The 113036-nt window shown below is 40.8% G+C and overlaps 2 protein-coding genes across 8 annotated transcripts; both read left to right on the top strand.

Annotated features, from left to right (window-relative positions):
* The first annotated feature begins 5631 nt into the window (after positions 1-5631).
* On the top strand, positions 5632-35636 carry LOC120856889 (guanylate-binding protein 6-like). The gene is made up of 11 exons (XM_040232369.1): positions 5632-5822; positions 10321-10529; positions 11316-11443; positions 16049-16158; positions 16357-16553; positions 27004-27249; positions 28557-28837; positions 29526-29738; positions 30631-30733; positions 31073-31266; positions 32178-35636. The coding sequence occupies exons 2-11, from the start codon at positions 10340-10342 to the stop codon at positions 32400-32402; spliced, it is 1887 nt and encodes a 628-aa protein (XP_040088303.1). The 5' UTR covers positions 5632-5822; positions 10321-10339; the 3' UTR covers positions 32403-35636.
* Positions 35637-54111: 18475 nt separating this feature from the next.
* Positions 54112-75219, top strand: LOC120856887 (trichohyalin-like). Of its 7 annotated transcripts, none has more exons than XM_040232364.1 (16): positions 54176-54367; positions 60267-60351; positions 60716-60903; positions 66851-66899; positions 67446-67604; positions 67956-68146; positions 69534-69615; positions 69947-70102; positions 70457-70615; positions 70971-71158; positions 71695-71743; positions 72113-72274; positions 72886-73044; positions 73405-73563; positions 73916-74100; positions 75004-75219. In XM_040232364.1, the coding sequence occupies exons 2-16, from the start codon at positions 60306-60308 to the stop codon at positions 75058-75060; spliced, it is 1989 nt and encodes a 662-aa protein (XP_040088298.1). In that variant the 5' UTR covers positions 54176-54367; positions 60267-60305; the 3' UTR covers positions 75061-75219. The 7 variants fall into 7 exon arrangements, 6 of the variants coding, with proteins under 6 accessions (XP_040088302.1, XP_040088300.1, XP_040088301.1 ...); XM_040232363.1 differs by having other exon boundaries at positions 54181-54367; positions 67953-68146; XM_040232365.1 differs by having other exon boundaries at positions 54198-54367; positions 67953-68146; positions 72119-72274.
* Positions 75220-113036: the final 37817 nt, after the last annotated feature.

Here is a 113036-nt window from a genome sequence, read left to right on the forward strand (position 1 = left end):
TGGAGAAATATTCCATGTTCATGAATCAGAAGAATCAATATAGTGAAAATGAGTAGTAATCAATATAGTGAAAATCCAAAGCAATCTATAGATTCAATGCAATCCCTATCAAGCTACCAGCGGTATTTTTCACAGAGCTAGAACAAATAATTTCACAGTTTGTATGGAAATACAAAAAACCTTGAATAGCCATAGCAATCTTGAGAAAGAAGAATGGGGCTGGAGCAATCAGCCTTCCTGACTTCAGACTATACTACAAAGCTACAGTCATCAAGACAGTATGGTACTGGTACAAAAACAGAAATATAGATCAATGGAACAAAATAGAAAGCCCAGAGATAAATCCATGCACCTATGGACACCTTATCTTTGACAAAGGAGGCAAGAATATACAATGGAGAAAGCATCTCTTTAACAAGTGGTGCTGGGAAAACTGGTCAACCACTTGTAAAAGAATGAAACTAGAACACTTTCTAACACCATACACAAAAATAAACTCAAAATGGATTAAAAATCTAAACATAAGACCAGAAACTATAAAACTTCTAGAGGAGAACATAGGCAAAACACTCTCCAACATAAATCACAGCAGGATCCTTTATGACCCACCTCCTAGAGTAATGGAAATAAAAGCAAAAATAAAAAAAATGGGACCTAATTAAACTTAGAAGCTTTTGCACAAGGAAGCAGGGTGAAAAGACAGCCTTCAGAATGGGAGAAAATGATAACAAATGAAGCAACTGACAAACAATTAATCTCAAAAATATACAAGCAGCTCCTGCAGCTCAATTCCAGAAAAATAAACAACCCAATCAAAAAATGGGCCAAGGAACTAAACAGACATTTCTCCAAAGAAGACATACAGATGGCTAACAAACACATGAAAAGATGCTCAACATCACTCATTATCAGAGAAATGCAAATCAAAACCACAATGAGGTACCATTTTACACCAGTCAGAATGGCTGCCATCCAAAAGTCTACAAGCAATAAATACTGGAGAGGGTGTGGAAAAAAGGGAACCCTCTTACACTGTTAGTGGGAATGTAAACTAGTACAGCCACTATGGAGAACAGTGTGGAGATTCCTTTAAAAACTGGAAATAGAACTGCCATATGACCCAGCAATCCCACTGCTGGGCATACACACCAAGGGAACCAGAATTGAAAGAGACACGTTCATTGCAGTATTGTTTATAATAGCTAGGACATGGAAGCAACCTAGATGTCCATCAGCAGATGAATGGATAAGAAAGCTGTGGTACATACACACAATGGAATATTACTCAGCTATTAAAAAGAATGCATGTGAATCAGTTCTAATGAGATGGATGAAACTGGAGCCTATTATACAGAGTGAAGTAAGTCAGAAAGAAAAACAGGAATTTAGAAAGATGGTAATGATGACACTATATGCGAGACAGCAAAAGAGACACAGATGTAAAGAACAGACTTTGGACTCTGGGAGAAGGCAAAGGTGGGATGATTTGAGAGAATAACACTGAAGGATGTATATTACCATATGTGAAATGGATTGCCAGTCCAGGTTCGATGCATGAGATGGGGTGCTCAGGCCTGGTGCCCTGGGATGACCCTGAGGGATGGGACAGGGAAGGAGGTGGGAGGGGGGTTCAGGATGGGGAACACATGACTCCCATGGCTGATTCATGTCAATGTATGGCAAAACCAATACAATATTGTAAAGTAATTGGATCCAATTAAAATAAATAAATTAATTTTTAAAAAAGATGCTTGCTCCTTGGAAGAAAGCTTTGACAAACCTAGACAGCATATTAAAAAACAGAGATAGCACTTTGCCGACAAGGGTCCTTCTAGTCCAAGGTTTGGTTTTTCAAGTGGTCATGTTAGAATTGGACTATAAAGAAAACTGAGCACTGAAGAATTGATGCTTTTGAACTGTGGTGCTGGAGAAGACTCTTGAGAGTCTGTTGGACTGCAAGGAGATCCAACCAATCAATCTTAAAGGAAGTTAGTCTTGAATATTCATTGGAAGGACTGATGTTGACGCTGAAACTCCAAGACTCTGGCCCCTTGATGCCAAGAACTGATTCACTGGGAAACACCCTGATGCTGGGAAAGATTGAAGGCAGAAAAACGGGATGACAGAAGATGAAATGTTTGGATGGCATCACTGACTTGATGGACATGAGTTTGAGTAAACTCTGGGAGTTGGTGATGGACAGGGAGGCCTGGCGTGCTGCAGTCCATAGGGTCGCAAAAAGTCAGACACGACTGAGTGACTGAACTGAACTGATTGTGTGTATCATGATAAACAACAGTGATTTCAGACTTTGAGGAAATAGTCTAGGAGAGGCGAGAGATAGAGAATATTGTAACATTATAGAAGGATTGAATCATTAACTCTCAAGATATAAAGAAAAGAAGTAAGCTTCAAACCCATGTATTAATATATGCCCACCCTAATAGTATTGGCTTTATTTTTACAGTTACAACTACATACACATTGGCCATTATAAAGTGCCTGTGGGAATTTAAGCCTAGACTCTTCCTTTTTTTTTTTAATGTAGTATCTTTGTATCAGGGTGATGGTGACCTCATAGGATGACTTTGGATGTGTTTCCTCCTCTTCAATCCTTTGGAAGAGTTTAAGAAGGACTGCTGTAAGTTGTTCTTTGTATGTTTGGTATAATTTCCCAGTGATGTCATTTGGTTCTGGCCTTTTGTTTGCTATGATGTTTCTTTTTTTTTCTTTAAATATAGATTATATTCACTTAACGAGAACTTTTAACATCTATTCTCTTAGCAACTTTCAAACTTACAATACAGTGCTGTTAACTCTGGTCACCATGGCAACTGTAGTATATTACATCCCCATAGACTCTTTGGACAAGTTCTGGCTTTTGAACTCTGGCCCCTTATCTCATAATGCCTTTAAAACTGATGGTACATTCCCTTGTTTGGCAAATGTTATTGGCAAAAAGCAGCTTCAGTGCTCCACCCAACGCTCACTTTCCTGTGAAATTTGACCTAATGATGTCATTCATGACTAACCTGCAAACATTTTATTGCTTTAAAAAAGATACATTTTTAAATGCAGAATTTTAACTTGTTTTCAGTACAAGGCTTTGTCTGAAAAGATTATTCAGATTAGGTCACTGTATTTTGCAATTCCTAGGCTTCAGTAATTTCCACTACTTACTATCTGCTCCTTCTGCCTCTTGCCTCTGTTCTCAAACCCACTGCACTTATGGTACCAGTCAGCATACTTCTATGTCCTACTCGAGTGTCTTATCCATCCTCTCTCAGGATTTTCTTCAAGCTATGAAAGGCAGTTTATTTCACACAAGCACAGCCTAGAAGTTTAGAGGGGTTAAAGACCTCTAAGGTAACTCTGAATTGAAGGGAAACATAAATTGTTGGAAAAATCCTCATGTTGTCCTTCAAAGGGACACTTCAGAAACGCATTCAGTGTAGTTCTTCAGAATATCCATCTTGAGATTGATTTGCAGTTTCCCACAAGGGTAACAAGCTCAATAATTCACCTTTTTGACTTTTTCCATTTTCCCTTTCTTATTCTCGTTATCCTCCTTCACCCTTCTTCTGGCTTCTTGTCACTGCTTCTCAAATAAACTGTGTGCATCCACGTCTCTTTTCTGGGAGGGGGCACCCAAGAATAAACATTCTTTCCAAAGGAGCTTAAGACCTCACTACTTCTCTCCTCATTTCAACTAACCTTTAGAGAACTTACAGGGGCTTCCCAGGTGGCTCAAGGGTAAAGAATCTGCCTGCCAATGCAGGGGATGTGGGTTCAATCCCTGGGTTGGGAAGGAAATGGCAAACGCACTCCAGTATTCTTGCCTGGGAAATCCCTTGGACAGAGGAGCCTGGCGGGCTGCAGTTCATGGGGTCACAAAAGAGTCAGACATGATTTAGCTACTAAAAACAAGAGAACTTACATTACAGCCAGTGTTTATGTTAAGAAACTTATGGAATCAAAATGATCATTGCATGCACGTGATATATTTGTATATGTGGATTCACACTTTTTAATAGTTGAATTTCTATAGATTCTATATTGAATTTATATTGAATTCAACAAAGATCTTGTCGCAGGAAAATTCATGTATTACTGGATAGATCATGATTTTGAGTCGCCACATGGTGGCAGTGTCTGCAAGTCTTTACATCTTAGGTTTGGCCTTGTGCTGCTTCCATGGGAACCGTGTTCTTTAATCTGTGCTTGGAATGAACAGTCTAGCAAATGCAGGCAGGAAAGTCTGTATATATTTCAGCAAAGCACAGCTTACTCAGGCTGGAGGAAGTCGCCTTGACACGTACCCAGATGTTGGGGTTCCTCACTCAAAGAGGCTGGTGGATCCGCAACAGGAGTTCCACAACCAAACCAGTCTCCTCTCCATTACCACTGACCATCTGCCATCACCCTTGTTTCTCTTTGGCCTCTTTAGGAGCTACTGGCAGTGCTATATTGTTGGGAGTTGGACAGTGAGTTGTGTAGACATGTGGATGCATGGCTGAAGGACCCAGGCAGGAACGCACTTGGATGATGCTCAGACAGACGGACAGAAAGCATATTCTTTTTCTGTCTCTCTGCTCCAAAATGATAAGGATACTTAGACTCAAATTGCCATAGAAGTAGACACTCAGCCTGAGACCTTGGACTTAGGCCATTCCATTTATCCTGTAAGACAACCATACATGAGAAGGTGACAACCCCTAGCATGTAGTAGCAGCAGCACACTTTACTAAACCGGGGGTGGACAAACTACAGCCATAGGCCAAATCTGTCCCATTGCCTACTTTTGTAAATAAAGTCTTATGGGAACATAGCCACACCCATTTGTTTATCTTTACCTATGTATGCTTCTGCTGAATAATTGTGACAGAGACCTATGGCCTACAAATCCTAAAGTGTTTACTATCTGGCCTTTTCTGGAAAAGTTTCCACTGCAAAGTGATGAGGACAGTGGAGACCAGGCAGAAGGAGCCTCATGGCCTGACTTCCTTGGGCATCTTCCTACCAAGCCTGTTTTTCTTTTTACATGGCTCCATTGCCTTCCTCACTAACAAACATGTACACCCAATCACTTTCTTACCTGATCAAATAAACCTCTTTGAAACTGGTCCAATTGGCTAAATTTCTATAGAAAGGGGGGTGGTATCTCTGTTAGTTGAGGGCTCATGTTTTGGGGAAGTATGAAAATGTCCAGCCAGCAGTGAGCACCTTGGGTAATACCATGAAGGGTTACTCATTTTCATCTTTACTTATCTTTTTATTTTAAAAGATACTTGTTTCATTAAATATATGTATTAAGGAACAGATTTAAAATGTTTAAGAGTTCTTCACTAACACAGTACCCAGGAATCCTTGCTGAGAAAAAAAAAATGCTTGAAATATACTTGGTTTACACAGCTCAGTTTCACTTACTTCAAGCAATCTTATGCCCAGGAGAGAAGAGAGCCCATGGAAGCCTTTAATGTGGCTGAAATTCCACCATAGAAAAGTGGTGGAGTATGTTAGGATTCACGTTCTGCAATCCTAATTCAGTAATTCTGGACTGGCTTTTTCTAATTTCCTCTAACTCTGCTCCACACACCCTTATTTGTGCTGTAGTCATAGAATGTGGCATGACTCTGTTACCTCAGAAAGAGCATGAATTACTTTCAATTTCGGTTTAAACACATCACTATACTGGAAGAGAGGACTGGCTTGCTCAGTCTTCTTTACCTTTGATAAAGGAGAGACAAAGGGGTGGAAGGAGCAAGTGAGCAAAGGCTAAGAGGCAACTGGAACTATTCTTGGACTCCTGGTGTGTGGAGCAGGTATGTCCCTCTTTTATGTGCTATCTAAGATTGATTTCTGATTCAGTGTGACAATTGAAGAAGAGCAGATTGCTTATTGTCTGGAGTGCAGAGGTCTACAGCTGGCTTTATTTGGGGAGTTACAGCTTCTCTGTTTGGATTAGCAGGGCTGCAAAGTGACAGGCACACTGTGTCTTCCTGGATGTGCTGCTTCTAGAAAGAGCCCTTATGGAATTTTGTCTGTCTTGCTTTGTCAAGCTCTGTGGCTGGCATTTGAACTCAGAGAACAAGGTATTTCCTGCCAAGGCAGTTACAGGCAATTATAACTTAAAGAGATCATTTCTTTTCATCTTTATATCAGTCATACTTAAGAAAGCTTCACAGAGAGAGCTCTGAAAATTTATCTATGTACAGATAAATTTAGTATCCACATAGCTGATTTTTAATAATTAAAGATTTAAAATCTCATCAAAACTCTCATTCTCTTCTCCTTCTCTCTCTCTCTCTCTCCTCTCCCATCCGTTGTGTTTGTTGGTTTGCTTTTCATGGTTATGAAGTTGGAGCCGTTTGTAGCATTTAAAAAATGTATACCATCTGGGTTTAACAATCCCTTTGGATAATTCTTCTGTAGATCAAATTTAGAAAACCAATCCTGAGTAGGACTGAACAGCTGCACTTTGTTAATTTGAAGTTCAGAATTTTGTAGCACAATCACAGTAAGAAATCAGAGATCTACAGATCTGTGGGTTTTTCTGTTTGTTTGCTTTTTTGTTTTTTTGAGCAAAGAGAACAAAGAAGCAGTTTACTGAGGCAAAAGCAAAAAGACACACTCAGGGGAGAGTGTGGGGGCATCCTTGTAGGGTTTTTTGATTTCATCTTTTTTCTTATTTTTATCATTGAATGGATGGGGTATTTTTGATTAGAAGTAGAATATTTATTGGAGAAGGCAATGGTACCCCACTCCAGTACTCTTGCCTGGAAAATCCCATGGACAGAGGAGCCTGGTAGGCTGCAGTCCATGGGGTCACTAGGAGTTGGACACGACTGAGCAACTTCACTTTCACTTTCACGCATTGGAGAAGGAAATGGCAACCCACTCCAGTGTTCTTGCCTGGAGAATCCCAGGGACGGGGGAGCCTGGTGGGCTGCCGTCTATGGGGTCGCACAGAGTTGGACACGACTGAAGCGACTTAGCAGCAGCAGCAGCAGCAGCAGAATATTCATTGAGGGAGGCGTGTGTGGGGGGCTTCTAAGTGGCTCAGTGGTAAAGAATCTGCCTTTAAAGCAAGAGACGCAGGAGTTGTGGGTTTAATCACTGGGTTGGGAAGATCCCCTGGAGGAGGAAATGGCAACCCACTCCAGTATTCTTGCCTGGGAAATCCCATGGACAGAGGAGTCTGGCGGGCTGCAGTCCATGGAGTCACAAAAGAGACACAACAGACAATGCGTGGATGAATGACTTATTAAGGGGAAGACAGAACTGGTTTTTATAAAGTTGTTTGCAGTGGTTCATCTCACATCTTCCTACAGCTTCCTGTAATCTTCCCTTTAAGGAGGGAACTGGACAATTCTAGAAATTGTAATGTGGCTGTTAGAGGCTCCTGTTTTCCTTTGTATTCTTGATTTCCACACTGAAGAACTAGACAAAAGAAATGCTGCAGGAGCAATGTATGAAACTGCTTGCTTAACTGCCTTTTCTCTGATAAAAATTTTTTTATCTGTAGACCTTGTTTCTTAGTAACCTGGAGTTCACAGATTGTGTTCAAATGCAGAACCCAATGGACCAATCTGTTCAGTGCAATTTTTGTGGATAAATCTTCATCTAATTCAACTAACATGTTCTGAAATTCTATTTTGTGTTGTGTGCTATGCTTAGATACAAGCTTATAGTATCTAATTTTATTATGAAAACATCCACCATACTGGATCTATAATTTTTCTCACATTACCCCTATAATTATCTTTAAAAACTTAAGTTTAACTGGGTGGGGCTCCTTGTTTTAAAACTACATGAGTAGTAACTGATAGAGTGATTTTTTGTTTGTTTGTTTGGTTTTTGAAATATCTTTTGATAGTATTAAATGTATCTAGAATGTTTGACCTGTAAATGTAAAACAATATTTTAGATAATTGAATATAATATCATGCTTATACATTCTGATAATGAAACATGCATACATATTATAGAGAACTTTTAGCATAATGGCAACCAAAAATATGCCAAGAGATCCACGGTATAATAGTGCTTTTAATATTTAATTTTTCAAATCAAACTTTGCCTTAGAAAACAGTTACAAGGAAATCTCATTTTCTTTTCATATAGATTTACCTAGTGGTCATCTTTTGCTACATTTAGTTTATTTCTCTAAATATATTGGGTTGGTTAAAAAGTTGGTTCAGGTTTTTCTGTAAGATTCTAAAAAAAATAAATGGCCTATAAGAAGGGCTATTGTTAAAAAACAAAACAAAACAAAACAAAACACCCAAAACCCAAATAACAAATATTGGAGATTTGCAGTTCTCCAGGACTGAAGTGACTCAGCAGCAGCAGCAGCAGCAGCAGTAATTAGTGATGTTGGGCATTTGTAAAAGCAGTCACATTTAGAATTGTTTGTATACCAGTTTTATTCCAAGGAAATCTTTCACTAAATTTGTCCTTGGTTTTGAGGTTTGGGATTAAGCTAAAGCGAAACAATAAAGTCTTTTTAGGCTTTTCTTTTATGCATCTTCCCTGGGCCTGTGTGTGCCTTTTCAAATTTCCCATATATGTGCTTCTTTAAAGTATCATAATTTTCCAGACAGTCTCTCTTCAGGGCTTCTGATCATCTATTGTTTGTCTTTACCCTGAAAAGGAAAAACTCAGCTTCTCCTCTCAAATTTCTATTCTCCATATTTCACTTCTGGTCATCACTTATGCGGGCATATAATCACAGTAAGCAATTTTGACACACTAATTTCTCAGAGTTAGTCCATACTCCACAGTCCACAGGTTAAGGGTTCAGTCCCTCAATTCAGACGCAAATTTCAAGTCTAGGTTGTCACTTGGGCTTCTAACTGGCTATACAGTGGAGGTTCCCACAATCTTCTCCTCAGGTTCAATAATTTGCTAGGATGGTTTACAGAAATCAGGAAAAATAGTTTACTTGCTAGGTTACTGACTTATTAAAAAAAAAAAAAAAAGGATATAATCCAGGAAGAGCAAGAGAGAGGAAATGCATGAAAGTAAGAAAGGGGTAGGAGAAGGAAATGGCAACCCACTCCAGTGTTCTTGCCTGGAGAATCCCAGGGACAGAGGAGCCTGGTGGGCTGCCGTCTGTGGAGTCGCACAGAGTCAGACATGACTGAAGCAACTTAGCAGCAGCAGCAGCAGCAGCAGCAAGAAAGGGGTATGGAGTTTCCCTCTGGACATGCTATCCTTTGGAAACCTCCATGTTCATCAAGCCAGAAGCTCTCTGAACCATTTTAGTTAGCTTTTTTTTTTTTTTCCAGTTTTTTAAATGGAAGCCTCATTCAATAGCTACTGTTGATTAAATTTGGTCATTGATGATTACTCAACTTTCAGCTCTTCTCTGACCCCCAGAGGTTGGGGAATGAGGCTGAATGTTCCAAGTCTTGAATAGCACGGTTGGTTCTTTTAAATATGAACTTAGCTGGGTTTGTGCTTTATGCGGGCTTCCCAGGTGGCTCAGCGGTACAGAATTGGCCTGCCACTGAAGAAGGTGCAGGAGGCAGGGGGTTCAGTCTCTGGGTTGGGAAGATCCCCTGGAGGAGGAAATGGCAATGTGCTCCAGTATTCTTGCCTGGAAAATTCCATGGACAGAGGAGCCTGGTGGTCTACAGTTCATGGGGTCACGAAGAGTCAGCCTTGACTGAGCTACTGAACAGCATCACGCATGTATTTTATGTATCATCGTTCATTGTTCTGTCGCTAGGTCATGTCTGACTCTTTGGAACCCCATGGACTGCAGCATGCCAGGCTTCCCTGTCCTTCACCATCTCCCAGAGTTTGCTGAAACTCATATCCATTGAATTGGTGATGCCACCCAACCATCTCATCCTTTGTCATCCCCTTCTCCTCCTGCCTTCAGTCTTTCCCTGGATCAGGGTCTTTTGCAGTGAGTCAGCTCTTTGCATCAAGTGGCCAAAATATTGGAGCTTCAGCTTCAGCATTTGTCCTTTCCATGTATATTCAGGATTGATTTCCTTTAGGACTGGGGCTTGGTATGTTGTAGGCCTTTAGTGCATGGTAACAATAACTTGAATTTTATTATTATTATTGAAGTAAAATTATAGATAGTGATAATAGTTTGTATTTCATTAAAAACTTCATCAGAGGTTTGAGGAAATGATGGAGGAAAACCTTTGTAGTATGCTAATTCTAGGTTACCTGTTGTCTCATGGAAAGTACAGAAGTCTTACTGAATTTGAAGTTGACAGATGCCTTGTATAATTCTGCCTGTAATCTTATCTCTACTAGAAAGCTCTTGTATAACTCTGCCTGTAATCTTATTTCTACTAGAAAGCTCTTCTAGATTGCCATGGCATCTGGACCCAAAATGATGGACCCCATTTGTCTGGTGGAAAATGACAATGAGATTCTGTCAGTGAACCAGAAAGCTCTACAGATTCTTGAGAAGATTTCTCAGCCAGTGGTGGTGGTGGCCATTGTAGGACTGTATCGTACAGGCAAATCCTACTTGATGAACCGTCTTGCAGGACAGAACCGTGGTGAGTGTTGTACTTGGTTAGAGTCCAGTTGTTTGATTCTAGCTGACAGCTTAGTTTCCTAGTTTTCTTCCTTGGTCATGTGAAGGGAGAAACAAATTCCTCTGAATAAGCCAATCTTCCACTTCTAATTCTCACCACTAAATCACTACCTTATTGTGATCTATTATCATGTTCTCTGTTTTATTCCTGTAAAGCAAAATTTCTTCAACATATGCAAAAATCCTACCTTATCCTACCTGATTAAATACTGTGTTCTTGCAGTTGTCTTCTCACTTTCAAAACATTTTGTTTTTTATTGAATATTCTCAACAACATATAAAGATATTTCATTATCTATCATCTTAAAAATTCTTCCTGGATTTCATATCCTATTGGGGCTAAAACCTCTCAAATGCTCCCACATTTTAAAAAATAATTTTTTCTGGAAAAAATACAATCTCAATTTCTATTTTTTACTTTTTTCCATGCCCATATCTCACTGTAATCTAGTTCTCCACTTTTGAAACTCACCATTCTTTCAAAATGCTCTTGTTACAGTTAGCCATAGCCTCTGTTTTATCTGATTCATGGATAACTCTTTGTCTCCATGCTGGTATCATTATCACAATTAATGTCCCCTTCTCCTTGAAACAGAGAACACACAAAGTAGGGCATACTTGTTGAGGTAGAGACAGCACCATCACATGTACTAAGGTACTCGCATTCTAGAAAGTCTGACTTTGTAACCCCTTGGTGGCTTAGATTTTCTGCTGTGATTGCATATTGCTTTCTCCCCTCCCTTTGCAGGTTTCCCTCTGGGGTCCACAGTGCAGTCTGAAACCAAGGGCATCTGGATGTGGTGTGTGCCCCACCCTTCAAAGGAGAACCACACCCTGGTCCTTCTGGACACCGAGGGCTTGGGGGATGTGGAAAAGGTGAGGTGGAAGGTCACAGATAAATCCTTTTTATTCCGGGTTTTCTCCTTATTGCTTGATGATTGTAGAACTTTAGCTGCTGTAGTCTACTTGTAAAATCCAGAAGTCAACTATAGTAAATGAGGTAAACTATGCTTTGTTTGAATCCCACTTCTAGGAAAAGTTATTAGATATATATTAAATAAAATATTTTATTTCTTGGCACTGCATAGATGACTTGATTTCTTTTAATAAATAATTATTGAACAGCTGAATTCTAGGCCTTTGGACTTAAGAAGATAGATTGTGTTGGTGGTTTAGTTGCTAAGTTGTGTCTGACTCTTGTGGCCCCACAGACTGTAGCCCACCAGGCTGCTCTGTCTGTGGGATTTCCCAGGCAAGAATACTGGAGTGCATTGCCATTTCCTTCTCCAGGGGATCTTCCCTGACCCAGGGATCAGACCCGAGTCTCCTGCATTACAGGTGGATTCTTAGGCCCAAATAAGGTAGATATCAGTGACCAAAGTAAAGGTCTTGTTCTCAAAGACCACACATGTGCAGTCAGATTTAATAAAGGGTGATTGGTAAAGAAGCAGGTTGGAGAGAGGAAGAATTTGAACTACATTGCAATCACCAACTCCTGTCAATTCCCTGGGAGCTCTGGGCAAGAATGGTCCTTTTGAGTTGCTCTGACTTGGGAAAATGGTGCTAGAAAATTATTGAAAAGTTACTTTGGGAGCCTTTCTAATTAATGGGACTAACACCTGAAGGCTCTCTCACTGGCACTCCCAACAGCTAGGGGAATAAGTCTTGAAAGGTGATCCAGGCAGGACTTGACAGTTTCCATCACTTACAGTTAAATTATAAAGGTGTGTTGGTAAAGAAGAGGAGAAACATCAATCTGGGTGAGAGGAAGGATTTTTGATTCATCTTCTTAGCTATCAGACGAAGAGTGTATTTAAAGGTTGGAGTTAAGAGATGGGTTTACATTTTCTATGATGAAATTCATCAACTGCTCACAGAGCATTTTAGAAAGCTGTGAGATACCTCTAGATGTGATGGTTCTATAAAACATATATTTGTCCTACAAAAAACATTTTAAGATGGATTTTTTCGGTATTTTAGCTTTCTACTAATGGGTGAAAGAAGTTACATTTCTTTGTTTCATTAACTTTAGACTTATTTGGAAATAGTACCTAAATTTCTATAGCTTTTAATATTTCTTCCCAAAAGAGAATTAAAATTCTGTTTTTATCTTGAAAGTCATATACAAACAATGACATAGTCTTGTTGTTGAAATAATTGATTGTTTGCCATAAATGCCACTTCTTCTTCTAATTGATTATTTTCTAAGACTGAGTTTTGGGGAAATAAAGTAATGAATAGAATATTTTCCCCCAAATTCCCATATAGAATTGTCTTGACATAAATCAGTTTTCCTATTTGCTCTAGGCAGCAGCTTTAATACACTCTTTACAGTAGAAATAATATATAGATTTATGCTACTATTTAGAAAATGCTATGATTTATATAAACAAATTAGCCTGCCTTTAAGGCCCTTCATCAGGTTGCACTAGAGCTTCAAATTCACTTCTCCACTCATCCTCTGCTCCAGTCAAATGAAATAACTCTATTTTAATTATAAGACCCCGGTATTCTCCCATCTCTAATTTTGCCTCTGTGAGTGCTTCTGTCTATGGGATCACTTTCATTTCCTGAAGTCCATGTTTTACCAATTTTTTAATACTCAGTTCAAGACTTTGAGGAAGCTTTCATGTCACATTCTTTCTCCAACTTTCATAGCTCAGTTCTTCCTTTACAGACATAAATTTTAATTTAATGTTATAGCTATAAGTTTCTCTGCTTATATACATTACTAAGATGTCAGCTTTCTATAGGTACTGTCATCTTTGCTGCATTTATTGTTATGGACGTTTGTCACTTATTTGAAACAGGTGTCCTGAAAGGAATAATTGTCATTTTTAACATTGCTTTTTGAAGTCTAAGAACAGTGGGAGAGTATTGAGTAACTTTTGTAGATATTTAGGAGCTGACTGTGGCTCAGATCATGAACTCCTTATTACCAAATTCAGACTCAAATTGAAGAAAGTAGGGAAAACCGCTAGACCATTCAGGTATGACCTAAATCAAATCCCTTATGATTATACAGTGGAAGTGAGAAATAGATTTAAGGGACTAGATCTGATAGATAGAGTGCCTGATGAACTATGGAATGAGGTTCATAACATTGTACAGGAGACAGGGATCAAGACCATCCCCACTAAAAAGAAATGCAAAAAGGCAAAATGGCTGTCTGGGGAGGCCTTACAAATAGCTGTGAAAAGAAGAGAAGTGAAAAGCAAAGGAGAAAAGGAAAGATATAAGCATCTGAATGCAGAGTTCCAAAGAATAGCAAGAAGAGATAAGAAAGCTTTCTTCAGCGATCAATGCAAAGAAATAGAGGAAAACAACAAAATGGGAAAGACTAGAGATCTCTTCAAGAAAATAAGAGATATCAAAGGAACATTTCATGCAAAGATGGGCTCGATAAAGGACAGAAATGGTATGGACCTAACAGAAGCAGAAGATATTAAGAAGAGGTAGCAAGAGTACATGGAAGAACTGTACAAAAAAGATCTTCACGACCCAGATAATCATGATGATGTGATCACTAATCTAGAGCCAGACATCTTGGAATGTGAAGTCAAGTGGGCCTTAGAAAGCATCACTATGAACAAAGCTAGTAGAAGTGATGGAATTCCAGTGGAGCTATTTCAAATCCTGAAAGATGATTCTGTGAAAGTGCTGCACCCAATATGCCAGCAAACCTGGGAAACTCAGCAGTGGCCACAGGACTGGAAAAGGTCAGTTTTCATTCTAACCCCAAAGAAAGGCAATGCAAAAGAATGCTCAAACTACCGTACAATTGCATTCATCTCACATGCTAGTAAAGTAATGCTCAAAATTCTCCAAGCCAGGCTTCAGCAATACGTGAACCGTGAACTCCCTGATGTTCAAGCTGGTTTTAGAAAAGGCAGAGAAACCAGAGATCAAATTGCCAACATCCGCTGGATCATGGAAAAAGCAAGAGGGTTCCAGAAAAACATCTATTTCTGCTTTCTTGACTATGCCAAAGCCTTTGACTGTGTGGATCACAACAAATTGTGGAAAATTCTTCAAGAGCTGGGAATACCAGACCACCTAACCTGCCTCTTGAGAAATCTGTATGCAGGTCAGGAAACAACAGTTAGAACTGGACATGGAACAACAGATTGGTTCCAAATAGGAAAAGGAGTACGTCAAGGCTGTATATTGTCACCCTGCTTATTTAACTTCTATGCAGAGTACATCATGAGAAATGCTGGACTGGAAGAAACACACAAGCTGGAATCAAGATTGCAGGGAGAAATATCAATAACCTCAGATATGCAGATGACACCACCCTTATGGCAGAAAGTGAAGAGGAGGTAAAAAGCCTCTTGATGAAAGTGAAAGAGGAATGCGAAAAAGTTGGCTTAAAGCTCAACATTCAGAAAACTAAGATCATGGCATCTGGTCCTATCACTTCATGGGAAATAGATGGGGAAACAATAGAAACAGTGTCAGACTTTATTTTTTTGAGCTCCAAAATCACTACAGATGGTGACTGCAGCCATGAAATTAAAAGAAGCTTACTCCTTGGAAGAAAAGTTATGACCAACCTAGATAGTATATTCAAAAGCAGAGATATTGCTTTGCCGACTAAAGTCTGTCTAGTCAAGGCTATGGTTTTTCCTGTGGTCATGTATGGATATGAGAGTCGGACTGTGAAGAAGGCTGAGTGCTGAAGAATTGATGCTTTTGAACTGTGTTGTTGGAGAAGACTCTTGAGAGTCCTTTGGACTGTGGGGAGATCCAACCAATCCATTCTGAAGGAGATCAACCCTGGGATTTCTTTGGAAGGAATGATGCTAAAGCTGAAGCTCCAGTACTTTGGCCACCTCATGCGAAGAGTTGACTCATTGGAAAAGACTCTGATGCTGGGAGGGATTGGGGGAAGGAGGAGAAGGGGATGACTGAGGATGAGATGGCTGGATGGCATCACGGACTCGATGGACGTGAGTCTGAGTGAACTCCGGGAGATGGTGATGGACAGGGAGACCTGGCGTGCTGAGATTCACGGGGTCACAAAGAGTCGGACATGACTGAGCGACTGAACTCAACTGAACTGATTGATTGAATATAATTTAAAAGTGCAGTTATGCCAATTATGGTCTATTTTATATGAGCTATGATTAATAAATACGTGTGGAACGAAGAAGTACTAACACTCGTCATTGAATACATAGTTACATACCAAGTACTGTACTAGATTTTATGTATACGTTATTTTCTTTCATCCATTGAGGGAAAAGAAATTCTTATGAAGATTAAAATCACTTTATATATGAAAAAATCACAAACATAAAAAATGTCTTTGTAATTGTCAAAGCTGATATCTGTATTTGCATCTGTCTTCAAATAGTGTCTATGCATGGTGAGTGTGTTAACTGAAATAATACATGAAAGCATGGTAGAATCAATGGATGAATGAATTTTTAATTTAGGACTAAAATCCTAAACCTCTTGTTAAAATGTGATTTCTAGGGTGACCCTAAGAATGACTCGTGGATCTTTGCCCTGGCTGTGCTTCTATGTAGCACCTTTGTCTACAACAGCACGAGCACCATCAACCACCAGGCCCTGGAACAGCTGTAGTATCCTTCCAGAAACTGAACCTCCAAGTTTCACCGAGTTTGGTGAAAATGATAGAGTCATTTCTCCTTCTCTAACATTTAGTTGCCTTTGGTGGAGCATAGGGGACCCAGGGCCAAAGAGAGTGATGATACTACTTTTTAATTAGGGAAATGTAGGAATTGTGCAGAGGCTGTTGCTTTTCTTTAACCAAGTCCTAGCTATGTGACAGAGCTCACAGAACTCATCCAGGCCAAGTCCTCTCCAAGACCTGATGGAGTAGAAGATTCCACAGAATTTGTGAGTTTCTTTCCAGACTTTATCTGGGCTGTTCGGGATTTCACCCTGGAGCTGAAGTTAAATGATCACCCTATCACAGAAGATCAGTACCTGGAGAATGCCTTGAAGCTGATTCCAGGTATTAAAGCATGACCCGGGCAGTGGATGGTCTAATGGAGGGTGGGATTTACTAAACACTGTCTGTCATCTCTGGGGTTGTGTTGCCCTAATGGTCCGGGAGCGAGCGACAAGAATGAAGACAGAACATGAAATCTGGTGCAATGGGTCAGGGGACATGCAGCCTCTATGGGACTGAGGTGCAGAGGCCACTCTGAGTCCAGCTTTTATTCCTAATTGCAGACTGCAAGACTGTTTTTTATCTTATCTTTCCCAAGACACTACACTGACATAGTCCAGATCTCCTTGTTTTTAACCCCAGGCCGTTTCCTTTTGGGCTTGTCTCAACAATCAGTGAATGCATAGGCAGCGTTCATGCCTGACGCGGACCCGGCGTTCCAAGGTCCATGCTTTCATGATCCCAGTCACACTGCCTTCTGAGTCTGGCCTTGGGGTTTTTAACAAGGAGATTATTCTTAAGAAAAACATGAAAGATAATCGTTAACACGGTTTCTTAATATATGCTGTTTTTCCAGGTGCTATTTCTGTGGAATTTCTCAAGGCTGTGAAAGTATATTATTAGGAATTCCCACTACATCTCCCACTTTTTGTTTTTGCAGGAGTAGATCCGCCGTCCGAGCAACTTCTTTTTTCATTAGTTCTCGGATGGTTTTTCTCATGCATCTGAGGACTAGACACAAAACAGTTAAAAATTTACATCCTGATATTATAGTACCAAGCAATCCTCCTCCTAAAGTTTTAATCCACATCATGGGGATAAGTTAATGTAAGCTTTCCTCAATTTCTTCAAATAAATCAGTTTCTGGGAGTAATTGTAAGTGAGCATTCTGCATATTACAAATAGTAGCCTGTAACCGGGAAATATCTAAGGACAGATTATTATGAATGTGTCCTCTCAAATGTTTAGATAATTGATCCCAAGTATATGCACTTTGATTATACTTATGAGATATGACACAAAACGAAGAGATACTCCAATCACACGTAAGATGAGTTTGTAACTTAAAATTTTGTACTTCGTCCCCTAGTAGGAGAGCTGCATTTTCTAAACCATTCACTTGTTCATTAATTTCTTGGTCTATGTGGGTTTGACTTCCCCAGGCAGAGCTTGCATTTTGGTGCCACTGCTGTGCAAATGTAGTCGTTTATATAGTTTGATGCAGTGCCACCCCGGCTATTACTGCTGTCGTGGCTATGGCAATAATTCCCATAATAGCTGCCATAAGGAGTCCAATAAACATTTTGGAATGTTGTGGTACTTTCTTTATAACTTTTAAAAGAGGATGTGTTTCAGAAGAGCCTTCCCAAGGTCTGGTTTGATTTACTGGAAGCCATATTCCCCATCTCCTTCTTCATATAACAAATGAGCGATTAGGATTATAAAGTGAAGAATTTAAGCAAGTATATAATTTTCAATCCTGGCAAAAAAGTTCTTGTACACTTTCACTGATAGAAATTGTTCTTTTCAAGAGTACATAAGGATCTCTCACACAAGCCTGAATATAAAATGTCCAGTTTGCACTGGTATTAAATGTCAGGGAATAACATCCATCCCAAATTTGGAATTTTTTAAGACTTAAAGCCAATTTCCACATCTCTCCTTGCCCTATTCCTTGATCCAATTGTGAGAAGCAGGGAGACATGCGACTACCATGCCATATAATTGGATGATCTAAATGAGTGGTAATATTAGTATGGTGAAAGACTTTTTGCAGTTTCCAACACAGCCTTTTGTGAGAATTGCAGGACTGATTTTGGTGAGAGCAATTAGAGACTGCCTACCCCTTAGGGGACCAGTCCCATACAATTCCATTGGAACCATTAATCAAAATTACTCCCTCAGTTCCACAACAATTATCCCACTGAATGTGATTTTGTTTTTTAGTGCATAGCCTGAGATGCTTGCATAAAGGTCTGTCTGATTTGCTGTCATTGTCGGGTTCTGAGTTGTTATAAGCAAAACTCAGACCAGAGAGAAGATGTAGCTAAATCTTAGTATAAGTGTTAGTTGCTCAGCCGTGCCCGACTCTTTGCGACCCCATGGACTGCAGCCCTCCAGGCCCCTCTGTCCATGAGATTTTCCAGGCAAGGATACTGGAGTGGGTTGCCATTTCCTTCTCCAGGGGATCTTCCCAACCCAGGGATAGAACCCAGGTCTCCTGCACTGCAGGCAGATTCTTTACCAAGTGAGCTACAAGGGAAGCCTAAGAATTGGTGGACAGCCAGGCTTGCACAGATAATTTAAGACATCCTGTAGCTGGTCCTACACAAATTGGCCAGGATTCATACCCATAAGCAACACTGAAGGGAGTCCCTTCCTCTTGTTTAAAAAGAGGAAGGCGTGTATCTTCAGGTCCTGGTATCCAGGAAAAATCATTAACATAAATGAGGATCATAGAATCCCCCCAATCAACAGGTTTTTGTAATGGGGGGTTAGGTATCAGTTCAGTTCAGTTCAGTCACTCAGTCGTGTCTGACTCTTTGTGACCCCATGAATCGCAGCACGCCAGGCCTCCTTGTCCATCACCAACTCCCGGAGTTCACTCAGACTTGCGTCCATTGAGTCCGTGATGCCATCCAGCCATCTCATCCTCGGTCGTCCCCTTCTCCTCCTGCCCCCAATCCCTCCCAGCATCACAGTCTTTTCCAATGAGTCAACGCTTCGCATGAGGTGGCCAAAGTCGTGGAGTTGCAGCTTTAGCATCAGTCCTTCCAAAGAAATCCCAGGGCTGATCTCCTTCAGAATGGACGGGTTGGATCTCCTTGCAGGCCAAGGGACTCTCAAGAGTCTTACATGCCCAATAAGTATAGGTTTTAGATTCAGCTGTTGCTAGGGGTGTGTATACTCACTGCGGTGGCGATAAGAGGAAACATGGCAACACCCGGGTCCTTAGGAGTGGCAGCTTTCTCTTCATTTTCTAAGATCTCCTCGATTTCTGTGTTCATCTTTTAATTTGTCCCCAAGTGGGGATCTTGTTCTGATGTGTCGACAGGAGGGGAATCGTTATCTTTGTTTCAAACTCATGCTTTTGAAACTCATTACTGGGATCTCTACATCCCATGCGAAGCATCTCTCCTGTGGGAGTTCACTCATGATATGGTTTCAGAAGATGCGAGGGAATCCAAACGGGTGTTTCTGAATCACGAGTGAAACACAAGCGAAACCCCTTCCCCAGGTTATCAGATTCCCCCTATGCCATGAGTGTGTTTCTGGATCATACCACCAAACAGGTGGTTTGGGGCGAATTTCTTTTTGTTCCTTTATAAAATGCCATTCTGCTGCAGTGAAATCATTATCTTGATGCAAAAAATTTAAAGTAAATAGTGCTTTATATAATTTTTGCTGTGGTGGAAGTGACATTCCATCTCCCCGTTTCTGTTTTTGTAACATTTCCTTAAGAATCTGTTAGCTTGTTCTACAATAGCTTGTTGTTGGGGATTATAGGGAATTCCTGTATGATGTTTTCATAGACCAAGCCTTAAAAAAATCCCTAAAAGCAGAACTAGTGTAAGCTGGGCCATTGTCTGTTTTTACATTTTGTGGGAGGCCCATAGTAGCAAAGCAGCTACGCAAATGTGAAATAACATGTCTTGTAGATTCTCCAGAGCAAGCAGTTGCCCAGATAAATTTACAGTTAATATCAACTGTGACATGTACATAAGCAAGTTTTCCAAAAGATGAGTTACGTCCATCTGCCAGATATGACTAGGCCTCAGGCCACGAGTATTAATTTCCCCAGTTTCTGTTGGAGACATGGTTATTGCAACCATCTGACATGTAGGACAAGTGCTCACAATCTGTTTAGCTTGAGCCCAAGTGATGTGAAACTTGGTTTTTAAATATTTTGAATTACAATGTGTCAGGTCATGAAAGGCTGATGCTTCTGTAAAGGCTGGAAATAAAAGGGCATCGGCTTGAGTATTTCCTTCTGTTAAAGGCCCTGGTAAAATAGTATGAGCCTGAATATGAGTAATGTAGAATGGAAACTGTCAGTGTCTAATTACCTGTTGTAAATTTGTAAAAAGTGTATACAATGTGGATGGGATAGTATCCTTAATAGTTGCTGTTTATATATGTTTAGTGACATGTACAGAATATTGAGAATCAGATAGATTCTCAATATTGCTTGGGGAATATTTTGTGATATGTGTATAATAGCTAGAATTTTTGCTTGTTGTGCAGAATATCCAGGTGTTTCAATTACTAGCATAAACGTGCCTATATATCCTGCTTTCCCTCAGCTAGTGCCATCTGTAAAATTGAGAGGAACAGATGGACTGGGGTTGACACTAGTAATTCTAGGCAAAATCCATCTTGTTTGTTTTAAAAACTGCAAGATATAGGCAAATCAGGATAGTGGTTGCCAATATGTCCAACATATTGGACGGCTAAAGCTTGTTGCCAAGATAATGGATAATGAGTTTTGAAGAGAATATTTTAATTCCTTGGAAGTTGGTGTAGTCCAAATAAGGCAGGGATCATGTCCAGTAAACTGTTGAACACACTCTTTTCCTTTTAGAATTATATTGGCTACCATATCTAAGTAAAGTGTAATAGATTTTATTTGTGAATTAGCTAAGAATATCCATAAAACTATTAAAGGAGTTTGCATAATCAGCCCAGTAGGGGAATGAGGGGTGGGGAAGACAAACAACTGAAGAGGCTCTAGAGGGTCTATTCTGTCTATTTGGCAGTTTTATACAGCTTGTTCTATAATTGCTAGTTTTTTCTCAGCCTCAAGAAATTTTTGTTGGGAGCTATTAAGCTCTGGATTTTCTCTTAATAGATTAAATGGGATAGAGAATAAAGTGGAATCCCTAATTTAGGCCGAATCTAGTTAACATCTCCTAGTAATTTTTGTAATCATTTAAAGTTTTAATTGAGTCTCTGCGTATCTGCCTCTTTTGGTTTGATTGTAGTATGAGTGACTCTATTTCCTGAGTACTGAAAAGGTTCAGTGTATTGTAATTTATCAGGAACTATATACAAGCCAGTACATTCCAAACATTTCTTTAGCTTTAAAAACATTCCTATAGGCTATCAATTTCAGGTAGGCACATAGTATATCATCCATATAATGAATGATATATGCATAAGGGAATTGCTGTCGCATTGGATGTAAAGCCTTGGCTACAAAATTTTGACAAATAGTGGGACTGTTACGCATACCTTGAAGTAATACTGTCCATTGAAATCTTTTATGTGGCTCCTTTAAATTAATGGAAGGAACTGAAAAAGCAAATCTAGGTTTATCATCAGGATGTAAAGGAATAATAAAAAAACAATCTCTAAGATCAATAGCAAACAAATGCAAATTTCTTGGAATCATACTAGGATTAGGTAGACCAGGCTGCAAAGCACCCATTAAAACAATAACAGCATTAACAGCTCTCAGATCAGTAAGCATTCTCCATTAACCAGATTTCTTTTGTATAATGAACACTGGAAAATTCCAAGGGCTAAAGGACTCAATAATATGTCCTTTGTTAAGTTGTTCATTAATTCATGTAAAGCCTCCATTTTTTTGTTTTGTTTTGTTTTGTTTTAGGGGCCACTGCTCTATCTACACAGGTTGATCTGTTTTCCAATTAAGAGGTATGGGTGTGGGTGGGGGAAGATTAATAGGAGCAGTGGCCACTGGTGAAAAGAGGGCGGTTTGAAATCTTAAATACTCAAAGGATAAATTCTTCCTTGTTGGTTTTTGCCCAGTCCCAATCCTGGTATATAACCTTGATTGAACATAATTTGGTGACTGACCTTGCTATATTGATTTGGAGGACAAGGGGGAGGAGATGGAGGAAAAAATCCCTCATCATCTTCTTCGGGAGCTGAAGGAGCAGATTTTGCAGATGGGTTCCCCTTTCCCTCAGACTCCACATACTCTGAACTTTGAGGTTATTCAAGAGAATTATCATCATTTTCATCAAAAAAATCAGAAGTCTGCAAAGGTTCCAGTACTGAGTTAATTAATGCCCACATACTCCAAATAGAAATTAAGAGTGGAGTTCCTTTTGCATGTTCTTTTTTAAACTTTGCTCCAACCTTTTCCCAGACTTTTAAATCCAAGGCTCCTATTGATGGGAACCAGCAGCAATATTTATCTATTGCTTGCAACAATTCTAATAATCCCCCTCCACAAATAGAAGCTCCTCTCCCTTTCAAGAGTTGTCTTAATAAACAAATATGCGGGTGATAGTGTTCTACAGTCTCAACATTTCCCATTTTCAGTTAGTTCAGTCACTTAGTCACGTTTGACTCTTTGTGACCCCATGGACTGCAACACACCAGGCCCCCCTGAGTTTACACACCAACTCCCAGAGTTTACTCAACTCATGTCCATTGAGTCCGTGATGCCATCCAACCATCTCATCTTCCGTCCTCACCTTCTCCTCCTGCCTTCAATCTTTCTCAGCATCAGGGTCTTTTCAAATGAGTCAGTTCTTTGCATCAGGTGGCCAAAGTTTTGGAGTTTCAGCTTCAGTATCAGTCCTACCAATGAATATTCAGGACTGATTTCCTTTAGGATGGACTGGTTGGATCTCCTTGCAGTTCAAGGGACTCTCAAGAGTCTTCTCCAACACCACAGTTCAAAAGCATCAATTCTTCGGTGCTCAGCTTTCTTTATAGTCCAACTCTCACATCCATACATGGCTACTGGAAAAACCATAGCCTGACTAGACAGACCTTTGTGTTGGCAAAGTAATGTCTTTGCTTTTTAATATGCTGTCTATATTGGTCATAGCTTTTCTTCCAAGGAGTAAGTCTTTTAATTTCGTGGCTGCAGTCAACATCTGCAGTGATTTTCATCTACTTCTAAGTCACTTCAGTCACGTCCAACTCTGTGTGACCCCATAGACAGCAGCCCACCAGGCTCCCCCGTCCCTGGAATTTTCCAGGCAAGAACACTGGACTGGGTTGCCATTTCCTTCTCCAATGCATGAAAGTGGAAAGTGAAAGGGAAGTCGCTCAGTCATGTCCGACTCTTAGTGACCCCATGGACTGCAGCCTACCAGGCTCCTCCGTCCATGGGATTTTCCAGGTAAGAGTACTGGAGTGGGTGCCTTTGCCTTCTCCACAGTGATTTTGGAGCCCCCCAAATAAAGCCTGTCACTGTTTACACTGTTTCTCCATTTGCCATGAAGTGATGGGACCAGATGCCATGATCTTAGTTTTCTGAATGTTGAGCTTTAAGCCAACTTTTTCACTCTCCTCTTTCACTTTCATCAACAGGCTTTTTAGTTCCTCTTCACTTTCTGCCATAAGGCTGGTGTCATCTGCATATCTGAGGTTATTGATATTTCTCCCAGCAATCTTGATTCCAGCTTGTGCTTCATCCAGCCCAGCATTTCTTATGATGTACTCTGCATAGAAGTTAAATAAGCAGGGTGACAATATACAGCCTTGACGTACTCCTTTCCCTATTTGGAGCCAGCCTGTTGTTCCACGTCCAGTTCTAACTGTTGCTTCCTGACCTGCATACAGGTTTCTCAAGAGGCAGCTCAAGTGGTCTGGTAGTCCTATCTCTTGAAGAATTTTCCACAGTTTGTTGTGATCCACACAGTCAAAGGGTTTGGCATAGTCAATAAAGCAGAAGTAGATGTTTTTCTGGAACTCTCTAGCTTTTTCCATGTTCCAGCAGATGTTGGCAATTTGATCTCTGGTTCCTTTGCCTTTTCTAAAACCAGCTTGAACATCTGGAAGTTCACGGTTCATGTATTATTGAAGCCTGGCTTGGAGAATTTTGATCATTACTTTACTAGCATGTGAGATGAGTAGACTTGTTCGGTAGTTTGAGCATTCTTTTGCATTACCTTTCTTTGGGATTGGAATGAAAACTGACCTTTTCCAGTCCTGTGGCCACTGCTGAGTTTTATCATTTTAACCCTGTAAATGCTTGAAGACTTACCAGCAGGAATTTTCAGAGGCCTCTCAACTGTCCCAGGTTCTGTGTTGCTGTAATTTCACTTTCACTGCTAATGGTCTTTCGCTCCAGCCCTACGTTGGGTGCCAATTATTGCCCTAATGGTCAGGGAGCAAGCGACAAGAATGAAGACAGAACACGAGATCTGGCAATGGGTCAGGGTACATGCAGCCTCTATTGGACTGAGGTGAGGGTCCATTCTCAGTCCAGCTTTTATTTTTAATTGCAGACTGCAAGACTATTTTTGATCTTATATTTCCCAAGACACTACACTGACATAGTCCAGATCTCCTTGTTTTTATCCCAAGAAGTTCCCTTTTGGGCTTGTCTCAGGAACAGTCATCAGGTGGGCAGGCAGCATTCATGCCTGATGCCGACCCGGTGTTCCTAGGTCCGTGCTTTCATGATCCCAGTCATACTCCCTTCTGGATCTGGCCTTGGGGTTTGTAACAAGGAGATTATTCTTAAGAAAAACATGAAAGATAATCACTAACACAGTTTCTTAATAGATGCTGTTTTTCCAGGTGCTATTTCTGTGGAATTTCTCAAGGCTGTGAAAGTACATTATTAGGAATTCCCTCTATAGGGTTGCATTTGTGCTTGAGATTAGATCAATATCTGTAGGAATCGTGGCTGGAAAGTGGGTTGCAAAGCTCTAGCCACTGGAGTTGATGTTCATTTAAGAAAAGCAAAGTGTAAGGTGAAGTGAAATTATTCAAAATCAATTTGTTTTTTATGCCATTTGTAAATTAGCATCCAGATTACAATGGGTGCTAAAGCCTTCAAGAGACCAGACTGCTGTGTTCCCTATTTTGGCTTCTGCTTTTCTTTGTTGAGGAAAACAACTGACCAGATACTTGTTGGCATGAAATTATAATGAAAAGTCTATCTAATAAAAAAAACACAACAACTGCATTTCACATAGATAGATTTTATTCTCAAAGAGGGATCTTTCTAATCCTGTATAGTTATGTGCTAGGCTAAGTCGTTTCGTCCTGTCCGACTCTGCGATTCTATGGACCATAGCCCTCCAGGCTCCTCTGCCCTTGGGATTCTCCAGGGAAGAATTCTGGATTGGGTTGCCATGTCCTCCTCCAGGGGATCTTCCCAACCCACATCTCTTACATCTCCTGCATTGGCAGGCAGGTTCTTTACTGCTAGTACCACCTGGGAATATCATGTGAAAAATGACTTAATGTCCTAAATAAACCTGATGAAGTGTGCGTCTTTTCAATCTATGCCTTTTCAATATTTCTGATAATTTTTAGAACATTCATTTTACCTTCTTCATCCCAGCTTTCTCCTGATTCTCACATATTTATCTGTGCTTAATTACAAATTAATGAATTATTTTAATGGGTTACATTTACAGTGGGTATATCTGATGAAACCTTGAGAAAGATATCAATTCTGATTTACTCATTCTTGCTTTAATTTTTCTATTTATGCTTTCTCAAAATATCTATTGAGAAATTGTCTAGTCAGAAGAGGACAACTGTCAGATCAAATATAATAGTTTTTGTCAAAGAGTTGATTGATTAGTGGTGACATCTTGAAATTGCATTTTAGTTATATTTATCCTTCAGAGGTTTTTGCTAAAAATTAGCTAACTCTGTACCAAGTATTTTTTAGCATCAAAATCGTTTTCTCTAAATAATCAGGGTGTCATTCCCAATATTTCAAGTATTTTCCCTTAACCCTTGTTTATAGCTCTTCTTGGCCACATGACTCAATTCCTGCATAAGACTCGTTCAGTTCAGTTCAGTTCAGTTGCTCAGTCATGTCCGACTCTTTGCGACCCCATGAATCACAGCACACCAGGCCTCCCTGTCCATCACCAACTCCCAGAGTTCACTCAGACTCACGTCCATCGAGTCAGTGATGCCATCTAGCCATCTCATCCTCTGTCGTCCCCTTCTCCTCCTGCCCCCAATCTCTCCCAGCATCAAAGTCTTTTCCAATGAGTCAACTCTTCCCATGAGGTGGCCAAAGTACTGGAGTTTCAGCTTTAGCATCATTTCTTCCAAAGAAATCCCAGGGCTGATCTCCTTCAGAATGGACTGGTTGGATCTCCTTGCAGTCCAAGGGACTCTCAAGAGTTATCTCCGACATCACAGTTCAAAAGCATCAATTCTTCGGTGCTCAGCCTTCTTCACCTCCCACATTGTAGGCAGACGCTTTACCATCTGAGTCACCAGACCATGAGACTAAGTAGAGCTAAAATTTACATTTGAACTTTCATCCTTTTACCCATTAGTTCAGTAAATATCTAAGAGACAACTGCTCTATAGGGTGCAGGTCTGCAGATATCACTTTTAGGTTTCTTTTATTGAATCAGTTGTCTCCCTAAACTTCTCTCCAGAGTTATATCAATGGTGAAAGTTTTATGTGCAAGGAAGTGCTGAATGTTTATGTTAAATAAGCTATTAGCATAGAAGACAGCAAAGAAATGCAAATCCCTGTCCTGAACACCATGAGCTCCCTTGTTTCAAAAGTCTTCCCACTCTAATCTGTTTTTCTGTCCTTCAGGCAAGAATCCCAAAGCCAGAACATCCAATCTACCCAGAGAGTGTATCAGGCATTTCTTTCCAACACGGAAGTGTTTTGTGTTTGATTGGCCAACAAACAACAAAGAACTCCTATACAATATTGAGAATGTGTCTGAAGACCAACTGGATCCTAAATTCCTGGAACAAACAAACAATTTCTGTTCTTACATCTTCACCAATGCAAAAATCAAGACCCTCAAAGAGGGGATCATGGTCACTGGGAATCGTGAGTCTCTTTTTCCTGATTCCATGGGGGATGGTGTGTGCTGAATATTTTATATAATGTGTTTTTCAGTATTTTTGTTTGATTCTATATGGAATTTGGGTTTTACAGACACTCATACTCCATAAAGAAATGTGTATGCTTCATAATTATCTTACTTTGGGGAATTTACAAGTCCCTTCCTTAAATGGCAAGTTTTGTCACTGAAATCTGTGGCTTCCACTTATCTGAAAAATTTCTCTACTGAGAAAAAACTCACTATCAGGGTATAAAAACAGAATCTTCCATTTTCTGAAGTCCTATATAGTAAGTGTTTCTTGCAAGTAGAATACGAAAGATATTTTGGAAGATTCAGTTCAGTTCAGTCACTCAGTCGTGTCTAACACTTTGTGACCCCATGCACTGCAGCACATCAAGCTTCCCTGTCCATCACCAACTCCTGGAGTTTGCTCAAACTCATGTCCAAACTCATGTCGGTAATGCCATCCAACCATCTCATCCTCTGTCGTCCCCTTCTCTTCCTGCCTTCTATTTTTCCCAGCATCAGGGTCTTTTCAAATGAATCAGTTCTTTCCATCAGGTGGCCAAAATATTGGAGCTTCAGCCTCAGTATCAGTCCTTCCAATGAATATTCAGGACTGATTTCCTTTAGATGGACTGGTTTGATCTTCTTGAGATCCAAGGGACTCCCAAGAGTCTTCTCCAGCACCCAGTTCAAAAGCATCGATTCTTTGGCACTCGGTTTTCTTTATGGTCCAACTCTCACATTCATATACAACTATTGGAAAAACCATAGCTTTGACTAGACAAATCTTTGTTGGCAAAGTAATGTCTTTGCTTTTTAATATGCTATCTAGGTTGGTCATAGCTTTTCTTCCAAGGAGCAAGCATCTTTTAATTTTAAGTGTCTTTTAATTTTTTGGAAGATTAGAGTGGACCAAAAATAAATTCTAGTCCATAAATCACTGAAAAATCCATTCAAAGCCTCAGAATTGTGAGTAAACATAATCTGATATATCCTGTCTCATCTTAATACCTATGCAATCTATTTTGCTTTTAATATTTTAGATGCCTCCTAGTTTGTTACATAGAGGTAGATTTTCAATTTTTTCTGCCCTGTGGGCTGGAAAACCATAAAAATAAAGAGTCAGTAAGAAAATGAAGGTAGTGATAGTAGGAGGGGGGACGGTGTATGTGTGTGTGTGTGTGTGTGTGTGAACATGTATGTCTTCAAAAATGTAGTCTCAAAATCTTGGTGCCTATTGATTGATAACTTAATATTTGTCCCTTAAATGTCCTGACTTACTTAGGACTGAGGACTCTGGTTGTGACCTATGTGGATACCATCAATACTGGAGCTGTACCTTGCTTGGAGAATGCAGTGACAACTCTGGCCCAGCTGGAAAACTCAGCAGCCGTGCAGAAGGCAGCTGACCACTACAGTGAGCAGATGGCCCAGCGACTGAGCCTCCCCATGGAGACGCTCCAGGAGCTGTTAGAGGTGCACGCAGCCTGTGAGAGGGAAGCCATTGCCATCTTCATGGAGAACTCCTTCAAGGACAAAGATCAGGAATTCCAGAGGGATCTTGTGGTACTTTGTCTTCGTATTTACCATTTTCCCCCCTCCCCTTGAATAATGAAGCCTAGTGGTGCCCTTATGGTCCCCATGGTTCTTTCCTCACTCAAGGATGAAGTAGTCTGTGGTCACATGAGGGACAGAGTTTCAAAGGACTGCATTTTCTTCTTTTTTCTACCAAATCTTGGGAAGTTTATCTGGAAATGTCTCTCATCTCTGCTGTAAAACCAGTATAGATATCCTTTGGAAGTAAATACTTCTGCAGATTCCAGTGCTATCCAGGGCACACACACAAGTCATTCTTAAGTTGATTTCTTTTTCTTTGAACACACTATTTTGATCAGGAACTAAAATTTTTTCTAATCAGACTCTTATTCCAAGCCATTTTCAACTTAGATTGCTCCTTGCTATATCATTGAAAATAGAATCACTGAGCGTTGCAACTGCAAAGAACCACAGAGAAGAGATAATGAAACTCCAACATTTCAGATGAAGAACCTGAAGGGAAGCTGAAAAAATTTCCTGTGCTCTATCAGAGTTTTCAGAGTTGTGATAGATCAGGTCTTGTGATTGCTTTTTTATTTGATTAAAAAAAATTACTTTTCTCATGAGGACAGCAGTTAGACCAATCCTACTACATTTTTGAAATTTTATCTCCTCTTTTTCATTTTTATGGTGACATCTCTCTATATTTCCCTTGCAGGAAGTCATAAAGAATAAGAAGGAGGGTTTCATGCTGCAGAATGAAAAGGCATCTATCAAATACTGCCAGGTTAAACTTGATGAGCTTTCCAAGGCCCTAATGGAAAGTATATCAGCAGGTGCTTTCTCTGTTCCTGGAGGGCACAAACTCTACAGGAAAGCAATGGATAGATTACAACAGGACTACTGCCAAGTGCCCAGGAAAGGAGTGAAGGTGAGGAACAAGGGGAGCATGGGGAGCCTACAGAATAGGGTCCAGGGAGTCTCCTGAAAATCTGAGAGCAAAACACCAAGTGTGGGCAATGAGAGAGCATGGGGATATCATGACAGCTTTTGGTCTTATGATTCACTATATGAAATTCAGTAATAACTACATTTGTACCTTTTTATTAGACTCCATATATAAGTGATATCATATGATATTTGCTTTCTGTCTCTAACTTACTTCACACAATTTGCTAGTCTCTAGGTCCATCCATATTGCTACAAATGACATTACTTTGTTCTTTTTAATGGCTGAGTGATATTCCATTTATGTATATCTTTTTAATCTATTCCTCTGTTGATGAACGTTTAGGTTGCTTCCATGCCTGGTTATTGTAAATAGTGCTGCAATGAACATTGGGATACATGTGTCTTTCCAAATTTTGGTTTTCCTGGAGTATATGCCCAGGAATGGGATTCCTGGATCTTTCCTTAGACCCTTTAATCCTTCAAATGACATTAAGATGCATCTATGCTTATTGTCATCATCGTAAAGATCTGAACTGAGAGGCTTAGCAGGTTAAACAAAGTTGCCTTAAGTTTTAGCCAGCAAGTAGCAGGGGAAAACAGCAGCACAGTTTAGAGGCAATATTTCACACTGGGAAGACAAATATATAAAAGTACTGCAGATCTTGGGTTTGTAGAACTGAAGATAGTTCTGACTGGCTGGAGTCTAGAGGAGGGAGGGAGATGGGAGGAAGACAGGTCACTCTAAGGAGCTTAGACTTGTAGGGAACTACTGTGGAATTTTAAACATGAAGAAAAATTATGTGGATGTGACTGTTTTTGCACTAATCTCCCCAATGGAAATCTAAGTTCTGTGTTCTTTCTTGGTTCCTCAGGAAAATGAGGTCCTCCAGAGCTTTCTGCAGTCACAGGTGGCAGTTGAGAAATCCATCCTGCAGGCAGATAAAGCCCTCACTGATGGGGAGAAGGCTGTAGCAGGTATGGGGTAGGGTTTGGCTCACAGGGGAATGGGTAGACTTGGGCAGTGCCCTCTGACAGGTGTGAGACTAAAACCCTGGTACAAAGAGATTCCACTCCGTCTGTGGAACAACTCTGCTACATCTGAAAACAGTAAAAGGAATTATGCAATCACAGCGGGGTTAGACATCAGCCAGACTCCCATCACATTCTGGAATATGCGCTTGGTGATGTGGACAAGGCAAGGAATTCAGAGATTTCCCACTTCCCTTTCCAACTTTATCTTAATCTCTGAGGTCAGGAGGGTAGAGATCAATCCTTACATTATTTTCTTCCCTCTCTAAAACCTTCCTGGGGCAGAGGAGCGGGCCAGGAATGAGACAGCTGAGAAGGAACGGGAGCTGCTAAATCAGAAACTGCAGGAGCAGCAGCAGGAGATGGAGGCGCAACAGAGGAGTCTCCAGGAAAACATAGCCCAGCTGACAGAGAAGCTGGCGAGGGAAAGAGAAAACCTGCTGAGAGAGCAGACTATGATGCTGGAGCATAAGCTGAAGGTAAGTCAGGCTGTGGCCTTAGTCGTGCTCCATGGTCATTACCCTGGGCCCTCAGGAAGGGATGGGCGAAGGTTACAGCAAGACCATGGAGGGAAGCACCATAGCCATTTACTGCTTGTGATTCACTAAAACCCCAAAGCCTTTGAATCCTTCCAAAGTCTTTGAGTGCTATTCTGTAAGTAGACTCTGGAGACTTCAAGAGGCCTAGGGCCTCTGTAAGCCATCAGAGAATATAAACACGGCTTGTATTTATAAATCCTATTATAAAATTTGGGGAGTTTTAAAATGATCTCATGAGGCTTGGTTAAATGGATATTCCAACCACATGTATTTAACTGGTTTGCTTTACGAGGGTCACTGACAGTTACCCTGCTACCACCCAAAGGCCCTATCTATGCTGACATAGAACTATCAGCAATGCCCAGACTTAAAAAACACAGGGCAGGGACAGCTTCTAAACGTGTTGCATTGTCTCCAGGGGTGGATGCCCAAGCTATCGTGTGGCAAAAGGGAAACTCTCTCACTGTCCATCTGGGCGTGTTTAGAACAGATGTCTATGATTTGGGTGACTATACCATCCTGAGTGGGGCTGAGACTTAGTACAATCACACCTGGCATCTTTTGCCTAGATAATGTATTTGTCCTCACGTCAGGCTTAGCTTCAGCGGCTAAATCCAATGGTGTATGAGTAGTAGTAAGACTGTAAACTACAATTTCTCTTAATGTTCAGGTCAAAACTGGTAGATACTCTGTTTATAAAATTCTCCTTCCATGATTGAGTAAGAGAGAACAATGTTAGGAATTAAACAGACAGTTTGATGAAGTTTTAAAATTTGAGAAAATGTAATCCTTGAGAAAAATGGGAATTTAAAATTTTTTACTCCTCTTCTCACTCTTTTTTTTTTTTTTAGGCCCAGGAAGCTCTGCTTAAAGAAGGATTTAGAAAGAAATCTGAGAATATGAGTGCAGAGATAAATCATTTGAGAAATATGATTGATAATACTAATGATGGTAATGCTTCCTGGATTGCACTAGTCTTGGACAGATTTGGCAAAGAGATTGCTTCAGTATTGTGTGCTCCAGGCAAACTTCTTGGTCATATTGTGAGAGGCGTGAGCTCCCTATTTAAAAAGTAGATCTCCTTTTAAAGAAATTAGAGATATATAATATATGTATATGCTCTGGCCTATGTTTGGTGTGAATGCTTTTCACTTTCATTTAGCAAGGCTTTAAATATAAAAAGTGGTTACTAAAAATATCAATGCCTGGCCCAAATTAGACAAAATAAATGCATAGACATTTTGATACAGCATCTTCACTTTTAAGAAATATATGTGTGCAAAATCACACACACACACACACACACACACACACACACACAACATACATACACACATATACACATATATAGCTTCCCTCTAGCTCAGACAGTAAAGAATTTGCTCTCAATGCAGGAAACCTAGGTTCAATCCCTGGGTCAGGAAGATTCTCTGGAGAAGGGAATGGCAACCCACTCCAGTATTCTTGCCTGGAAAATCTCATGAACAGAGGAGCCTGGCGGCCTATAGTCCGTGGGGTCTCAAAGAGCTGGACATGATCGAGCAACTAACACTACTACTGCTTTATACACATATACATACAGGAGGTCCATTGAGGCATCTCTTTTAATGGCAGAAGATTGAAAATTACTTAAATGTCTATCTATATAGTTGGTATTAATAATATATATTTTGCATGTACATATACTGGAATACTATGTAGCCAGTAAATAAATCAACAATGGAAGTCTATCCACATAAATATAGAAAAAGCTTAAAGATATATTGTAGAACGAAAAAAACTGAGGTACAAAACAGTTTGCATTATCTGTTCACCATAAAAACTGCAGTTATTAAGTGCACTCATTTATATGAACACATGGAACATCTCTTGAAAAACTGATATCATTGATTTCTTCTGAGGAGGGACAGCTTGGTGTTAAGGGTGTTTAAAAAACACGTGTTTTTCATTATATTGTCTACCTTTTCATTTCTATAAAGCTTTATTGTCATTTCTCAAATAAAGAAAGCATAAAGTATAATACTAAAAATTATAATAAATGGACTTTTAAATTGACTGTTAGATGATAAAATTGTTCATTGTTTCTAGAAATATTAGCCTGTTCAATGAGTTGGAGCAAAACACTAGAAGGCATAAAATTTGCACCCTAGTTTTGTTTTCATCTTGGTTTGGTTTTTAATCCCTTACGTTTGCTTCAAATATAAGGTATAAACTTTCCCATTACCCCTTGATATCTCAGCTGGAAGAACCATTAGTGGTGGTGGTTTAGTCAACAAGTTGTGTCCGACTCTTTGCCTTTACTTCCTATGAAGTACACTTGTAAGATGCTGGAAGAAAATTACTAAACATTAGGAATATTCCCTGGTGAGAGGAATCCCATCTTGCTTAAAAGTTCACTGGTGGCTCTCTGCTGCAGGCAAGAGTAGGAGGAGGGATGTACCATGAAGAACTGGATGCCCTGATAGTACTGGGGCTGATAGACGCTGATACATGGAGGCCAGGTATTGGCATTTGAACATCATCACCACAGTGTAGTGGTGAGAGTCATGGTTCATCTTAACTCAGGCTCTATAACAAATTAACACAGACTGGATGGCTTAGACTACAAATGTTTATTTCTCCCAGTTCTGGAGGGTGTAAGTCCAAAGCTTGTGTCAGCACTGCTGGATTGCTTTTAAGTGTCCTCGTGCAGCTTCAAAGATGGCAACTTTCCTATTGTGTCCTCACAATTTTGGAAGAGTGAGAGAAGGAATACCTCATATTTCTTTGTTATAAGGGCATTAATCAGACTCATAAAGGCCCCACACTCATTACCTAATTTCCTCCCCAAAGCCCCACTTCCAAGTACATTGGGACATTGGGAATTAGGGTTTATGAAAATGAATTTTGGAGAACACAAGCATTCAGTCCATAACATGGTTGGAGTGGAAGCCAGCAGGACCTGGCCAGAGAAAATTCTGAATATGGCAAATAGAACAGGAGGACTGTAGAGTCAAAATGGATGTTTTAGAAGCAATCAAATGGAATCAAGGATGTTTATCAGGAGGCTGAGAGGTAGCCTCGAGGAAAAGAAAGTCTGTAGCCTTGATCTAAACCAATTTCAGATAATGAACTTATCACCTGGAGAGGAGAGCAGGATCTTAAGAGAAATGACCCTGCAACTCTAGAACAAGGTTATATGATAATGATTTTCCCATTCCCCTTCTAGGGGACCTCTGGAAATTTACTTGGTACCTGTGTGCTGGGGAATGGGGATGCCTGAATGTTCTGAGGACTCTTGGAATTAGGATCCAAATTTGCAGTGATACCCAGATCCTGAAAAGAATTTACAGTGACCCTGTTAAAGTAGAGGCACACGGGATCTGGTAATAAATGCAGTCCTGGCCCAGGTGCAATGCAACAAATTTTGTCTAGTGTTTGTTTTAAAATGAAAGTAAAGTTCATCCAAGGACAGAAACCATGACCTACTTTTCTGCGCATCTTCATGGAGTATGTTTAGGCACAGAGTATACTGCATAAGACTCTGCTGGAAACACAAAATGCTGACACTTGCATGATGGTTATCAATTGCCAGAGTTCCATGAACACTCAAAGGCCTGAAGGAATAGATAATTTGGATTTCACAGACTAGATTAAGATCCCTAAGTTGATTTAAATGCTAGCAGAATAAAAGAAACTTTTCTGGAGCAGTCTCCTCCTCTGTGACCTCCTCTGTGTATCACAATCTGTGCCTCTGCAAGGATGTTAACACATTTCCACTGGAGATTTTACATGACTTTATCAATTATAACTGTGTCTTCAAGTGTTCAGAAGGAAGAATGACTTTGCCTTTTAAGGAAGAAACCATTTAGTAAAGAGTATGTGGCCAATAAATGATAGGGTTTAGTGGAAAAGCAAATTATTCTATAAAAAACCTGTATATATTTTCCCATTGAATTAAGCAGATGTTCTATTCCCTTAGACCAGAGACATCCTGAATTGAAGAACATAAAGAAGTCTTGATGTTTTTAGATTCGACATATAAGTGACATCATACAGTATATGTCTTTCTTAGTCTGACATCTCACTTAGTATAATGTACTTAAGGTCCATCTGTTTTGTCGCAAATGGCAGAATATCCTCTTTCCTCATGGCTGAATAACATCTGTTGTGTATATGAATCACTTTTTTTTTGTTCATTCATCTATTGATTGGTGTTTAGGTTGTTTTTATATCTTGGCTGTTGTGATTAATAGTGCAATAAACACGAGAGTACAGATATCTCTGTGAAATACTGTTTTCATTTCCTTTCAATAAAAAATAACAAAACCCACTTGTATTGATCATTTAAAAAAAAGAAAAAAACTTTCAAAAGTAGTTAACAATTTATTCATACACCTGTTCTAATACTTATTAAGGAATATTTAGTTCTAATTATTTACACTGTTTGCTAAATTCTTATGCCCTACCTGCCATTGTTCTGGATTATCTGAAGAGAGAAAAGTAAAGATATTCTTTTCATGCAGATTACACCCTATATGGACCTTACATAATATTATTACAAATTTAGGTAGTAATAAATGTTGTATATATATATATATATATATATATATATATATATATAACCTGGATAGTGATTAAGACTCAAAGTAGAAACCAAATAGTCCTTCTTTAAGTGTGATTTCAATCTAGTCTTTCTTGTCTGGAAATATAATTGTGCATTACTGAATCCTAAGGACCAAATAAGATAACGTTAAAGCATAATAAAACTCAGGATACATGATGATTGAAAGAATGAGTAAATAGATGAATGGATGGCTGAATAAATAAGTGTAACATTTCTTTATCATTTCAAGGGATAATCAATATCCATTACTGACCATTACCCATAGTCAAAATAGTAAAGGTGTTTGCTGAGAATGTTGTGTTTTTCCATCCGATGGAAAGAACATACAGACAAGATCTCAAGTAGAAGGATTATGTTAATAGATTGATGCAAAGGTCTTGATAGGAAAAATGTGCAAGCTCTCTCATAGAGCAAGGTTTGAGCTTTATAGCTCTGAACCGTTAACTCTGGAGTCCCAGAGTGAGGCTAGGACAAAGGTTTCTGACCTTAGGTAGATATTCAAAGTGATTTTCCATCTCAGGTCTGAGTGATGGAACATTTAGCTAAAATGAGCTCATGAGTCTTTTCCAGCCCTTTTTAAAATAATAAGATCCCTTTATCTCTCTAACACCAGTGTCTGGAGAAATTACCGTTGCTGGTCTTAGACTATTTGCTCTAAGGTCTGTTCTGTTCCGTTCCTGCTGCTCTCCACTGCTGTGGAAATTTCAGCTCAGCACTACACACATTCTGCCTTCCCCCTGCCTGCCTACTGGGTTCAGCCAAGATATGAGGCACTGGATGAAATCTGTGAGTGAGGAGGAAGGGACAATCTGAGGTCTCTGTAGGCTGCCATCTATGGGGTTGCATAGAGTCAGACATGACTGAAGCAACTTAGCAGCAGCAGCAGCAGCATCCTGTGTTCCTCAGGTAGTGTCTGGGAGGAGGTACATCTCTGTTGCTCCAACTCCCTCAATAGAGGCCTGTTAGGCATCACTTTCTGCTTGAGGCCCAGGCCTGTTGATGTCAGTATCAGCATCCTTATCAGTTTCAGCATTAGTATCAGTCTCTTGTTTCTGTAGCCTAGGATATTGTTTCTTACTGCAATTACTTAGCCCCCAGGGTTATTGCATGAGCCCCTGTCTTTGATCTCTGTTCCTGTGTCACTTGTACAAATTTATTATGTTTAAACAAACTGAAGTGGTTTCTGTTTCTATGACTGACTGCAACTGGTATATCAACTCTACAATGTTTTTCCTAGCATCTCTTTCCTTGGAAAGGTGCCTTCCCTACTCAGCATTGTTATTTGAATGGAATTCTTTTACTTCATCAATGTGATCCTATTCTCCTGACCACTGTTTTTATGCCCAGTAGTCTCATGTTGCACTGAATATGGTGCTCACTGTTGGCCGAGTTGACTGATGCAGGGACTGATTTCAGTCCCTGATCAAACGCAAATTAATGAATTTCTCTCTGATATATTTGCACTAGGAGAGGCCCCAGTGTCTCTCTGTCCCTGATGACTGTCTACTAATACATAAAATGCAGAAACTTCAGGTTCTATTTTTCTTCCACTTAAAATTAATTTTTTCCATTGTCATGAAATATATACAATATAATGTTGGCATTTTATCTAGTTTTAGAGTACAATTCAGTGGAATTAAGTATATGCACATAGTTGTTGCAAGCATCACTGCTGTCTGTCTCTTAGCCTTTTTAATTTTTCTAAACTGAAACTTTGTATCTAATAAACAAGTCTCCATTTCCTTCTCACCAATTTCCTGGTAATCACTAGTAAACTTTCTATGTCTATGAACTTTACTCCAAATAACTCATATAAATGGTGTTATGCAGTATTTTATGTGATAGGTCTATTTCACTTAGCATAATGTTTTCAGGTTTATATATGTTGTAATGTGTCAGAATTTCCTTCCTTTTTTAGGCTAAATATTATTCCATGGCAAAAATATACTGCTTTTTATTTTTATTTAACAATTTAAAAAAATTTATACAACTTTCAAGGTTACAATTAATTTACAGTTATTACAAATTAATGGCTATATTCTCTGGGTTGTAGCTTATTTTACATCCAATATTTTGTACCTTCCCTTCCCCCACCCTTCCATTGTCCCTCCCTCCTCCCACAGGAACCACTGGTTTGTTCTCTATGTCTGTGTCTGCTTCTCTCTTGTTATATTCGCTAGTTTGTTGTATTTTTTAGATTTCACATGTCACTGATATCATGTAGTTTATTTCTCTGGCTTATTTTATTTAGCATAATGCCATCCAGTTCCATCCATATTGCTGCAAATAGAAAATTTTCATCCCTTTTTATAACTGAGTAGTAGTCCGTCGTGCATATATGCCATATCTTCCTTATCCATTCATCTGTTAATGGACACCCAGGTTGCTTCCATACTTTGGCCATTGCAAATAATGTTCCTATGAACATTGGGATGCATGCATCTTTTCAAATTAGTGTTTCTTCTCTCACTCTTTTTAAAAAAATATATTCCCGGGAGTGGAATTGCTGAGTCATATGATAGTTCTACTTTTAGATTTTTGAGTCACCTCCATACTCTTCCACTATGGATACACAGATTTATATTTCCACCAAGAGTGTACCCAGGGTTCGCCTTTTCTCCACATTGTCTACAGCATGGTTATTTGTGTTCTTTTTGATGATAACCATTCTGACCAGTGTGAGGTGAAAGGTAACCCATTTAATTTACCCATTCATAAAGTTGGTGGATAATTGGGTTGTTTCTGCTTTTTGGTTCCACAATCTTCTCAAGTTCACATGTAACATTCACCAAGATAGATGGAAACAGTGGCTGACTTTATTTTCTTGGGTTCCAAAACCACTGCAGATGGTGACTGCAGCTATGAAATTAAAAGATGTTTCTCCTGGGAAGAAAAGCTATGATAAACCTAGACAGAATATTAAAAAGCAGAGACATTACTTTGCCAACAAAGGTTCATATAGTCAAAGCTATGGTTTTTCCAGTAGTCGTGTATGGATGTGAGAGTTGGACCATAGAGAAAGCTGAGTGCCAAAGAGTTGATGCTTTTGAACTGTGGTATTGGAGAAGACTCTTGAGAGTCCCTTGGATGGCAAGGAGATCCAACCAGTCAATCCTAAAGGAAATCAGTCCTGAATATTCATTGGAAGAAATGATGCTGAAGCTGAAGCTCCATTACTTTGACCACCTGATGGGAAGAGCGGACTTACTGGAAAAGACCCCGCTGCTGAGAAAGGCAGGAGAAGAAGGGGATGACAGAAGATGAGATGGTTGGATTGCATCACTGACTTGAAGGACATGAGTTTGAGCAAACTCTGGGAGATGGTGAAGGACAGGGAAGCCTGGCATGCTGCAGTCCATTGTTGGCAAAAATTTGGACATGACTGAGTGACTTAAAAATAACAACAAGACCACATTATGGATGGTAAAACACACCTTAACAATTTAAAAGAATAGAAATGTTACAGCGCATGTTTTAGATCCTGGTGGAATTAAACTAGAAACCAATATCAGAAAGATATCTGGCAAATCCTAAAATAGCTGGATACTAAACAATGCACCTCTACATTATATATAAGTCAAACAAGTATCAACGGAAATTTTAAAATGTATAAATTGAAATTAAAATACAACTTATCAAAATTGGTGAAATGTAATGAAAGTACTCTTGCCTGGACAATCCCAAGGGCGGAGGAGCCTGGTGGGCTGCAGTCCATGGGATGGCTAAGAGTTGGACACGACTGAGAGACTTCACTTTCACTTTTCTCTTTCATGCACTGGAGAAGGCACTCCCATGTTCTTGCCTGGAGAATCCCAAGGATGGGGAGCCTGGTGGGCTGCTGTCTATGGGATCGCACAAAGTCAGACAACGACTGAAGCAACTTAGCAGCAGCAGCAGCAGTGAAAGTTGAAAGAGACTTGTAAGTTTTTTCTTTTGCCATGATATGTAATCTTATGAAGACTATAGACTAACAGCTGTCTGGGTGTTTTAAAAACTCATCTGAGTGGATAAATTATCCACTTTGTTGCAATTAGTCTTATCAGCCTCTGGTAGTTGCATTTGAGGTTCCTACATTTCTCAAAAGTCCCAGAGAGGAAAGAAGCCTAAACCTTGAGTGGTTGTATAGCATTTAAGGGCTAGAATGGGAAGGGGAAAGTCTGACATGGGTGGATTGGGGGTTGAATGCAGGAAGGGGAACACTGATAGAGCTCAGGATAGAGGTCTCCTAGATGAAAGGGAACATACTAGTACATTAGGTCTTGGAAGAGCCAGTCCCCTTTCCATTTGGCTTTTTAACAGCCAGAATGAAAGTGTTGCATGGGCTAGAAGTAGGAACCAGAAGTCCCTTATCTAATAATCTTTGAATTATTGGGGAGAGTCCTTCAAATCTATCTAATGCTAAATTACATCGGGGATTCTTGAGGAGGAGCAAGGAGAGATCTACCTCTACTTATCATAGCATTCTATGACGGGGTTCTACACCACATAGGTGGCAATATCAGTGGAATTTTGTCTACAATGAGGTGAAATTCTGTCCACTAATTGGCTTAAGTCCTCTGCAAAATAGGTACGAGGTTGAAGAGGACAGAGAAGATTAGGGAAATTGGGCAAAGCCATTAGGGGAAGTGAATAGGAGACTTGTGAAAGAAGTCCTTCAGGGTCTCAATGACGTTTAACACCCCAATTCACAAAGTTATTGGGGTAGTTGATCTAAGAAGAAAACTGTATTGACACTGAAGGGGTCTTATAGAGATATTGAGGGTCCAGCAGGCAAATTGTGAAGCAAATTGTCAAAGCCCACTACTGGCAGTTTGGTAATTTTGAAGGGGCCAGAAAAAGAAACAGTATTAAGAGTGAGTATCTGTCATTCCAACATCTATGATATTGTGATTGGGTGCCAATCACATGATTGTGAAATAATCACATGATTGGATACCATTCAACTTGCAAGGGTAACATCATCTTGTGAATTTAGTGGGAATTAAGGGCATGGAATGTCTGCTTTCTCAGAGCTGAGTTGGTATTTCTCCTGTGAAGAGGGTTTTGGGTTCTTTTCTTTCCATCTGAAGGCTGGACATTCCCAAACCCAATAGAGATTTTCTTTGCAATACCAGCAAGCATCCTGGTCAGTGCAGGCCCATATTATAGGGTTTTGTCTTCATTTAACTTTTCCTAATTGCTTTAATAAATAAAGTCATATGATTTGCTTATGCATTTTCTGTTTTTTAAGAACTGTTGTCCTCATAGGTCATACCTGAATGGTCTAGCGGTTTTCCCTACTTTCTTCAATTTAAGTCTGAATTTGGTAATAAGGACTTCATGATCTGAGCCACAGTCAGCTCCTGGTCTTGTTTTTGTTGACTGTATAGAGCTTCTCCATCTTCGGCTGCAGAGAATATAATCAATCTGATTTCGGTGTTGACCATCTGGTGATGTCCATGTGTAGAGTCTTCTCTTGTGTTGTTGGAAGAGGGTGTTTGCTATGACCAGTGCATTTTCTCGGCAAAACTCTATTAGTCTTTGCTCTGCTTCATTCCACATTCCAAGGCCAAATTTGCCTGTTATTTCAGGTGTTTCTTGACTTCCTACTTTTGCATTCCAGTCCCCTATAATGAAAAGGAATCTTATACAAGAATACATCTTTCTTGTGTGTTAGTTCTAAAAGGTCTTGTAGGTCTTCATAAAACCGTTCAACTTCAGCTTCTTCAGCATTACTGGTTGGGGCATAGACTTGGATAACTGTGATATTGAATGGTTTGCCTTGGAGACAAACAGAGTTCATTCTGTCATTTATGAGATTGCATCCAAGTACTGCATTTCGGACTCTTTTGTTGACCATGATGGCTAGTCCATTTCTTCTGAGTGATTCCTGCCTGCAGTAGTAGATATAATGGTCATCTGAGTTAAATTCACCCATTCCAGTCCATTTTAGTTGGCTGATTCCTAGAATGTCGACGTTCACCCTTGCCATCTCTTGTTTGACCACTTCCAATTTGCCTAGATTCATGGAACTGACATTCCAGGTTCCTATGCAATATTGCTCTTTACAGCATCGAATCTTGCTTCTATCACCAGTCACAATCCACAACTGGGTATTGTTTTTGCTTTGGCTCCATCCTTTCATTCTTTCTGTAGTTATTTCTCCTCTGATCTCCAGTAGCATATTGGGCACCTAATGACCTGGGGAGTTCTTCTTTTGGTACACTCTCATATTGCCTTTTCATACTGTTCATGGGGTTCTCAAGGCAAGAATACTGAAGTGGCTTGCCATTCCCTTCTCCAGTGGACCACTTTCTGTCAGACCTCTCTTCAGGTATGACCTAAATCAAATCCCTTATGATTATACAGTGTAAGTGAGAAATAGATTTAAGGGACTAGATCTGATAGACATAATGCTTGATGAATTATGGAATGAGGTTCGTGACATTGTACAGGAGACAGGGATCAAGACCATCCCCATGGAAAAACAAATGCAAACAAGCAAAATGGCTGTCTGGGAAGGCCTTACAAATAGCTGTGAAAAGAAGAGAAGCAAAAAGCAAAGGAGAAAAGGAAAGATATAAGCATCTGAATGCAGAGTTTCAAAGAATAGCAAGAAGAGATAAGAAAGCCTTCTTCAGCGATCAATGCAAAGAAATAGAGGAAAACAACAGAATGGGAAAGACTAGAGATCTCTTCAAGAAATTTAGAGATACCAAGGGAAAATTTCATGCAAAGATGGGCTCGATAAAGGACAGAAACGGTCTGGACCTAACAGAAGCAGAAGATATTAAGAAGAGGTGGTAAGAATACATGGAATAACTGTACAAAAAAGATCTTCACGACCCAGATAGTCATGATGATGTGATCACTAATCTAGAGCCAGACATCTTGGAATGTGAAATGAAGTGGGCCTTAGAAAGCATCACTATGAACAAAACTAATGGAGGTGATGGAATTCCAGTTGAGCTGTTTCAAATCCTGAAAGATGATTCTGTGAAAGTGCTGCACTCAATATGCCAGCAAATTTGGAAAACTCGGCAGTGGCCACAGGACTGGAAAAGGTCAGTTTTCATTCCAATCCCAAAGAAAGGCAATGCCAAAGAATGTTCAAACTACTGCACAATTGCACTCATCTCACATGCTAGTAAAGTAATGCTCAAAATTCTGCAAGCCAGGCTTTAGCAATACGTGAACCATGAACTCCCTGATGTTCAAGCTGGTTTTAGAAAAGGCAGAGGAACCAGAGACCAAATTGCCAGCATCTGCTGGATCATGGAAAAAGCAAGAGAGTTCCAGAAAAACATCTATTTCTGCTTTCTTGACTGTGCCAAAGCCTTTGACTGTGTGGATCACAACAAACTGTGGAAAATTCTGAAAGAGATGGGAATACCAGATCACCTCTTAAGAAATCTGTATGTAGGTCAGGAAGCAACAGTTAGAACTGGACGTGGAACAACAGACTGGTTCCAAATAGGAAAAGGAGTATGTCAAGGCTGTATATTGTCACCCAGCTTCTTTACCTTCTATGCAGAGCACATCATGAGAAACGCTGGACAGGAAGAAACACAAGCTGGAATCAAGATTGCCGGGAGAAATATCAATCACCTCAGATATGCAGATGACACCACCCTTATGGCAGAAAGTGAAGAGGAACTAAAAAGCCTCTTGATGAAAGTGAAAGAGGAGCGCGAAATAGTTGGCTTAAAGCTCAACATTCAGAAAACAAAGATCATGGCATCCGGTCCCATCACTTCATGGGAAATGGATGGAGGAACAGTGGAAATAGTGTCAGACTTTATTTTTTTGGGCTCCAGAATCACTGCAGATGGTGATTGCAGCCATGAAATTAAAAGACGCTTACTCCTTGGAAGAAAAGTTATGACCAACCTAGAGAGCATATTCAAAAGCAGAGACATTACTTTGCCGACTAAAGTCCATCTAGTTAAGGCTATGGTTTTTCCTGTGGTCATGTATGGATGTGAGAGTTGGACTGTGAAGAAGGCTGAGCACCGAAGAATTGATGCTTTTGAACTGTGGTGTTGGAGAAGACTCTTGAGAGTCCCTTGGACTGCAAGGAGATCCAACCAGTCCATTCTGAAGGAGATCAGCCCTGGGATTTCTTTGGAAGGAATGATGCTAAAGCTGAAACTCCAGTACTTTGGCCACCTCATGAGAAAAGTTGACTCATTGGAAAAGATTGTGATGCTGGGAGGGATTGGGGGCAGGAGGAGAAGGGGACGACCAAGGATGAGATGGCTGGATGGCATCACGGACTCGATGGACGTGAGTCTGAGTGAGCTCCGCGAGATGGTGATGAACAGGGAGGCCCTGCGTGCTGCGATTCATGGGGTCGCAAAGACCTGGACATGACTGAGCTACTGAACTGAACTGAACTGTCCTTATAGTGCTAGGCTGATGTCTGAAGTTCAGACGTCTCAGCATTTTCACAATAGCCATTTTTTGAGGGAGTAATGTCATGAAGCCTGAGTCTTAGGTCATTCAGAAAGCTGTGACTAGAGCAAAGGCTGCTTGGAAACTGAGCTCAAGTCCTGAATGCTCTTTCTAATTGCTGATGATAATTTGTCATGGTTTCTCCTTATTTGTTTTCAAGTTTGAATATACGACCAACCAATTTTAACAGGATAAAACTCAGAATGTCTTCTAATGATTTTTCTTTGACTTTTTTACCCCCTGAGTGGACTCTGCAGTGGTCTGAGATCTCTTAAAGGAGATCAGTCCTGGGTGTTCATTGGAAAGACTGATGCTAAAGATGAAACTCCAATACTTTGGCTGCCTGATGAGAAGAGTTGACTCATTAAAAAGACCCTGATTCTGGGAGGGATTGGTGGCAGGAGGAAAAGGGGACGACAGAGGATGAGATGGCTGGATGGCATCACCAACTCGATGGACATGAGTTTGGGTGAACTCTGGGAGCTGGTGATGGACAGGGAGGCCTGGAGTGCTGTGATTCATGGGGTCACAAAGAGTCAGACATGACTGAGCAACTGAACTGAACTGAATTGAACTGAATGAAGGTTTTCCAAGATAGTAGTTCCTTTAGCTTTCCAAAACTAAAGAAAGGCATATCTACAAATCAGTGGATAAGTTGCTATAAGTTGGAGGATCTCAGGGAGTAACCACCTAACAACTCCTGAACTGTTAAATAAATTTCTCTCTTTCCTTTGGGGTCTTGGTGGATTTTAGTTGTAAAATTCGATCTAAGACCAAGGTTTAAATGTTACTTTCTATGTTCGGTTTTGATTGTGAGTAAGTGGTGGGAGTGTCTTGAGCATCATCTACAGATGGTGAAGATTCAGTACTTTTACCTTGGAGGTTAACTGAAAGGCAGAAGAGCATTTAAGAGCAGAAGGAAAAGGGACATTGGAGAGGGGAATATGGAGACACCGGAGATGGAGTGTAGACAATAGTGTTTTCGGAAGGCCAAGAAGGGTCTCAAGGTCTGAATGAAAGATCTTGGAATCTTTTTACTACTGGGATTCTCTAAGTTAAAAGTAGTCAGCAGTGATTCAAGATGGGGGTGTTCAGTGAACTGAGAAGCTCTCATGCTTTAGATAATTGATGTCTGAAATTCTAATGCAGTTTCGAGATTATACACAGACTGTTCAGACATAAAAAATCTGTCCTTACTGTGCTATCTGGAGCACTGAGATAGGAGTTGAACTCAGTAACTGATCTCTTCAATCAGTCAGGAATGAAGAAAAAATTTTAGCAGGTGTACAACTGAAGTCCAAGGTGAAAGTTCTACAGAGTACAATGGTGAATCTGATGCAGCAATAGACTGTAATAGAAACAGTATACTAACACTTCTTAAAATGGCAAGGCTGGCTTTACTCAAGATTTTTGCAAAAGGGGTCAAAGCTGTTACAATAGAGAAGAAATATTGAGCTCTGATACAAATATAGTAAAGTCAGTTGGGAATATATAGTTGACAAGCAGAGTTAGAGGGTCAGGGGATAAAAAATTACTGAAGGTGGCATAGTGGTAAAGACTCTCCCTGCCAATAGAGGAGACAAAGGGGATGTGGGTTTGATCCCTGGGGGAACATCCCCTGGAGTAGGAAATGGCAAACCCACTTCAGTGTTCTTGCCTGGGAAATTCCATGAACAGAGAAGCCTGGTGGGCTACAGTCCATGGGGTCACAAAGAGTTAGACATGACTCAGCATGAAGACAGGCAGGTAAGGATAAGGAAATTCTTGCTAAACTGGTTTCATAGGACTCCTGCTAAAGACAGACCAACAGCTTAGATATTGAGTCTTAGTAAGTTCAGGTGCTGTAATAAAAATACTACAGACCAGGTGGCTTAAACAACAGAAATTACTTTTTAATAGTTCTAGAGACTGGGAAGTACCGGGTCAATGTGCCAGTGGCTCTTGCGTCTGGTGGTTTGTAGATAACTGTTTTCTTATTGTATTTCCATGTGGCAGAGAGCAGAGAGCGATCCTATGTTTCATTATCTTTTTATTAGGGCTGAAGTCCATTCATGAAGGTTCTACTTTATGATCTAATTACTTTCAAAAAGCCCATTTCCAAATACTATCACATTGGGAATTTTGGCTTTAACATATGAATTTCGGGGGAACACCAACATGATGTCCATAGCATTCCATCACTGGCCCCACAAAATGTATGTCCTTTACATGTGCAGAATACATTCACTTTATCCCAACAGGCTCAAAATTAAAATTCTTAGTACATTCTAGCAACAGCTCTAAAATGTAATGTCCAAAGTCTCACATAAGTATCTTCTATATCATATATGGATGAGGCTTGCAGTAGGAATCAACCTGAGGCAAAATTCTCCAGCTGTGAACCCGTGAACCCAGACAAGTTGCATGCTTCCAAGATACAATCGTGGGGCATGGACAAATAGTGTAACGATATACAATCCATCTCCACAGGGAAAAATAGGAGAGAAAGAAGGAAGGTGTGAGGGTCCTCAGTTCAGTTTAGTTCAGTCGCTCAGTCGTGTCCGACTCTTTGTGACCCCATGAATCGCAGCACTCCAGGCCTCCCTGTCCATCACCAACTCCCGGAGTTCACTCAGACTCACACCCATCGAGTCAGTGTTGCCATCCAGCCATCTCATCCTCTGTCGTCCCCTTCTCCTCCTGCTCCCAATCCCTCCCAGCATCAGGGTCTTTTCCAATGAGTCAACTCTTAGCATGAGGTGGCCAAAGTATTGGAGTTTCAGCTTTAGCATCATTCCTTCCAAAGAAATCCCAGGGCTGATCTCCTTCAGAATGGATTGGTTGGATCTCGTTGCAGTCCAAGGGACTCTCAAGAGTCTTCTCCAACACCACAGTTCAAAAGCATCAATTCTTTGGTGCTCAGCTTTCTTTACAGTCCGACTCTCATATCCATACATGACCACAGGAAAAACCATAGCCTTGACTAGCCGGACCTTAGTCGGCAAAGTAATGTCTCTGCTTTTGAATATGCTCTCTAGGTTGGTCATAACTTTTCTTCCAAGGAGTAAGCGTCTTTTAATTTCATGGCTGCAATCACCATCTGCAGTGATTTTGGAGCCCCCCAAAATAAAGTCTGACACTGTTTCCACTTTTTCCCCATCTATTTCCCATGAAGTGATGGGACCAGATGCCATGACCTTCATTTTCTGAATGTTGAGCTTTAAACCAACTTTTTCACTCTCCACTTTCACTTTCATCAAGAGGGTCCTAAGCAAGTCTAAATTCCTAGCAAGGCAAGCTCTACTAGATCTTAAGGCAGGACAATAATCCTTTTTCTCAATGCACTGCCTTCTATATTTATTGGGGCAGAATTCTGCCCCCGGACTCACTGAGTCATTAGCCCCGCAGTTCTGCCTGGTGGGGGTTGTTGGGTGAGGCTTTCCCTGGCAGGGGTCATGTGCCTGAGGCTCTGTAGGGTGGAGGTCATACGCCACAGATTCTCTGCTGGGCATTTTCCTCACCCCTTGAAATCAAAATAAAGGCATTCCTGTACTCCTAAACCACATGTCCATGAACTCTGTGCCTGTGGTGGAAGCAGCAACCCTGATGATCTCTGAATTGTACTTGGGGTTCTTCTTCCCTTGTTTTGAAGAAGAGTGCTTATTAGCTGATGAAGAGCTCTATGGTCCAGTTCTCTTGAATCTAAGAAGTCCAACAGTCTTTCTTCATTTTATCTCACTTTGTCTGTTTCCTGTAGTTCCAGCTGGCAGTGTTTCTGTGGGTATAGTCCCATCTCTATACTTGCCTTGTGTTGAGATGGCTGATTAAATCCATGCTTCACACCACACTGATTTTCTTATCAAATTGTCCTGCCACCACAACTTTACTGTGCTCTTCTGAGTGTACTTCCTTATTTTTTATAATGTGGTTAGCCTGAGTGAGAGTTTTCAAAATCTTTACATTCTGGTTCCTCTTTCCTTAACATTTACAACTTCATTATTTTCTGTCTTCTCACATTTTAGTATAAAGCAGTTAGAAGGAATCAAGCTTCTCTCTCAAAACTTTTCTTAGAAATCTCCTCAACTAAATTTCTAGTTTCATCTATTTTCTACCAAATAGTAGAACATGAAGAAATTGGGGCAGGTTTTTTGTCACTTTACAAAAAGAATTATCTTTCCTTCAGTTTAAAAAAACACGTTCCTCATTTGCATCTGAGTTCCCACCAGAATCACCCTTCTAGTTCTCTTCATGGCAGCATTGGCTTTTTCTTGCATCTACTTCAAAACTCAGCCTTTACCCATTATCTAGTTCCAAAGCTGCTTCCACATTTTAAGGTGTTTGTTAAACTTTAGCACCTCAGTTGTTGATATCAAATTCTGTCTTGGAAGGATACAGACATTTAGTCCATAACATCAGGGGTGAGTGATGAGGAATTTAATCATAAATCAAGGATGGGGAAATCCCAATAAACTAACTTAGCAGGATTCTTACTGAAGTTGGGCTAGGAAAGGACAAGGATTAAAGTCAAGTTCTACTTGATGGGAAAAGTGAACTCCAAGGAAGCCTCAAGAGGGCATCTTTGTCTCTGGGAGGAGTTATATGGCTAAGAAGGAGATCAGACCCAAAGGAAAAGAAATTGATTGAGGTAGGGAAATATCATAAAAAGCAATTCAGGGTGAAGAATAGGTTGGTAATGGAGGGAATGGAACAAGATGTCTAACTGATATGGAATCAAAAGTAGTAGCTGGAGAATGAGAAATGGGACAGAGGCCGTATTTGAAGATACGATGTCAGAGAATTTCCCAGAACTTTAAAAATCATCCATGTGCAAATGCAAGATTAAATCTAAGTGGAAAAAACGGTAAATCTACACCTGAGAAATCAGAGTGAAATTATGGCATGCAAATAAGACTGTCTGAAGAATATTTACAGAAGAAAAACATATTTAGTTCACAACAAGACAGTGAAAGCTGACTTCTCAGCAGCATCAATGGAAGTGAAATGATAGTACAAGAGAGAAAGTGCAAGGTAAAGAAAAAGATAGTTGTTAACCTAAATATATGCAGGAAAAAACATTCAAAAATGGGTACAAAATTCATATCTGGTGGAGAGTTTGCCATGAGCACATCAACTGTAATTGAAATTCTAAATATTTCACTTTAAGCAGGAGTAAAAAGATCCAAGAGACAGGAAGTCTGAAATGCAAAAGCAAATGAAAATCTAAGACAGCAGTAGAATGTGAATCAATAAATGACTGACTGCATGAAACAATCATAATAATATATGCTCAGACTGAAAAATGAGAAGATAGAATTAACATTAAATAGTTCAGGAAGATTGGGGCTACAGATCAAGTGTTCTAAAGTCTTTGAATTATTCTGGAGGAGAGTAAAGGTGAATAATTTTGAGTGTGATGATTTAAGCATGAATGTTTTTCACTTACATCACAATCAGATAAAGAACAGAGAAGGCTTTTAATTTCTGTACTGTGAAACATAAAAGTGACTTACACATCTCAGTAATTCAGAAAATAAAAGACCGAAAAATCAGAGAAGTTAGAAAATATCTTAAAAACTTGAAGAACAAACTTGGCCTAATGTTTAATTGTAGAACTTTCACCCTGAAACATAATACTCATTCTTTTAAAACATATTTGGAGCCGTCACAAGAAGTTTACATATACTAAACCACAAAGCAGGCTTTGTAATGTCTTAGGTCAGTTTCCTCAGAAGCAGAGACTGAGAGCTATAGTTCTATACAAATGACTCATTGAGCGAGTGCTTTCAGTAGAAGGGGACTGAGAGAAGGGGGAGAGAAAAGAATATAAAAATAAAAAAGGTTACAGTCTCGGGTGGAAACTGCCTTCAGGTTGGTCCCATGTGACCACTATAGCACAACCAGCACCAGAGCTGGTTCCTCCTTGCAGCAAAGGGTTGGATATCAATATCCCACACCAGGCATTGGCTGTGGGCCATTCACTTTGGGCACAGAAGCTCCCATTTATTCCAGGGAAACTTTCCAGAGTAGACGATTAACCAAGCCAGTTACAAGCAAACATGTCCTTCAGTTCAGTTCACTTCAGTTGCTCAGTCGTGTCTGACTCTTCGCGATCCCATGGACTGCAGCCCACCAGGCCCCTCCATCCATGGGATTATTGTATTTATTAAGCATTATTAATTATTTATTAAGCATTTTATGCTTATTAATACTTAATTAATGCTGATTTCTGCTTTTTGTTGCTTATTAATGGGTTTGGAAGATCCTCCGAAGGAGGGCATGGCAACACACTTCAGTATAGTTGCCTGGAGAATCCTGTGGACAGAGGAGCCTGGCAGGTCACAGTCCATGGGGTCACACAGAGTTGGACACGACTGAAGTGACTTAGCAGCAGCAGCAGTGATAAAAGATTTTGAGGACAGATGCTGTACATTATGGAGAAGGCAATGGCAACCCACTCCAGTACTCTTGCCTGGAAAATCCCATAGATGGAGGAGCCTGGTAGGCTGTAGTCCATGGTTTCCCAAAGAGTTGGACATGACTGAGTGGCTTCACTTTCACTTTTCACTTTCATGCATTGGAGAAGGAAATGGCAACCCACTCCAGTGTTCTTGCCTGGAGAATCCCAGGGATGGAGGAGCCTGGTGAGCTGCCGTCTATGGGGTTGCACAGAGTCGGACATGACTGAAGCGACTTAGCAGCAGCAGCAGCAGCAGCAGCAGGTGTACATTAAATGGCGTATTATTAGTTGTTCACATAACCTAGAATGAAGCGTCATCATGGCCCTTTATGAGATGAGGAAGGAATGTTATCTTTTAAGGCGTTGTCTTGGTGCCAGAGGAATGTTGCTGTTTATGGCTGAGCAGGTATTTCTGCCCATGGTGGAAGTTTTGTTGATATATAATGCAGACACACAGTGCACCGTAGGAGGGAAACAGAAGGGCAAAGGGCACAGAGAACTTATATGATTAAATTTTTCTTCTCTTGCCATAAAATATGAATTTTATTTCACATGATGTTTCTTCCCTTGCTCCCACCAAATGGCACATGGTTGCAGTCATGACTTTTTTCTTCTTTTAGCTTTAATGAGATATAATTAACATATAACATAGTTTAAGGTGAGGGCTCCCCAGGCAGTGCTAGTGGTAAAGAACCCGCCTGCCAATGCAGGAGACATGAGAGATGTGGGTTCAATCCCTGGGTCGAGATGATCCCCTGGAGGAGGGCAGGACAGCCCACTCCAATATTCTTAGCTGGAGAATCCCATGGACAGAGGAGCCTGGTGGGCTACAGTCTATGGTGTTGCAAAGACTTGGACACGACTTAAGCGACAGCACACACACACATAGTTTAAGGTGAACAGTAATTAGGTTTTAAAATGATCTAGCATAATGGTTTTCCAGCCAGCCAGTGTCTTATATCACTTGAGGCCACTTGAAATGGCATTTCTTTTATACAGGATCCAGACTGAAACTGAAAGCAATGAAGAGCGCCTTTTATAACAGACTCAACTCTAGGAAATCAGTAGCTCTTCTGTATGAGGAAAAGAAGAGCCTGATTTTGAAAATCTAAATCTGTAGCAAAATGTGAAAACTGGTCAGATGATTAAATCTGTGTTCCCAAAGTGCTTCTGCAGATTCTCTTTAGAGACTACACTCTTCCTCTAGGGTACAGCTGAACTGTATTAACATATTATTTCTAAAACAAGATTCTGGGTTGGTCATCTTTTCTGGAGTTAAATAGAAGATGAGTAAAATTTCATTTCAGTTAAATAACATCTCTTTATCCTCCATCAGTTTAGGAAATTATTTTAATAATTCCTCCTTAACCAATACTATATTTTATGAATAAGATTTATAGAATACATTTCTTAAAAGATATTTTATCTTGCAATAATTTCCCATGGAACTCTTTCTGGAGTTCTCCCATGGAAGCTGGGATATAACTACAAGGGTATTTTTCTTCAGTAATAATAATAAATTAGCATAATCAAATAATATTAAAATAAGTTATTATAAACATTAAAATATGATAAGTAGTAAAATAACAGTAAAAATATTGATTTAAAGACTAAAACAGCTAGCCTTATATTCTACATGTCTAAAATCATATTTTTATTTTATAGCCTCATGGAACAAAATAAAAACCAAAACAAAAGAGTGAGGCAGAAAGAGAGGGCAGGCAAGATGCTGTGATCCAGTTGATGAGGAAAAAAGAACTTTTTCTCTGGACTTGGGTCAGTGCCCAACCCTCATTGTCAGTATCTCTGTCTCAGTAAGTTCAGGGTCACTATCCTTAACCCAGTTAAGTTTCAACTCTAGAAGTTACAAGTTTAAGGCACTTAAAAAATGTATCTCTGATATTGTTGGGTATACTTTTAGTGGTTTGACAGAATTTTGAGCTGTAAACACTATGATTGATTCTATTTTATGAGATGAGCTCATGGCAATCCAGGTAGAGATTCTACTTTTCTAGCTGCTCTTGCATCCAGGTGTGGCCATGTGCACAAGCAGGATGATTAGAAGCATATGTGCCTTACTTGTGGGTCTATGCCAGAGAACTTTGAGCCTGTTCTCCACCTGTCACTCTTATCCATCTTACTATCTGGGAAAGAGTGAAGGCAGGAGGAGAAGGGGATGACAGAGGATGAGGTGGTTGGATGGCATCACCAACTCGATGGATGTGTTTGAGCAAGCTCCGGTAGTCTGTGATGGACCGGGAAGCCTGGCGTGCTGCAGTCCATGGGGTCGCAAAGAGTTGGACATGACTGACAGACTGAACTGAACTGAACTGATCTGGATATCAGCTGATGTGGCAGCAGTCAACCTTTGACTTTCCACATATTTGTGATGTCTTAGTGGGTACCGAACAGCAGAATGGAAGGAACCCGAAATTCTGAATGACTCTCTGGAAACTAGAGTGGTGGAACTGTCTTCTAAGTTATAGAAGACAAACCAAACCATCTCTATCTCCAGTGCCCTCACTTTATTCTCTCTTTGTGCCATCAGAGAGAGGGAGCTCAAACATGACTCAGCATGCCTGCTGCTAAGTCGCTTCAGTCGTGTCCGACTCTGTGCGACCCCATAGACGGCAGCCCACCAGGCTCCCCCATCCCTGGGATTCTCCAGGCAAGAACAGTAACCTTCAAAGTCTCTATCTGCTTGCGGAATACAGTCTATGAACCAAGTCTTTCAACTTTATTCTCAGTGAGTCTGTTACACTGGTTACATGGCCCTGATTACATAGGGGCTGATTAGCCCTTACTTTTGTAAATCTGCTCACTGCCTTCATTTGCTTTAAAATTTATTTCCTCCATTTACCTTTTTAAAAAGACTGAATCACTTTTTAAGATCCAACAGAAATGATACCTGCTCAGTGAAGCTATGTATGAAAAGTGAAAGTGCTAGTCACTCAGTTGGGTTTAATTCTGTGACCCCATGGACTGTACCCCACCAGGCTCCTCTGTCCATGGAATTCTTCAGGCAAGAATACTGGAATGGGTAGCCTTTCCCTTATCCAGGGGATCTTCCCCACCCAGCGATCCAACCCAGGTCTGCTGCATTACAGGCGGATTCTTTACCAGCTGAGCCACCAGGGAAGCCCAATTAATAACAAGGGTACTTTCAAAAGAGAGACACAGAGAGAGATTCAAAGCAAAAAATTAAAACCCCAACCCCCCTCTATTGCCTTCCCAAAATTATCCCTGAGAAACAATCACATCGGCTGCTCTGTTCCCACTGTGGAGTAAGGACACCGAAGACAACTGTGGAGGAGGGAGCTGCCTGGATTTTGCCCACATTCTGAGTCTCTAGCCTCGGTTAAGAAAGAAAAAAATCTGTAGCGCAGGATACTGCATGTGTCCTTTCGGTTTCACTACTCAGAAACCTCACCCATAACACATGGCTGTAAAAACCTGCTCGTCTTTCAACTTTTAAGGAGCAGAGCAGGTTTTCGGAGGAACCAGACTCAAGGGGAGCCCCAGGGAAGAGCCAAGGCAACTGGGAATTTGACACCCCGGTGCGCCAAGTAAGTTTCCTCCTACACTTCCCCTTCCAAGCACAGTTTTGTTAGCTAACAACAGTGGATCCCCTGGCGCAGACCCTACGCTGCTGGAGGGGAGGCTGCCGGCTGCCTGGGCGGGAGGGTGTGAGGGCCGCTTTGCGTCTTGCTTTGGATCTGGTGCGGCGGCTGCGAAATCATGTCCCTGCATGAGCTGCTCCTCCCGGGGACTCAGTTCCGGGCTGCGGCAAAGAGCCTCGCTTGGGAGGAGGAATCCACCCCTCCTCACCTCCGGAAAAGGGGGCTGAGGGCCTTTTTAGGACTGAGGGACTAAATCCCGCCTCCTAAACGAGGAGCTGAGTGGGGTTGCCCCCTCCTCCCTCCTGCCTCCTCCTCCCACCTCAGACACCTCCTGACTACTCTGCTGGGTAGTAGAAAAACAGAAAAGAAGGTCCGTAACATACGGAGGAGCCTGGTGGGCTGCAGTCCATGGGGTCGCTAAGAGTTGGACACGACCGAGCGACTTCACTTTCACTTTTCACTTTCATGCATTGGAGAAGGAAATGGCAACCCACTCCAGTGTTCTTGCCTGGAGAATCCCAGGGATGGTGGAGCCTGGTGGGCTGCCGTCTATGGGGTCGCACAGAGTCGGACACGACTGACACGGCTTAGCAGCAGCAGCAACATACAAGTTTATTTTTAAAAATTCTTATTACGTATTAACCATGTGTAATATTCCAAAAATTCTGCAGAGTTGCATGTATGTGAAATAATTCATTCTCACACTTTCCCTTAAAATAAACCATAAGGTCTAAGCCTATTTTTTCTCCTTCATTGTTTCCAAATGTGTAGTCCTTACCAAAAACAAAGCAAGACAAAAACACAAACATTATTTTCAGTTTCAGTTTCTTGTTTATTTCCCTTTGTGAGAATGAAAAACATGTCTCAGTTTCTTTTCACCTTCTGTAAAATGGCTCAGAACGTAAAGAATCTGCCTGCAATGCAGGAGACTTGAGTTTGTTCCCTGAGTGGGGAAGATCCCCACGCAGAAAAGAATGGCTACCCTCTCCAGTATTCTTGCTTGGAGAATTCCAGGGACAGAGGAGCCTGGTGGGCTACAGTGCATGGGGTTGCAGGTCAGACAAGGCTGAGCAACTAACACTTTCCATAAAATAGCAGCAGAGAAGTGGGAGGAAAAAAGAGAGCAAGGATGAGTGGTAAATAACTGGGAGCTTTTTCTGGACCTCACTGATCTGAAGAGCTCTGGAGAAGAAATGTTAATCCGTCAACTTTCTTTTGGATGTAAATTAGTCTTGAGATCAGAACTCTTAATTTCTCCTTCAAAATGGTATGTGAGGAATGGAGAGGTGAGGGAGAATATAGCCTGATGGCCTGGACTGCAGGATTCAGATTATGGCTTTAGTTCTGGGAAAACTCAGCTTTTCCATTTGCACCAGTGGTAGCTGGGAGCTGACAGCCTCTCATCCTGTCACATAGCCAGGACAGCAGCCCATGGTGTGGAAAGAACCCTGCCTGGAGAGATGAGAGATTAGGATCTTCTCCTGGTTCTTTGGAGGGGGGTAGGGGAAAGACACATTTTCTCCATCCATGACCTCAAGTTTTCTCACTTGTATATGCATTGAGAGACTCATCACTGGTTCTCAACAGGGCTCCGCACTAGATTCACCACCTACACCTTTTTTTGAGTGAAGACCAAGACCATACTTGACTCAGACAGTTCTGGCTGGTTTATTTATTGAATAAGGAAAAAAATGATACCCCCAAAACAAATAGGCAGCCTAAACATAGCAGCCTCATTTTACCCCCAGTCACACCCTTAAAAGTTGGGAAACAAGCATGTTGCCTCCTGGCCTTGGTTGTAAGCCATTGCTCAGGCCCAAGCTGCCTCTGACACCCCATGGGACTGCTTGTTTCTGGATACTTTCTGAAAATTGGGAAGGACCAACTCAGCACTTCTGGGAAATAAGCAGTGATTCCTTCTTCCAGGGAAGTTATCTCAAACTTCCCTGGTGGCTCAGATGGTAACGTGTCTGCCTACAATGCGGGAGACCCAGATTCAATTGCTGAGTCAGGAAGATCTCCTGGAGAAGGAAATGGCAACCCACACCAGTATTCTTGCCTGGAAAATCCCATGGACGGAAGAGCCTGGTAGGTTACAGTCCATGGGGCTGCAAAGAGTTGGACACAACTGAGCAACTTTCTTTCTCTCTTTCTTCTTCCTTAATGTAGTTCTGTGGTAGACATGTCCAAGAGTTGTACAGACCCTCCTGAGGGAAGAGTTCAGTTCTGAGTCTTTTTACATGGATATTTTTGAACAGTTATACTTCACTGAAGAACAGATATTCTTCATTGACTTTTTAATTAAGATATACTTTTTACTGGTTTATTACACACATCTTTTTCTTTCTCTGTCTCTTTTTTTTTTAACATACATCTTTTTCTTGATGTTGACCCACATTTCTATTTGGAAAAACAAAACCAATTTTCTGATGACTCAATTTCCCTACACAGAGGGTGATTGTTAAACTGTGTGGCCAAAAGGATTTTGATGACTTCTAAAAAGGAAAAGAAACAAAACCTGTTTCCCTTTTGGAACCCAAACTCCTTCAATCTCTTGAATAGTATAAATGGTTCTAAAGATATTGTATTTCATTGATTTGTCATATGTCAAACTGGAGTTGTCAGTCATCTCAGATTTTGATGAATACTTGCTATCCCTATCACCAATTCTAAGCTGTTCTCAACAACTAAGACCAGGAGACAGAAGAGATGCATGAAATCTGTGTCTTAACATTTCATGGTTTGTGTTCCCAAGGTCACCTTAGTCCCAGGTCCTCCTTCAGCATTAGCTTCACTGCTCTGTTTTATTTTTAATATGTTTTCCTGGGAAATTCTTCTTTCAGAATACACCAGAGTATGTTACCTGAAAAAAGATACTTTCATTTTTAAAATGCAGTGACTTGGAGATCTATAAAGATTAATAGAAAGGAAATCACTAATTTAGTAGCAGCAGATGTGGTTTATGAAGATTTTCCTACTTGTTATTTGGTCGCTAAGTTGCGTCTGACTCTTTGCGACCCCATGGACCGCAGCACACCAGGCTCCCCTGTCCTCTCCTATCTCCTGGAGTTTGCTCACATTCACGTTGATACTACATGGCTATGATAAATAATTAAAAAAAATCATTTAGATGTGTAGTTTTGTACAGATTTGTAGTTTCAGAGTTATTGATCATTCATCATGGCTGACTTACCCAGTACTGTGAATGCTCGTGGTGACCTTCCTGGATGCCTTCAATGATGGTGGTTCCTTGTTTGGAGAACCTCTATCCTCGTGTGGAAACTGAGCAGCTATGCAGAAGGAGGTTTCCACAAAAATGGTCCTGTCAAAGATGGCCTACAGAGAAGATGTAATGGAGTACTCCAGGCTTCCCTGGCTTCTCAGTGGTAAAGAACCTGTCTGCCAGTGTAGGAGACACATGTTCAAAGCCCTGGGTCAGGAAGATCCCCTGGAGGAGGGCATAGCAACCCACTCCAGTATTCTTGCCTGGAATGCCATGGACAGAGGAGCCTGGTAGGCTACATTCCAGGGGGTCACAAGAGAGTCGGATGCGACTTAGCGCCTAAACAACAACAATGGACTACTCCATCAAAATGACAAACCAGAGTCATTGAAGCAGTATGTGATAATTTGTCTTAATGGTTGATGCTTCATGTTACCTCTGATACCTTGAAGCCACACTGTTATCCACAGGTTTACTACCATTCATAGTAGATTCTGATTCTTTTGAGTAAGAGTGTTCTAATAGATTATATGACTCCAACTTATGTCCTTCTCTCCCAAGCTCAGTGCTTCCTTGGTGGATCAGATGGTAAAGAATCTGCCTGCAATGTGGGAAACCTGGGTTCGATCCCTGGGTTGGGAGGATCTCCTGGAGAAGGGAATGGCAATCCACTCCAGTATTCTTGCCTGGAATACTGACAAGACATGGACAAAGGAGCCTGGAGGTATATAGTCCATGTGATTGCAAAGAGATGGAAACAACTGAGCAACTAACACTCACTCTTTCCCAAAGTCAGGCAATTTTTCCGGATATCTGTCTGACCACTGAAGCAAAGTCAGTACAGAATTCAGATGTCCTCCTTGACAGAAACTTATAAACACACTTACGTTATTTTGAGCTTGTTGCTTTTACTGTGTATTCTCTCCCATTCATTGTAACCCAAGTTTCTCTGGGAAGATTCTCTTACCAGATATTTCTTTACTTTGCTTTTAGTGGTGGTATTATAAATCATGTCCTGTATATTGAATCTCAGGATGCTGCAAATGTGAGGAACCATAATGTGAAAAATCTCAGGATGCTACAACTGTGAGCAACCATAATACAAACCAACATTTCATACAGAAGACCAGGGGGCTTAGAAAGTTGCTAGTAGTCTTAGAGTATTTCAGTTTCTTTTTCTGAGGTGGGAGTAATTCAAGTTTCCTTAAACAGTTTTATTGAGGTGTAAAACAAACACTATAAATTTAATGCATTTAAAATTTACAGTTGATACAAATGTACCAAGTTGGGAAAGGAGTACTTCAAGGCCGCATACTGTCACCCTGCTTATTTAACTTATATGTAGAGAACATCATGTGAAATGCCAGGCTGGATGAAGCCCAGGTGGGAATCAAGTTTGTTGGGAGAGATATCAATAACCTCAGATATGCAGATGACACCACCCTTATGGCAGAAAACAAAGAAAAACTAAAAAGCCTCTTGATGAAAGTGACAAAGGAGAGTGAAAAAGTTGGCTTAAAGCTCAACATTCAGAAAACTAAGATCATGGCATCCAGTCCCATTACTTCGTGGCAAATAGATGGGGAAACAGTGGAAACAGTGAGACTTTATTTTCTTGGGCTCCAAAATTACTGCAGATGGTGACTGCAGCCATGAAATTAAAAGATGCTTGCTCCTTGGAAGAAAAGCTATGACCAACCTAGAACAGCATATTAAAAAGCAGAGACATTACTTTGCCAACAAAGATCCATCTAGTCAAAGCTATGGTTTTTCCAGTAGTCACGTATGGATGTGAGAGTTGGACCATAAAGAAAGCTGAATGCCGAAGAATTGATGCTTTCGAACTGTGGTGCTGGAGAAGACTCTTAAGAGTCCCTTGGACTGCAAGGAGATCAAACCAATCCATCCTAAAGGAAATTACTCCTGAATATTCATTGGAAGGACTGATCCTGAAGCTGAAATTCCAATACTTTGGTCACCTAATGTGAAGAACTGACTCATTGGAAAAGACCCTGATGCTGGGAAAGATTGAAGGTGGGAGGAGAGCAGGATGACAGAGGATGTCCCATGATGACTCGATGGGACATGAGTTTGAGTAAGCTCTGGAAGTTGGTGATGGACAGGGAAGCCTGGCATGCTGTTATCCATGGGGTTGCAAAGAGTCAGACACGACTGAGTGACCAAACAGAAGTGAACATATGTACCAGGGTAAATGTACAGTGATTTCACATAGAGAAGGCAGTTTCAGAAATCTTCCTGGAAGATGTGTGGGATGTAAACTGTGAAATATTTTTACATACTATCCAGGGTGGGATGTCTCCAGAAGAACCACAAACAGAAAAAAGATTGTGAAAAATATGAAAGGGCTTATAGTTACCTATTTGTAAACCTGCACATTCTTCTGTCTAGTAGAAGCTAGCATGTGGTTTGGTGGAGTTGAGGGGAGGCAACACTGGCAAGGAGGTGCAGGGGTAGCGAGGTGGGCGGAATCTTGGGAACTGCATTTGTAGGCAGTTGGAAGCAACCAGTGAATGTTATTCAGAACAGTTCACTTGTCAGAATACTTTAATGGAATTCTAGATATGACCTGCTTGACATGTCTTTGCCCCTTTCTGTCTCCAGAGCTAAAAGAAGATAAAAGAAGAATTAGAAGAAAGCTGCATGGATAAAGATGGGATCCTTCATGATACAGAAAAGACCTCAGCAGGTACAGGGGAGGGTTCTGCTCACAGTGGGGTGGGGTTCTGCTCACAGTTCTGCTGAAATGGCCCCTGAGACTCTGACAGGAGGAACTTCCAGAGGCAGGGACCTTCTCCTTCTATGAACACACTCTGTTTCATCTCATAATAATAAAGAGAGTTGTGGTTGTAGGTCCAGGCAGCCAGTCAGAGTCTTTCCTAGCACATTCCTAAACCTGCCCTGGATGTACAGTCACAGGTGAAGTCAGACATGTCTGTTTGCTTTTTCAAGACAGTTTGGTCACTGAGAAGGTGGAGGTTTGAGGGATGAGAAGTTGTAGCTCTCAGGACTGACTTTTGTTTTCTCCCCTCTCTAACATCTTCCTGGAGCAGCAGAGCAGTACAAAAGAGAAGCAGCTAAGAAGGAAAAGGATTCTCTTGAGCAAAAGATTAAAAAGCTGATACAAATGTTAGAGAACCAAGAAAGAGCCTTCAAGATATTTAGAGTCAAAATCACTGGCGAGATGAGAGAAAGAGACAACCTTCTGAGAAGGATGAACAAGAGGACTGAGATGCTGGAGGTAACTTGGTGTGGGTCTGGGCAGTGATGGTAGAAAAAGTCCTCAAACCCAAGGAAGGGATGGGTGGAAATTAAAGCAAAGTCATAGAGAGAAGCACCTTGGTCCTTGGCTACTTTTGACTCATTAGAAGCTCTGAGTTTTTAATGGTTTGTTGTTTAGTTGCTAAATTGTGTCTGACTCCTTGCAACCCCCTGGACTGTAGCCTGCCAGGCTCCTCTGTCCATGGAGTTATCCAGGAAAGAATTTTGGAGTGTGTTGCCATTTCCTTCTTCAGGGGATCTTCCCAACCCATGGATCAAACCTGTGTCTCCTGCATTGGCAGGTGGATTCTTTACCATTGAGCACAAGGGAAGCCCTTTTAATGGCTTAAATCCAAGCATTTGGGTTCTGATCACAGTGAGTTTCTGAAGATTCCAGGAGGACTTGGAACCTCCAAGCATTTATAAATAACCTTCCCATGATTTGAGAGAATAGCATTGAAAAATGTATATTTCAGTTCAGTTCAGTTCAGTTCAGTTCAGTCACTCACTCGTGTCCGCCTCTTTGCGACCCCATGAATCATAGCACTCCAGGCCTTCCTGTCCATCACCAACTCCCAGAGTTCACTCAGACTCAGATCCATCGAGTCAGTGATGCCATCCAGCCATCTCATCCTCGGTCGTCCCCTTCTCCCCCTGCCCCCAATCCCTCCCAGCATCAGAGTCTTTTCCAATGAGTCAACTCTTCCCATGAGGTGGCCAAAGTACTGGAGTTTCAGCTTTAGCATCATTCCCTCCAGAGAAATACCAGGGCTGATCTCCTTCAGAATTGATTGGTTGAATCTCCTTGCAGTCCAAGGGACTCTTAAGAGTCTTCTCCAACACCACAGTTCAAAAGCATCAATTCTTTGGCACTCCACCTTCTTCACAGTCCAACTCTCACATCCATACATGACCACAGGAAAAACCATAGCCTTGACTAGATGGGCCTTAGTTGGCAAAGTAATGTCTCTGCTTTTGAATATACTATCTAGGTTGGTCATAACTTTTCTTCCAAGGAGTTCAGTTCACTTCAGTCACTCAGTCATGTCCGACTCTTTGCGACCCCATGAATCGCAGCACGCCAGGCCTCTCTGTCCATCACCATCTCCCGGAGTTCACTCAGACTCATGTCCATCGAGTCCGTGATGCCATCCAGTAAGCATCTTTTAATTTCATGGCTGCACTCACCATCTGCAGTGATTTTGGAGCCCAGAAAAGTAAAGTCTGACCCTGTTTCCCCATCTATTTCCCATGCAGTGATGGGACCAGATGCCATGATCTTCATTTTCTGAATGTTGAGCTTTAAGCCAACTTTTTCACTCTCCTCTTTCACTTTCATCAAGAGGCTTTTTAGTTCCTCTTCACTTTCTGCCATAAGGGTGGTGTCATCTGCATATATGAGGTTATTGATATTTCTCCCCGCAATCTTGATTCCAGCTTGTGCTTCTTCCAGCCCAGCGTTTCTCATGATGTACTCTGCATGGAAGTTAAATAAGCAGGGTGACAATATACAGCCTTGACGTACTCCTTTTCCTATTTGGAACCAGTCTGTTGTTCTATGTCCAGCTTGAACTGTTGCTTCCTGACCTGCATATAGGTTTCTCAAGAGGTGGGTCAGGTAGTCTGGTATTCGTATCGCTTTCAGAATTTTCCACAGGTTGTTGTGATCCACACAGTCAAAGGGTTTGGCATAGTCAATAAAGCAGAAATAGATGTTTTTCTGGAACTCTCTTGCTTTTTCCATGATCCAGCAGATGTTGGCAATTTGATCTCTGATTCCTCTGCCTTTTCTAAAACCAGCTTGAACATCTGGAAGTTCATGGTTCACGTATTGCTGAAGCCGGCTTGGAGAATTTTGAGCATTACTTTACTAGCATGTGAGATGAGTGCAATTGTGCGGTAGTTTGAGCATTCTTTGGCATTGCCATTGTTTGGCATTGCCTTTCTTTGGGATTGGAATGAAAACTGACCTTTTCCAGTCCTGTGGCCACTGCTGAGTTCTCCAAATTTGCTGGCATATTGAGTGCAGCACTTTCACAGCATCATCTTCCAGGATTTGAAATAGCTCAACTGGAATTCCATCACCTCCACTAGCTTTGTTTGTAGTGATGCTTTCTAAGGCCCACTTGACTTCACATTCCAGGATATCTGGCTCTAGGTGAGTGATCACACCATCGTGATTATCTGGATCATGAAGAGCTTTTTTTGTACAGTTCTTCTGTGTATTCTTGCTACCTCTCCTTAATATCTTCTGCTTCTGTTAGGTTCATACTATTTCTGTCCTTTATCGAGCCCATCTTTGCATGAAATATTCCCTTGGTATTTCTAATTTTCTTGAAGAGATCTCTAGTCTTTCCCATTCTGTTGTTTACCTCTATTTCTTTGCATTGATCTCTGAAGACGGCTTTCTTATCTCTTCTTGCTATTCTTTGGAACTCTGCATTCAGATGCTTATATCTTTCCTTTTCTCCTTGCCTTTTTGCTTCTCTTCTTTTCATAGCTATTTGTAAGGCCTTCTCAGACAGCCATTTTACTTTTTTGCATTTCTTTTCCATGGGAATGATCTTGATCCCTGTCTCCTGTACAATGTCACGAACCTCATTCCATAGTTCATCAGGCACTCTATCTATCAGATCTAGGCCCTTAAATCTATTTCTCACTTCCACTGTATAATCAGAAGGGATTAGATTTAGGTCATACCTGAATGGTCTAGTGGTTTTCCCAACTTTCTTCAATTTAAGTCTGAATTTGACAATAAGGAGTTCATGGTCTGAGCCACAGTCAGCTCCTGGTCTTGTTTTTGTTGACTGTATAGAGCTTCTCCATCTTTGGCTGCAAAGAATATAATCAACCTGATTTGGGTGTTGACCATCTGGTGATGTCCAGGTGTAGAGTCTTCTCTTGTGTTGTTGGAAGAGGGTGTTTGCTATGACCAGAGAATTTTCTTGGCAAAACTCTATTAGTCTTTGCCCTGCTTCATTCCGCATTCCAAGGCCAAATTTGTCTGTTACTCCAGGTGTTTCTTGACTTCCTACTTTTGCATTCCAGTCCCTTATAATGAAAAGGACATCTTTTTTGAGTGTTAGTTCTAAAAGGTCTTGTAGGTCCTCATAGAACCATTCAACTTAACTTCTTCAGCATTAGTGGTCAGGGCATAGACTTGGATTTCTGTGGTATTGAATGGTTTGCCTTGGAAATGAACAGAGATCATTCTGTTGTTTTTGAGATTGCATCCAAGTACTGCATTTTGGACTCTTTTGTTGACCATGATGGCTACTCTATTTCTTCTGAGGGATTCCTGCCTGCAGTAGTAGAGATAATGGTCTTCTGAGATAAATTCACCCATTCCAGTCCATTTTAGTTCACTGATTCCTAGAATGTCGACATTCACTCTTGCCATTTCTTGTTTGACCACTTCCAATATGCCTTGATTCATGGACCTGACATTCCAGGTTCCTATGCAATATTGCTCTTTACAGCATCGGACCTTGCTTCTATCACCAGTCACATCCACAGCTGCGTATTGTTTTTGCTTTGGCTCCATCCCTTCATTCTTTCTGTAGTTATTTCTCCTCTGATCTCCAGTAGCATATTGGGCACCTACTGACCTGGGGAGTTCCTGTTTCAGTATTCTATCATTTTGCCTTTTCATACTATTCATGGGGTTCTCAAGGCAAGAATACTGAAGTGGTTTGCCATTCTCTTCTCCAGTGGACCACATTCTGTCAGACCTCTCTACCATGACCTGCCCGTCCTGGGTGGCCCCATGGGCATGGCTTAGTCTCATTGATTTAGACAAGGCCATGGTCCTAGTGTGATTAGATTGACTAGTTTTCTGTGAGTATGGTTTCAGTGTGTCTGCCCTCTGGTGCCCTCTTGCAACACCTACCAGCTTACTTGGGTTTCTCTTACCTTGGGCATGGGGTATCTCTTCATGGCTGCTCCAGCAAAGCGCAGCCGCTGCTCCTTACTTTGGACAAGGGGTATCTCCTCACAGTTGCCCCTCCTGACGTTGAACGTGTAACAGCTTCTCTAGGCTCTCCTGTGCCCGGGCCCAGACACCACTCCGTGGATGTGGGGTTGCTCCTCCTGGCCACCACCCCTGGCCTCGGGCATCGGGTTGCTCCTCCCAGCCTCCCTACCTGGCCTCAGGCATGAGGTAGCTCCTTCCAGCCTCTGCCCCTGGCCTCGGACGTAGGGCTGCTCCTGCGCTGTCGCATCCTGGCACTCTCGGCCGCTGCCCCTGACCTCGGACGCGGGGTAGCTCCTCTCAGCTGCCGCCCCTGACCTCAGACATGGCGAGGTCATGTATATTACCATATGTGAAATAAATCACCAGTCCAGGTTTGATGCATGAAACAGGGTGCTCAAAGGCGGTTCACTGGGACAACCCTGAGGGATGGGATGGGGAGGAAAATGTGAGGAGAGTTCAGGGTGGGGGATACATGTACGCACATGGCTGATTCATGTCAGTGTATGGCAAAACCCACAATACTGTAAAGTAATTAGCCTCCAATTAAAATAAATAAATTAACTTAAAGATAAAAACTTCCCCCAGAGCTTGTGTTGTTGTTTTGAGGGATTCCTGGATGATCTCTTGGAGTCAGTATTAAATAGGATTCCCAGGGTTATCAGGTGGTTATTCTGAGTGTATCTACTAGATGCCAGAGATGTTACTGGAGTAGTACATGTAATCTGTCTTAATAGTTGATTCTTCCTGTCACCCACTTTACCTCAATGCCATCTTATTGGCTACAGATTTACTACTATTCAAACCCTGATGGCTCAGTGGTAAAGAATCCACTTGCAATGCAGGAGACTTGGATTCAATCCCTGGGTTGGGAAGACCAACCCGGTCCAGTGTTCTTGCCTGAGAAACCCCATGGACAGGGGAGCCTGGTGGGCTATACAATCCATTGGTTCACAAGAGTTGGACACAACTTAGTGACTAAACCACCATCACAGTGGCAGGATCTTGATTCCTTTAAGAGAGTCTAAATCACTATATTACTCCAAGTGATCGTCTCCTGTTCCAAACTCAGGCACTTTTTCTGGAAAACTGTCTGACCTCTGAAGAAGAGCAAAGACACTCAGATGTCCTCGACAGAACATGCCCCAAATTTCTGTATCTACTTGGAAACGCCTAGCTTATTTTTAGCTTGTTGCTTTGTTTTTGTACATTCTCTATATTCACAGTAAACCAAGTTTCTCTGGGAAGATTCTCTTACCAGATCAGTCTTCATCTTTACTTTGCTTTTAGTTGTATTACTGTTAACTATATCCTGTAGATAGAATCTTAGGATGCTATGACTGCAATGAACCATAGAGATTATATAATGTAAATTAAACATCTTGCAGACATGGCTTCAGGAGTTGACAATTATTAGTAGTCACAAAGAGACTATTTTCCCAGATGGAGTAATTCAAGTTTTCTTAAACAGTTGTATTGAGAGATAATTAAAAAAAAAAAACTACAAATAAAATTTCATTTATTAAAAATACATGATTGATATGAATTACTCATGTGAATGTACACTAATTTCACATGGGGAAGGTGTTCTCTGAAATCTTCCTGAGAGAGGGATATGATGTAAATTTTGAAAAACTGGTACATCTTATTCAAGGTGGGATGTTATCAGAAGAGTCAAAAGCAGAAAAAATAGCATATGAAAAATATAAAAGTCTCCAAGTTTTCATATTTATAAAACTGCACATTCTTCTGATGGGTGGAAGGTAGCATGTTGAGGGGGAAGCAACATGGTGAGGAGGCTGCAGGGGTAGCCAGGTAGGTGGGATATGGAAAATTTACCTGTAGGCAGTGAGAAGCAACCAGGAAGTATTGCTTGAAACAGTTCATTTCTCAGAATGTTTCAGTGGAAGTTTAAGTTTGACCTACCTGACATGTCTTTGCCCCTTTGTGTCTCCAGATCTTAAGAAAGATAAGGGAAGAACAAGAGGAAGACTACATGAAGAAAGGTGAGGAGTGGAGAGAGGCTCAAGAAAGAGTGGATATACGTATATGTATATGTGTATATATATAATTATGACCGATTCTTGTTGTATGGCAGAAACCAACACAACATTCTAAAGCAATTTTATTCCAATTAAAAAAATGTTGATTAAAATTTGAAAAAAGAAAGATTCTTCATGATTCAAAAAAGACCTCAGCAGGTACAAGGTGGGCTCTCCTCACAGTAGAGAGGGGAGGTTCCTGCAGTGCCCTCTGGCACTCCGACAGGAGAACTTCCAGAAGGATGAGCTTCCTCACCTCTTGTGAACTCACTCTGCTACATCTGAAATAACAAAGAGAGTTGTGGTTGTAGATCTAGCCAGCCAGTCATGGCCTTTCCTAGCATGTTTTCACACCTGCCCTTTTGTGTGGTTGCAGGTAGATTCAAACATGTCCATCTGATTTTTTTCAGACAGTTTGGTCACTGAATGTGGAGGTTTGGGGGATGAGAGGTTGAAGCTCTCGGAGTTGACTGTTGTTTCCTTTCCTCTCTAAAGATCTTCCTGGAACAGAGGAGCAGATCAAAAGAGAGGCAAGTGAGAGGGAAAAAGACCCTTCTGAGCAAAACGTTGAAGAGCTGCAGCGACAGTTGGAGAACCAAAAGAGAGTTTTGGAGAGATTAAGAGCCAGAGTGAGAAAGGAGATAAGAGAAAGAGAGAAGACCTCAGCAGGTACAGGGGAGAGTTCTGCTCACAGTGGGGTGGGTAGGTTCTTGCAGCGCCCTGTGAAACTGCTACAGGAGGAATTTCCCAAAGCAAAGACCCTCTTCTCCTTCTCTGAACACACTCTAAGCTATATCTGAAAACAACAAGGTAAGCTGATATAGGTCCAACCAGGCTGCCAGGGCCTTTCCTAGCACACTCCCCAAACTGCCCTTGATGTGTGGTCACAAGTGACTTGAAATGTTTTATGTATCTACCTGCTTCTACATTTTGGTCAAGAAAAGTGGGTTGGATGCTGGAGAGTGTAGGTCTCAAATCTGACTGTTGTTTTCTTCCTCCTCTAAATCCTTCTTGGAGCAGAAGAGTGGGCCAGAGGAGAGGCAACTGAAAGGGGAAAGGAACCTCTTGAACAAAAAGTTAAAGAATTACAGTCAAAGATGGAGGGCAACAGAAGTGTCTTCTTGAAGGGAGCTAGACTCAAAATGACAAAGAAGATGAGAGAAAGAGAAAACCTTCTGAGAAGGATGAACAAGAGGTTTGAGATGTTGGAGGTAACCTAATATGGGTCTGGGCAGTGACTGCGGAAAAAGTATTGGGACCTCAGGAAGGCGTGGGTGGAAATTAAAGCACAGTCACAGAGAGAAGCACTATTCTCCTTTATTGCTTTCAATTCACTAGAAGCTCTGAGATTTTAATGGCTTATATCCAGGCATTTGAGTTCAGTTCACAGTTTTTGAAGAGTCCAGGAGGACCTTGGTATCTCCAAACATTTATAGAATATAAATAACTTTTCCAAGCCTTGTGCTGCTGTTTTGAGAGATTCCTGGCTGATCTCATGGAAGCAGTATTAAATGGGGTTCCCAGGTTTAACAAGTAGACATTCAAGTATGTTTAATGCAAGCAGGATAAGTTACTGAAACAGTACCTCATCATTTTTCTTAACAGTTGACACAGATTTAGTGCTATTCATAGTAGGGGGATCCTGATTTCTCTGAAAGAGTTCTAACAGACTATAATATTCTATTCCAAACTGAAGCACTTTCTCTGGACATCTGTCTGACCTCTGAAGCAACGTCAGTACAGATGTCTTCCTTGACTAAACACTTGTATAATTTCCTTATATGCTTAGAAAAGACAAGTTATTTTGAGATTGTTATTTTTACTGTGCACTTACTCCCATTCAGAGCAAATCAAGCTCCTCTGCAGAGCTTCTTCTACCAAAGCTTTCTTTATCTTTATTATGCTTTTAGTTGTATTGGTGTTATTCATATACTATAGATAGAATCTGAGGAAGCTACAGCTGTGAGGTACTATGGACATTATATTAAAACTCCCTACATTTCACCTGGAAACTCAAAGAATAAAGATACTTACTAGTATGTTTTACAGTATTTCAGCACTTTTTTCCTGAGATGCAGAGATTCAAGTTTATTTAAACAGTTTCATAGAGATGTAATTCACAAGCCATAAATTTCAGGGATTTAAATGTACAACTATATTTAATTAAATGTACATGTATAATTGATACAAATTTATGCACATAAAAGTACAGTGATTTCATATAGGGAAGGTGGTTTAGTGAATGTTCCCAGAAAAGATGTATGATGTAAATTTTGAAAAATTTGTGCATATTCTATATGGTAGAATGTTATCTGAAGAGCCAGAAGCAGGAAAAACAGCATACAGAAAATATGAAGGGGACCAAGGTTATGTATTTGTAAAACTGCACATTTTTCTGACTAGTGGAACCTTCATGAATGGTGGAAGCAACACTAGCAGAGGAGGCTGGAGAGTTAGTGAGGTAGGCAGGATTTTAGAAACTTGTAGGCAGTTGAACACAACCAGGTAATATTATTGAGAATAGTTCTTTTCTCAGAATATATCAATGAGGAGTTCAGGTTTGACGGGCCTGATGTGTCTGCCGCTCCGTGTCTCCAGATGTTGGGAATGATAAAGGACGAGCTAGGGGAATGCTGCAAGAAGACAGATGAGCTTTGTGATGCAGCCAAGACCTTAGCAGGTACGGGGGAGGGCTCTGCTCACCGTGGGTGGGGAGGTTCCTGCAGTCCCCTCTGAGAACTCTGACAGGATGAACTTCTGTGAACATGCTCTGCTTCATCTGAAAATAAGGTGGCTTGTGGTTTTAGGTCCAGTCAACCAGTCATTCCCAAATCGTCAGATTTCTAAACCTGCCGTTGGTATGTAGTCACAGGTGACTATAGCCAGGACCATCTCCTTTTTCACAACAGTTTGGTCACTGGGAAAGTGAAGGTTTAGTGGGTAGAGGAGGTGGTACCTCTCAGGGCTGACTGTTATTTTCTTTCCTCTCTAAAAACTTCTTGGATGAGCAGAATGCACTGAAGGAGAGCCATCTGAGAAGGAAAAGGAGCTTCTTGAGCAAAAGTATAAGGAGATAAGTCAAAAGGTGGAGGACCAAAAAAAAGACTTCGAAGAATTTGTAGGCAAAATGGTAGAGAAAACAAGACAAAGACAAAAGATTTCAGCAGGTACACAAATGGGCTCAGCACACAATGGGGTGGGAAGGTTCCTGCAGTGCCCTTTCGGAGTCTGATGGGAGGGACTTCCAGAAGCAGGGAGCTTCCTGGCCTGTGTGAACATACTCTGTTATATCAGAAAATAATAATGCTGGTTGCGGCTGTCGGGGGTTTTCCTAGGAGATTCCCCACCCTGCCCTTGGTGTGTGAACACTGGTGAATCCAGACATTTACATCTGCTTTTTCATGACAGTTTGATCATTGAGAAATTGGACGGTTGTGGGGGGAGGGGTGTGGTGTGTGAAGGGTTATAACTCTCAGATCTAATTGTTGTTTCCTCATCTCTCTAACATCTTCCTGGAACAGAAGAGTGTGTCAAGAGAGTGGCAGCTGAGAGGGAAAAGGAACTTCTTGAGCAAAAGGTTAAAGAGCTGCAGGAACAGCTGGAGGACCAAGAAAGGGTCCCTGAGGAATTAAGAGTCAAAAAGACAGAGAAACAAAGAGAAAGAGGAAAGACCTCAGCAGGTATAGGGTGGACTCAGCTCATGGTAGGGTGGGGAGGTTCCTGAAGTGCCTTCTATGACTCCGACAGGAGGAACTTCCAGAAATAGAGCTTCCTCTCCTTCTGTGAACACACTCTGCTACACCTGAAAATAACAAGGCGACTTGTGGTTAGAGGTCCAACCAGTCATCCCCTTTTCTAGCACATTCTTGCACCTGCCCTTATGTGTGGTCACAGGTGAATTTAGACATGTCCATCTGCTTTGCCCAGTTTGGTTACTCAGAAAGCAAGGGTTGTTGGTGGTGGGCTTGTATGTCTCGGTCTCAGGTGCTGACTGTTGTTTTCTTCTCTCCTCTCTCTAAAATCTTCTGGGAGCAGAAATGCTGCCTGAATTGGAGGTTGCTATGAGGGAAAAGAAGCTTCTTGAGCAAATGGTTAAAAAATTGCAGCAAAAGTTGAAGGACCAAGAAAGAACCTTTGAGAGATTTAGAGACAAACTCACAAAGGAGATGAGGGAAAGAGATGACCTTCTGAGAAAGATGAATGAGAGGATTCAGACGCTGGAAGTATGTCTGGTCTGGGTCTGGGCAGTGACTTTGGAACAAAGCCTGAACCCTCAGGAAGGGATGGGTGAAAAATAGAACAAAGTCATAGAGAGAAGCACTACTGCTCTTCACTGCTTCTAATTCATTGGAAGCCCTGAGTTTTAAACAAGATTCTTTAACAGTTTAAGTTAAACTTCAAGTTTCAAGTTCTTACGCAATTTTATTGAGTTATATTTCACAAACCATAAATTTCAAATATTGAAAATGTATAATATAATTGATACAAATTTAACCAAGTATTTACAGTGATTTCACTTGGAGAATGTGCTTTATGGAATGTTCCTGGAAGAAGAGCGTGGTGTAAAATTTGAAAATTTGTACATATTATCCAAGGTTAGATGTTACCAGAGGGTTGCAAGCAGTAAAATACAGCCTATGAAAAATATGAAGCAACACAGGAATGTTACTCAGAGGAGTTCATTTCTCAGAATATTTCAGTGGAAGTTTAGCACAGGTTAGACCTGCCTGACATGTCTTTGCCTCTTTCTGATCTCCAGCGCTTACTGAGGTTACCAGAAACACTAGAGGAACAGGACATGAAGAAAGGTGAGCTCCTTTGTGATGCAGGAAAGAAACCTAGCAGGTGGACAAGAGAGCTCAGCTCACAGTGGGGTGGGGAGGTTCCTGCAGTGCCCTCTCAGACTCTGACAGGAGGAAATTCCTGAAGCTGGGAGCTCTCATTCTGGGAATGCACTCTGCTTCATCTGAAAAAACAAGGCTAATTGTGGTTGCTGGTCCAGTCACTTGGTCAGGGCCTTTCCTAGAAGATTCCCAAACTTGCCCTTGTGTGTGGTCACAGGTGCATTTAGACATGTCCATCTCCTTTTTCATGACAGTTTGATCACTAACAGAGTGGAGGGCTCTACCTCTTGGGGTTGACTGTTGTTTTCTTCCCTTTCTAAAATCTTCCTGGAGCAAAAGAGCAGGCCAAAAGAGAAGCAGCTGAAAGGAAAAACAAGCCTCTTCCACAAAAGGTTAAAGAATTGCAGCAAAAATCGGAGAACCAAGAAAAAGTCTTCGAAGTATTAAGAGTCAAAATGACAGAGGAGTTGAATGAAAGAGAGAAAGCCTCAGCAGGTACAGGGAAGGGTTCATTTCACAGCGGGGTGGGGATGTTCCTGCAGCACCCTCTGAGACTGACAGGAGGAACTTCCTGAAACAGGGAGCTTCCTCACCTCCTGTGAACACACACTGCTTCATCTGAAAATAACCAGAGTTGTGGTTGTAGGTCCAGCCTGCCAGTCAGGGCCTTTCTTAGCATGTTCCTAGGTGTATGTGGTGTGGTGGAGGAAATGGCAACCCATTCCAGTATTCTTGCCTAGAGAATCCTGTGGACAGAGGAGCCTGGTGGGCTGCTGTCCCATAGGGTTGCACAGAGTCGGACATGACTGCAGCAACTTAGCATGCATGCATGCTTGCACTGGAGAAGGAAATAGCAACCCACTCCAGTGTTCTTGCCTGGAGAACCCCAGGGACAGAGGAGCCCGGTGGGCTGCCGGTCTATGGGGTCACACAGAGTCGGACACGACTGAAGCGACTTAGCAGCAGCAGCAGGTGTATGTGCACATGTCTACCTACTTCTTTGGGACAGTTTGGTCCCTGAGGATATGGTGGGTTGGGATTTGGGGGGTTGTAGCTCTCAGGTCTGACTGTTGTTTGCTTCCTTGTCTAAACTCTTCCTGGAGCAGAAGAACAGGTCAAAAGAGAGGCCGCTGAGAAGGAAAAGGAGTATCTTGAAAAACAGGTTAAAGAATTGGAGCAAAATGTGGAGGACCAAGAAAGAGTCTTCCAGAGGTTAAGAACTGAAATGACAGAGGAGATGAGAGAAAGTGAAAAGGCCTCAGCAGGTACAGGGGAGAGCTCGTTTCACAGTGGGGTGGGGAGGTTCCTGCAGTGCCCTCTGAGACTCTGACGGAAAGAACTTACTGAAATGAAGAGCCTCTTTTCCTTCTGTGAACACACCCTGCTTCATTTGAAAATACCAAGGAGAGTTGTGGGTGTGGGTGCATCCAGCCAGTTAGGGCCTTCCCTAGCATGTTCCCAAATCTGCCCTTGATGTGTGGTCACAGGCACAGGTGGAAATGTCTACCTGCTTCTTCAGGACAGTTTGGTTACTGAGGATATGATATGGAGGGTTGGAGGTTGAGGGTTATAGCTCTCAGGTCTGACTGTTGTTTCCTTCCTTCTCTAAACTCTTCCTGGAGCAGAAAAGCAGATCAAAAGAGAGGCTGCTGAGAGGGAAAAGGAGTCTGCTGAAAAACAGGTTAAAGAATTGGAGCAAAATGTGGAGGACCAAGAAAGAGTCTTCCAGAGATTAAGAACTGAAATGACAGAGGAGATGAGAGAAAGTGAAAAGGCCTTAGCAGGTACTGAGGGGAGAGCTCGTTTCGCAGTGGGGTGGGGAGTTTCCTGCAGTGTTTCTCTGAGAACTCTGACTGGAGGAACTTCCAGAAGCAGGGCCCTTCTTTTCCTTCTCTGAACACACTCTACTACCTATGAAAACAACAGGCCAGTTATGGTTGTGGGTCCAGCCAGCTGGTCAGCACCTGTCCTAGCACACTCTCACACCTGCCCTTGATGTGTGGGCACAGGTGAATTCAGACATGCCCATCTGCTTTTTTCAAGAAAGTATGGTCACTGAGAAAGTGGCGGGTTGGGGATTGGGGATTGTACCTCTGACTGTTGTTTTCTTTCCTATGTATAATTTTCCTGGAGCAGAAGAGCAGGCCAAAAGAGAGGCTGCTGAGAGGGAAAAGCTTTTAGAGCAAAAGCTTAAAGAATTGCAACAAAAGTTTGAGGACCAAGAAAGAGCCTTCAAGGCATTTAGAGTCCAAATGACAGAAGAGGAGAGAGAAAGAGACAACTTTCTGAGAAAGATGAATAAGAGGATTGAGATCCTGGAGGTGAGTCTGGTCTGGGTCTGGGCAGTGACTATGGAACAGAGCCCTGGAACCTCCGGAAGGGATGGGTGAAAATTAAAGCAGAGTTGTAGAGAGAAGCACCATGATTCTTTACTGCTTTAGATTCACTAGAAACCCTGGGATTTAAATGGTTTATGTCTGGACACTTGATACTTTCAAGAATTTATAGACTATAGACAACTTCCCCAGGGCTTGTGCTGCTGTTTTAAGGGATTCCTGGCTGATTTCTGCACTTTTCCTGGAGCCAATATTAAGTGGGATTCCCAGAGTCATCAGGTGGATGTTCTCAGAAGCAGATATTGGTTCACGTTACTAAGCTTCCTGCTAGTTTTCAGGCTGCTACTACATCCAAAGACCCTAATATAGATCCTTGCTAACTTAAAGCATTCAAATATGCACAGACTTAGAAATATGGGCAACTGCCAGCTCCTAATTTGGCTGCAGTTGTCTCCAGGTGAGTTTAAACTGTCAGTCAGCCTTCAGTAGAGGAGAAGTTCTGTCTTCTCCCATCTGGAATTATTTATATCAGTTTTCTTGATCAACTTAGGAGTTCTCAATATTTCTAAGATGTGGAGAGAATTTGTGCCATTCACAAGGAAGGCCCTCACCTAAATAGCATAAACGTGGCTGAAATGTCTTATAAATTGTCCTCATGCCTGGTTAGGACTGTAGGGAAACCCTAGTGATGGGTATGAGTAAGTTTGTGCTGTGCATCCTCTCACCATCCAGACCTAAACCAGGAGATGTTTCTGATGAGCATAATAACTTCTCATGATCCTTTAAGAAAGAACTCTTTAAAAGAAAATAAATTGTTAATGGAAAACCTTGTTTTTGAAATGAGATTTTGAAAAGGTTTCTGTTTACTAACACATCATACATTTTTAGGCTGCAGTGAACAATGATAATGACAAGGATGATGAGGAAAGCACTGAAAAGTATTGAACTTCATAGACACAGGAAGATAATGACAAAGAAAATACTTCACAGCCTTTTGTTTTAGTCTCAGTTTGGGAGAAGATAAAACATGTGTGGTCACTAATTAATCAGATTTTTTGTTTGTTTCTTTTAAATTCTGGTAATATTAAAAGTTTTCACAAGTGCTTTTTTGATCTGGATTATTTTTATCTATGTATGTACTTTTTCTTTTATCATTAAAGTTTTAATGTAAAAAATAGAAAAATCATCTACTATAGAACATCAATTCCTGGCCCACAAAGGAAAGAATTAGTGTGGTTGGATAATTAATTTAAGTGGAAATGGAAGCAACTGAGTAGAAGACAAAGAGAATGTCAAATTTGTAATATCTTGAAAAAAAGAAAAATTGTATTAAGTAATGCTTCAGAAAGTCACATATGAATAATTATACAAATGAATATGTATACTGTTTTCTTGAGAGGAAAGGACTAATTTCTTATACAAAACAACTGTGTTGCTGCTGCTGCTGCTGCTAAGTCGCTTCAGTCATGTCCGACTCTGTGCGACCCCATAGACGGCAGCTCACCAGGCTCTGCCGTCCCTGGGATTCTCCAGGCAAGAACACTGGAGTGGGTTGCCATTTCCTTCTCCAGTGCATGAAAGTGAAAAGTGAAAGTGAAGTCGCTCAGTCGTGTCCAACTCTTAGCGACCCCATGAACTGCAGCCCACCAGGCTCCTCTGTCCATGGGATTTTCCAGGCAAGAGTACTGGAGTGGGGTGCCCTTGCCTTCTCCGAAACAACTGTGTTACTTCACCTGTAAATTTTGTGTGTTTTGAGTTAAAATTTCACAAAAGCTGATTGTAAATTTTAAATTGAGCTGATCAAACACATTAAAAAGCCATGAAAATTCAGAAGGGGTGCAGGGTTTGGGAAGTTTTCAGCCATAATTTCTTCTATAAATGAAGTTTATAGAACTGCAGTCATTAGAACAATGTGCCATCAAAGCATAAATCTGAAAACAAAGAATAACAGCATGCTGCATAGTCTAAAAATAGAAGCAACAACATACCTGATTAAAAGTATGTGAATAGTGTTGTTTCAGATCAGTGAGACAATATAAACAGTACATGAAGTGTTGTCAGTCTACTGGACAGCCATATAGAATGAGAGTGCCTAGATCACTTGTAAATCTTGCACAAATAATATTCCAGCTTGACTTTAGATTTAAACATTAAAAATAATCTTGATAAAAACAGTAAATGTCAGATAGTTATAAAATAAATGTGGAAACTTGAATTTATTTTTAAGTGACATAAAACTCAAAGATACACATTTTATGATTTTGGTGTCCTCTTTTACATCTTAATGTTTATCATTTTGTTGTTCATTTTTGTTGTCACCACTTTCACAGAAACTTTTTTTTGATTTTTAAAAATCTGTGTATTGGCTTAAGTGATTTACTTCCCTGTTGTGATTTTCTCTTTCCTATAGATTCTTGTTTCTTTTCTACTAAGAGAAGACCTTTCAATATTTCTTTTAGGATAGATTTAGTATTTCTTTAGCTTTTGTTTATCTGAGAAATTATTTCTCTTCCTGTTCTAAATGGTAATTTTGCTGGGTAGAATATCCTAGGTTGCAAGTTTTTCCCTTTCAGGACTTTGAATATATCTTTCAACTCCCTTCTGGCCTGCAAATTTCTGTAGAGAAATCAGCTGATAGACTTACCAGAGTTCCCTTGCAATTAACTCTGCTTTTTCTTGCTTCCTTTAGAATCCTCTCTTTAACTTTTTGCCATTTTAATTGTGATACGTCTAGATCTGTTTGGGTTCATCTTGTTTGGCCCCTCTGCTTCTTCATTTTACTTATATTTTTCTGACTCTTTGAATTTAGGAGTAAGAGCACTGTTACTTCTAGAGAAGTAACTCTTTGAAGGGAAGAGTGGTTCCTGTACCTGGATATCTGTTTCCTTTTTAGGCTTGGGAAGTTTTCAGCCATAATTTCTTCAAATGCATTTTTGCTCCCCATTTCTCTTCTCCTCTGAAATCCCTGTTATGTGTAGATTGGGATACTTTATATTATCTCATGCTTGCTTTCATTTTTCTTAATTTATCTTTCTGTTTGCTGTTCTGATTGGGTGATTTCTGTTGTTTTGTCTTTCAGAGCACTTATCCATTCTTCTGCTTTATCCAGTTTGCTATTTGTTGTCTTTAACTCCGATTTTATCTCTGCAAATGAGTTTTCTAATATCAGTTGACTCCTCTTTATAGTTGCTTGTTTCTCTTTACAGTAATTTGCAATTCTATCTATAGCCTTTCTTAATTCCTTCAATACTTTCATTGCTCCTTTTTGAACTCATAATCTGATATACCAGAGAAGTTTGTTTCATTGTTTGTTCTTTGAAGGGAATTTTCTTCCCTTCAAAAAGTTACTTCCCTAGAAGTAAAAGTGCTCTTACTCCTAAATTCAAAGAGTCAGAAAAATATAAGTAAAATTAAGAAGCAGTCAAGAGAATCAAGAGAATTAAAAAAATCAATTTTTAAAAAATTTTGATCAAAAAATCAAGAGAATTCTCTTCAAATAACAGTTATCTATTGTGCTCTTGTGGGCTTCCCAGATGGCACTAGTGGCAAAGAATCTGCCTGCCAATGCAAGAGATGTGAGAGATGCTGGTTCAACCCCTGGGTTGGGAAGATCCCTTGGAGAAGGAAATGGCAACCCACTCCAGTATTCTTGCCTGGAAAATCCCGTGGACAGAGGAGCCTGGTTGGCTACAGTGCAAGGGATTGCAGAGTCAGACACGACTGAGCTCAAGCAGGCACGTGTGCATACACAAACACACACACACACACTGTGCCCTTGAAGAACTGTTTTTACATGGAGGGTGTCTCTGTGTGACCTGCATGAGTATAGTAATTTTGGTGTGAGGACTGTGTTTTTTGTTTTTGTTTTGTATGGATACCTGCTATATCGTTCCTCAGTGTGTGCTGGCTGTTATCCTCTTGATAGTATATCTAATAGAAGTCTATTACATTTGAAAGGAATCATATTAACAGGTCTTGGAATAGCCAGTACCCCTTTCCATTTGGCCTTTCAGTAACCAGAGAGGAAGTGTTGCATGTGCTAGAAGTAGGAACCAGGCACACGTGCCTGCTTGAGCTCAGTCGTGTCCGACTCTGCAATCCCATGCACTGTAGCCAACCAGACTCCTCTGTCCCTTATCTAGCAATCCCTGAATTATTGGGCAGAGTCCTTCAAGTTCCTCTGGTGTTAAATAATCTTGGGGAATCTTAGGGAGGGACATGGATAGATCTGTGTTTACCTACTATAGCACTCTATTATGGGGTTCTGCACCACACAAATGCCAGATAATAGTGGAATTCCTTGTCAACAAAGAGGAGAAATTCTTTCTACTAATTGCCTTCAGTTTACTTCAGTTCAGTCACTCAGTCGTGTCCGACTCCTTGTGACCGCATGAACCGCAGCACGCCAGGACTCCATGTCCATCACCAACTCCCAGAATCCACCCAAACCCATGTCCATCGAGTCGGTGTTGCCATCCAACCATCTCATCCTCTGTCATCCCCTTCTCCTCCTGCCCTCAATCTTTCCCATCATCAGGGTCTTTTCCAGTGAGTCAGCTCTTCACATGAGGTGGCCAAAGTATTGGAGTTTCAGCCTCAACATCAGTCCTTCCAATGAACACCCAGGACTGATCTCCTTTAGCATGGACTGCCTTCAGTTCAGAACTAATTGCCTTAAGTTTTCTATAAGATAGGTACTAGGTCAAAGATGACAGAGAAACTTAGGGAAGTCAGCAAACTTAGGAAGCCATTAGAGGAAACAGGTGTGAAGGGAATGAACAGGAGACTTGTGAAAGAAGTCCTTCAGGATCACAAGGAAGTTTAACCCCATTTCATGAAGTTGTTGAGGTAGCTGTTCTAAGAAGGAAATTGTATTGGGCCTGAAGGGATCCTTTAAAGATAATGGGGGACTGGGAGGCAAATTATCAAAGCCCACCATGGACAAAATTTGGTGACTTTGAGAAAGAAGCTGGGGAATGAAGCAGTGTTAAGGGTGAAATATGTCACTGAAATATTGATAAGAATTATAGTAGGATGCCCTTCAACTCACATGGGTAACATCACTGTGAATTTATTGGGAATTCAGGGTATGGAAAGACTGCTCCCTCAGACCCGAGTTAGTATTCCTCCTGTGAAGAGACTTTTTGGGTCTTTTCTTTCTTTCTGAGGAATGGACATTCTCAAACCCAATGGGATTTTTCTTTACAGTACTAGTAGGTATCTTGGTCAATGGAGGCCAGTTTTGGGGATCCTTTAAGTTTAAAATAATTTAGTGGTGTATCTTCTAATCTTTCTTTTAGAGATATTACTATCACACTGTTGAGGTACTGTGTGAAGTTCAGACATGTCCGCATTTTATTTTTAATTGGATAATAATTGCTTTACAGTGTTCTGTTGGTTTCTGCCATACAGCAACATGAATCATTCATAAGTTTACATATATCCCCTTCATCTAGTCAGCACTTTAAACATAGACTTTTTTTGGTTGAGTCATAAAGCTTAAGTCTTAGACCATGTAGAAAACCATGGCTAGAGCACAAGCTATATGGTAAATGCAAGCTTTCACTACTCTTTCAAAGTGGTTTCTAATTGTTGATGATAACTTGCCACAATTTCATCCTTTAATTGTTTACAATTTTGAATGCATGACCAATCAATTTTAATAGCATAAAACTCAGAATGTTTTATAATAATTCTTTAAAACTCCCTTACTCTCTGACTGGGCTCTGCAATGGTTTGAGATCTCTTAAGGTCTTCCAAAATAATTGTCCCTTTAGTTTTCTTTAACCATAGAAAGTCTCCTCTACAAATAAATGGGTAAATTGACATGTTAAGGGAATCTCAGACAGTAAGCATCCAATATCTCCTGAATTGTTCAGCAAATTTCTCTCTTTTTCTTTGGGACTCAGGGAAATCTTCAGTCATGGAATTTGATTGAAGATTAAATTTCAAATGTTACTTTCTCAGTTTGGTTCTGTTTGGAACTGGATTTAGCATCATCTACTAAGATCCCCAGAGAAAGGAATGGCTATTCACTCCAGTATTCTTACCTGGAGAATCCCATGGACAAAGGAGCCTGGAGGGCTATAGTCCATGGGGTTGCAAAGAGTTGGACATGACTGAGAGACTAATACACACAGAAGGTATAGATCCAATATATTTATCTTTGAAAATTTAGTCACTCAGTTGTATTCAACTCTTTGTGACCTCATGGACTGTAGCCCCCAGGCTCCTGTGTCCATGAAATTCTTCAGGATAGAATACTGGAGTGGATAACCATTCCCTTCTTCAGAGGATCTTCCCAACCCAGGGATTGAACCCAGGTCTACAGCATTGCAGGCAGATTCTTTACCATCTAAGTCACCAGGGTAGCTTCAAAATAGCAATCTGAGAGGGGAAGGAATAGGGAGAGTAGAGAGAGGAGTATGGAGCGACTGGAGCTCGGGGTGTAAGGTGTGTTTTTTGGGAAGGCCAAGAAAGGCTTGGGGTCTGAAGGCATGATCTTGCAACCCTTTTGTTTCAGCATTTCTCTAAGATAAAAGTAGTCTGCAGGGATTCAAGAATGGGGTGTTCAGTCAACTGAGAAGTTCTCATTTTCTAGATCATAGAAATCTGTAATTTTAATAGTTTCAAGATTATACACATATAGTTAAGAATCAAAAGTCTGTCCTTATTGTGCTATCATCTAGAACACAGGATTAGGAGTTGAACTCACTAACACATCTCCTAACAATTAGTCAGGAATGAAAACATAGTATTAACAGGTTTATAACTGGAGCACAAGGTTATAGTTCTGGGTGTACAATGATGAATCTGATCTTATATGAGCTGCAGCATCAGACTGTAATAGGAACATTATACTAACACATGTTAAAATGGTAAGGAAGACTTATTCAAGATTATTGCAATAAGGGTCAAGGCTTTTGCAATAGAGAAAAAAGACTGAGCTCAGTTCCAGATATAGCAAAGCCAGCTGGGAATATATAGCTGAAAAGTAGAGTTAGATGGTCAGAGGAAAAGAAATTGCTAAAAGACAAAGTTAGGGAAATTCTTGCTAAATTGGTTTAATAGTATTCTTGTTAGAACAGGACAAGGACTTAGACACTAACAGTCTTGGTCAATTTGGGGTGATATAACAAAAATACTATGGACTGGATGGCTTCAGTTCAGTTCAGTTCAGTTCAGTCGCTCAGTCGTGTCTGACTCTTTGCGACCCCATGAACTGCAGCACGCCAGCCCTCCCTGTCCATCACCAACTCCCGGAGTTTACCCAAACTCATGTCCATTGAGTTGGTGATGCCATCCAGACATCTCATCCTCTGTCTTCCCCTTCTCCTCCTGCCCTCAATCTTTCCCAGCATCAGGGTGTTTTCCAATGAGTCAGCTCTTTGCATCAGGTGGCCAAAATATTGGAGTTTCAGCTTCAACATCAGTCTTACCAATGAACACCCCAGACTGATCTCCTTCAAAATGGACTGGTTGGATCTCCTTGCAGTCCAAGGAACTCTCAAGAGTCTTCTCCAACACCACAGTTCAAAAGCATCAATTCTTCTGCACTCAGCTTTCTTTAGAGTCCAACTCTCTCATCCATACATGACTACTGGAAAAACCATAGACTGGAAGTTTAAATAACAAAAATTGCTTTCTCACAACTCTGAAGGCTGGAAAGTACAGACTCAAAGTGCTATGTCTGGTGAGAGTGTGATTTGTAGTTTGTAGATATCTATTTTTTCATTGTATCCTCATGTGAGAGAAAGCAACAAGATCCTATGTTTTGTTCTGTTTCTATTAGGGCATAAGTCCATTCATGAAGGTTCCACTCTATGATCTGATTACTTCCAAAAAAAAAAAAAAAAAACAACAAAAACAAAACAAAAACCAAAAAACCCTCCAATTACTATCACATTAGAAATTTAGGCTTTAGCATATGAATTTGGGGGAGACACAAACAAAATCCAGAGCATTCTATCCCTGACCTCTCCTAATTATTATTCTTTTCACAAGCAAAATATATTAATTCTATCCCAACAGTCTCAAAGGCCTTAACACATTCCAGAATCAACTTTAAAATCTAAAGTCTGGAGTCTTACTGACGTATCATCTAAATCAGATATGGGTGGGAATTAGGGTAAAAATAGTTCTGAGGCAAAATTCTCCAGCTGTGAACCTTTAAATCAGACAAGTTATTTGCCTCCAAAATACAATGGCGGGGCATGGACAAATAACATAAGGACACACATTCCAATCCAAAGGAAAAAAGTAGAAAGAAAGAAGGAAGGTGTGAATGTCTCAAGCAAGCATAAATCCTAGCAAGGCAAGGATTCTATATCTGAAGGCATGAGAATAATTCTTTTTTTCTCAATGCACTGCCTTCTGCATTTATTCAGGCAAGATCCTGCCCCAGGACTCACTGAGTCATCATCCCTGCCTCCACTGTTCTGCCTGGTGAAAATTATGTGGTTCTGCCTGGTGAAAATTACATACAGGCTCATGAAGATCATGAACCTGCAGCTCTGTGGCGTGGAGCTCATTCTGCCACAGATTCTCTCCTGGGCATTTTCCCCAACCCTGGAAATCAAAATAAAGGTAGCTCTGCACCCCTACTTCACATGTCCACACACTCTGTGGTGGAAGTGGCAGCCCTGATGATCTCTGAATTGCATTTGGGGTTCTTCCCTTGTCTTAAAGGATAGTGCATATTAGCAGAAGAATAGGTCCAGTTCTCTTGAGTCTAAGAAGTCCAACCGTCTTTCTTCATTTCGTCCCATTTCTCTATTTCCTGTAGTTCCAGCTGGCAGTGCTTCTGTGGGTATAGTCTCATCTCTATTTTTGCCTTTTTTGAGATGGCTAATTAAATTTATGATTCACACCACACTGATTTCCTTGTTGAATGGTACATCTGCCACCACATCCTTACTGTTCTGTAGTGGACACTTTCTTATATTATGTAGTATGGTAGCTTGAGAATTTTTGAAATCTTTGCATTCTGGTTTCTCTTTCCTTAACAATTGCATCTTCATGACTTTCTTTCTTCTCACATTTCACTATGAACAGTTAGAAGGAACCAAGCCTCTCTCTCAATAATTTTCTCAGAAATCTCCTCAGTTAACTATCCAGTTTCACCTACCTTCTACCACATACTAGAATACGAACAAATTGAGGGAGTTAATTTTTGTCACTTCATAAAAAGGATTATCTTTCCTCCAGATCTGAATAGCATGCTGACCATTTCTGTCTGAGTTTTCACCAGAAATCACCTTTCTAGTTCTCTTCATGGCAATATTAGTTTTCACTTGTATTTGCTCAAAACTATCTCGCCTCTACCCATTCAGTTCAGTTCAGTTCAGTTCAGTTGCTCAGTCATGTCCGACTCTTTGCGACCCCATGAATTACAGCACACCAGGCCTCCCTATCCATCACCAGCTTCCGGAGTTTACCCAAACTCATGGTCTGTCGAGTTGGTGATGCCATCCAGCCATCTCATCCTCTGTTGTCCCCTTCTCCTCCTGCCCTCAATCTCTCTCAGCATCAGAGTCTCTTCCAATGAGTAAACTCTTTGCATGAGGTGGCCAAAGTATTGGAGTTTCAGCTTTAGCATCAGTCCTTCCAAAGAACACCCAGGACTGATGTCCTTCAGAATGGACTGGTTGGATCTCCTTGCTTCAAGGGACTCTCATGAGTCTTCTCCAACACCACAGTTCAAAAGCATCAATTCTTCAGTGCTCTGCTTTCTTCACAGTCCAACTCTCACATCCATACAGGACCACTGGAAGAACCATAGCCTTGACTAGATGGACCTTTGTTGGCAAAGTAATGTCTCTGTTTTTTAATATGCTATCTAGGTTGGTCATAACTTTCCTTCCAAGGAGTAAGCGTCTTTTAATTTCATGGCTGCAATCACTATCTGCAGTGATTTTGGAGCCCCCCAAAATAAAGTCTGACACTGTTTCTACTGTTTCCCCATCTATTTCCCATGAAGTGATGGGACCAGATGCCATGATCTTCGTTTTCTGAATGTTGAGCTTTAAGCCAACCTTTTCACTCTCCTCTTTCACTTTCATGAAGAGGCTTTTTAGTTCCTCTTCACTTTCTGCCATAAGGGTGGTGTCATCTGCATATCTGAGGTTATTGATATTTCTCCCAGCAATCTTGATTCCAGCTTGTGCTTCTTCCAGCCCAGCGTTTCTCATGATGTACTCTGCATAGAAGTTAAATAAGTACCCTAATGTTCATTGCTGCACTGTTTATAACAGCCAGGATATGTGAGATGAGTGCAATTGTGCCATTTCCTTCTCCAATGCATGAAAGTGAAAAGTGTAAGTGAAGTCGCTCAGTTGTGTCCAACTCTTTGTGACCTCACGGACTGTAGCCTACCAGGCTCCTGTGTCCATGGGATTTTCTAGGCAATAGTACTGGAATGAATTGCCGTTTCCTTCTCCATCTTCCCAACCCAGGGATCGAACCCGGGTCTCCCGCATTGCAGATAGACGCTTTACTGTCTGAGCCACCAGGGAAGTCCTATACTAGTGTGTGAGATGAGTGCAATTGTGCGGTAGTTTGAGCATTCTTTGACATTGCCTTTCTTTGGGATTGGATGGAAACTAATATGTAGATGACACCACCCTTATGGCAGAAAGTGAAGAGGAGCTAAAGAGCCTCTTGATAAAAATGAAAGAGGAGAGTGAAAAGGTTGGCTAAAAACTCAGCATTCAGAAAACGAAGATCATGGCATCTGGTCCCATCACTTCATGGGAAATAGATGGGGAAAGAGTGTCAGACTTTATTTTTTGGGGCTCCAAAATCACTGCAGATGGTGATTGCAGCCATGAAATTAAAAGACGCTTACTCCTTGGAAGGAAAATTATGACCAACCTAGATAGCATATAAAATCAGAGATATTACTTTGCCAACAAAGGTCCATCTAGTCAAGGCTATGGTTCTTCCAGTGGTCCTGTATGTATGTGAGAGTTGGACTGTGAAGAAAGCAGAGCACCAAAGAATTGATGCGTTTGAACTGCGGTGTTGGAGAAGACTCTTGAGAGTCCCTTGGACTTCAAAGAGATCCAATCAGTCTATTCTGAAGGAGATCAGCCCTGAGATTTCTTTGGAGGGAATGATGCTGAAGCTGAAACTCCAATATTTTGGCCACCTCATGCAAAGAGTTGACTCATTGGAAAAGACCCTGATGCTGGGAGGGATTGAGGGCCGGAGGAGAAGGGGATGACCGAGGATGAGAAGGCTGGATGGCATCACCGACTCGATGGACATGAGTCTGAGTGAACTCCAGAAGCTGGTGGTGGACAAGGAGGCCTGGCGTGCTGCAGTTCATGAGGTTGCAAAGAGTTGGACACGACTGAGCGACTGAACTGAACTGAACTGAACTGAATTAAGGTAAGGCATAAGGAATTATGCCCTATTTCACTACATTTTACAATATCTTGTCCTTTCTTAAGAATGATATTAAATTAATGATTGGACTCAGAATAGTATCCAGAACTCTTGGTATTAGTTATCAATACAGTTCAGTCACTCAGTCGTGTCCAACTCCTTGCGACCCCATGGACTGCAGCATGCCAGGCCTCCTTGTCCATCACCAACTCCCAGAGTTTACTCAAACTCATCTCCATTGAGTAGGTGATGCCATCCAACCATCTCATCCTCTGTCGTCCCCTTCTCCTCCTGCCTTCAATCTTTCTCAGCATCAGGGTCTGTTCAAATGAGTCAGCTCTTTGCATCAGGTGGCCAAAGTATTGGAGTTTCAGCTTCAACATGAGTCCTTCCAAAGAACATCCAGAACTGATCTCCTTTAGGATGGACTGACTGGATCTCCTTGCAGTCCAAGGGACTCTCAAGAGTCTTCTCCAACACCACAGTTCAGAAGCATCTATTCTTTGGCACTCAGCTTTCTTTAGAGTTCACCTTTCACAATCCATACATAACTAATGGAAAAACCATAGCCTTGACTAGATGGACCTTTGTTGGCCAAGTACTGTCTCTGATTTTTATATGCTATCTAGGTTGGTCATAACTTTCCTTCCAAGGAGTAAGCATCTTTTAATTTCATGGCTGCAATCACCACCTGTAGTGACTTTGGAGTCCCCAAAAATAAAGTCTGACACTTTTTCCACTGTTTCCCCATCTATTTCCCATGAAGTGATGGGACCGGATGCCATGATCTTCATTTTCTGAATGTTGAGCTTTAAGCCAACTTTTTCACTCTCCACTTTCACTTTCATCAACAGGTTCTTTAGTCTTCCTCACTTTCTGCCTTAACGGTGGTGCCTTCTGCAATCTGAGATTATTGATATTTCTCCTGGCAATCTTGATTCCAGCTTGTGCTTCTTCCAGTCCAGCGTTTCTCATGATGTACTCTGCATAGAAGTTAAATAAGCAGGGTGACGACAGCCTTGACGTACACCTTTTCCTATTTGAAACCAGTCTGTTGTTCCATGTCCAGTTCTAACTGCTGCTTCCTGACCTGCATACAGATTTCTCAAGAGGCAGGTCAGGTGGTCTGGTATTCTCATCTCTTTCAGAATTTTCCACAGTTTATTTTGATCTACACAATCACAGGATTTGGCATAGTCAATAAAGCAGAAATAGATGTTTTTCTGGAACTGTCTTTCCTTTTCGATGATCCAGTGGATGTTGGCAATTTGATCTCTGGTTCCTCTGCCTTTTCTAAAACCAGCTTGATCATCAGGAAGTTCATGGTTCATGTATTGCTGAAGCTTGTCTTGCAGAATTTTGAGCATTACTTTACTAGTGTGTGAGATGAGTGCAATTGTGTGGTAGTCTGAGCATTCTTTGCATTACCTTTCTTTGGGATTGGAATGAAACAGACCTTTTCCAGGCCTGTGGCCACTGCTGAGTTTTCCAAATCTGCTTGTATATTGAGTGCAGCACGTTCACAGCATCATCTTTCAGGATTTGAAATAGCTCCACTGGAATTTCATCACCTCCAGTAACTTTGTTCATAGTGGTGCTTTCTAAGGCCCACTTGACTTCACATTCCAGGATGTCTCACTCTAGCTGAGTGATCACACCATTGTGATTATCTGGGTCGTGAAGATCTTTTTTGTACAGTTCTTCTGTATATTCTTGCCACCTCTTCTTAATGTCTTCTGCTTCTGTTAGGTCCATACCATTTCTGTCCTTTATTGAGCCCATCTTTGCATGAAATGTTCCCTTGGTATCTCTAATTTTCTTGAAGAGATCTCTAGTCTTTCCCATTCTATTGTTTTCCTCTATTTATTTGCACTAATCACTGAGGTCTTGTAGGTCTTCATAGAACTCTTCAACTTCAGCTTCTTCAGCGTTACTGGTTGGGGCATAGACTTGGATTACTGTGATATTGAATGGTTTGCCTTGGAAACGAACAGAGATCATTCTGTTGTTTTTGAGATTGCATCCAAGTACTGCATTTCGGACTCTTTTGTTGACCATGATGGTTACTCCATTTCTTCTGAGGGATTCCTGCCTGCAGTAGTAGATATAATGGTCATTTGAGTGGAAATCACCCATTCCAGTCCATTTTAGTTCGCCGATTCCTAGAATGTCGACATTCACTTGTGCCATCTCTTGTTTGACCACTTCCAATTTGCCTTGATTCATGGACCTGACAATCCAGGTTCCTATGCAGCATTGCTCTTTACAGCATTGGACCTTGCTTCTATCACCAGTCACATCCACAGCTGGGTATTGTTTTTGCTTTGGCTGCATCCCTTCATTCTTTCTGGAGTTATTTCTCCACTTATCTTCAGTAATGTCTTGGGCACCTACTGACCTGGGGAATTCCTGTTTCAGTATCCTATCATTTTGCCTTTTCATACTGTTCATGGGGTTCTCAAGGCAAGAAAAGTGAAGTGGTTTGCCATTCCCTTCTCCAGTAGACCACATTCTGTCAGACCTCCCCACCATGACCCTCCCGTCTTGGGTTGCCTTGTGGGTATGGCTTAGTTTCATTGAGTTAGACAAGGCTGTGGTCCCAGTTTGATTAGATTGACTAGTTTTCTGTGATTATTGTTTCAGTGTATCTGCCCTCTGATGCCCTCTTGCAACACCTACCATTTTATTTGGGTTTCTCTTACCTTGGGCATGGGGTATGTCCTTTTCATTATAGGGGACTGGAATGCAAAAGTAGGAAGTCAAGAAACACCTGGAGTAACAGGCAAATTTGGCCTTGGAATGCAGAATGAAGCAGGGCAAAGACTAATTGAGTTTTGCCAAAAAATGCATTGGTCATAGCAAACACCCACTTCCAACAACACAAGAGAAGACTCTACACATGGACAACACCAGATGGTCAACACTAAAATCAGATTGATTATATTCTTTGCAGCCAAAGATGGAGAAGCTCTATACAGTCAACAAAAACAAGACCAGGAGCTGACTGTAGCTCAGATCATGAACTCCTTATTGTCAAATTCAGACTTAAATTGAAGAAAGTAGAGAAAACCGCTAGACCATTCAGATATGACCTAAATCCAATCCCTTATGATTATACAGTGGAAGTGAGAAATAGATTTAAGGGCCTAGATCTGATAGATAGAGTGCCTGATAAACTATGGATAGAGTTTCTGACACTGTACAGGAGACAGGGATCAAGACCATCCCCATGGAAAAGAAATGCAAAAAAGCAAAATGGTTCTCTGGGGAGACCTTACAAATAGCTGTGAAAAGCAAAGAGGTGAAAAGCAAAGGAGAAAAGGAAAGATATAAGCATCTGAATATAGAATTTCAAAGAATAGCAAGAAGAGATAAGAAAGCCTTCTTCAGCGATCAATACAAAGAAATAGAGGAAAAGAATAAAATGGGAAAGACTAGTGATCTCTTCAAAAAATTAGAGATACCAAGGGAACATTTCATGCAAAGATGGGCTCAATAAAGGACAGAAATGGTATGGACCTAACAGAAGCAGAAGACATTAAGAAGAGGTGGCAAGAATATACAGAAGAACTGTACAAAAAAGATCTTCATGACCAAGATAATCATGATGGTGTGATCACTCAGCTAGAGCAAGACATCCTGGAATGTGAAGTCAAGTAGGCCTTAGAAAGCATCACTATGAACAAAGCTAGTGGAGGTGATGGAATTCCAGTTGAACTGTTTCAAATCCTGAAAGATGATGCTGTGAACGTGCTGCACTCAATATACCAGCAAATTTGGAAAACTCAGCAGTGGCCACAGACTGGAAAAGGTCAGTTTTTATTCCAAACCCAAAGAAAGTCAATGCCAAAGAATGCTCAAACTACCACACAATTGCACTCAGCTTACACGCTAGTAAAGTCATGCTCAAAATTCTCCAAGCCAGGCTTCAGCAATACGTGAACCGTGAACTCCCTGATGTTCAAGCTGGTTTTAGAAAAGGCAGAGGAACCAGAGATCAAATTGTCAACATCTGCTGGATCATGGAAAAAGCAAGACAGTTCCAGAAAAACATCTATTTCTGCTTTCTTGACTATGCCAAAGCCTTTGACTGTGTGGATCACAAGAAACTGTGGAAAATTCTGAAAGGGATGGAAATACTATACCACCTGACCTGCCTCTTGAGAAATCTGTATGCAGGTCAGGAAGCAACAGTTAGAACTGGACATGGAACAACAGACTGGTTCCAAATAGGAAAAGGAGCACGTCAAGGCTGTATATTGTCATCCTGCTTATTTAACTTCTATGCAGAGTACATCATGAGAAACGCTGGACTGGAATAAACACAAGCTGGAATCAAGATTGCCAGGAGAAATATCAATAACCTCAGATATGTAAACGACATCACCTTTATGGCAGAAAGTGAAGAGGAGCTAAAAAGCCTCTTGATGCAAGTGAAAGAGGAAAGTGAAAAGGTTGGCTTAAAGCTCAACATTCAGAAAATGAATCATGGCATCCGGTCCCATCACTTCATGGGAAATAGATGTGGAAACAGGGGAAACAGTGTGTCAGACTTTATTTTTTGGGGCTCCAAAATCACTGCAGATGGTGACTACAGCCATGAAATTAAATGACTCTTACTTCTTGGAAGAAAATTATGAGCAACCTAGATAGCATATTCAAAAGCAGAGACATTACTTTGCCAACTAAGGTCCATCTAGTCAAGGCTAAGGTTTTTCCTGTGGTCATGTATAGATATGAGAGTTGGACTGTGAAGAAGGCTGAGCGCCGATGAATTGATGCGTTTGAACGGTGGTATTGGAGAAGACTCTTGAGAGTCCCTTGGACTGCAAGGAGATCCTACCAGTCCATTCTGAAGGAAATCAGCCCTGGGATTTCTTTGGAAGGAATGGTGCTAAAGCTGAAACTCCAGTACTTTGGCCACCTCATGGGAAGAGTTGACTCATTGGAAAAGACTCTGATGCTGGGAGGGATTGGGGGCAGGAGGAGAAGGGGTATTAGAGCATGAGATGGCTGGGTAGCATCACCGACTTGATGGACGTAAATCTGAGTGAACTCCGGGAGTTGGTGATGGACAGGGAGGCTTGGCGTGCTGCGATTCATGGGCTCGCAAAGAGTCAGACATGACTGAGCGACTGTACTGCACTGGACTGATACAATACTGCTGTTAACAGCATTGGACCTTGCTGTAAAACAACTGGGTATTGTTTTTTCTTGGATCCATCCTTTCATTCTTTCTGGAGTTATTTTTCCACTGATCTCCAGGAGCATATTGGGCACCTACAGACCCGGTGAGTTCTCCTTTCAGTATTTTATCATTTTGCCTTTTCATACTGGTCATGGTGTCTCAAGGCAAGAAAAGTGAAGTGGTTTGCCATTACCTTCTCCAATGGACCACATTTTGTCAGACCTCTCCACCATGACCCTCCCATCCTGGGCAGCTCCACATGGCATTGCCGGGGTCCCGCCCCAGTGGATCCAGGTTAATTCGAAGGGGAGATGGCATAGGTGTGGAAAAACTTATTTATTTAATTAGAAGAAATTAAGAAGAAAGAGTATAGCAGGAAAATTTAGTGTAGAAAAGAGGCTGAATAACTTGGTTTACGTGGAGAACTAATAAAGTTCCAGACAAGGAACTTGCACCATCTACATTAGGCCACTGGCGTCTGTTTGAATATCAGAGAGTGCTCCGCCTTGGGCTCCCTCTCTCATGGATCTTAGAAGCTGGGGCAAGTAAGCAGACACAGCGAGCCTCCACGGCCCAGATGGGAATTCAGCCAGAAAATAGAGTAAGAAAGAAGACATGAGGGAAACCAGTCTTTCCAATGACTGGCCCCTCTTCTATTGTCCAGAAAGGCCTTATATACCTTTTGATTTTACATAGAGATCAATGGATAATACAAAATTATGCAGCGTCAGCAACCCTGAATCTTATCGAGACCAGGCTTTCTCTCTGCATACTTAGTTGCATACACAAGTCTTAGGTGATTTACATCATCTTCTGGCCAGAGGGCCAATTAATATTTTACAGCCCTTTTCTGATAAGGGTAATAGTGTTGTTCTTCCCAAAGTCTGGTGCCACTCTCAGAAAGCACTAAATAAAGTTACATTCTTACATAGCAAGGACACAGCAATTTATAACAATGAAAGAAGTACAGTGATTTATAACAAAGAGAAAAGTAATTAACTCAAAAGTCTAGTGTTGCTAACATCAAAACTACTATATTCCTTTTTCTATATCCCAATTACATTGATTAATATCCTTCAGGTGCCTAAAAGATAAAGAATATGGAGGCCTGGTGGCAAACATTAACTCAACAAACTCTTCACCAAACTAATTCTTAACTCTAAAAGGCTCTATATCTTTAAGATGTTTTAAGCTTCGTGCCTCTCACGGTTGGGGGCTGTAAACAATCCACAAGTTGTAAAGTCCGGGCAGATAAGTTAGAAAGCCATCAAAGGGGTTAAGCTGAGACATTCTTTTTATATGCAGGAGACTGTTAACTGGAGCTCTGAATTAACTCTTTCCAGAAAAAAGCTGGTAATTTCAGAAGAGTATAGTATAGCAGATGCTGGCGACGGAATGAAACAGCAACACTGCAGAATGGTTTGAATCTTTATATTTTAACACTTGCTTTTTACAGCTGCTTTATTTTATATCCCTTGCACAACAACCTACAGGGCAAGTTGCCAAGCACTGTGATTTAGAAACTATATAGTGCGCAGGCACAGGGCGAGATAACCTTTACCTTGACTTATTTACTGCAGCTAAGACTTTGTTTTGGGGAACTTCTTTATCAACTTAGAATCCACTTTGTCCCTGGGTCTGTTCCTTTTGAGGAATCAGAAAAACATCCTTGTGTGCAAGAAATGTTCTTTTTCCACGGGAACAAACAGAAGATTCTTAGCTGAACATCTCGTTTGCAAGAATGTTCAGCCCTGGTTGAGAGTCTCGTTTGCAAGCACTTCTCAACCTTCCTTATACCTTGTTCCCTACAAGCAGAGAGTAAACAGACAGATTTTGGTTTTGGGGTAGATGCTCAGACAGAGGACCCCTCGAGACCTGACGTGCCTTGTCCATCAGGCCTCTCTGCATGACCTTGTCATGGGTGGGATCTCCCGTGCTGGCTCCCGGCATGGCATGGCTTAGTTTCATTGAGTTAGACAAGGCTGTGGTCCGTGTGATCAGATTGGCTAGTTTTCTGTGATTATGGTTCTGGTGTGTCTGCCCTCTGATGCCCTCTCGCAACACCTACATCTTACTTGGGTTTCTCTTACCTTGGACGTGGGGTATCTCTTCATGGCTGCTCCAGCAAAGCACAGCCACTGCTCCTTATCTTGGATGAGGGGTATCTCCTCACCCCGCCCTTCCTGACCTTGAACATGGAGTAGCTCCTCTTGGCCCTCCTTGCCCGTGCAGCCACCGCTCCTTGGACATGGGGTTGCTCTTCTTGGCCACCTCCCCTGACCTCTGATGTGTGGTAGCTCCTCCCGGCTGCTGCCATGACCTCGGGCGTGCTATAGCTGGTCTAGGCCGCCGCCCCTGACCTTGGAAGTGGGGTAGCTCCTCTCGGCTGCTCCTGTGCCAATGCAGCCTGGCACTCTCGGTCCCAGCCCCTGACCTTGGGGGAGGGGTAGCTCCTCTTGGCCACACTTCTGCACGGTCCGTCTCAGTTGGCACTGAGAAATGAATTGGAGACTGCTAAAGATGATACCAGGTCATGCCATCACGGGGAGGGATGTGGGAGGGGGTTCAGAATGGGGTACACGTGTACACCTGTGGTGGATACATGTTGATGTATGGCAAAACCAATACAATATTGTAAAGTAATTAGCCTCCAATTAAAATAAATAAATTTATATTATAAAAAATAATAAATTAATCTGGGGCTTCCTAAAATTACCATCCTGTTTGTAAGAGAATTAGAATGCTAAGTGCCAGATACTTGCTCTTGAAAAATGACAATGAGAGGGGCTGGAACTCTGAAATGTAATGTTCTTCCCTTGCTGCCTCCAAATTGCACACACTTCCAGTCATGGCTTTCCCCCAGTTTTAGTGAGATATAGTTGACATAGAATATTGTGTACGTTTAAGTAATTAAGTTTTAAACAGTAATTAAGTTTTAAACTGTTCTAGCTTAACAAGGTTTTCAGCCAGAAGTAATAAGTCTTATGTCATTCAAGGCCATTCCTTGTAAACATAATTCAGATCGAAACTGAAAGAAGAGTTCTTTTTATAATAGGCTCATTTCTAGGAAATCAGCAGCCTTTAAATAGATAGCAGAATTTGAAAACCATTCAGACAGTAATTAATGACTTTCCCCAAATATATCTGCTTATTTTCTTTAGGTACCACACCCTTCCTCTGAGGTACATTGTATTTCACTGGCCCAAAAAATTTCATGGGTTGTGCAACTGCTGCTTAGCTGGGAACTTCACCAGCCCCAGAGTGGTGTAATTCGAAGTGTGTAATTCAATTTAACGCATGTCTGTTGTCTTGTGTATATTTTGCCGCAAGGTTTCCAAATCAAAGGTATCTAGCCAGTGTTTGAACTCTTAGAATTTTCCACATGCCTTTCTTCTTATGAAAGTGACAGTGTTATTCACTGAGTTGCATCTGACTCTGCCACCCCAAGGACTACATAGCCCGCCAGACTCCTCTGTCCATGGAATTCTCCAGGCAGGAATACTGGAGGGGGTGGCCATTCCCTTCTCCAGGGGGTCTTCTTGATCCAGGCGACATGGGTCTCCTGAACTGCAGGCAGATTCTTTACCAGTTGAGTCATCAGAGATAAAATTATCAAAAGATAAAACAAAGGTTATTATTTTAACATCCAACCCCCAGTTCTTGAAAGAGAGGGAAATGTGCATGCTTGTAAAAATTCACTGAATGGCTTCTGGAGCAGAGGGGGAGAAAACAATAATATAAGTGTCAACGTTGTTCAAGTTACTGTGCCTGACACAGAGCCAGGCCAAACAAACCAAACACTGGAGTTTAGAGCAGAGAAAGTTCGTTGCAAGAGCCATGCAAGAGATTGGGTGTCTCCTGCTCAAAATGCCTGAACTCTCTGATGGTTTTCCTGGAAGAGTTTTTAAATGTGAAATTTTCAGGGTATATGATTACTTGTGATATATTGATAGTGAGGTAAGAGGGTGATATCGTAACCTTCTGATTTCAACCAGTCTGGGGTCTGTGAGGTTGTGGTCAGCACATAGTCATCATCCTCCACATGAGTGGACGTCTTCAGTTCAGTTCAGTCACTCAGTCGTGTCCGACTCTGCGACTCCATTGACTGCAAATTGCCAGGGCTCCCTGTCCATCACCAACTCCTGGAGTTTACTCAAACTCATGTCCATTGAGTCAGTGATGGCTTCCAACCATCTCATCCTCTGTCGTCCGTTTCTCCTCCTACCTTCAATCTTTCTAAATACGAGGGTCTTTTGAAAATGAGTCAGCTCTTCCCAACAGGTGGCCAAAATATTGGAGTTTCCGCTTCAGCATCAGTCCTTCCAATAAACACCCAGGACTGATCTCCTTTAGGATGGACTGGTTGGATCTCCTGGCAGTCCAAGGGACTCTCTAGAGTCTTCTTCAGCACCACAGTTCAAAGCATCAATTCTTTGGTGCTCAGCTTTCTTTAGAGTCCACCTCTCACATCCATACATGAATACTGGAAAAACCATAGCCTTGACTAGATGGACATTTGTTGGCAAAGTAATGTCTCTGCTTTTTAATATGCCATCTAGGTTGGTCACCATCTGCAGTGATTTTGGAGCCCCAAAACATAAAGTCTACCACTGTTTCCATTGTTTCTCTATCTATTTGCCATGAAGTGATGGGACCAGATGCCATGTTCTTAGTTTTCTGAATGTTGAGCTTTAAACTAACTTTTTCATTCTCCTCTTTCACTGTCATCAAGAGGCTCTTTAGTTCTTCTTCACTTTCTGCCATAATGGTGGTGTCATCTGCATATCTGAGGTTATTAATATTTCTCCTGGCAATCTTGAATCCAGCTTGTGTTTCATCCAGCCCAGTGGTCCTCATGATGTACTCTGTGTATAAGTTAAATAAGCAGGATGACAATATACAGCCTTGATGTACTCCTTTTCCTATTTGAAACCAGTCTGTTGTTCCATGTCCAGTTCTAACTGTTGCCTCCTGACCTGCATACAGATTTCTCAAGAGGCAGGTCAGGTGGTCTGGTATTCCCATCTCTTTCAGAATTTTCCACAGTTTCTTGTGATCCACACAGTCAAAGACTTTGGTATAGTCAACAAAGCAGAAATAGATGTTTTTCTGGAACTCTCTTGCTCTTTCGATGATCCAGCAGATGTTGGCAATTTGATCTCTGGTTCCTCTGCCTTTTCTAAAACCAGCTTGAACATCAGGAAGTTCATGGTTCATGTATTGTTGAAGCCTGGCTTGGAGAATTTTGAGCATGACTTTACTAGCGTGTGAGATGAGTGCAATTGTGTGGTAGTTTGAGCATTCTTTGGCATTGCCTTTCTTTGGGATTGGAATGAAAACAGACCTTTTCCAGTCCTGTGGCCATTGCTGAATTTTCCAAATTTGCTGGCATATTGAGTGCAGCACTTTCGCAGCATCATCTTTCAGGATTTGAAACAGCTCAACTGGAATTCCATCACCTCCACTAGCTTTGTTCATAGTGATGCTTTCTAAGGCCCACTTGACTTCACATTCCAGGATGTCTGGCTCTAGATGAGAGATCATAACATCATGATTATCTGGGTCATAAAGATCATTTTTATGTTGTTCTTCTTTGTATTTTTGCCACCTCTTCTTACTGTCTTCTGCTTCTGTTAGGTCCATACCACTTCTGTCCTTTATTGAGCCCATCTTTGCATGAAATGTTTCTTGGTATCTCTAATTTTCTTGAAGAAATCTCTAGTCTTTCCCATTCTATTTTTTTCCCTCTATTTCTTTGCACTGATCACTGAGGAAGGCTTTCTTATCTCTCCTTGCTATTCTTTGGAACTGTGCATTCAAATGGGTATATCTTTCCTTTTCTCCTTTGCTTTTTACTTCTCTTCTTTCCACAGCTATTTGTAAGGCTCCTCAGACAGCCATTTTGCTTTTTTGTTTTTCTTGGGGATAGTCTTGATCCCTGTCTCCTCTACAATGTTACGAACCTCTGTCCATAGTTCTTCAGGCACTCTGTCTATCATATCTAATCTCCCGAATCTATGTGTCACTTCTATGGTATAATCATAAGGGATTTGATTTAGGTCATACCTGAATGGTCTAGTAGTTTTCCCCACTTTCTTCAATTTGAGTCTGAATTTGGCAATAAGGAGTTTATGATCTGAGCCACAGTCAGCTCCCTATCTTGTTTTTGCTGACTGTATAGAGCTTGTCTATCTTTGGCTGCGATGAACATAATCAATCTGATTTTGGTGTTGACCATCTGGTGATATCCATGTGTAGAGTCTTCTCTTGTGTTGTTGGAAGAGGGTGTTTTCTGTGACCAGTGCGTTCTCTTGACAAAACTCTATTAGCCTTTGCCCTGCTTCATTCCGTACTCCAAGGCCAAATTTGCCTCTTACCCCAGGTGTTTCTTAACTTTCTAATTTTGCATTCCAGTCCCCTAAAATGAAAAGGACATCTTTTTTGGGTGTTAATTCTAGAAGGTCTTGTAGGTCTTCATAGAACCATTCAGCTTCAGCTTCTTCAGCATTACTGGTCAGGGCATACACTTGGATTACTGTGATATTGAATGGTTTGCCTTGGAAATGAACAGAGATCATTCTGTTATTTCTGAGATTGCATCCAAGTACTGCATTTCAGACTCTTTTGTTGATCATTATGGCTACTTTGTTTCTTCTAAGGGATTCCTGCCTGTAGTAGTAGATATAATGGTCATCCGAGTTAATTTCACCCATTCCAGTCCAACTTAGTTCGCTGATTCCTAAAATGTTGATGTTCACTCTTGCCATCTCCTGTTTGACCACTTCCAATTTGCCTTGATTCATGGATCTAACATTCCAGGTTCTCATGCAATATTGCCTTACAGCATTGGACTTTGCTTCTATCACCATTCACACCCACAATTGGGTCTTGTGGGAGTCTTAGTTTCTGTAGAATAACTCAGAGATATGTATATGATGTTATTTCTAGCCCTTCAGGATGAACTAGGAGTCCTGTGACTCTATTGTGTTATTAACTGTTTGAGCCTACTCTTTGGAACTCACGGAAGCCCTAGAAGACTAAAGCCTTTTTTCCCTACATGGGACACGGAGGGGCTTTTGTATCTGCGAGGGTCCTGCAGGGTCCTGCTAGGTTTTATTAGCAGAAAACTAAGAAAAAAAATGGTGCTAAATTGGTTTGTCAGAGAAATTTTAATTACTCCCTCACACAAAGTAGTATGTAGAGGAAAAACCAAAATGAGAATAGGAGACAAAAGCCAGTAAGGTGGAAAGGGCTGTGCTTCAGTGCACTGAAGAGCTCATAGTTGTCACCAAATCTGTGATGGGAAAATAAATCTTAGGAATAAAGATATTCTCCCCCATCTTCAGTAAAATCTATTACCCTCACATGTCTGGAGGGTCTTGTACTGATATTTTTCAGTGGGCTTATAGGAGGTGCTATATGCAGCTCTATCTCTGATTGAATGACTGTCCAAAAGGTGAGATGTCACCCTCCCCAGGACTGCAAGGTCATGCTGGAAGGAATCAGTCAATGAGATAGCATTATGTCAGCCAGCCATAGATACCACTCAAATGTCATAGGAAATAATGAAAAGTATTCCTTAATCTGCTTTCCCTCTTGGGAGGCTGTGTAATTTCACAGTCTGCTTGAATTAGATAAATGATTTTTTATTCCCATAAATCATCTTAGCAAAGTGAAGAAGGCTGTCATGTAAAAGATAACAAAAAAGAGCTCTGAGAGTGGATTCCTTGGGCAGGGGATAGAAGTCCATGCCATGTAATCTTGGAGAATTCTATACTCACTACTCCATCTCATGTGTCAAGAGAGTGTCCTAGAGACTGACTTCCTTGTATAAGATTGATTTTGAGACAAGTACTGGAGGATGGGGCTTCCCAGGTGGTGCAGTGGTAAAAAATCCACCTGCTAATGCAGGAGATGCAAGAGACACAGATTTAATCCCTGAGTCGGAAAGATCTCCTAGAGGGGGAAATGGCAACCCACTCCAGTATTCTTGCCTGGAAAATTCCATGGACACTGGCGGGCTTCAGTCCATGGGATGGCAAAGAGCTGAGCTACTGAGTACACACTCAGGAACTGTTCTCCGGAGAGTGAGAGCAGTGTCAATGAAGTGTCCTCTGCGAGAGGAATGGCCATGATGCTGGGGCTGTACCCCACAGAGTCCTTTTGGTCACCATCGGTGATTTAGTACCAGCCTAAGTCTCACTTCAGAAAAGGGTGAAAGAGGAGAAAGAGGCCCTATGTCTTGAACATGAGGGGAGAAGAGGTAAGATAGACACGCAGGGCCTCTCAGAAAGGCACATGAGCAAAACTGGATTTTCTTGAATCTATATGTAGTTCTAGTATGCCTGTGTCCAGAAGGTCTTACCAGTAGCTCTGCCACCCCCTAAGTATTCATCCTACAAACTAAAAATCCCTAATATTCCAGATTTCAAGTTCTCTGTTCCTGATATTGCAAAAAATACTCTCCCTCTAGTGATATAATCTTATTCAAGCTTGTGAACAAAGTGATATATTTAAACATCCAACCTACCAAACCATTTTCATTGCTTACATTTTGTGTAATTCTGAAAGTTTAATCTTTTATTTTGTCTATTCATATGCCTAGCAATATTCAAGGTGGTTTTTGTTTTGCTTTGTTTTTACTGTTTTGACACTTTGGGCTACTCTCTCCAATTCTAGAATTCTCCAAGCCCATGCTTCTTATCCCTTAAGGGCCACTATTCCTCATGCCTACATTATTCCATTCTGAGAGGCCCTGGCAGGTCTGTTTTACCTCTTTTCCACTGATGTTCCAGACATAGGGCCTCTTTCCCGTCTTTCACTGTTTTCTGAAGTGAGGCTTAGGTCAGTGCTACATCACTGATGGTGACCACAAACAACTAAATAGATTTATGAACTGAAACAGCTTCAAGTTTGTGCTGCTCTGGAAGGGTTGTTACACAGTAGATTTGTCTTCCACCAAGTTTTGCATACAGGATGTTAAAATGAGACTCTCCTACCTAAAAATTTCCACTAGACCCAAAGGTAAATACACCTGGTGAAACAAGATGCTACATCTTTTTTTCTAGAATTAAGTGGAACAAGAGAAAAACTTCAGCTCAGTTCAGTTCAATTCAGTCGCTCAGTCGTGTCCGAATCTTTGCGACCCCATGAATCGCAGCACGCCAGGCCTCCCTGTCCATCACCAACTCCCGGAGTTCACTCAGACTCGCATCCATTGAGTCAGTAATGCCATCCAGCCATCTCATCCTCTGTCGTCCCCTTCTCCTCCTGCCCCCAATCCCTCCCAGCATCAAAGTCTTTTCCAGTGAGTCAACTCTTCCCATGAAGTGGCCAAAGTAGTGGAGTTTCAGCTTTAGCATCATTCCTTCCAAAGAAATCCCAGGGTTGATCTCCTTCAGAATGGACTGGCTGGATCTCCAAGGGACTCTCAAGAGTCTTCTCCAACACCACAGTTCAAAATCATCAATTTGACGGCGCTCAACCTTCTTCACAGTCCAACTCTCACATCCATACATGACTACTGGAAAAACCATAGCCTTGACTAGAGGGGCCTTGGTTGGCAAAGTAATGTCTCTGCTTTTCAATATGCTATCTAGGCTGCTCATAACTTTTCTTCCAAAGACTAAGCGTCTTTTAATTTCATGGCTGCAGTCACCATCTGCAGTGATTTTGGAGCCCCCCCAAAAAAGTCTGACACTGTTTCCACTGTTTCCCCATCTATTTCCCATGAAGTGATGGGACCGGATGCCATGATCTTCATTTTCTGAATGTTGAGATTTAAGCCAACTTTTTCACTCTCCTCTTTCACTTTCATCAAGAGGCTTTTTAGTTCCTCTTCACTTTCTGCCATAAGGGTGGTGTCATCTGCATATCTGAGGTTATTGATATTTCTCCTGGCAATCTTGATTCCAGCTTGAGTTTCTTCCAGTCCAGCATTTCTCGTGATATACACTGCATAGAAGTTAAATAAGCTTCGTGACAATATACAGCCTTGATGTACTCCTTTTCCTATTTGGAACCAGTTCTAACTGTTGTTTCCTGACCTGCATACAGATTTCTCAAGAGGCAGGTTAGGTGGTCTGGTATTCCCATCTCTCTCAGAATCTTCCACCGTTTATTGTGATCCACACAGTCAAAGGCTTTGGCATAGTCAAGAAAGCAGAAATAGATGTTTTTCTGGAACTCGCTTGCTTTTTCCATGATCCAGTGGATGTTGGCAATTTGATCTCTGGTTCCTCGGCCTTTTCTAAAACCAGCATGAACATCAGGAAGTTCACGGTTCATGTATTGTTGAAGCCTGGCTTGGAGAATTTTGAGCATGACTTTACTAGCGTGTAAGCTGAGTGCAATTGTGTGGTAGTTTGAGCATTCTTTGGCATTGCCTTTCTTTGGGATTGGAATGAAAACTGACCTTTTCCAGTCCTGTGCGACTGCTGAGTTTTCCAGATTTGCTGGCATATTGAGTGCAGCACTTTCGCAGCATCATCTTTCAGGATTTGAAACAGCTCAACTGGAATTCCATCACCTCCACTAGCTTTGTTCGTAGTGATGCTTTCTAAGGTCTACTTGACTTCACATTCCAGGATGTCTGGCTCTAGATGAGTGATTATACTATCGTGATTATCTGGGTCATGAAGATCTTTTTTGTACAGTTCTTCCATGTATTCTTGCCACCTCTTCTTAATGTCTTCTGCTTCTGTTAGGTCCATACCATTTCTGTCCTTTATCGAGCCCAGCTTTGCATGAAATGTTCCCTTGGTATCTCTAATTTTCTTGAAGAGATCTCTAGTCTTTCCCATTCTGTTCTTTTCCTCTATTTCTTTGCATTGATCACTGAAGAAGGCTTTCTTATCTCTTCTTGCTATTCTTTGGAACTCTGCATTCAGACGCTTGTATCTTTCCTTTTCTCCTTTGCTTTTTGCTTCTCTTCTTTCACAGCTATTTGTAAGGCCTCCCCAGACAGCCATTTTGCTTTTTTGCATTTCTTTTCCATGGGGATGGTCTTGATCACTGCCTCCTGTACAATGTCATGAACCTCATTCTGTAGTTCATCAGGCACTCCATCTATCAGATCTAGGCCCTTAAATCTATTTCTCACTTCCACTGTATAATCATAAGGGATTTGATTTAGGTCATACCTGAATGGTCTAGTGGTTTTCCCTGCTTTCTTCAATTTAAGTCTGAATTTGGTAATAAGGAGTTCATGATCTGAGCCACAGTCAGCTCCTGGTCTTGTTTTTGTTGACTGTTTAGAGCTTCTCCATATTTGGCTGCAAAGAATAAAATCAATCTGACTTTGGTGTTGACCATCTGGTGATGTCCATGTGTAGAGTCTTCTCTTGTGTTGTTGGAAGAGGGTGTTTGCTGTGATCAGTGCATTTTCTTGGCAAAACTCTATTAGTCTTTGCCCTGCTTCATTCCGCATTCCAAGGGCAAATTTGCCTGTTACTCCAGGTGTTTCTTGACTTCCTACTTTTGCATTCCAGTCCCCTATAATGAAAAGGACATCTTTTTTGGGTGTTAGTTCTAAAAGGTCTTGTAGGTCTTCATAAAACCGTTCAACTTCAGCTTCTTCAGCGTTACTGGTCAGGACATAGGCTTGGATTTCTGTGATATTGAATGGTTTGCCTTGGAAACAAACAGAGATCATTCTGTCGTTTTTGAGATTGCATCCAATTACTGCATTTCGGACTCTTTTGTTGACCATGATGGCTAGTCCATTTCTTCTGAGTGATTCCTGCCCGCAGTAGTAGATATAATGGTCATCTGAGTTAAATTCACCCTTTCCAGTCCATTTTAGTTCGCTGACTCCTAGAATGTCGATGTTCACTCTTGCCATCTCCTGTTTGACCACTTCCAATTTCATTTCAGTTAAATCATGTCTCATTGACTTTCTTCAGTTTAGGAGACTATTTTAATAATTCTTCCGTTGCCAATATTATACTTTTGTGAATGAGACTCACAGAATACATTTTTAAGAGATACTTTTTCTGGTAAAAATAATTTTCTACCATAGAAGATGGGAAATGTATTGCACTCCAAATGTATTTTCTTGATATAATAGTAAGTTATAAATAGCAAAATAATATTAAAAATAAGTTAATAAACATGAAAACAATAACAAAATAGCAATAATAAAGTACTGATTTACCTTAAAGAGCTAACTAGTCTTATATTATTCATCTCTGAGGTCACTGTTGTTCAGTTGCTAAGGTGTGTCCAACTCTTTGTGACCCTGTGGACTGCAGCAAACCATACTTCCCTGTTCTTCACTGTCTCCTGGAGTTTGCTCAAACTCATGTCCATTGAGTCGGTGAAGCCATCCAGCCATTTCATCTTCTGTCACCCACTTCTCCTCCTACCCTCAATTCTTCCCAGCATCATGGTCTTTTCCAATGAGTTGGCTCTTTGCATCACATGTCCAAAGTATCAGAGCTTCAGCTTCAGTCCTTCCAATGAATAGTCAGGATTGATTTCCTTTAGGTGTGACTGGTTTGATCTCTTTGCTGTCCATGTCTTCTCCAGCTCCACAGTTCAAAAGCATCAATTCTTCGGCTCTCAGCCTTCTTTATGGTCCAGTTCTCACATCCGTTGTTGGGAAAAATGATGACTTGGATTTACAGGCCTTTGTCAGCAAAGTGATGTCTCTGCTTTTTAATATGCTGTCACTTAGACATAGCTTTTATCAAGTGACATATGTCACTTGATCATAGCTTTTCTTCCAAGGAGAAAACATCTTTTAATTTCGTGGCTGCAGTTACCATCCACAGTGATTTTGGAGCACAAGAAAATAAAATCTGCTGTTTCCACTTTTTCCCTATCTATTTGCCATGAAGTGATGGGACCATATACCATGATCTTAGTTTTTTCAATATTGAGTTTTAAGCCAGGTTTTTCACTCTCCTCTTTCACCCTCATCAAAAGGTTCTTTAGTTCATCTTTGCTTGCTTTCTGCCATTATAGTGGTATCATCTGCATAACTGAGGTTGTTGATATTTCTCCCGGCCATCTTGATTCCAGCTTGTGATCCGTCCAAACCAGCATTTTGCATGATGACTCTAAGGTCTTACTTTTATTTTATAGGCTCGTGGGACAGAATAAGAAACGAAAACCAGAGAGAATGAGCCAGTGAGCGAAAGAGAGAGAAAGAAAGAGAAGACAGTCTTTAATGTAGTTTGTGAGGAAGGACTCTTTCTTTGGACTTGGGTGGATGCCCAACACTCTTTGTCGGTTTCTGTGTCTCAGTAAGTACAGAGTCACTAACCTTAACCCAGTTAAGATTCAACTCAAGAAACTGCTAAGTTTAATTATGGAAGTTAAAAAAAAAAATCTGTTTGTGCTATTGGTTCATATGGCAGAATTTTCAGCTGTAAGCATTGTATGATTCTCTTTCATGAGATGGACTCATGGGAACCCAGGTAGAGATTATATTTTTCTAGCTGCTTTTGCATCCAGGTGTGGACATGTGCACTGAGGATGAGTAGAAGGATGAATAGAAGTATATGTACCTTACTTATGGGTCTGCTCCAGAGAACTCAAGTCAGTCACTCCTATTCATCTTATTGTCTGGATATCAGATAATGTGACAGTAGTCAATCTTTGACCTTGCTGATGTATACGACATCTTAGTGGGTACTTAACAACAGAATTGGAGGAATCTGAATCTCTGAATGTCTTTTTGGAACCTAGAGTGGTGAGATCATAATATGTCTTTTAAGCGGTAGCACCATCCCGCTAAACTATCTCTATTTCTGGTGTCCTCACTTTATTCTCTCTTCCTGCTACCAGAATGAGGAAGCTCAAATATGACTCTGAGCATGCCTAGTAATCTTCAAAGTCTCTACCTGCTTGTGCAATACAGTCCATGAGCCAGGTCTTTCAGCTTTATTCTCAGTGAGCCTATTTCACTGGCCGCATGGACCTGGCTGATTCCTAGCATTTTCCCATTTGTATATTTGCTCATTGCCTTTATTTGCTTTAAGACATATTTCCTCTAGCTACCCTTTCTGAAATCTGAATCATCCTTTAAGATCCAAAAGAAATGATACCTCCTCAGTGAAGCTATATATAAACTTTCAGATATAATTAACAGTTACTTTTGTAGAAAATAAGTGCTTTATTTGTAACATCATTTTTAACACCCTATCATTTGTTTTATTTTATAAAATTTTAGATTGGATATGATAAACTTTCTCTCTGCATATTTAAATATGCAATAACAATAGCTTCACATTTGTATTACATGGACCAGTAAAATGCACTACCAAGTGTTGCAGGAAAAGATAACATTGTACAATTTAAAAAATCCAAAGAAAGGTAATTAAAAAAATTTTTGATACTAAAATTCAAATATGAGGGGAAGAAACTTAACAGAAGATCAAACCAGAAAACTGAGAGAAAAATACTTGTGGCATTTGTCAGCTTTAAAAATGTTGTTTATGGATATTTTATGAAAGAAATTTATGATCATCAAAGAAATTTATGATTTCTTTGCTCATTTGAATAATTTTTCACTTTTAACTTGTACCTTTCTATTATTTTACTTTAAGCAAACACTCAAAATATATTAACTCCAGACCTCTATAATCCTCCACATATACATCCCCCACCCCCCAAAAAAATAAATGGAAGAATAGGCTACAAAACAATAACAATTATTTCTGGACTGTAAAAACAGTAGTTTCAAACATACATTTATTGTTAATGAAAAAGTACTAACATTAACTAGAGCACATTTAAAAGAGAGAAATGAAAAGAGATTCAAAGAATTAAATTAAAATCCTCAAATCTTCTACTGCCTCTTCCCAAAGTACCCTGGGAAACAAGTTGTTGAACTGTTTCAGCATACTGTTGCTTTGCTCACATTTATCCCTGCTGTTCTACCTTCACTGTGGGGTCAAGAAAACTTGACCTAAGCCAACTGTGTCAGACAGGAGGGCTGGGTTTTGCCTGAATCCTTTCAATTTCACTTCTCCTCTACAGGATGACTATTAAAAACAAAAACAAACAAAGAAAACAAAAAACTGGCGGGACTTCAGCTTCTAAAGATAAGTACTTCTCCAGGAGGAGCCAGACACCAGAGGAGTTTGAGAGGTAAGCCAGGGGAGCTGAGAATTGTCCCCAGGCTGCAGTGTCTGCACACACCAGATGAGTTTACTCCTAAACTTTGCCTTCCAAGCACATTTCTATTAACTTAACAATAAACTCCCTGGTGCTGACCCCACACAGCAAGCAGGAAGTCTGTGGGCTGTAATGTAAGACACACGGGTGTACAGTGGGTGAGGAGCTCTGTGGGGCAGCTCGTGTCCCTGGTGTGGGCTGCTGTTTCTCAAGCACTTCCGCAGGCTATAGCAAAAACCCCTGCATGGGAAAAAGGGAAGCGTAGCCTACCTCATCTGCAGAAAGGGAGCTGACTTCCTTTACAGGACTGAGGGAATAAACCTCCACCCCATTGTAGAGGCAGTGGTAGGGACTGCTTCCTACTGTCCCGTTCTCCCCTCCTCCAACATGTTCTGACTCATCTCTCTGGCCAGAAAATATGGTCCTTGACATACAATTTAAATATTTTAAAAATTCTGTCTTGTGTTAACCATATCTAATATTCTAAAGATTCTACAAAGCTGTGTTTATTGGGAATAATTCATTCTCACTCTCTGAAATCATCTATCTATAAGGTCTTAATCTGTTTTTTATCCTGCATTGTTTTAAAACGTTGTGGTCCCTATTAAAAAAATACATAACTTACTGTTATTTTTAGGTTTGATTTTTCTGCTCTGTTTTCCTTGTGAGAGTGAAAAAAAAAATTCCTTAGTTTGCTTTCAATTTCCATAAAATAGCAACAGAAAAATGGGTGGAAGAAAGAGTACAAAGATGAGTGAGAACCAACTGGAAGCTTTTTTATAGAACTCACTGATCTGAAGAGTTGTGGAGCAGAAATACTAATTTGTCAACTGTTTTTTGCATGCACATTAGTCTTGAAATGAGATCTCTCAATTTCTGATTCAAAATAGTATGTGAGGAATGAGGAGAGGGAGAAGGTAGCCTGATGATCTAGACTGCAAGGTTCAGATGCTGACTTTAGTTCTGGGAAAGCTCAGCTTTACCATTTGAACCAATGGTAGCTGAGAGGTGACAGCCTCACATCCTGTCATATAACCAAAACAGCAGCAGATGGAGTGGAGAGAACCCTGCCTGGAGAGATGAGAAATTAAGATCTTCTCTTAGATATTTGTGGGGAGGGCAGGAGCAGGAAGCATTTTCTCCATCCATGACCTCAAGTTTCCTCACTTGCATATGCATTAAGAGAGACTCATTACTGACTCTCAACCAGGGCTCCACACTAGATTCACCTCCTACAATTTTTTTTTTTTTTTTTTTTGGTGAGTGAAAATCATACATGGCTCAGGCAGTTCTGGTTGCCTTTATTTATTGAATAAGGAAAAAATGAGACCTCAAAACAAAAGGGCAGCCTAAACACGGCAGCCAAACTTTTACCCCCAGTCACACCTTAAAAGCTGGGAAAAAAGCATGTTGTTTCCTGGCCTTGGCTGTAAGTCATTGCTCCGCCAAAGCTTGTCTCTGACACCCCAGGGAGAAGCTTCTTTCTTGGTAAAGTTTGAAAACTGTGAAGGACCAACTCAGCATTCCTGGAAAATAAGTAGTTCTTTCTTCTTCCTTGATGAAGGCTTGTGGTAGACATGTCTAAGTTATGCAGACCCAACTGAAGGTAGAGTTTGATTCTGAATCCTTTCTCATGGATATTGTTGAACAGATACATAGAAAGTATGGAAATTGATCTTATTAGTCTTCATTAACTTTTTAATTAAGAAACAATTTTCATTGGCTTGTAATATACATCCTTTTCTTCACGTTGATGCACATTTCTATTAAAAAACAAAACAAAACAAAACAAAATCAATTACCCAATGACTCATTGTCCTTGCACAGAAGATGATTCTTAAACTTTGTTGCCAAAGAATTTTGATGATTTCTAAAGAAGGAGAAGAACCAAATTCTGTTTCCTTTTTGGAACCTTAGACTGTTTCAGTCCCTCAAATAGCATAAATGGTTCTATAGATATTGCATTTCATTGAACTATCATATGTCAAACCAGAATTGTCAGTTTTAAAACTCAGACTTTGATGCATGCTTGCCATCCTCATCAGTAGTTCTAAAACTGTAATCAACAAATAAGACCAAGAGACAAAAGATGCATGAAATCTCTGTCTTAACATTTTCTGTTAGGATGACCTAGTCTCAGGTCATCCCTCAGCCTTGGCTTCACTGATCAATTTTCTCTTAGCATGTGCTTCAGGTCTGGGGAGAAGATGGTCAATGAGGTGATGAATTTGCTTCTCAGTAATGATGACCATTCTTCTTCCCCCTTCCTCCCAGCTCCTCAGCTCTAGGAGAGTTGCTCTATTGCATCACAGGATGTGGCTGCCCTGTGCCAATGAAAACATACAATCTGAGATCCTCACCACTTTGGGGGTACTTTAGCCATCCTAGATATTCATTTTAAGTGAGGAACCAAAAATAGATTAATTTTAAATTGTAGGCCTTAACCTATGCATACTGTGTCAAGAAAGAATGAATGATTAAAAGCAAGAAAGAATGACTAAACTCAGCGACTGCTAAAGAGCTGCTTAGATCTGAAGACTATTTCCAGAGAGGCACCAGGTGATGATTATCTCTGTTAGTATTGGATTGATGGTTAGGGACACCCCAGAAAGAACTGCTGTGTTTCCTTTTGGTTACTTATTATTTTTTTTTCTTTGTTTCTTTTCTCCTAGTTTCTCTGAAATATAATTAAGGAATAAAGTTTCCACCAGGACCAGAATGTAGGCTGTTGAGTGGGTTAGCCTCAAAAACTATTAAGGCCTTGATGAATGTTTAAAGTGAAAGGGTCAAGTATTTATGGTTACCAAGGTTTGTTTTAGTGAAGATTTTCTTATTTTGTGAGTCTTTTGTTTGGACATCAGGCATGTCTTTGGTCATGTGATGGTCAGGGACAATGTCAGCATTCAGTTCAGTTCAGTCGCTCAGTCGTGTCTGACTCTTTGTGACCCCATGAATCGCAGCACGTCAGGCCTCCCTGTCCATCACCATCTCCCGGAGTTCACTCAGACTCACGTCCATCGAGTCCATGATGCCATCCAGCCATCTCATCCTTGGTCGTCCCCTTCTCCTCCTGCCCCCAATCCCTCCCAGCATCAGAGTCTTTTCCAATGAGTCAACTCTTCGCATGAGGTGGCCAAAGTACTGGAGCTTCAGCTTCAGCTTGAGCATCATTCCTTCCAAAGAAATCCCAGGGTTGATCTCCTTCAGAATGGACTGGTTGAATCTCTTTGCAGTCCAAGGGACTCTCAAGAGTCTTCTCCAACACCACAGATCAAAAGCATCAATTCTTCGGTGCTCAGCCTTCTTCACAGTCCAACTCTCACATCCATACATGACCACTGGAAAAACCATAGCCTTGACTAGACGGACCTTAGTCGGCAAAGTAATGTCTCTGCTTTTGAATATACTATCTAGGTTGGTCATAACTTTTCTTCCAAGGAGTAAGCGTCTTTTAATTTCATGGCTGCAGCCACCATCTGTAGTGACTTTGGAGCCCAAAAAAAGAAAGTCTGACACTGTTTCTACTGTTTCCCCATCTATTTCCTATGAAGTGATGGGACCAGATGCCATGATCTTCGTTTTCTGAATGTTGAGCTTTAAGCCAACTTTTTCACTCTCCTCTTTCATTTTCATCAAGAAGCTTTTTAGCTCCTCTTCACTTTCTTCCATAAGGGTGGTGTCATCTACATATCTGAGGTTATTGATATTTCTCCTGGCAATCTTGATTCCAGCTTGTGTTTCTTCCAGTCCAGTGTTTCTCATGATGTACTCTGCATAGAAGTTAAATAAGCAGGGTGACAATATACAGCCTTGACGTACTCCTTTTCCTATTTGCAACCAGTCTGTTGTTTCATGTCTAGTTCTAACTGTTGCCTCCTGACCTGGATACAGATTTCTCAAGAGGCAGGTTAGGTGGTCTGGTATTCCCATCTCTTTCAGAATTTTCCACAGTTTCTTGTGATCCACACAGTCAAAGGCTTTGGCATAGTCAAGAAAGCAGAAATAGATGTTTTTCTGGAACCCTCTTGCTTTTTCCATAATCCAGCGGATGCTGGCAATTTGATCTCTGGTTCCTCTGCCTTTTCTAAAACCAGCTTGAACATCAGGGAGTTCACAGTTCACGTATTGCTGAAGCCTGGCTTGGAGAATTTTGAGCATTACTTTACTAACATGTGAGATGAGTGCAATTGTGCGGTAGTTTGAGCATTCTTTGGCATTGCCTTTCTTTGGAATTGGAATGAAAACTGATCTTTTTCAGTTCTGTGGCCACTGTTGAGTTTTCCAAACTTGCTGGCATATTGAATGCTCTTAATGTCAGCATTAGGAGCTTGGCATATTCTCAGGGGCCTTCTATGTACATTTTCTTCATGGCAGAAGCACCAGTGGAATAAATAAAGATCTCATATGGCCAAATATAAAAGCTAGTGTTACAATAACAACATTTTATAACTCTAGTTTTTGCTTTCAACTATATTTGAGATGAATTCATTAAAAAGTTAGCCAGAAAGCTATTATTATTTTAGTTTTGATATATAGTCCATATTTTTCCTATATGATTTAAGAGACTAATACTTTAAAAAAAAAACAATGATTAGTTTATGTTTTGGACACACAAGTATAAAGGTGTTATTTTGTGACATCAACAACAGAATGGGAAAAGAATGGGAACAGAACTGTAAAGGGAACAGAACTGTAAAGGAGCAGAGTTTGTTTATATTATTCAAGTTAAACTGGTGTAAATTGGAATTAGTATATCACAGATTTAAGATGTTAAATTTAACCCCCATTGTAACCGCAAAAAAAAAGTAGCTGGAGGATAGAGACTAAGGGAAATCATTGAGGAATTAAAACATTTTAATACAAAGTGCTAACTAAACATAAAAGAAGATAGTAATGCAGGAAATGAGGGACAAAAAAGCTATCATGTGAATAGAAAACAAATAGCAAAATGATAGAAATAACCTCTTTATCAGTAATTACTCTACATGTAAAAGACAGAGACTGGCAGAATTGACTTAAAAATTGAGCAAACTTATACTGGCTCTAAGAGACTTACTTTACAGCCAAAGATACAAATAGGTTGAAAGTGAAAGGATGGAAAATGATATTTCATGAAAATAGTAACCAAAGGAGAGCATGGGTGGCTATACTAATATCAGACAAAATAGACCTTAAAATTAAAATAAAAAGTTATAAGACACAAAGGACATTATGTATTAATAAGATTTCAGTATGGAAAGAAGGTATAAGAATTAGAAGAATTTATGTACCTAAATAACAGATTATTAAAACACACAGCAAAAATTGAACAAATTGTAAAGAAAATTAAAAGTTCTAGAATAGCAGTTGGTGGTTTCAATATCTAACTCTCTATTATGGACTGAATAACCAGACAGAAGATAATCAAAGAAAGAGAGGACTTGAGAATTAACGTAATCCAGCTAAACCAACAGACACATAGAGAATACGCTACCAACAAAATCAGAACACACTTTCTCCTCAAGTGCATATGGGCCATTTTCCAGGGAAGATGATATATTAGGGCACAAATTAAGTCTCAGTAGATTTTAAAGTCTATGTATCATGTCTTCTATGACTACAGTGGATGAAGTTTAAAATCAACAACAGAAGTAAAACTGGAACGCTAACTAGTGTGTGGAAATTAACAGACTCTTAAACAATCAGTTGATCAAGCAAGAGATTACAAGAGAAATTAGAAAATACTTAGAAATGAGTGATAACAAAAACACTTAGATAACCTGGATGAAATGGAGAAATTTCTAGAGATGGAATCTACCAAGATTAATCATGACAGAAATGTTTATGCATCCATAATTAGTAAAGAAATTAAAGTGAAAAATGAAGTCACTCAGTCGTGTCTGACTCTGTGTGACCCCATGGACTGTAGCCTACCAGGCTCCTCCATCCATGGGATTTTCCAGGCAAGAATACTAGAGAGGGTTGCCATTTAAATCAGTAATCAAAAATTCCTATGAAAAGCCCCCTGCACCCAATAGCTTCATTGGTAATTCTCCCAGACAAACTGCACTTCACGGACATTTTAAAAAATGTGCCCCAAAGACACTATCAATAGAGTAAAATTTCAACTCAGATAGTGGGAAAAAATATTTGCAAGTCATATATATGGTTAGGGATTAAATCCACAATATATAGAGAACTCTTAAAACTCAACACAGAAACAAACAATACAATTAAAAATGGACAAAAGACTTGAATAGACATTTCAAGAAGATATATGGATATCATGAAGAGGATACACAGATAACCAATAAACACATGAAAAGATGCTTAAGAATACTAATCAGTAGGGGAATACAAATAAATACTAAAAAGGGAAACTACTTCATGCCCATTAGAATGACTACCATTAAAAGACAGAAAATAACAAGTGTTGGGAAGGATGTGGTGAAATTGAAACTCTTGTGTGCTATTGATAGGAACAAAAGAAGATACAGTCACTGTGGAAAACAGAATGATGTTTCCCACAAAAATTCAAAATATAATTTCTATATGATCTAGTAATTCTACTTTAGAATACATATCCACCCAAATTAAAAGTGGGTCTCAAAGAAATATTTGTATATACATTTTCATAGCACCATTACACACAATAGGTAAAACGTAGAAGTCACCATAATGTCCATCAGCAGATGAAAGGAAAAACAAAATGTGGTGCACACATATGATAGAATATTATTTAGCCTTAAAAACAAAGGAAATTCTGACATATAGTTCAACATGAGTGAATCTTGAGGACATTATGCTTAGTGAAATAATCTAATCACAGAAGAGAGATACTGTGTTATTCCACTTATGTGAAGTATTTTGAGTAGTAAAAATTATATATAAAGAAAATAGAATGGTGGTTACCAGGGGCTAGGAAAATGGGGGCTTGGGGAGTTACTGTTTAATGACTATAGAGTTTCAGTTTTATAAGATGAAAACTGTTCTGTAGATGGATGGTGGAGATGATTATACACACAATATGAATGTACTTAATACCACCAGACTTTCTACTTAAAAATGGTTAGGATAGTAAATACCTGTTCTGTGTATTTTACTACAATTAAAGGAAAACTTTTAAAAAGTGCTTCTGTACTCACTTTCAGAATTGGGGTTCAATTCTCTCTATGGACCTCCTTGATCAAATACCATCCCCTTACAGAAATGGTGGTTTGTGGATCCAGAGAACAAAGATAGA

This window comes from Oryx dammah, unplaced genomic scaffold, assembly GCF_014754425.2.
Source record: "Oryx dammah isolate SB20612 unplaced genomic scaffold, SCBI_Odam_1.1 HiC_scaffold_28, whole genome shotgun sequence".
NCBI classification, from domain to species: Eukaryota; Metazoa; Chordata; class Mammalia; order Artiodactyla; family Bovidae; genus Oryx; species Oryx dammah.

What these genes read in the sequence shown, in the direction of transcription:
- LOC120856889 (XM_040232369.1), top strand. Translation starts at nt 10,340, where the DNA reads ATGGCATCTGGACCCAAAATGATGGACCCCATTTGTCTGGTGGAAAAT. An exon ending in GCTTGGGGGATGTGGAAAAG is followed by an intron (nt 11,444 to 16,048) that starts GTGAGGTGGAAG and finishes TGTGATTTCTAG; the next exon opens with GGTGACCCTAAGAATGACTC. An exon ending in TGCCCAGGAAAGGAGTGAAG is followed by an intron (nt 29,739 to 30,630) that starts GTGAGGAACAAG and finishes TTGGTTCCTCAG; the next exon opens with GAAAATGAGGTCCTCCAGAG.
- LOC120856887 (XM_040232363.1), top strand. Translation starts at nt 60,306, where the DNA reads ATGGATAAAGATGGGATCCTTCATGATACAGAAAAGACCTCAGCAG. An exon ending in AAGAGGAAAGACCTCAGCAG is followed by an intron (nt 70,616 to 70,970) that starts GTATAGGGTGGA and finishes TTCTGGGAGCAG; the next exon opens with AAATGCTGCCTGAATTGGAG. An exon ending in AAGAGAGAAAGCCTCAGCAG is followed by an intron (nt 72,275 to 72,885) that starts GTACAGGGAAGG and finishes TTCCTGGAGCAG; the next exon opens with AAGAACAGGTCAAAAGAGAG.